Source organism: Anoplolepis gracilipes, chromosome 7 (assembly GCF_047496725.1).
Source record: "Anoplolepis gracilipes chromosome 7, ASM4749672v1, whole genome shotgun sequence".
In the NCBI taxonomy this organism is placed as follows: Eukaryota; Metazoa; Arthropoda; class Insecta; order Hymenoptera; family Formicidae; genus Anoplolepis; species Anoplolepis gracilipes.
Genome location: NC_132976.1, coordinates 13865332 through 13997760, shown reverse-complemented (window position 1 = coordinate 13997760; position 132429 = coordinate 13865332). Strand labels below are relative to the sequence as shown.

The window sequence follows — 132429 nt, the reverse complement described above, 5'->3', positions numbered from 1 at the left end:
TTTCATACCATTGTCCCACGTTTACCACGATTCTCAAGATAAATTCTAAGAGAAAATTCTCTCATCTGTGTGCGTGAGTGTATTTGTCAAAGTCGATACAATTTCTAATAGAAAAAAAATTCGTTTATTATTCGGTGTGTCAACGTCTCGTTGCGAGTCTACTCCAGTCGTACACAATTATCCATCAGAAGACATCAAACATTTCTACAAAGTAAGAATAAATGAGTGAGAGAAAGAAAGAGAGAGAGAGAGAGAGAGAGAGAAAATATGTGTATATACACACGCACACACACACATCGCGTGTAGATAACAGCTGATCGCAGCGAGCGCCCGCGTAATCGTCCGCATCGGATAATGAATTGCGCCGCTCCTGCCTACTGCCCGTACGCGTGCCATAATTCACTACCTATTTTCTTTTATAACTTGAAAACTAACTAAGCTTCGGATAAAATTTTGCCAAAGGAAAAATCGTCTAAGAATTCATTCAGGAATATGACATTTCAAGGACAAATGGTTGTTTTGAATCACCCTGTACATACAGGGTGTCTCAAAATGACCGTATCACCTCTCGGGTGCAGATAGAGCGGGTGAAATGGAATAGAAAAGTTCTATACCATTTTGCGATTTTCGGAATATTTATTGAGAAATTAATTTACAAAGATTGGTAAATCCGGCGCGAGTATCAGCCCGCCGCAAAAAAGATGGCGAAAAGGACGACCCACCGCTAGGCCGGTCGCTAACCGCGAGCGGCGTAAATAGGCGCCATTGTCTCGCGGTTACCAGGGGCATAGACGAGAAACGTTGATAAAATGACTCTACAAATAATAATATCCGTTTTCTATCCCGTCTCCTTTTCTTCGTCGAAATATTAATCAAATAAAATATTCTGATAAATATTCTAATAGAAAATATAAAATTATTTAAATAGAAAATATAAAATATTATTATAAAATAAGCTATCAAATAATTATTATTGGCTATCATTTCCACACCTTGCGGTAGATAGCATGGCGCATTTTTTTAAAAGTGGTATCCCCAATAGGTCTAATACACTATCATAATTTAATTCAATAACTGTTCGAAGTGCCTTCCCTGTTGTTGTACACAAAATTCGGCTCTTCGAACAATGTTGCGCGTTGCATGATACGTCACCTCTGATGTGATGCTATCGAAAGCTGCAAGAATTGCTTCTCGTACTTCAGCTTCCGTAGTACCACGTCTGTGTTCGATTAAGTCTTTGATATGACCACAAAGAAAATTATCTAACATTTAGGTCTGGCGATCGCGCCGGCCAAAAGATTGGACCACCTCGATCATCGGTCCGCATAATGCGTATTTAAATATTTGCGTGCTTGACGCGAAAAGTGAGCAGGAGCGCCGTCATGCTGGAGAATTATCTCTTGTCGCATGTGCAGAGAAATTTCTTCCAGGAGTCCTGGTAACTCATTTTGTAAAAAATGGGCATATATCGCTCCATTTAAGCGCGGCGGTAAAAAATAGGGACCGATCTGAAAATCGACGGAAGATAATAATTTGTTAATAAATTGTCAAATAAAATTTCTTACTAGCTTACTAACAATAAATAAATCTACTTACGATTTGGTCCGCTATTATTTCTGCGCATACGTTAATCGCCTAGCGATATTGAAACACGCTCTCGTACGGCGTGTGGGTTTTCTTCATGCCATAATAAATAATTACGGTTATTGAAGATACCATTCGAGGTAAAAGTTACTTCGTCCGTCCACAGTATACGGTCAGGGAATAAATTATTCCGCCGACATTGCGCGAGAAATTCTGCGTATTCGTTTCATTGATTATAATATTTATTAAAAATAACGCGAAAATATTAAATGAAAATAATAAAATTATCTTCGCAAAAATAGACGCGCTGTTCGTAATCTGCCGGTAAAAGTTGTTGTACTCGCTGGTAATGGTATGGATGCAATCCGTTTCGTTGTAGAACACGGTGCATCATGCATCTCGGGAGACGAAGCATTTCAGCCGCACGGCGTACACTTCTCCTCAAACTCGAGATGAGCAAAACAATTCATTTCAGTGAGTGGTTCAGAGTTGGTTCGTTCTCTTAAGTGAATCGGTTCTTTTATACGATTCATCGGTTCTTCATAAATAAATAATTATTCTTTATTTTTTTAAATTTATTAATTTATTCTTGTACAAAAAATCTTTTATATTCACTTATATATCATAAATGTTTAGGAAATAAAAAAATTATTTTTTCTTTATTATATATATTTTTCTTTATTAGTATTAATAATATACTAATTATAACAATTATATAATAACATAAGATTATGTTGCACAACTAAAATTTTGATTTTTTTTGTTGTTAATCGGCTCCTTTTTTCATTGTAAATTTGTCCTGCTTTTGAAAATATTCTTTCGCATGAGACCGAAGTTGCAGGGATGCAGAGCCTTTTCAGCATTATTTTATACAAATGGGGATATAGATTTTTTCTTGCTTCCCATCAAATTAGAGAATCATTTGTCCTGGTAATGTGAAGTTCGGCCAAATATTTGTCTAACTCTATAATTGCTGCAGTAGAAGGGTTGTGCATTCCTTGAAGGTGGCTTATTGTAGTATCAAATTCTTCCCAAACTGAGGTTGTCGAAGACGTCGTCGAAAGAGATTGGACTGATTGGGAATGTTGGGACAAAGACTGTAGAGATTCCTGGTTAGTGTAAGCTTTAACTTTTGCTATTAGAGTTTGATATGTTGCCTGAAACTTGTTTTCATCTTCGAAGCCCTGTTTTTTAAATCTGGGATCTAAGAATATCGATTAGGCAATTAAATCATTTCCTTCTCTTCCTCCAAATCGGTTTGCCAAACCTTCTATTAATCTCTCCCCTAAATTTTTTATCATTGACGGTAACGTATTATTCTCTAAATATGTTTTCACTTTTCGGATCATTACTCTAGAGAGAACAGAAGTCTTTGATAGAGAAAAATTTTTTTCTGACGATACTTCTATCGTAATTTCGTTAAATATCTGTAATATATTTATACAGTGCTCTATTAGGTCCCATTCCTCTGGGCCAAAGTATTCTTATACCCTAACAATGCCAAAGCAGAAATAATAGGTTCCTTATTTAAAAAAAAAAAACGATTAAACATATCAAAAGTAGAGTTCCACCGAGTAGATACATTCTGTTTTAATTTTAAATGACCTTCATTTAAGTTATTTTGCATCTCATGCAGTTTTGCCAAAGTGAAGCTAATTTGTTTGAAATATTGTACAATGCTTTTAGTCTTTTCAATTAAATCTTTAATGTTTTTGTCAATAGCATCTTATACAACGAGATTCAATGAATGAGCAAAACAAGAAATATGTCTTAATTTTAAAATATTAACAGCAGCTTTTATATTAGCTGCGTTGTCTATCACCACTGCACAAATTTTAAAATCTATATTGAATTTTTTTAAGACTGTCAATCCATTGAGAAATATTTAAACCAGTATGCCTATCGCTAAATTCTGAACATTTTAACAAATATGATTTAAGACGTGTATTTGAATTCAAATAATGAGCAGTAAGAGCATATAAAAACTGATATTATTAATATTTGTCCAACCATCGCACGTTAAACAAATGGCTTGTGAGTCGGCTAATTGGCTAGTTAGTTTATTTAAAATTTCACTATATATGGAAGGCAATAAAGAATTGAACAATGTTTTACGACTAGGTAAACTATAAGTAGGGCATAAAAGTTTGATAAACTTCTTAAATTCTTCATCTTCTACTATTGCAAATGGATGAAACTCCTTGCATACCATTATTAATAATTGAGTGTCAATAGATTTGCTTTTACTTAACGGTATAGGTTTAATAATATGAACAAATCTATTCATTGAATACTGTGGCTGAACTAAATTTGGGGGTGAAGAAGTAACAGGGCTAATCGGAGATGAAAATTCAAATCTTGATTGTGAAGATCCAGGAATTGAAATAGGGTCAATAGGGCATGATCTAGCGCTACGAGGTCTAGGATTAGATGAATCTGGCTGGGAAATAATAATTTGTACTTCGGAATTTTCACTAGATTCAGTTGAAACCGAGCGAGATCGCGAACGACGACTTGCTGAATCACATGAATCTTCCCGCAAGAATGGTACAATGGGATGTTTACTTTTCAAATGCCTCTTGAAATTTCCAGTAGATGATCCTCCAGGCATCGATATCGTCATTTGACAATAATGACATCGTCCTTTTCCATCTGTTTTAGCAAAATGATACCAAATATTGCTAGTGTCTCGGGGTAAAGACATTTTAATCTAAAAAATTTATTAAAAAATACATCATTGATTAATATTATCATAAAGCTAGTACATTTTAAAATTTATACTAAATATTAGAAAAATATACACAGATATAATAGTGCAAATTATAATGCTAACCTAAAATTGCCAGTGCATACTTACATTTATATATACTTACTTGTATACTTGATTTAGATGTAAAAAAACAAACGAAAACAGTTGAAGAATGGTTGTTTGGTGGATGAAACTAATGAGTTGTCGAGTCAAAATCAAAATAAAATTCCAGAAAAGAGAGCGAAAACTGTTCTAAATAGTTCTGTGGCGGGATTCTCTAACGTATTAGCAATGATTGTCGTTATCGTTAATTATATTTATTGATCGTTGATTGGTGTGTTCTTTTAGATCTAAAAGTATACACCAATGAACTATCGATAAATATAATTAACGATAACGACAGTCATCGCTAAGACGTTAGAGAATCCCGTCACTGAACTGATTTAAGAGAACGATATAAGAAATGAGAGGGAATCCCCTTAGTTCAGGGCAGGTCCGCATATGGCCTTATGCACATAAGACGCGTCGACGTATGACAAGAGGCGACGTGATAGCCAATAAAAAGTTGGATCGAGATCAATTTTGGCGCGCGAAAATTATGTATAAAAATGTGGCAATTTGATTGGCTATCGTGTCATCTCTCGACACATGTAGTGATTCTAGATTCTAGGGACATTATGTCAGAAGCTCTTCTCTGTGGAGTCTAGAATCGAATTGCCGAAAATTCCGGTAGAGTGCACTACTGAACCGAAGAACCGTGGTTTTTTTTATAGACCCGATTTCGAGCGCTCTCTGATGTGAACCAATTCACTTGAACGATTCGCGAACCATTTGCCCATCTCTACCTCAAACGCTCGTAGGACCCTTTCCTCTTCATGAACGTGATGTTGTAAAACTCTACCGCATATCTTCGATTTATCGATAGTCCGACAAATCCAGTTTCTCTGGTGCGTTGTACACAGCGTAAAATAGTACTAAACGCTGGATGTCATTCTCGTTCGGGAAATTGTTCCGCATAAAGTCGAGCGTTTCGTCCGGCTGCTCCATACGCGATAATTATTTCCGTGTCTGCAGTAAACTCCATTCTCACACTTCTTGCGTTATATTTCAAGAAACGCGTACACTGGGCTTCTCTTGCTATCGCTCTGCGTTATGCGAAACGCACAACAATCGAAATAAATAACAATGCTGGTAGAGTTATACAACATCATGTTCATGAAGAGGAAAGAGTTTTACGAGCATTTGAGTAGGAGTGTACGCCGTGCGGATGAAATGCTTCATTTCCCGAGATGCATGGTGCACCGTGTTCTACAACGAAATGGATTGCATCCATACCATTACCAGCGAGTACAACAACTTTTACCGGAAGATTATGAACAGCGCGTCCATTTTTGCGAAGGTAATTTTATTATTTTCATTTAATATTTTCGCGTTATTTTTAATAAATATTATAATCAACGAAACGAATACGCAGGATTTCTCGCGCAGTGTCGGTGGAATAATTTATTCCCTGACCGTATACTGTGGACGGACGAAGTAACTTTTACCCCAAATGGTGTCTTCAATAGCCGTAATTATTCATTATGGCACAAAGAAAACCCGCACACCGTACGAGAGTGCGCGTTTCAATATCGCTGGGCGATTAACGTATGCACAGGAATAATAGCGGACCGAATCGTAAGTAGATTTATTTATTGTTAGTAAGCTGGTAAGAAATTTTATTTGACAACTTATTAACAAATTATTATCTTCCGTCGATTTTCAGATCGGTCCCTATTTTTTACCGCCGCGCTTAAATGGAGCGATATATGCACATTTTTTACAAAATGAGTTACCAGGACTCCTGGAAGAAATTTCTCTGCACATGCGACAAGAGATAATTCTCCAGCATGACGGCGCTCCTGCTCACTTTTCGCGTCAAGCACGCGAATATTTAAATACGCATTATGCGGACCGATGATCGAGGTGGTCCAATCTTTTGGCCGGCGCGATTGCCAGACCTAAATGTGTTAGATTATTTTCTTTGGGGTCACATCAAAGACTTAATCGAACACAGACGTGGTACTACGGAAGCTGAAGTACGAGAAGCAATTCTCGCAGCTTTCGATAGCATCACACCAGAGGTGACGTATCGTGCAACGCGCAACATTGTTCGAAGAGCCGAATTTTGTTTACAACAACAAGGAAAGTACTTCGAACAGTTATTGAATTAAATTGTGATAGTGGATTAGACCTATTGGGGATACCACTTTTAAAAAAATACGCCATGCTATCTACCGCAAGGTGGTGTGGAGATGATAGCCAATAATAATTATTTGATAGCCTATTTTATAATAATATTTTATATTTTCTATTTAAATAATTTTATATTTTCTATTAGAATATTTATCAGAATATTTTATTTGATTAATATTTCAACGAAAAAAAGGAGACGGGATAGAAAACGGATATTATTATTTGTAGAGCCATTTTATCAACCCTTCTCGTCTATGCCTCTGGTAACTGCGAGACAATGGCGCCTATTTACGCCGCGCACGCTTACGGACCGGCCTAGCGGTGGGTCGTCCTTCTTGCCATCTTTTTTGCAGCGGGCTGATACTCGCGCCGGATTTGTCGATCTTTGTAAATTAATTTCTCAATAAATATTCCGAAAATCGCAAAATGGTATAGGACTTTTCTATTCCATTTAACCCGCTCTACCTGCACCCGAGAGGTGATACGGTCATTTTAAGACATCCTGTATATATGTTTATATTTTATATATGTTAATTTTATACATACATTTATATAATTATATAAAATTTAATACATATATACCGATAAATGTGTTATATTTTCAACCTTTCTACTTTTTATGTATTAATAGTTCTTGCAAACAGGACGTGGTAAGGCCGCGTGGCAAAAGGCAACACACACGGTACCCAGGTAGCAGAATGACGTAAAATGACGTTTTAATGACATCTTATTGACATATCTAACGTCAATAAGATGTCACTAAAACATTTTACGCCATTTTGCTACCTGGATATATAGCCAATCAAATCTTTTGTTCATATGGAAAAGTTGTAAGTTAACTGGTTTTTGAATCGCTTTTTGTCACGTGGCAAACGTTATCGCCACATCCTGTCTGTAAGAGCCATACGGAAGAACCCGCTGTATTTTTGGATATCCCCATATTCTTAGTAGGATGACATTTCCTTGACGGTAAGAAACTCAAATTTTTCGACCAAAAATAGTAATGTTGACTTCTTCTGTTATGACATAATTATGACATCAAAATAATGTCATTTTGATTATGTGTTCCTTGGGTTGATGAAGTCTTAAAGACGTTAAGAAAAGACATGTTTAAGACGTTTAAAAAAATACGTCTTAAATAGAATGTCTTAAAGACGTTAGAAAGACGTCTTTTGATGAAGTTTTAAAGATGTCAAAAAAAATACATGTTTAGACGTTTAAAAAAATACGTCTACAATTGAATGTCTTAAAGAACTCAGAAAGACGTCTTTTGGTCAAGTCTTAAAGGCGTCATAAGAGAACGTCTTTAATATGTCTTTAAGATATGCATGTTGTCTGGGTGCTCAAGTGAGCAAAATGTAATCAAAAAGAGTTCTTGAAATACTCATATTTAAGAGTTGGACGGTAATTATTTACTATAGGGGAGGCAGCTCTAATGACCTTGATCTTGGCATATGTTGTCAAGGTCACTGTCTTGAGTAATATTCAAAAGGTTTTAGCCGTCGCTCGTTATTTCTTAAAAAATTATTAACAAAGAAAGTTTGACAAATAGGATATTATTATTCGTTCGTAGGAGTACTTATATAATATCTTATATTGTATATTGTATAATTTTATTTAACTTATTTAATTTATTCATTTACATTTTCACTTTAAGGATACTTAATAGCCATTACTTCGAAAAAAACATCTAATCGTTTTTCAAAATCAAATCTCTTTTTAAATATAAACTGTGCTAAATAATGATTAAAATGTTCCTCTTTACGACCATACTCTTAGTGAACAACAATACGAAAGGATACAGTCTATACACACACACACACACGGGGGGTGCAAGGGAGGCCTTCGGCCCCCCCTCCCACACCCACCCCGTTTTACCTCGCTTCGTGTGGAAAGTTGCAAACCCATGTAAACTTTGCTTTGTCTTGCAACGTATATTCGAAATAACGAGCGACGGCTAAAACCTTTTGAATATTACTTAGGACAGTGACCTTGACAACATATGTCAAGATCAAGGTCATTGGAGCTGCCTCCTATATAGTAAATAATTACCAATTGGACTTCTAATAGTAGCGTTTGACTAATAACATAGTGATGTCAATAAGTCCTCTAATGCGTCGAATTTAGAGGAAAAGGACATCACATAAATGACATCTAAAAGAATACTAAAAGAATACTAAAATCTGACTTCTTATAAATATCAAAAAAATGTTACCGTTAAGAATTATTATTTGTAGCATTTATATATTTAAATGTATTTTCGTATTAAAAAAATATTTTAGGGTAGGTAGGTATTGATATATAACTTTAGTATACATTTCTTCTATATTTTATTATAATTTTGCAAAATACATGACAATAATACATCTATTATTTTTATATCATAAAAATTTTTTATTTTACAATATAATAATTTGACAATTAAACTAACATAATTGCACATTTTATCTTGCTTTATTCTATAAAAAAAAATTTATATTGCATGGAAAACGAGTCAAATATATGTTTCATAAATTTAAAAACTAAATGTATATAATAAAATATATATAATACTTTGATATTACAAAAAAAGTATACAAGGCAATAAATTATATTTGTTATAGTCCGATAAGCTATAACTGATATGCTAGTAATTAAGAACCAAATGATTGCGAAATAAGGCAAGAAGTTTCGCATACCGCGACTGGAGTATTGACCGCGCGTACCAATGACGCAGCGATCCTCGCGCGGAACTCGATTGCAAAAACCGAAACACCACGACGACAATTGCGAAAGGGTGCAAGCAAAAAATTCCGATCTTTGGACTCACTACGCTTGCACCCGATGCGGGTTAAAGAACCCGTACGAATTTTGCGCAAGCACGCAGCGCTATAAAAACCCGCCTGCGCTTGGACGCGTGGGCAGTCGCGAAATTGAGTTAGAATTATTGAGAGTAACGGACAGTCACGAATTAAGCAATCTAAGTGCATCGCGAGAAATCGAGCATCCGACAACCGAGCGTGGAGAAAGAAGAGAATCGTGTAACGCAAAAACGAATTATAGAATTAAAGGATTCATATCTGTTAAACCAGACTACATCATTCCACGTCATTGAACTCCTCTGGTCCGTTCCTTTCGGCAAATCCCGAACCCGTGTCGCTCCCGCAGTAGCATAACAACTGGTGGTAGCGATGGAATGCTGGAAGACTGCACCTAGGGAGAAAATCACCACAGTGTGACGAGACAAGTGGGATACTGGAAAACTGCATCCAGGAAAAAGCATCAGTGTGACAAGGACAGGCGAGATCCTAGAAGACTACAGCTAGGAAGCTGAAGAAGGACGCAAGCCAGTCAACGCCACGATCTACGACAACTCCACAATCGACAACGCAGCGTCGCACGCCGTAGCAGCTGTTGAATCTGCAGCGTCAGCATGACCACGAACGAGCGAAAAATGCGAGCCGTAATATTACTGTAAGTCCGAAATTCAATATTATTATAACGCATCGAACAAATGTGAACCGATTATCAGAATTTAAGTATAAAAATCTAGCGTGAATGTCGGCACCAGCGAAACGCGTAACCTTTTACCGACCACGGTTTTTAAGTATACCGGCGCGACTAGCGAATAAATTCGGTCACGAATCCCGAACAGATAATCGAAGGAACGACCCGCGATATTCACGAGAATGTGCGAAGGAATTTAGAAGGCCAATATTTGGACGAGGAACCCGACAACGCTATCGATAATCACCCCGACGTGAACGGACCAATCACTGGCCGTAATACCGTCGACCGCGTTTCCGTTAGAAGGACGTATTCACCTTTGTCGTTTGACGAAAGTATATTCGAGCCCGCTGTAGAATCAAACATGGCCCAACAACCGAATGTACCGTCAGAAGAAATAGATAGAGAAATTGAGCGTATGCGAGCACAAGCAGGAGGAAATTCCACTGCACGACAGGCAAACGCGGAACAGGCAATAGGCAATAATAGGGCTAATGAGGTATTAATAGAACTTTTACACAGTTTTCGGAAAATGCAAACGGAAATAAGAGATTTACGGGAATAAGTGCAAGATATGCACATAAATCGCGAAGAATTAAACCGAACACGAAACATACCTCGCGATAATAACTTAGACCTCACATACGGACGGACAGAGTACGATGTCAGGCATCGACAGAGTATAGCTCCACAGTATTGTTACGTCCAGACTCGGGAAGGATGAGTTAAAAGGAAGGGCGTAACAGCCAGCTCTCGAAACCGTGCGGGTCAGGATGTAGGTTTCGAGTCGAACGAATTATCAGGTCCAAAAACAAGTCAACGATAATGAATATCGCTATTACTTGTTGTTTTGGACATTCGTTGAAGGGTCCTTTTTGGTAAAGGAAATTAATCCTTATTACGCGGGACCTAGTGCGATCTTTCAACTGATTGAGGGGTTAGAAGTCACTGAGAGAATTGAGTTTAATTTTACATAAATTTATTCATAGTTTTAAAAAGTATATTGCATAAAATTATTGTCAAGGTTGGTTATAAATATGTGTATATAATGTATATAGTGTATATAATGTGTTTACATGTATTTGTTATTAAATTACAATCATTCTCTATTTTATGTTCGCATGAGTACGTGTGGTTGTGTGCGTGTGTGTGTATGAGTATTTTAATCGAGTGTTACATTAGTGCGGAGGACGTCAATCAGAATGGAGAAGGGAGAGAGACTCTATTATTAAATTTTAATTCTGATTGGAAGTTTACAATGATCTTATTAAAATAAAAAAATGAAATGCAAAATAAAGAAGTGTGTAAGTGTGTGTATAGGCGAAAGAGACATTGGAGATTCTTTAAGAGTCGGAAGGTGAAAGTCTTCGAACACTTCCGTGATGATATTCCAGAGGTCTTCTGAGGATATGGACGTTAATGATGGAAAACGTTGGAGTGATGGAGGTTGCGAAGGAGAAGGTGTTCGACGGGGAATTTTGCGTGTTCGCGGGCGCAAGGGTTCCGATTTATTCGTCTTTTTTAATAGTTTGTCGGGGGGACCGACGCCTGGGCAGTACTGACTACTTCCAACGGTTTAAGTATTTCCGCCCCTTAAGGCGTAACGACCGGCGAATTATTGGTTTAGGCACTATGCAAATTTAAATACATAAAATAATAAGTAAATGAGGGAAAGATAGGGGAGAAAAAGAATCGGAACGGAACAAGAGGAAAAGTAAATAATACGGAAGTGGACTTACTATTGAACGATCAGGGTTTAAACGAACTGGCGTCGGTTTCGTTTGCGAGCCTGGAAAATCCTCCGTGATCCAATTGCCGTCGGAGTGTTGCCATGGATTCGGCGGTCCTGGTGGTTCACTAATAAACTTTTATCGTTCACTTCACAGAATGACGGGTTAAGGTAGACTGGTGAAAGAGTTTGTGTTCGTTTTCTTCCAAAACCTCTCTTTTATATAGTTTTTGGAGCAAGATTATCGCTCATGTGGTTCTGAGTCATATTATTTTCTATGTTCTCTGCTGATTGTTCTATCGGTTAGAAACTCTTCTAACGTTGTCAGGAACCCGTTTCCTGTTTTTTAGGTGCTTCCGGTGCATTTAAAAATCATATGGAAAAGGATTTGTTTCATGATTTTGTGAGAGGATTTAGACTTAGATATTAAGTGCATTATCATTTCCCAATAGATTAGAGTCGTACTGCCCTTTTCCGTTTTTTATGATAACGAATTGTTATCGCGCTCTCAGTTGTTACCACGACTCCGCGAGAGTCGTCGAGACAGTATGCCCTAGTAAGTGTCGTAGTGTAGACAGTTAGTGTTAAAGTTCCGTTGAAGGAAGGAATCGTGCAGTCGAAACGACGTAACAGTATCATTAAAAGAAGCGCGAACTCTAATTCCGGAATTTGATGGAATTTCGAGAAATAATTTGCAAGATTTTATAAACTCATACACCTACACAATGAACAGGCTAGGCAAGACTTTGAAACACGGGATATACAGTCGTACGATGAATTAAAACAACAATTCGAAGACTGTTACTAACCAAAACAGAGCACTACACATTTATAAATAGAATTTAACTCACTGAAACAGAAAACGAACGAGACCCCTCACGCTTTCGGGCAACGCGTAGATCAACTTGCTATGAAACTATATGAATCAATGATAGAAGGGGAAGAACATTCGCCCATGTTCAAACGTGCAATCCAACGGACAATAAAGAAGCAGGCTCTAATAAATTTTGAAACAGGACTACGCGACTATCAAACTATTAGTTCGAGCTCAACGCTACACAACACTACAGGAGGCAATAAACGGGGCGAATTCGGAAGAAAAACTCATCGAACCTACGGGAAAAAATTACAACTTATTTAATAAAAATAAGACTGAAGCAAGGTATTTGCGACAAAATCAGAATTCGAGTCCGCAATGTTTCAAATGCAGTAAAAATGAACACTTCGAGCGCGATTGTCGAAGTAGTAAACATGTAGTTCCCAAGTCGGATAAAACTACACGAGTAACTACGATAAGTAAATACTGTAATTACTGCAAAAAATCCGAACACAACCGAGATGAATGCTGGAGCCTAAAGGGACGACCAAGAACGACGACTAGTAAAATAAAAGAAAATAATAACAAAACACGTGATGGAAGTGCGCACAAAAATAAGAATCCACATCGTCAGCGAAAGAAAAGCACTGCCTCAACAAATAGCGATAGTGACGACGGACAAGAAGAAACCAGAAACAAACAGCCGCGACCTGCATCGACATATCGTGTAGCACATTTAAAAAATACCGCGTTCACAAAAACCAACCGAACTATTAATAGCGAACTTATTAATGCGCGAAGCAAAACGCGATAGAGTAAAAATGCTCTACGATTCTGGATCAACGATTTCCTTGATAAAACTTAAACATTTGAAAGATGAAATTCTTATATACGAAAATCAAATTACGCTTGCGGGTGTAACAGGACACTAAATACATACATTAGGAAAAATGTGTGCTACGATTATATTAGATAAAATCAAAATAAAGCATGCCTTCTATATCGTGAAAGACGACGTTCCGATCGAACACGACGGAATTTTGGGGATTGATTTCCTACGAGAACACTCCGTGACTTGTGACTACCAACGCGCAATACTAAAAATAGAAGATTCTGCCGTAAAACTCTACCCATTTAATAAAATTATTTTAAAACCACGTAGTGAAACCATAATAACCGCAAATATGGAAGGAAATAGAATCAGACTCGTGTAATCTGAAGAAATCGCACCAGGCGTATACATAGGAAATTGTATGGTAAAAGCTGAAAATCATACATGCCCGATCAGCATTATTAACACCACGGAAAAAGAAATTGAAATATGCACACCCATTGTCACTTTCGAAGAAATCGCAAATAATAAAACAGCAGAAGTCAATACGATACGAGCACGAGGAAATTCGAACCTTAGTTCACCGCGATCCTCACACATTTGACAGTTACTGCGAACAGACCATTTAAACATAGAAGAAAAACAGACTCTCGAAAATATATGCAAACAATACACAGACGTATTCCATGTGGAGGGAGAACCCTTGACAAGTACATCCACAGTAAAACACGAAATCAAGACGCGAACTGATTCTTCACCGGTTAACGTAAAACCATATCGTCTTACGGAAAAACATAAAACAGAGGTAGATAGACAAGTGAGAAAAATGTTAGAAGATGACATAATTCAAACAAGCGCTAGTCAATGGAACGCACCTTTATTAGTGGTTTCAGAAAAAAGGCAGACGCATCCGGGAAACCGAAATTTCGAATAGTAGTAGATTTTTGGAAGCTCAACGACTTAACAATAGTTTCCATTACCCAATATAACTGACATATTAGATCAGCTAGGAAACGCCAAATACTTTACCACACTGGACTTGGCATCAGGGTATCACCAGATACCGATGGCTGAGCAAAATAAACAAAAGACAGCATTTTCAACACCCTACGGACATTATGAGTTTAACCGAATGCCTTTTGGATTAAAAAATGCGCCAGCAACCTTTCAGCGACTAATGAATTCCGTCCTGACAGGATTGCAAGGATTTAAATGTCTAGTCTACCAGGATGACATTGTTATATACGGAACAAGCCTGGAGGACCACAATAAGCGACTCAAGGAAGTACTGAAGAGACTCCGAGAGAATAACCTAAAACTACAGCCAGATAAATGCGAATTCTTACGAAAAGAAGTAATTTATCTAGGGCATATAATTTCAGAGAAGGGGATCTCACCAGATCCATCAAAACTAACGGCCGTAAAGAATTTTCCAACGCCGAAAAGAGTAAAGAATGTACAATCATTCATAGGTCTCGCTGGATATTATAGAAAGTTCATTAAAGACTTCTCGAAAATAGCCAAACCTTTAACTAAATTAACTAAGAAGACAGAAAAGTTCCAGACTATAGAGCAGCAAAACGTATTTGATATACTAAAAGAAAAATTAACGACAGCACCAGTATTAAAATATCCAGATTTTACTCAAGAGTTCATTGTGACCACCGACACATCCGATTACGCGATCGGAGCCGTGCTCTCACAAGGCGAAGTGGACCATGACCGACCAATTGCTTACGCCAGCAGAGTTCTGTCACGGGCAAAACAAAATTACAACACAACAGAAAAAGAATTATTAGCAATCGTATGGGCCGTAAAATATTTTAGACCCTACGTATATGGCACAAAATTTAAGATCGTAACCGACCATAAACCATTAATATGGCTATTTAACATAAACGATCCAGGTTCAAGATTAATACGATGGAGACTAAAGCTTGAGGAATACAATTACGAAATTATTCATAAAGCCGAACGTGCGAACTCAAATGCCGATGCCCTGAGTCGCAACGTAACTCAAGAAGCGGCCAAGAAAGAAGAGGAACACGAAATTTTCACTATAGAAAAAGAAGAAGATGAAGTCAGTAAAGACGACGTAAAATCGTACACGGAAGAAGAAAAAAAGCAACTACTGTATGAATATCATGATGTCCCTATAGGAGGACATGAAGGAGTAGATACGAACGATAAAAAGGATTAAACTAAATCATAGTTGGCCAGGAATGACTAAAGACGTAGAAGCGTATATAGCAAAATGTGAACAATGTCAGAAAAATAAATTGTCACGAAAAAATAAGGCACCGCTCGAAAACGCAAAACGCAAGACTCTTGCAAAAAGAAATAACAAAGTTTTTCGAGTGCGACGAAATAAACGAACATTTTATAATAATAACCGCAGTCATCACAAATTTGATATGTGATGTAGAAAACACGATAGAATATTTAACATATATTCGAAGCGGAGCAATGCATCCAAAATTAATGCCGGTAGATAACATTGTCACGCAGCTAAAAGAAGCCATGCAACAACTACCACAAGGATTATATTTTCCATTTAAAGTTAGCACTGAGGACTGGCTAACTATAGAGAAACACAAATAAGCGCTTTTTACAGTAAAAATAATATTTTTACGATTCTATGCTTTCTCCTAATCACATATCCAAACTACGAAATCTTCAGTGTAATCGCTCTCCCTGCACTTGATTATAATAATATATGAACGGAAACGGAGATCAATAATAAACTAATCGGGATAGACAAAGAAAAACTAACATATATTACACCGAAAGACAGCAAATTGAAAAATGTGCAAAAATAAATTCAAGATATACAGGGTGTCCCAGAACTCATAACCGACCTTTCAGGAGATGAAGGAGAATAAAATTCTGAGACGAAAGTTTCTGTGTCATTTTTTTCTCCGATCATTATTTACAGAGTTATTTAACAGTTAAGTCAACGAATCCTGTGAGCCGGTATGTGCGCTAACAGTGCCGGCTCAAGCGGCGCGGCAGCTGCATACCTAATACTCAAACTTTTTTATTTATTTCATTTGAATATTGTTCTTTTTTATCAATTGATGAGTCAATTATGATCAAATGATAAAAGGCGTGAGAGAGAGAGAGAGAGAGAGAGGGAGGGAGGGAGGGAGGGAGGGAGAAAGAGAGAGGGAGAGGGAGAGGGAGACATGAAAAACATATCAGGAACATAAAGATTGATAAAATAGCAGACATTAAAAAAACATGTTTAACAGTAAAATAATTAAATGACTCGATTACATAGATCGATGACGTTAATGGCCAATATTGAATGAAAAGTGGAAATTATCAAAAGGCAAACAATAAATCGAAAATTATTCATAATTTTTAATTTATTTAAATTTACATAAAATTTATTTTGATGAGACTCATACTTAAAAAATATCTAAAGAATTTTGTTCACATAGTTGGCTCAAAATGACTATCCTCAGCCACGGCATGTGATATTAAAATCACACGCGACATGCAGTACACGAGCTCGCTTCCCGACGGATACAATTTAACACGCGGTACGACAAATCTCGACAACTAAACGATACTTAACACGGCAATACAATAATGACTATCGGCGGCGGTTACAGAGAGAAACGTTATGCTCTTTTACGACTCGGATGAAATGCGGCCCCTCACAAATTCCAACAATGAAACGGCAACAAATACGCGACAGCAGAATATAATCTCCCCGTGAATCGCGACAACTAAAATTACGATAATTATGACAGGTCACGCTCGTCCGAATCGCGTGAGTTACCGGTTTGGCGGCCTTACAATCCTTTTCCTTCTTCGTCGTCCGGTCTCGCACGGGATCCTCTTTCGTCGGGTCGATAGGCCTGTCGTCCTCGATCGCTCGCCGAACAGTGACGAGCGTGAGGCTTGCGGGAGACACGCCGGCGACATCATACGCAATTAGGCCACCTGTGGTGCTATCGTGGCCCTTAGGGCCAATCACGGCCGTTTCTTATCGCGGCCGGTTCGATTCAGATTATCGATCTTTGATCCTTCGGTTCCCGCAAGGCAACTTCCCGGTGCGGCTTGTCGGCAGCTTCCGGCCGGCTCGGTCCGGTGCCCTTGGCTTCCCCGGACCCCATGGTCGAGTCAGACCTTTCAGCTCCATGGTCGGGGCTCCGATGCTTAATACGTCGGGAGTGGCCATCCCCTTGACCGTTTCTTTCCGGTCCTTCGCCCTCGGTACGATCCTGCGGATCTGTGAACCTTTTAACGGCAGCCGATGTTTCCGCCGATTTATGAATTATCAAATAAAAATGTACGATCCTTACCGGGCGTGATTTCTTCGCATTCCTTGACCTCCGCTCGCCGTCATAACCAGGGTTCCTCGGATCTGTGTAGCTGTCGAACTAGAGATTGCTGCCGCCAAACTCGCAAATAACGCGCGCAAATAAAAAGTGAATTTCGCAGGGCGCTCTCTCTGTAATTCGAGGGCGCAGGCCCCGCGAAAACCCTTCCCGATCGGGCCTTTTGGCCCTTGTGACGGACAAAAGAAAAACGTCACGTCACAATATATATATAGGGTGTCTCATAACTAATGAGCCAACGCTCGTAAGTGGGTAGAGTACAGTGAACTAAACAAAAAAGTATAAGTCATTTTACGATTTTCGCAATAATTATTAAAATATTAATTAAAAACGTTTAGCAAACAATATTATACATATCTACAAGATGTCCGGTAATAATCGCTCCAACTGTCTAGGGCAGATAGAGCAGGTCAAACTGAACATAAAAGTCCTGTATCATTTTACGATTAGCGCAATAATTATTGAACTATTAATTAAAAACGCTCAGGGTATGCTGAGCGCTATATGCAGCGCGCGCTTATACGCTGAGCGTTTTTAAAATTTTTAATAAACCTCCGTAAGGCGAGACCAACTCTAAATAAGACAACCAAAGGAATCTTAGAAATCGAATAGAGCATAAACACTTGAACTGCTCTCTAAACGCTAAAAGAATTTTAAATAAAACAGTCACCGTAACTCAAAGCAGTTGTTTAGAACTGCAATCGTAAATTTGAAATGGCGACGAAAACTTAAGAAGCATTCGATAAGAGAGCTCGTCTGATGGACCACCTAAAGTGACAGCTGTTTATAATAAATTTCTAAAGAGCGATAAGCGACTCTGACGGTACCAAACTTCTCATTGGCTAAACGGAAAAATCAATAGAGAAGAATTTTTTGAGACTCGAAGTTGAAAGAAACATCCCTCCAAGCATATAGGGGCATTAATTAAAATTCTAATTCGTCCAATTGTTCAATGAAGAGGAGGTATTAATTCTAGTATTTAATGCAAAGAACAATGCACCGCGACATCACTACTACGGTTCGATCTCTCGTCCACGGTACTAATTATTTCTTCGACCTCGGCTTCGAAACGCGGAATCGATTACTCCATCTCCGTTGTTAATTCTTCGAGTATTAACACCTTCGGGTATTAATACTTTCGATTCCGCGACGTGTGCTTCGGCAAATATTTAACGCAGACTCTCTGTGAAGTGGTTGAGTGTGAATTAAAATTTAAAGACAGTATCAAGTGTTAGACATTTAAGTGATTGTGTCATCCAACACAAAGGAATAGACATAAGATTGCTGTCAAATTCAAACCGACGCCACGAGATCCGCTGCCAAGGTCCTTTACAATAACAAAATCACCAACGTACGCAATAAGTAGTGAGCCTCTAGCAAATAATTTTATTTGATTGTTACCCCTCTCAGACTAAAAATCATTGAAACAGTTCTTGGCCTATCAGTAAATAATTTAAGTATCAATATTTCAATTTTTGTTTGTCTATCCTCTCTTCCTCTCCTTTATCTCACTCTCATTTTTATTTCCCTCTTTACCACTATATTTATGTATATCGACATTCACACGTCAGGTTACTGATTCTCTCTTTACCACTGTATTTATGTATACCGACATTCACACGTCAGATTACTGAGTACAGTTAAAGGTAATCTTTTTATTTCTCCCTTTACCACTGTATTTATGTATGTCGACATTCACACGTCAGGTTACTGAGTACAGTAAAAGGTAATCTTTTTATTTCTCTCTTTACCACTGTATTTATGTATACCGACATTCACACGTCAGGTTACTGGGAACGGTTAAAGGTAATCTTTTTATTTCTCTCTTTATCACTGTATTTATGTATACCGACATTCACACGTCAGGTTACTGAGAACGGTTAAAGGTAATCTTTTTATTTCTCTCTTTACCACTGTATTTATGTATACCGACATTCATACGTCAGGTTACTATATATAAATACTGTTAAAAATAACCTCTTATTTCTCTCTTCATCCTTGGTTTTATGTATACTGGCATTCACACCCCAGCTTACTAAATTCATTTAAATGTAATTCTTTTATTTTTCTCTTCATACCTGTATTTATGTATACCGAGGTTCACACTCAGGTTACTAAATATAGTTAAGGGAATTTATGCCCCTTCCTCGTTCCTCCTAATACTGATAATAAAACCTTGTTAATTTCTACAGTCGTACTATTACTACAACCAATTTAAGTCCTATTATTTTAATACTATTGTCAATTTTTTATTTATTTTAATACTATTGCACTTATTGTCGATAGTATTCCATACTATCTTGTTCTCGGTTTCTCTCGTTATTCTTATTAGTTTTGTAATTTAACATATAAATTAACCAAGAACTGTTTCCCCAAATAAAAATAAGATATTAACGTCCTCGTGGGGGTTCTTAGTGGATCCTGCCACTCTCAAGAAAACTAAGTCAGGCGCCAGAGTAAACAAACGGCGCCGTAACCATCGTACAGTCAGAGTCGCGGCCAGGGTCTTAGCAGATAGAAATTTCATAATAGATTTTTCAAAAATAAATGTAGAGTTATTTAATTTACTTATAGCTAAGCAAACAAACTTACAAACTAACACTGACATTTCCCCTCCTATTTCAATAAACACTCCTCCTCCCTTTCCTGCTTCAAGAGAGCCGAAATCATCCCGCTCACCTGACCCTTCTCTTCGCATCACCATCGATCCTCCTCCCTTTCACCCCATAGTATCATCCTCTTACGAATACCCCTCCCCATCTCCTCTCGATTTACCGGACCCTTCCAAGGAAACTCCCTCTACCTCTGAACCCCCACGTCCACCCTTTACATCCACCCTCATCAGCTTCTACCATCATCTTGGATGATTTACCCCTCTGATTCTCAAGAAAAATCAAATAAAATTTGGGAGACCCTTCGTGAGGTTGCCGAGGTCGTTGTCGACCTCGAGAAAGGAAACGCAAGTTCCACCGAAAGGGAACAACCCAATAATTCCGAACATCAAGAAGTTGCTCGCCTCTCTCCTCTGGATCCTCTCCAATATTTACTCAATAACCTCTCAGAGATCCGACATCCCCTTCCAGACGGCTCGTATACAACCGGGTCTGGCCCCATCAACTTAGAAACCCTGTACTTCGTCCTTATATCTAACCCTGCGCGATCCGTTATCCCGTGGTTTCTCCCTGGCTATAGATATCCCCTCGCCGTTCCAATAGAGGCTCTCTGGAAGAAATTTCCCCCTTCCACGATTAGTTTTCAGGAATTATAATTCCTTCCCTGCCCTTTCCCTTAAAAATTTAAAAATTATTGTATAAATACTAGTCAAATAATAAGTCCCTTTTTGCCCACTTCCAATTTATCTGACTGACGTCCTTCCGAATTAATGTAACACCCGTGAACTCCCACACACTCACACACACACACACTCAGCCCATTAATAAGTTAGATTAACCTAATTATAATGTTAATAAATTTTTAAATCTTATATATATATTTTCATTTTTTTTTATCAATAAATGCATAAAATTAAAATTTTAATCGATTAATACAATTTATTAACCCTTTCAAAAATACATTCCCTGACTCTTAGATCGCACAAGGTCCCGTCTCGCGTAACAGGGATTAAATTCTCTTACCGAAAAGGGACCACTGAACGAACGGCCTACTGACCCAATAAAAGAGATCCTCAAGGTCTTTGATCAGGTCCGGCCTTGCACAGTTCGTTTGAGTTGAGAGCGTTAAGATTCTAATGCGTTTCGACAGGAGTAAGTTCCGTCCTTCCGTTATCTCTTCCTTTTTCCGAGTCTGGACGTAACAGTACCATTAAGTCGCATTAAGTTTGGATATTGACAAAAGCAGAATCGTTTCTTGCTGTTGGAGATAGATTCGGAATATCTGCTAGCACAGCACATTTTTGTTTTCAAAACATAATAAAAATATTAGCATCATTATTAGGAACATATATCAAGTGGCCAAATACAGAAAATGTACAGAATATATTAGTGAGGTAAGTAATATCATATATATATATATATATATATATATATTTAATATAAAATAATAAATATAAAATTATATAATTTATATTATCAATTAGATAATTAGATATATGAACTGTGTGTGAAGAAATTCTGCTATTTCTTAACAAAAATAACTATGCATTTTAAAAAAACAATCTTTGGTAATTGAAGATAGATTTGATATATATTACACTTTTTCTCTATCTAAATATACCTATAAATTAAACGCAAATAGTATTACACTTTTAATATTCAAATTAAACATAAAATTAATATTTATTTTTTTAATATTTATTTTTAAACTAATAATAAAAACTAAACAAAAATTCACATTTATAATTTTTCAAATTGTATTTTTTAAAGTGAACACAAATTAAAATTTTTTCAAAATAAAATAAAAAAATTAACATAAAATATTATGACTTATTTTTTAAATAATCGGTTAAATCTGTTAACATTTTATTTCGTTCTTTTTGTATGTTTATCATGTTATCAACTGATTCATGTAATTTTTTGGTCTCTTCCAATTTATCTTTACCTATTTCTACTAAATCTTTTCGAAATGCGTTATAATTTCGTTTCACAACTCTTTTATTTTTTATATTTTCTTTGTCATTAGAAGCAGAACTTGAATTTTCACGGTCTTTATTTGTTGATGTATTAGTTATGGCATCATCAGGATTTATTAAATCTAGAGATAAATCCAATATTTCTGGATTTATTGTTTTATCACTTTCAGTTATAACTCGCATTCTACTCAATATATAATCCATTGAAACAGTTTTATCATTATCAAATATGTTGCAAAAATTATCGTAGTATTCTCACGTAACTGTACCTCTACCAGTATTTATTGTTTTCTTATTATTGTCTTGTATTTTTAAATATGTTTTTTTTTAATTTCTAAATTTTTTATCCAATATTTCAGTAGTTATTATGTGATCATGTTTAAGAAATTCATCTTTCAACCCATAACAATTTTTTCTTGATCGTAGGATTTCTAAATTTATCTTTTCTTTTCTCGTACTCTTCTAATAATAATTTAATTACTTTGTAACGTTTCGCCTTTCCCGACGTCTCGGACAATGCTCGTCGGTTCCAGAATTCGGGACAAGGACAGGCACGGCAGATGATAGACTCCCTTTCTTTTACCGTTCTTAAACTGGTTTATTCTATTTATACAATGCTATTCGTAGACACGGTATTTACAAACGCGCAGGGATGAGATATATACAGGGTCGGTATGTACAGGCTGGGTCCCGTGCGGGCCGTCGGTGTTCGTCCTGGTGACGCTGGTTCGGTTGGGGGCGTCCGGGTGATGGACGACTTGGCAGTTCGGTCGGTGGCGTCCTGGTGGCGGACGACTTGGCGGTTCGGTCGGTGGCGTCCTGGCGGCGGACGGCTTGATGGGAGCGCACGACAGGCGGGCGCTTGGTTGTGCGGCCGGTGGTGTCCTAGTGGTGGACGGTTCTCTTTCTGGTCGCCTGAAGACGGGCGGATTGGTTGGTGTCGTTCGGAAACGGACGGATGTCAACGTTATTCGCCCGGAAACGAGCGGTTTGCTTGTGAGCGTCCGGAAACGGATGGTTTCTAGCTCTTGCAAGGGACCGAAGGCCGGGGACGCCCGGTCGGTTCAATGAGAACTCCCGTTGTCCGGAGGATGGTCGAAAAGGAGCCGGAGGCCGGGGACGCCCGGTCGGTTCAACGAGAACTCCCGTTGTCCGGAGGATGGTTGCTAAAGGGCCGGAGGCCGGGGACGCCCGATCGGTTCAACGAGAACGTCCGTTGTCTGGAGGATTGTATAGGAATAGTCGCTTGTGTCTGGAGCCTCGTAAATATACATTAAATAATATATATTTAAAAAATATGTATATATATTTTTTAAATACTATACACACACAGAGTATATATACATATATATATAAAAGATCAAAAATATTTTTGTATTTTGCTTTTCTAGAATTTAGAGTATCGCTCTCGTGGGATACCGGGAGTAATTGGTGCCATTGATGGTTGCCACATCCCGATAATGCAACCACATCATAATCCAACAGATTATTACAACAGAAAAAGTTTTCATAGTGTCATTTTACAAAGCGTATGCGATAATAAAAGAAGATTCATAGATGTGCACATAGGTGTGCCAGGAAGATGTCACGATGCACGCGTTTTTAGAAATAGCCCTCTTTTTCAAAATATCATGTACCACAATTTAATTCCGGATACACATCATTTAATCGGCGATTGTGCTTATCCATTAAGTAGATTTTTGATGGTACCATTTAGAGATAATGGTCACTTATCGAACAAGCAAATTATATATAATAAGAGATTAAGTTCTATTCGATCTACAATTGAACAAACTTTTGGCTTATTAAAAGGTAAATTTCGAAAATTAAAATACTTAGAAATGTACAATATGGATTTGATAAACTATGCAATCCGCGTGTATCTTGCACAATTTTATATTAATAAAAGAAGATGACTATAATGATTATTTTGAAGAAGCTGAAGAAAACAATATTGAGAATGTTGAAAATGAAGATTACAATGAAAATAATGAAATAGAAAATCAAGATAGTATAAGAAATATAATCGATAATGGCAATGAAAAAAGAAATGCTGTTGTAGAATATGTATGTTGTAACAAAAAAAAATGTAGAGAATACAACTTTAACAAACATTTAATATTATCTAATTTATTTATTAACTTACATTAATTATTATTATAATCTTAGAATTTTTTGCTTTTACTTGCCATTATCAGTTCCTGTTGCAGCTCCTGTTGCAGTTTCTGTTGTAGTTTCTGTTGCAGCTTCAAATTCCAATTGTGAAGCATTCTGATTCATGTAATTTGATGCAAAAATAGGATCTATATAAATAAAAATTACAATTAAATTAACATTCAAATAAAAGATTATTTAACGTTTTGAATATATGTATATACTAAAGTGATGAAACAAAATAACAGCAAATTTAATATTTTGTGATATATGTATGTTATATCAATTAGAGACAAATAATGTCATTTTTCTATACAATCACCTCCTTTTTAATATATTTCTTATACCATTGCACTAACTTTTTAATTCTATAGAAAAAATGTTTTTGTCAGAAATGCATCACTTCGTAGAGCATTTTTCAAAGAACTCGATTCTTGAATTTACAAGAACGTATTGAATTCGCAAGAGAAACTTCTGAAGGTCTTTTTGAGAGAACAAACGAGAATAATGATGAAGTCAAAGAAGCAGTACATTCTTGACTAAAAGTACAAAAACATATTTCTTTTTCTAATAAAATAAAGAAGTTGGTGCAATGGTGTAAGAATGTATTGAAAACGAGAGTGATATAAGAAAATAACATATTATTTGTATCTTTAATTGAAGTATATATCTTGAGATATAAAATATTTACTATTACTTTTATTCGTATTTTTTCATGTATATCTGCTGTTTCTGTTACATTGTAAATGATACCATCAATAAGATATTGTTTTTCTATGTAAGCCATAGTTAAATTAGTACTCTGTAACATGTAATAAACGCATAAATTTGGTATGTAATAAACAAATTTTTTAAATTTTTATATTAAGTGTCGCATAACTATGAAAATTTGTAAATAGAAATGATATAAATATGTAGTCATATAATAAATCCTATTTTTATGATAAAAGATAACTAATTCTTTAAGATGCAACATTTATTTACTGGAATTTTTTTTTTAAATATTAATTTTTTGTATATATTTACTTTTTATGTACAGGTTATAGAAGTTTCAAGAGGTTAACTTACGCGTGTTTACGCGGGAGTACATGGAAGTTGAACATTGATAAACGGTAGTGAGCGGTAGTGAGCGACAAAAATTTACGCTCTCAAATATGGCGACCGCTCACTGTGAGCGACAGAGAGAGCACTTGCATACAGTATACAAATCTAGTGAGCATAGTTAGCAGCTATTTAGCGTTCACTGAGCGGTTGTTGTACTGGATGCACCCAATAGCCTTCACCGCTCCGCTCAACGGTTTTGATTTTGATTAAATTCTATCGTTTCTTGAATACGAGAATTTTATACTAATTTTGCGGTTTGATTTTAAACATCTAAAATAATTTGATTATTAGATTACATCAATGATTGCACGTATTGGATTTTTTTCTATAAATTAATATAAATATTTTTTATATGATCAAAAGTAAATAAATACGTTTTGAGGCTTAATGAAATATTAGCCGAAATGTTGTACTTTTTATTTTTATACTAGAGAAAGAAAGAGAGTATACATAGATGCTGTCTTTCAAAATTAATACCAAAAATTATTACATTAAAGGATATTTTTCCATGTTTTAAAGAGAAAAATATTTTATTATAATAAGAGAATTGTTTTTATTTATTAATTTATAGTTATCATTTAAAAATACAAATCTATATTCTTATGTTCTATATATCATATTATAATATATAACTTTTAAGAAATTTTAGACATCAATGTTAATAAAATAAATTTTGGAGGTAGTCCATTATACCCCGCATGAAAAGCATATCACGAAACTCTAGGCTTTTACTAAATCAATAATCTCATCTATTTAAACTATTATTTTATAATAAACTTGTGTTTTTTCTTATAGTGGATATTCCAAATAATATTTTTAGTAAAAAAAAGATCGATTTATTTTTTTTTAATATGTTGAAAACTTGCTCAATGCTTACGTTGGCCGTTCTACCCCACCTTCCTCTATATATATTTCTGGTGGCATAAAATTCGTATAGCAGTATGTAAAACGCAAAAATGTTTAAAATAATCTGCATTCAGATATTTGTCTAAAATAATAGGACCTAAATATAAGAGAAATATTCTGTATTCTGTGGCCTTCTAACGGTCTAACTCATTAATACTCCGTGGGCGACGTGCAAATTCAATGGGTATGTAATTATGTAATCCTATTATGTCTCTTGATAATTCTTGTATATTTGCTGCACTTAATTGTGAAATTTGATGGCCTTTAATTTATAGATTCAGTATTTTTTTCATAACTCCTAAGCAAATTGAATGCATATAATCTAATGGAAAATTATTTATCATATCTAGAGCTAAATTTTCGAAAGGTAAAATGCAGATGTGGTGCTCTTCATTTTCTCGAGTGCGAAAATTATTATTTGTTCTCAGTGGAGCATTTTTTCATCCAAGAAAACTATTTTATGATTAATATAATAACCCTCGCAAAAACATTTAGCACAGCCAAAATATACATTATTTCCTTTTGATCCAGTTACAAAGGATTTGGCAGGAACATCACAAATAATTGCTCTAATCGTTACACGGTAATTTTTATTTTTAAATAAAAATTCTTCCTCATGAAGCAAACGATATTCATTACAAAATTCTTCTAATAAATCTTGTGCTCGTGTAGGTTTTTTATAACCGTGAAAAGCAGCAATTAAAAACGGTTCCGTAACGTAATGAATATTATAGATTTGGCCAAGTATAGGCCATAATTGACTTTGAGAACTTTTTGCAAGTGGTAAGCCGTCGATATTAATATTAATTTCTATTGTACTATTAGTGATATTTTTATAATATTCTAATTTTTCTTGTAATACTTTTTCCAGACCATAATAAAAGTAATGGCCACTCTCGAATAATTGTGTTTTTGAGTGTACCTAACAATGTTCGAGCATCACTGGGCAAATCATGGTAACCTTCTTTCCGCAAAATACACAATAAGGCTGTCAGAGATTTCTGAGTAATATTATATTTAGTAGCCCAGATATGCAACTGTTCCTTTAAAGTACCTTTTTGTTCATCTCTATTATTATACAATAAATTCAAATTTTCTATTTCATTATCATCTGATTCAATATCATTTGTTTGTATACATTGTACATCTACTTCAGAAAACAATTGTATTGTACTATCATTTTGATTTTCGGCAGAGCATTTTATATAAGAACAATCTTGTTTGCTATCATTACTTTTTGGAAAGTTAACAGAAATATTGTCTTTTTGTGCCGTTAATAATCTGTGATTTTGTTGTCTGCGCGACAATTTTCTAAATTTTTTAGTTTGTTGGCATTATGCTTTTATACGTTTTATTCTTTGTGTAAACCTATTATTCAATAAAGTTTAATGACTATAAGACTGTATAAATTTAATAACTATATAAGACAATATTATAATATACATATACGACACTGTTATATAAATCTCTAATAATTATATCCCAATAAAATTTAAATGCAGAATGAATCTCACGTTAGATACATAAATAAAATTAAATTTATTAAAAATATAATTTTAGAAATTGAAATTTTTATATATATTCTTTGCACCTTATTTATAAATAAAAAAATAAAATAAAGTCAAATGAAATAAAATAAGTAAAAATATATATCATGAATGAAACAATATAAATATAAATATTTGATTGACTAAAAAGTAATATCTTTTTTTTGTAGACGACGTTTTTGTGTTATTCAATACAAAGCACTGTTTCTAAGTTACAAAATATACATATTCTGAAAGCTAATACTTCAGCACGCGATTTAAAAAAATATCACATTTGGTTAAGTTTTTTTTAATTGACCTTATTTTTAAAATGAATGACAAGAAGATATTTCCGAACAATTATGCTTTTTTATTTTTGCAAAAAAGAAAAATGTGAGATAAACGTTAAAAAAAATTTCCTATTGCGATTTGTATTACACATTTTATAGTTTAAAAATAATATATTGAAAAACGTAAAAACTTCGTTTATTACAAAAAAATTACTTTTTGATCAATCCAATACATAAATAAAAATAATATTATGTAAATGTAAAACATGATTACTAGATGATCAAAAAGATCTATTTTAGTAATTAAAAGTTAGAATAACTTAATTAATACATAAAACACTGCATAAAGCGCTAATATTGACGAGAGTAATAAATCAATCAATATATATAATATTTAATCGGGACACTATATATATATATATATATATATATATATATACATTACTCAAAAGAAAATAGGGAACTTTTCATACGTCAAAAAATAAGCTATTTTCAAACTATTGTAACTCAGTGAAAAATCATCGTACGCAAATTTAAAAAAAATGTATTTTGAAGCTTGAAGTTTCAACTTTAACATGCAATCGATAATTTTCTTAAAAAATTTTATTTTCTCAGTACTATCCCTTAAAAAAGCGCGCACAGTTTTTTTTCTTAAAATTACGTATTTTTGACGCTCTGTAGCTAGATAAGAAAAATTCTCTTGACAATCTTAAGTCAATTTCCATAAAATACAATGTTTTACCTACAAAATGCTTTTTTAAAAATTTTCTTACGATTTTTTTTGGCCGAGTTACATGACTTTGAAGCTAAACTTGCGTTTTTCAGAAAAATTGACGATACTCGGCGAAAAATCATCATACAAAAATTTAAAAAAAAGCATTTTGAAGCTTAAAGCTTCAGCTTTAACATGCTATCGATAGTTTTAGAAAATTTTTTTATCTTTTCAGTATACCCTAAGAAAAAGAAACACTGTTTTTTTCATAAAATTACTTATTTTTGACATTCTGCAGTTTTATAAAAAAATTGTTCTCGGAAAATTCAAGTCAATTTCCATAAAATATAACACTTTACCTACAAAATGCTTTTTTAAAAATATTTCGACGATTTTTTTTGGCCGAGTTTAGAGACATGACTTTAAAGTCAACCTTAAATTTTATTGAAAAATGACATTCTCCGCCGGCATTAGCATTACCCAATATGCACCACGTGGAGGTTGCCGGTCGGATTTTGCACATTACGTGTATGCGTGCGTGCGTGCGTGCGTGCGTGCGTGCGTGCGTGCGTGCGTGCGTGCGTGCGTGCGTGCGTGCGTGCGTGCGTGCGTGCGTGCGTGCGTGCGTGCGTCACAGCAAAGATAAGGACTCCTCAGTTCGTCACTTCCGCAGTATTTAACGACTCCAAACCCTCTCTGCTGTGTGTATATGTGTGTCTGTTTAGTATTGTGTATTTCCTCCTCTTTGCTCAATTACCGCTTGCAGACGCTCTCGCATATTTATACACCTCTCGGTTTTATCATTACATTACGGTAATGACGCTCGTATACGTAATTGGCGTCGTCGAAATGAACGATACGATCGGCGTTGTGTTATGCTAGTGCAGGCACATAACGGCGGTTCGATTATGGTATGGGGGTGTATATCAATGAGAAGACGGACGGACTTGATAATTCTGCCACCTCCATCAATAACAAGTGTGCGATATGTAAATGAAATCCTGCGACCTCACGTTTTGCCTCTCCGTTCTTTACGTCGCAATTTCATATTTATGCAAGACAACGCTCGTCCTCATACGGCGAACATAACTCGCCGTTTTCTTGAAGAACACAATATTATATTGCTGGACCATCCTGCTAATAGCCCGGACTTAAATCCAATCGAGCACATATGGGACGAAATGGAACGACGATTAAGACGTCGCGATCAACAGCTGCAAAATTTAAATGATTTAGCGGACATGTTAACACAAATTTGGAACGAAATTCCGGAATTTGATAGAGAGATGTATAAATATGCGAGAGCGTCTACAAGTGGTAATTGAGCAAAGAGGAGGAAATACACAATACCAAACGCACGCACACACCCACACACACACACACGCGCACACACACACACCCACACCCACCCTGCCCCCGCCCCCACACCCACACACACACACATACACACACACACACACACACATCATGTGCAAAATCCGACCGGCAATCTCCACGTGATGCATATTGGGTAATACTAATGCCGGCGGAGAATGTCATTTTTCAATAAAATTTAAGGTTGACTTTAAAGTCATGTAACTCGGCCAAAAAAAATCGTCGAAATATTTTTAAAAATGCATTTTGTAGGTAAAGTGTTATATTTTATGGAAATTGACTTGAATTTTCCGAGAACAATTTTTTTATAAAACTGCAGAATGTCAAAAATAAGTAATTTTATGAAAAAAACAGTGTTTCTTTTTCTTAGGGTACACTGAAAAGATAAAAAAATTTTCTAAAACTATTGATAGCATGTTAAAGCTGAAGCTTTAAGCTTCAAAATGCTTTTTTTAAATTTTTGTATGATGATTTTTCGCCGAGTATCGTCAATTTTTCTGAAAAACGCAAGTTTAGCTTCAAAGTCATGTAACTCGGCCAAAAAAAATCGTAAGAAAATTTTTAGAAAAGCATTTTGTAGGTAAAACATTGTATTTTATGGAAATTGACTTAAGATTGTCAAGAGAATTTTTCTTATCTAGCTACAGAGCGTCAAAAATACGTAATTTTAAGAAAAAAAACTGTGCGCGCTTTTTTAAGGGATAGTACTGAGAAAATAAAATTTTTTAAGAAAATTATCGATTGCACGTTAAAGTTGAAACTTCAAGCTTTAAAATGCTTTTCTTTAAATTTACGTACGATGATTTTTCACTGAGTTGCAATAGTTTGAAAATAACCTATTTTTTGACGTTGAAAAGTGTTCCCTATTTTCTTTTGAGTAGTGTATATATAGTGTCCCGATACATCTCGAAGTTACACATATATATATGTATATATATATATATATATATATATATATATATATATATATATATGTGATTTCGAAATGTTATCTTACACTCGACATTGGCCGATTATTTTTGGACAAATTTTATATATTTTGAAAACTTTATTTGAAACTCGAAGAAAAATAAAAGTTTACAAAATACATAAAATTCATGCAAAAGCGAACGACCAATGTCCGTCGAGCGTGATGAGATAACATCTCGAGGTCATATATACAGGGAAGAGTCATAGAAAAGTCTGAGAACGGTCAAATATTTCGAAAATGAAACGTTTCTGAGAAAAATGTTTCCAACCAAAGTTGTAGGGTTTTAAAAGTTCTATTCAATGATCATATCCGTTTGACCTTGAGTGGAGGGGGTCAAGATGAGGTCAAGGCCAACATGATTTTTTTAAATGGAACACCCTATTTTTTATTACATATTCTTGTAGCTTATTACGCGAGCTTTCCGAAACACGATAATAAAATGTTTTTTCATTAAATATTTTTCGAGTTATAAGGCTTCAAAGTTGCAGTATTTTGATATAAAATACAAGATATCTCGTAAAATATTCATTTCTCGATTATCTTACCCTAATATTTTTATGCATATAATGAGACAAATCAATTGGTGTAAAGAAAACACATAGTTATCTTTAAGAAAAAAATCTGAATTTGCAATTAGCAGTTACACATTTTTACTTTAACATAATTATGTATTTTAATAGTACTGAAGTTGGCACAAGAACTAAGAACGGCGATGCTGCTGTCTTCATTGTTGCTCTTGGATGTGCCAACTTCAGCACTATTTCTCATTATTGCTCGGCGTCACTTGAGCAAATCGGCTGTAAAAAGAAGCACGAGCGTATGTTATTTATCTATCACTGTGTTATAGCGCTTGGTACAACATTTATTCATGCTTCCTTATTTTCTTTAATATTATTATATTGTATTACGTATAATAAATGCGATATTAATTTCTAACGATTTTTCAATAAGTTTTTTTTTAGTTTTATAATGCGACGACATTTAACGGAATTTGAAGTAGTACGACTGATAACTCCTTTAGAAGAAGGTTACAATCAAAGACAAGTCGCAAATGTATCGGAGTAAGCCACTCTGTTGTTGGTAATGTTTATTCTCGCTATCAGGAAACTGATCAGTACCATCGACGTTCAAGACAAGGACGAAGGCGTGCTACTACTTCTAGAGAGAATAGAGCTATTGTTCGGCATGCTCGTGTTGAGCCATTTATTCACGCAAACATAATTGCAAGCCGCTTCTACAATTGTAGACAACAAGTTCCACGTCCGATTACTGCACAAACAGTCAGAAATCGATTACAAGAAGCTGATTTATAGATCTGCATTTATATCGTCCTGTACGTGTACCTATGCTTAATAGTCATCATCGCCGTACACGATTAGCGTATGTACATCTTCACGTACAATGGAATGGACGACAATGAAATAATGTTCTTTTTACGGATGAATCTCGGTTCTTTCTTCATGGAAATGACAGACGATCACAAGTATGGCAATCTGCCGGTTACAGCTTTTCATGGTGGCTCTGTCATGGTTTAAGCAGGTATATCGCAACATTTACGAACATCATTAGTCGTAATTTCATCACCTGGATTAACATCGAGAAAATACATTGATGAAATTTTACGTCCACATGTCCTGCCAATTCGTCATCGAATAAGAAGACGTTTTATACTGATGCATGACAATGCACGACTTCATACAGCAAATGTGACGCGACAATTTTTAAGAGAAAACGATATTATCGTGCTAAATCATCCAGCAATGAGCCCAGATTTTAATCCAATAGAGCATGTCTAGGATATGATTGGGCGTCGATTAAGAAATGAATATCAAACTTTAAGGACTTTGCGAGAGTTAATACACGCACTCCAACAAATTTGGCGTAATATTTCACAAGAAGACATTAGAAGATGTATTAATATGCGAGAACGTTTAGAAGATGTAATTCAACATAGAGGCGGCAATACCAGATTTTAAACATTTAATCATACACATATACACATACACATACACACACACGCGCGCGCGTGCGCGCGCCTCCGCATCAGAAGGAGTTTGGAGTCGGAAAATACTGCGAAAGTGACGAATCGCAGGATTTCATCTCTGTATGCAAAACACACATTTTTGTACGCGTACACACACATATACAACAAAAACACACACAAAGAAGCGTAAATCCGACCGTGCAACCTCCACATGGTACGTTTTGGGCGTAACGCTAATGCCGGCGGTATTTGATTTTTTCGATTATTACCTGATTTGAGTTTTCGAGATATAAAGAAAACAATTTTTTAACGATTCGTCTTTTTGCACGAGTAATTCTGATACATTTTACTTGTAAATTTTGTAGAATTCATAAAATTTTGCGAGTTTTTTCGTTAAATTGTATCAATTTCAATGAAAGAGGATAAAAGGTGTAATTTCTTTTTAATTTTTAAACAACAATTACGATTTGAGAATGGATATTTAGTGAAAAATCAATAAGCACATTTTAAAGTGCCAACTTTTCTCTTTAATTTGCTTTTTGACCATCATTGTATGATAATTTCTTCAGAAATTATGAACGTTTGAAGTCAAAAAGTCGATTTTACTTCAATAGCGAATATCTTGGAGAAAAAAAATCGTAGGACATTTTTTTAAAAAAGTAAATTAAGGTAAAACTCTAAGGAACAAAGGCAAAACTCTGTTCTTTAAAGTCCAATTAATAGAATTGTTCTACAAATTTTTCTTTAGTCGGCATTTGTTGCCAAATTTTTTAAAAATTTGTACAATTGACGGACATCACTTCTCTGGATTATCTTACCCTAATACTTTTATGCACAGAATAATGAAACGAATTAATTGGTGTAAAGAAAACATAGTTATCTTTAAGAAAAAATCTGAATTCGCAACTAGCAGTTACACATTTTTACTTTAACGTATGTGTTTTAATTACGCCAATTCATTTATAAAATGTTCATAGTGTGAAAAAATTTTATGTTTTCAACGTTTTTATATGAATTTTCGTCCACAATATTGTGAAAACATGAAAATATTTTATATCACATGATAGAATGTTTTTACTATATACATTTTGTGTACAAACATTTATATATTGTGTGAAAAATATAAGTACTATATGATTGCAAAACTGATTTTGTTTAATATTTAAACAGTCTTAAAATTTCCTTAATTTAAAAAAAAACGGAATTCATTAAAAAAAATAAATAATGAGTAAAAAAGTATTTATTATATATCTTACATAAAGAAAAAAAAACGAAGCAGCGGGACTCGAACGCTCGCAATCGACGCAAAAAATATCGGGACGGTAGTTTCAATTCTCTCGGCTACGCCGCCTTCTTGCTAAACAGTCTAACTTTACCGCTAATGTGGGGCCGAGCTCCGTGAGCCTAACTTTGCTTTACGATTTCTTCTAAACTAAGGCCCATTGACGCAAATCCCTTTAAGGTTTTTATCCCTTACCTTTAAGCTATTGAATGCGCTAAGACTCATTAAAAAAGCGATTTTCAAGTTGGCGTCATCTCCTTGTTAGTTGTATCAATGCTCAAATAAAAAAGTCTAATAACGACAAACGAGGAGAATTTCTTATAACCGGAGCCTAACCTTATCCCGAACCTTGGTGACGAGCGACATCCGCGGCATCGAGAAAGGCGTAACGTTACAATCGTTGGAGGAAAATTTATCGTGGAAAAAATTGCGATTCTGATAAAGGGATCTGTACTCTCTCATTATATTTTTATGAGTCTTACACCATCCCGTTTGCTTACGAGATCTGAAAGATCTCAAGTTTCATGGTTGATTGAAAAACATCACAATCTGCAATGGGAAGATGGAAACATTCCATACTACATGGCCAAACGTTTAATCACCGATACCGTGACGTCGAAAGATGCATCTTCTTCGAGTGTATGTTAAAGGACATGAAAAACGAGAATCGTTGGCAAATTTGCTGGAAGAGGACGCAAGAATCGACTTTATCATCGAGACATTGGATGACTATGAAGACGTTCCTTCTTTAGATAAATTAGGTGCTACTCTGCGCTGCGATAAACATAAAAAATTGTGCTTTACAAAATGTATTCAAAATATTCAGTTGGTAGTCGAATCATCATCATAAAGGTTCGATCAATCCATATTTATAATAAACTATTGTTAAAATACATGTGTGTTATTATTTTTTTTATCCTCTCCTTGTAGCATGTATTATATATATCTGTGCAGTGAATATTATATTACAGTATGTGATGCATTTTTCTGTTAGTCAACATCTTTAAACATGTAGTTCATTTATCGATCAATGACCGATCATGTTCGTTTTTAATGTTGATCGAGGTTCGTTTAATGTTGATCGACGTTCGTTTGATGTACGATAGTGGTTCAAACATGGTTGAATCATTGTTCATTGCGATTCGATAGATGTTTGTTTGATGTTGATCGACGTCCATTAAATGTTGATCGACGTTTGTTTGATGTACGATAGTGATTCAAACATGGTTGGATCGATCTGTCGTAAGTATTATATATCTTATCCATGTATACATCTGTGTGGTGAACATTACATTTCAGTACGTGATGCAGCTGCATTTGGTATTATATTTCGATTTATGATATTAAAATATTTAACGTTTTTTGGACAGTACGAATAATTGATTTTTTTTGTTTGTTGTAACTGATTATGGTACATTTAATGTTCACTCGATGTTCGTTTCATGTACGATAGTGGTTCAAACATGGTTGGATCGATGTTTATCGCGGTTCAGTAGATGTCTGTTGGATGTTTATTTGATGTATGATAGGGTTCAAACATGATTGGATCGATGTTTCAATCGATGTTGATCAATATTCAATAGATGATTCTGATGCTTATTTGATTGTGTTACTATTCAATTATTATAATTATCTGTATGAATGCTGTGCGAAGCGACAGTTGTCTTTTCACACGTCAGCTTTTAATTTTTTTATCAGCTGTAAAGAGTAAGCATTCGTACTAATTCTTATGTTATGCACATCTCCAACTCTTTTTTACCGAAACGATACTTAGCTCCCGTTGGAGCTGTTATAAAGTGTCAGGCAGGTTTTCTCGACGCCATTTTCAAAACCGGGTATCATTGCCTGGAACTTCCCCGGGAAATCGAGAGGGGATACCGTTGGTTGGGACTTCGCTGGACGCAGGAATTGGCCCGCGCCTTATTTTAGGCGTTACTGGATATTTTATTCGTAGATATAAGTAGTTTTTATTATATTTATATGCTCTTATTTATAATATATTTATATTGATACGTTTAAAATATATTTATATTTATAAATTTTTATAAATTTTCAATACAGCAACCGCCCAATCCCGGGATACATAAATATAGCCCACATGTATGAGGTGCGCTGGGTGGGGTGACACCTGTTTGGACACGGAACGATTGGACACCAAACAATTGGACACGTAGTATTGGACACGTTCAGATTGGGCACCGCACGATTGGACACACACTTTGCACGATTGGACATTGCACGATTGGACACCGCATGATTGGACACATACTTTGCACGATTGGACACTGAACGATTGGACACTAAACGAGTGGACACTGAACGATTGGACACCGCACGATTGGACACCGTACATGGAAACTTTATCTTGATATATATTTTCAATATTTTCTTTTATTATAAATACACACACACACATACGGGGGCGGGGTGCAAGGCGAGCCCTCCGGCCCTTCCCCTCCCGCACCCACCCCGTCCACCTCGCTTTGCGTGGAAAGTTGCAAACCCATGTAAACTTTGCTTTGTCTTGCAATGTACATACAAAGCGAGGTGTCCAATCGTGCAGAATGCGTGTCCAATCGTACGGTGTTCAATCGTGCGGTGTTCAATCGTTCAGTGTTCAATCGTTCAGTGTCCAATCGTGCAGTGTCCAATCGTTCAGTGTCCAATCGTACAATGTCCAATCGTGCGGTGTCCAATCGTCCAGTGTCCAATCGTTCCGTGTCCAAACGGGATCCTCGCCGCTGAGTGCGGGCCTACCGCCGGGAGTGTGAAGAATGAGAAGATTTGTGAGGCGAAAACACTAGTGCCCGCGCCATAGCCGAAGAGTATCTCTACATGTGGAGAGATATATTTTACCTCCGCAGATTATTCAGGGAGGAGCATTATTGTAAGTATCTCTATATAATATATATATGCGAATTTTTTATAAAATATTTTTAATATATTAATAAAGAAGTTTATTTTTCTGTTACAAAAGCTGCCGCGCTGAAAACTGATTTTTTATATATTTTATATTATATTTTATATTATATATCATATTTTATATATTATATCTTTTAGATTATATTATTTTATATTCTGAAATTTAAAATACACTTTTTGAATAAAAATTTATGTTAAACATGTATATTGCTTGCGCCTCATTCATCTATCCTTCTGCCACCATATATTATATAATTAATAATAAATTATTATTTAATTTATAAAAAATTGCTACTAAAATGAATATAAAAATTTATTTCCTCGTGCACCTTAGCCTTCATCTTAACGCGCCTCCGCTATCCTTTCCTTTCACCATCCTTCTTTCCCTCACTATTTTACCGCCATGTCGTATTGTACTTTCCTTTTCCCACCACGTGCGCTCTCTTTGTCCTACGCCATGCAAAATGCATATAGCGATCTCCTTTTTCCACCACGTGCGCTCTCCTTGTCTTACGCTATGCTAAACGTATATAACGCTCACCTTTTTCCCCACATCATGCTCTTCTTATCCTATGCCTTGCAAAATGCATATAGTGCTCTCCTTATCCTATCCTACCACACGTCTATCGTGTTGCGAATGCCTATCGCGCCATCTCTCTCTACCGCGTTACGAACACTTATCGTGCTGTTTCTCTCTATCCCTCTTTTTACTCGCAGACCCATCGGTTAGCCGCGGACTTCTCCCCCCACTCCGCAAAACCCTCATTTACCGGTTGCGCCGCGGACCTCTCTCCCCTCTCCACAGGCCTCTCGCCTACTGGCCGCGCCGCGGCCCCGCGTGACGTCATCCCCCGTGCCCCCCTTGCTCCCGCATTCTCCTCGAGCTCCTAGGTTAGAAACGGTTTCTAACACCTACTGACAACAGTTCGAACATTTAATAAATTTAAAAAAAATGAAAAACTATGAAGTCTTTCATTTAATTTATTATTTTATTCATTAATTTGAGTACCCTCTATTTTAAAGTTTAAACGTTTAAACCTTTTGATAGAAACATTTTTCAAAAAAATATTTCAGATAACAGTTGCTTGTTTTTTCCTGTAGAATTCAAATATATAACCATTTATACGAGGTATTATTTGAAATTATAAAGTTATCCCTCGCCCCTTTTAAAAGGAGAGCGAGAGCAAATTGGTGTTTACAGTTAGATAGATAGAAAGACCCTTTGAATACATGAAACTTTGTCATAAACAATTTTTAGATCCGACAAATATTTTCTGAGATATTGCCTTGTAACACTTTAGGAGGGTTACTCTATATATATTATTCATAAGGTAAATACAGAGAGTTCTAACTCAGGGATCTGAGGGGAGTGAGGTAAACGGGGGAACCGCTTACCTCACCCTCCGTGGGTGGAGGAGGAGGATACCAAATGTCTCCGGATTGAGGGGGAAGGGGGGTACAGATGGTTCTGCAGATGGAGGGTGGTGGAGTGTCCTTTCCGACTGATTGTGGAGGTTAGGTCTGATGGTGAGAAAGAGGAATGTCAACTGTTATAGGTAAATTATTCCCCCTCTGTTTACCCATAATGTATATTTGCAGTAAATAATTAGACTAATAATAATAAATATATATAAATTTTTTATAATATCCCCACGGTAACGACGCGATAGGCGTTCACAACGTGATATAGAGAGACGGTGCGATAGGCGTTTGCAACGCGGTAGAAAGAGACAGTGCTATAGGCGTTTGCAGTGCGGTAGAGAGAGACGGTGCGATAGGCGTTCGCAACGTGGTAGAGAGAAACGGTGCGATAGACGTTCGCAACATGATAGAGAGAGACAATGCTATAGGCGTTCTATATGGCGTAGGACAAGGAGAGTATGATGTGGTGTAAGAAGGAAGGCGCTGTATGTGTAGGACAAGGAGTGCATGATGATAGGAAAAGGAGAGCATGATGGTAGAAAAAGGAGATATGGGTGCGAGAGAAAGAATAGAGAGGAAGGAGGATAGCGGGAAGGAGAGCGCGTATGGTGAGAAAAGGACAGCATTATAGGCGTAAGACAAGGAGAGTATGAGTATGTGTAAGGAAAGGAGACAGCATGATGGTAAGGAAAGGAGAGAGCAAAGGAGAAGGCTACAGTAAAAGAAATATAAATGTAACTTATTATATAATATATGGGAAGAAGGATAGGATTTGATAAGGAAGATGCAAAGCAATATACAAGGTGTCCCTGAATTGCCAGATCAACTCTCGTGGGTAGATAGAGCGTGTTAAACTGAAAACAAAAGTTTTATATCATTTTGCTAAATTCACAATAATTAATGAGATATAAATTAATAAAGATCGGACAATCCGTGCCAGTATAAGCGCGCGGCGCGAAGAAGCCTCCTGCTTGTTACTTGATACTAAGCGCGCGACGAGACAGTAGGCGGAGCGCTCTACAAAGGACGTACAAAGAGCGTACTGAAAGACACACGTACAGTGCGCGCTGCGTTTATGTCTTGCCGCGCGCCTAGTATCAAGTAACAACTGGGAAGTTTCTTCGCGCCGCGCGCTTATACTGGCACGGATTGGCCGATCTTTATTAATTTATATCTCATTAATTATTGTGAATTTAGCAAAATGATATAAGACTTTTGTTTTCAGTTTAACGCGCTCTATCTACCCACGAGAGTTGATCTGGCAATTCGGGGACACCTGTATATGTTTAACATATATAATTTTTTATTCAAAAATGTGTTTGCATACATATAATGTGTGTGTGTTTGTATGTGTGTTAAAATTATTATAATACTAAAAATTTTAAAAATATAAAAATATAAAAAAAATTAAAATTATAATAAAAAATTAAAAAAAAATTAAAATAATGATCTAGTGTAAAGTAACAATTCTGAAACAGAAAAAACATAATTTTATTAACATCTTAAAAATGATAAAAATTATAAATACAATCTATTCGGGGTCTCTCTCATCTGACGGCCTGGAGTCTTCCTGCGGAGTTTTGGGGAGCCACGGTCCTCTGTTTGCCACACCTCATATGGAAGCTCACCAAGAAATTAATTAAAAAAGATCGGCGAATCTGCGCGAATAAAGCGCGCGCGGCGAGAAGGCCATCCCACCGCTACGCGGTTACTAGGCGCGCTACTCATACGCATTCATTTTCAGTCGTAGACCGCTCCTCCTATCATTCAATGAGCGCCTAGTAACCGCATAGCAGTAAGATGGGCCTTCTTGCCGCGCGCTTGTACTCGCCCAGATTTGTCAATCTTTGGTAATTAATTTCTCGATAATTATTTCGAAAATCGAAAAATGGTAGAGGACTTTTCTACTCAGTTTGACCTGTTCTACTTGTATATGAGCGGTGAGGCGGTTATTACCGGACACCCTGTAGACAAAGCATAGATTTACTGAAGACACGAGCACAATGTACAGACTTACTCGCGACACGAGCACGTAATAAAATTCATCTTAGAGCGTAGAGAAAAAACTATAGCGCCACGCGCATTTATCTCAAATATATAGCACAAGATCTCATATCTCATCTCTTTCTAAATAGAGTATCTCTTTCTAAATAGACTAGCGCATATGATCCCATGAGAGGTAAACAATTTCAGTAATCTGTCTTTGTTTAACTTAGACTAAGATAGTGCAAGGAGGAACAGTCGTAGAATAAAATAGTATGAGGAAAAACATTAATGTTAATAATAATTTTTTATTTTCTATTTTTTACAAGTATCATAAAGTATATCATTTATAGCACACGCCAACAATTCACAATTTACGAGTAATCCGCTATCGAACGCGTCACTCTCGCGTATCGCTTTCACAGCATAATTTACATTAGTAATGTTATTACGTTGCAAAATATTACCAAATTGTTTAAACTTTTCATTAACGAGATGTGTATTTTGACACAACCATGAATACATATGATCGATAAATTCTTCAAAATCGAATAAATGTAACAATGTTTGAGGTAGCATATACAAAGACTTATTAGATAATGTTAATTTAACAATCCTCGATCCGTTTAATGTAATCATTTGGATAGATAGATCGCAGATCCATAATGGTTGACTTTCAGCCGATTGTACACGTCGTTCAATGTCTGCACGTTTCTGCATCAATGAGTGCGAGTACGATAGGCAATACTACTCGATTGCCTCGGTTGTCACCAAGTATCAATTCCACATACGACATAGCTCCAACGCTTATTCCAATCTCCAAATATTTGTAAGATGTCGGGGTTAAGGCATACTTCCTCCCAAGTATGCAAACCACACGAAGAGATGAAACGCTATATAAAATATTAAAATATATTAAAAAATAATATTTAGAAAATAATATTTAGAACATAATATTTAGAAAATAATTGAAACTTACATTTTCTTTGATTGAATTTTTCAATCGGATGTAAAAATTCATCTTGTTGGTTTCTTTAGTGGAGTACATTTTTTGCACCACCTTATGTACAAACAACTGATGCGATACTAAACTATTCAAAGTACTGCGAGCAATTTGTAATATCACAAAACGTAATGAGGAGGGGAGTATTTCTGACGTAATTTCGCAAGCGCCAATGTAAGGCTGCTAAAAATCATTAAGAATCGTCCCCACGTGCTTTCTCGAGCGCCGTGTGTGGATGCTGTACGATGAAATCGATTCAAATATTCGGTTACAAATGTATACGACAAAGCGTGAGATATAAATTTTTGCTAAATGAAAACGTATACAGAACGCCGACAGTACGGATGTTTGCGCGAAAGAATAACGTTTCGCATAGTGGGTGGGCATTATCATATATATTTAATTTAACTATAAATATAAATAAATATAATCCTATGCATACAGGATGTCATATCATATTACATTACCACAAAATGTGTGTGAGATAAAGAGACATGATATTATAGAAATGATGGATGTTTACGCGAAAGAATAACGTTTCGCAACGCGAAAAGAATAACGTTTCGCATAGTAGGTGGGTATTATCACGTATACTTAATTTGACTATAAATATAATCAACCGTGAAAAATGCATGATAGAGAAAGAGACATGATATTATAGAACAATGAGATATAAATCAGAACAGAGAGTCACACTTTGCCATTATTGTCAAAGCTTGTGAGAGTCTACCTTATATGTAAAAATGGAGCAGGTTTTAGCACATCAGTCCACCTTGATAAATTCGGTGGAGGAGTACTTTGCGTGGGAGGTGCGATGCGATGAATATATGAAGTCGTTGGAAGAGCAGAGTCGAATTAAACGACCGCGAACATTAATCGGATATCAACAATTGTTGATCGCAAATCGCGCGACTCGAAGGACTGAAAAATGCGTTGCGCAAACGTTTCGTACACGCGTGCCGAACACAGCGCGCATCAAGCTGCGCTATTTTGGCGAGAAATTGATACAGCATTCGAGAACCGTATATCTACTGGTGCGATAATTAATATCAATTATATCGAACCTCACCAGTTTCTCGAAAACGCGAGTGATATCATGCTCGAACATGTGCGAGACGCTATCAAAACACACTGCAGTGTGAAAGTGAATACCGTGTTTAACGGTGAGTTTGTGACGGGTGAAAAGCGTGACAATAAAAGTGTAAATACAAAAAATTGTGAACTCTTTCGTGCATCCGATTTACGCGAATAGTACGAGCGACGTGTTATCGAGCTCACTTTAGCATCTCTCGAAGAATTTCAAGAACGTGATAGTGGGTGGGCATTATCGCGTATACTTAATTTGACTGTAAATATAAATAAATATAATCCTATGCGTGCGGGATGACATATTATATTACCGCGAAAGATAATGATGAAGCGAGCGGTAGTTAACGTGCAATCCAAAGACAATGCATATTATGCATGGACAGTGGTTGCTGCTATATATCCCGCTGAAAGAAGCGTTGAACGAGAATTATCGTACCCGCATTATACAGATGTGCTAAATCTTCGAGACATTGAGTTTCCAGTGACTCTTAATCAAATTAAAAAGTTTGAAATTTACAACAATATTTCAATCAATATGTATACCATCGAAAACGAAAATATTGTTCCTATTCGTCTTTGCAAAAGAGGGACAAGCACGCCAATTTGCTCTATATCCAAGATGCGCAAGATATCGGACATTTCGCGTGGATCAAGAATTTATCCCGGTTCGTGAGTTCGCAATTCAATAAACACAATGGGCAAAAATATATCTGCGATCGGTATATATATTTAATATTATTGATTTTCCTACAAAATAAATATATAATTATTATTATTTCTATTTTACAGATATTAAAATACATATAATTATTATTTCTATTTTTATAGATGTCTACATTATTTTTATTTGAATGAGAAACTACAGTCACATACTGTAAACTGCGGGAAGATGAATGACTGTGCTATTCGATTACCGAGTGATAAGGATATGTAGCTCGCTTTTAACAACTATAACAGGAAGGAGCAGGTTCCTTTCATCGTGTATGCCGACCTGGAATGTGTTTTGACAAAGACGAACAAAGAGGAAGCAGAAAAAAATGTATACCAGCATCATCAAGTATTTAGTATCGCTTATTATGTACATTGCTCGTACGACAAATCGTTATCCGCGTATCATTCATGTCAGGATAATAATTGTGTTGCATGGTTTGCTGAAGAATTAAAAATTTTAGCAACGCGCGTGAAAACAATTTTATCTACAAATCTTCCCATGGTAAATTTGACGAGAAAAGAATGGGAAAAGTTTAATAGCGCTACTCAATGTCATATATGTGAGAAACCATTCGTGGAAGATGATACGCGCGTACACGATCATTGCCACCTCACTGGGCGGTACAGAGGTCCCGCGCATTCAAATTGCAATATAAATTATAAGGAATCCTTTTATATTCCAATTATTTTCCACAATTTATCTGGCTACGATTCACATTTTATAATCGAGGAAATAGGCGCAGCGTTCGAAGGAAGAATCGATCTACTTCCGATAACTAAAGAAAAATACGTTTCATCGATTCTTTTAAATTTCTCACAATAAGTCTCAACAAATTAGCATCTTTTCTCAGTAAAGATAAATTAAAAATTTTACAATCTGAATATCAAAGTTTATGTAGAAGATTTTGATTTGTTAACGCGAAAAAGTGTCTTTCCGTACAAATATATCGATTGTGTAGATAAATTGCACGATACATGTTTACCTCCGCGCGAATCATTTTACAGTTCCTTGACCGATGACACAGTATCCGAAAGCAATTACGCGCACACCGAGACTGTTTGGAAGCGATTCTCCATTAAAACGCTAGGCGAATATAGCGATCTATTTTTAAAAATTAATGTCTTGTTATTAGCTGATATTTTTGAAAATTTTCATGATAATTGTATCAAGAGTTACGGACTCGACCCTGCGCATTACTATACTCTTCCCGAATACACGTGGGACGCCATGTTGAAGCATACGAAAATTATATTTGAATTGCTCACTGACATTGATATGGTAATGTTTATAGAACAAGGTATACGCGGTGGTTTGAGTCAATGTTCTAACAGATACGCGCATGCTAATAACAAGTACATGCAGTCATACGACTCATTGAAACCATCATTGTATCTAATGTATTTCGATGTAAATAATTTATACGGATGGGCAATGTGTCAACCTTTGTCTTACGCTAGTTTTCAATGGGTCGACAACATATCCAATTTTGATCTATCATCGATCGCGTCCGATTCACCTACAGGCTATATCCTCGAAGTCGATCTCGAGTACCCGCAACATCTTCACGACGCACATACTGGCTTACCGTTTTGTCCATATGACAAGCCACCCAGCAAGCGAGAGAACAAGTTGCTCGCAACCTTATACGATAAGAAACGATACGTAATACACTACCGCAATCTGCAGCAATGTACGCGATACGGCCTTCGCGTTACAAAAATTCATCGCATATTACAATTCACGCAATCTCTATGGTTACGTACATATATTGAACTAAACGCACAATTTAGAACAATAGCGAAAAATTATTTTGAAAAGAATTTATACAAATTAATGAATAATACAGTTTTCGGCAAAACGATGAAAAATGTGCGCAATCGCGTAGATGTTAAACTTATAACAAAATGGGACGAGAGGTACGGCGCAGAGGCAATGATCGCGAAACCAAATTTTCATAGCAGGAGCGTTTTTTTCGGAAAATTTAATCGCTGTGGAATTGCGTAAACTCGAGGTGAAGTTTTATAAACCAATCTATGTAGGTATGTGTATACTTGATGTATCCAAGATGTGTTTGTACGAATTTCATCACGATTACATGATTCCAATGTATAAAGAAAAATGTAAAGTCATGTACACCGACACGGATAGTCTCATATATCACATTGAATGTGAAGACGTGTATGAGAATATGAAGCGCGACATCAGCAAGTTCGACACGAGCGACTATGCGATAGACAATGCGTATGGCATACCGCTTATGAATAAAAAAGTTCCGGGTTTGATGAAGGATGAAAACAACGGTATAGTAATGACAGAATTTGTCGGGCTTACAACAAAAATGTATGCGTTAAAAGTAGATGGTAAAAAGAATACGAAACAGGTAAAAGGTGTCAAGAATAGCGTTGTCGCGAAAACGATAACATTTGACGATTACATACAGTGTTTGAACGAAGGAATTGAAATGACGCGGTAGCAATCGAGTATAAGATCAAAAATGCATAAAGTATATACCATTCGGCAGAAAAAAATTGCTCTAAGTCCGTACGATGATAAACGGTATATAAAAGGTACCCAAAAGTATCGATACGCTACCATGGGGGCATTACAGAATACCGTTATAAAAAAAGAAAAAAATATATATATTTGAATATTATATGTATATTTTTGTATAATATATATATATATATATATATATATATATATATATGTAAACTTTAAATAATATTTGTTATATTTTTACAATACATTATTTTTATGTATCCAAGAATTCCGTGAACTATCGAGTTCCAACCATTTTACAAAAACCTCATTCCACCTCTTCCTCAATATCTTTTCCACAAGATATATATCGGGATCAGCAACGCGTTGTAGTTTGTATTCGTAAAATCCACCGGCGACGAGATTTCCGCGCGAATCTTTTAATATATATGTCACGGGATTAGTTTTCTGTATCTTAACAATTTCAAACACTTCGGTGGTCCAATTTGGTGTGTAGCCTTTTTCGAATAAAGTCTTGAATTTACTCACGCGCACCGAATCGCCTATTTTAAATTTCGCCGGCGCCGCAATCTTTACGTTGTTGTACACCGTATTTAAAAGTTTATCTGTAATCGCTGGAGTAACATCGACAGGTCTCATACCGATAGTACGATGTTTTTGCGTGTTGTACTCTTCAACGAGTCTTGATAGTTCGTCGATCCACTTGTAGTTTCCATTGAGCGTAAACATTTTCCACATTTTATTCTTCAAAGTACGATTGAAGCGTTCCACAATCGAAGCTTTCATGACGGAATATGTCGAATAATGATTAATATTGTGTTTCTTCATGAGGTTTTGTACATTTGCATTGTAAAATTCTTTTCCTTGATCGGTTTGAAAATTTTTCGGACATCTCGCATCGTCTCGAATTATCTCTGCAATCGCATCAGCCGTCACGCTTCCATCTTTACTCTTAAGCGGTACGACCCACGCATACTTGCTCTACACATCGATAACAGTGAGTATGTAATTGTATCCCTTGTTGACTCGAACATCTCGACGATGTCGGCTTGCCACAGATCATCGTATCCTCGCACTATGACGTGTCTTCGGGGAAAATTTTTTCTTGCCGGCGCGTGCAGTTCGTTCACCAACTGCCGTCTCTCCAAACTATGTTGATTCTTTGCTTTGTCAGTTTTTTTCGATGGTCGTTTGTTGTTCGCTTTTTTATCACTCATTTTCGTTTATCGTCCTTTAATAACCGTTCTTTAAGTTCTGTTTTTGACGCGGTTTCTATGTTTTGTTCGCGTTTCTGACACGTTCTTAATCCTTTCGCAGCCGTTTTTGCGTTGTTCACCGCCGTCCTTCACCCATTCGAAAATCGTTCCTGACCCGTTCGCAGCCTTTTTCGTAGTTGTTTTTTACTCGTTCGTAGCCGCTTCTGATCCGTTCGTAGCCTCGTTCACAGATGTCTTTTGACCGATCGTAGCAGGTCTTGAGTTGTTTGTAACCTTGAGTGTAGCCGTTAAGGAAGTGTTCGTAGCCTCGTTCGCAGCCCTGCTTGAGATGCTGATAGCCTCGTTCGAAGCTATAGCTGCTGCTAGGTCGTTCACTGCCACTGCCACTGCCACTCATTGTAGTTAGATAGCATTTCGGTAATCCTTCATAGCTGTTCGATAATTGTTCGCAGCCGTTTGATAGCCGCTCCTAACCCGTTCACTACTGCTCATTCAAGTTGATAACTGTTTCTGAGTTAGCGTTAGCCGCGCGTTGAAGTTTGTTTAGCACAATCTGTATTGCTCGCACGTCCTTCTCAAGCAAAGTCAGCTTCTTGTCTGATTCTTTCTGTCGATTCATTAATCTTTTAACGCAGGACTCCACGTACAATTTGTTGACGGCATCGGTGTCAGCCTCAGGTTGCGCTACACGGCGAATCTTACGCGACCTTGCATCGAAGTCTGTAACGACGCGACACAAAGCGTTTTCGTGCACATAACTTTTTACCAAACTATCCCAAGAACCGTTTGTGCCGGTTGCATCATTTCTTGAATCGAATAAGCCAAATTTGTTGATAGGCATTTTTTCCGATGTTTCGTAAAGTGTCACGCGACGCTGATTAGTTTTGTCGAGACACCATTCAATTTATAGTAATTCCTGCTTCGCGAAGTTCCTCGATGATCGACTACGTATAGCTCTTATGTATCTTATCTTGACTCATACGCGTGTTGCAGTATCGTCAACTTATTTAATATATAATAAGACCATCTTCACGAAGTTCTTCGATAATCGACATGATTTCATTGTCGTGAGCATTGTTGTCGGCTCGACGCGAAGCATCCAGTAATCGCAGACAATCTACCAACTCGTTTGGATCGTTCCAATGCACGATCTTATTGTTCTTTGGAGTCATAGTGCGCGGTAATATACCTTTTCCAGCTTTTCTGCTAAAAAATAACGGTGCAATTACAATTTTATACTTATATTTTTTAGTCCTTAATACTGGATTATGTGCTTTGTTCTCATGTTTATGCCCATTCGTCGCTAGTAATATACTTTTATATTTAAGCAAATCATTATTGGTGTATATTTCATCGTCGGGGATTTTTTTGAAAATTAATTCATAGAGACCCGGCGTTGCCGTATATTTTACTTCATTGATAATTATATTATCATTTTTGTCTACGTCAAAATGTTTATCACTGAAGATTATTCCATCGTTAGAAAACTTAATGCCATACACATAATCCATAGCTTTATTCTATCTTGATTCATAAAAGTTAGTATATATTTTTGTCCGAGTGGACCTAAATGCTCTCGAAATATGTTTACACCTTCGGACGTTTGCAATTCACGTTGAACCGTTGTAACCAACGAATCGGATGTAGTTTTAAAAATTTCTTCGGCAGGTGGTTGCTCGTATGATACTTGATGCGGTTGCACAATTTCTATCTGAGTAGATGTGTCCGGTATCGTTCGTCTTTGATTCGGTGTAGAAGTTATCGGCAAATCATTTAATAAGACATTTAATCGGTTTTGCTTTGAGCTCAAATCATTCAATGAGATTCTTGATCGTTTTTTAACTTTTATAATTTTCTTTTCCACATGGTCCTTTCCGAGTATAACAAACGGCTCGATTTTCGATACGTCGGATTCTACATCGATGGTATTTTGAACAAGCTGTTTTAGAGGCTCGTTAATCGGCTTAAACTGTTTCTCCAACGCTACAATTTTACCAGTTTTTAACGCGCGATATTTTTTGCGAATTGACTCGCTCGTTTGTACAATTTTTCGCGCAATCTTTTCACGATCACTGTTATCACTCATGTTTTTTTATGTAGACGTTGCTCTGTCAATGTTTTGATAGCAACTGACCACTTTACGGTACCACAAATTCATTAAAACCTCTTCTGTAGCATCCATTACTCATTGAACTGTCTTTGTCAATTACTAGAAATCCATACTTGTGTTGCCAACATTTTTGACATAACGCGCTAAAATCATCGTAAGACATCAGTATTTACATGATCATTGTACACATGTCGCAAATTTGTACCGTCTTGTTTAATCTTGTTTAAATAATATCAACAGATTAGTATTGTCGCGTATGCTTGGTATCTTGGCATACGTTTGACAGAGATAGAAACAATCGACTCTTGAGTGTCGACCCATTGAGAAGTACTCTCTTATCGTATCTTGCTTGTCACATGCCACGTCATCAAAGATAAAAACAGAATTCGGAAGCGCCTCTCTCGATGGAATTGCATCGATATTATTAGAAAACGTAAAGTAACCAATTTCATCTATCGATGATAGTGTTATAGCCCGAGACTATAACTAATTAACATTAAATAATATATATGAAATAATAATCAATTAATAATTAAGAAAGTATAATAAAAGTATAATTGTGGAATACTAACAAAATAAGTCTTGCGAAATGAACGATATCCGCATACCGCGATCGGAGCGTTGACCACGCATACCGCTGACATAGCGAGTCACGCGCGAAACCCGAGACGAAGCCGGAACACCGCGACGAGGATTGTGAAAGAGTGCAAGCAAGAAAGTCCGACCCTTGGACCCGCTGCGCTTGCACTCAGCGCGAATTGAGCAACTCGACCGAATTTTAGGACGGTCGCTCAATGGTATAAAAAACCCACCTGCGCTCGGACGCGTGGGCAGTCCTAAAGTGAATCAGGAATAACTATAACTGCAGCGGGCAGTCGTGATACCGTAGTAAGTGTAATCGGGCAGTCTTAATATCTAAGTAACGAGATCGTTAGCACACGCGGACACGCATCGACCGACGACGTCTGACGCAGTCACGCTCGACAACGAATTCCATCCTAATCATCATATCAACTATCTCCGGACAAGTTTGGCCTAACTCTCACCAGCTAACCGAAGGAGAAGGAACCTCTGTAAGAACGACCACTATATATGGGTGAAAATATACTTTATTTTCTAACAACTACAAAGTTCCAAATTAATTAAACAAGAAGACGTCTCCCTGCGCCTTGGCTCCTGCCCTCCTTCGCGGATCCCGAACCCAGTGCCGTACCGCGGCACAACAATAGTAAATTTTTTAAATATTGATATTTTGGTTGTTGAAGCGATTTTGAATATATGTATAAATTTTCAAAGCGTACACCGTTTAGACTTTCTATCAAGCTTATCAACAAGTTAGTTTTACCGCAATTCGAAGGGCTGCAAATGAGACCACGTATTGTATTCGGTAACATTTTTCCATGTTTGGGTATTTCTTTTTCAGGCATTAGCCTATTGTCAAAATTTAATACTTTAATTACCATTGGTTGTTGCACGAATCGCATGACTTGTCTAATCAGACTTAACAATACTTTCTGAGGAGAAGAAGGAGGAGGAGGAGAGCCTATTTATAGATGCGCATCAAATCGAAACCGCTCAGTATCAAACATGTTTCTTTCACTGTCGGATGACTGTGATATTCTCAACCTTACCTCAGAACAGTTACGATATATACCAAAGATTATTTTATTGCAACAGTTTGGTCGTTACGTGGAGCGTCTGTGGGACAAACTTCTAGAATACATAAAAGCAGATTCGGAGGTTCAGACCTATCATCGTTGTTTCGAACATTACAATCGACCGTGGCAACAAACGCACATTGACGGTCCAGCGCCGATAATAAAAGATTGTTACGAATGTCAGCGAGAACTGTAAGAGGCATTGGTCTGTTGATTCGTGCGATAAACGCACTTCCTATCGAATTACATATTCCTGGATATCAGTTTTGCAGACCGAAAACTCGTTTATAAAAACGATTGGCTAGAGGTGATCGAGGCATCAATCCATTGGACGTCGCGTGTTGTGAACACGATTTAGCTTACTCGCGAAGCAATGACCTCGGCGAACGACACGTTCATACACAGCGGATCGTATACTAGGTGTGAAGGCGCGAGAACGTATTGCCGCGAAAGATTCGAATTTTGGTGAAAGAGCAGCAGTCACGGCCGTTTGGACGGCCATGAAAGCAAAGACGAAAATGGGTATGGAGATGAAAAAGTCGTTGACGAAGAAAAAGATTACGAAAAAACGAATACTTCCGGTAGCGAAACGCGGGGGCGTATTACCGATTCTACCAGTGTTGGGCGCTCTCGGATCTCTGATTGGTGGAGCGGCTGGTGTAGCAAAGATGGTGAACGACGGAAAAGCTACACAACGTCAGTTTCAAGAGATGCTACGTCACAATCGCGCCATGGAAGGTCACGGATTGTATCTCGCGCCATACAAATACGGACGAGGAGTCTCAATGAGAAAGGAGAAAAAACGTCAAAGAGACGCTAAAAATGTCAGAGGGCGTAACTACTAACATTCAACTGCTGCAACTAGCAAAACGTATGCATATTCCGTATTTTAGAGGTGTTTTTATGCGTGACTCATTACCGATCGGTGGTATACAGGGTGTCCCAGAACAACCTTCCGTCCGTAAAATGACGTACTCCTGACACAATTCTAAGACAATTTTTCCTTTACCAAAATTTGATTTAAAGCGTAGTTTTTGAGTTATAAGCGAAAATAGTTAGCAAATCACTCGTCGAGTACAGAAGGCAGGCAGGAGCGGCGCGGGCGCAGCTGACCGTCCGACGAGTGATTACCGTCGCATGTGTCAAAATCGCTAACTATTTTATCTTATAACACAAAATTATGCTTTAAATAAAATTTTGACAAAAAAGAAAATGTCGTATAATTACGTCAGGAATAAGTGTTCCTTAAAATAACGTCGGACGCTGCGATCAGCTGATTGCTACACGCGATGTGTGTATGGCTGAGTGTGTGTGTAAAAGAAAGGGACAGAGTGAGTGAGTGAGAGAGAGAGAGAGAGAGAGAGAGAGAGAGAGGGAGAGAGAGAGAAATAACCGTCTCCGCGACGGCGACGCTCCTTCGATTGTCATCGACATTGTCGTCGACGACTTCAGACCGATCGATATATTGATTTTCCAGTTCAGCTGACAGACACATCGCGTGTAGCAATCAGCTGATCGCAGCGTCCGACGTTATTTTAAGGAACACTTATTCTTGACGTAATTATACGACATTTTCTTCTTTACCAAAATTTTATTTAAAGCATAATTTTGTGTTATAAGATAAAATAGTTAGCGATTTTGACTTATGCAGCAGTAATCACTCGTCGGACGGTCAGCTGCGCCCGCGCTTGCGATGCGCCGCGCCGCTCCTGCCTGCCTTCTGCACTCGACGAGTGATTTGCTAACTATTTTCGCTTATAACTCAAAAACTACGCTTTAAATCAAATTTTGGTAAAGGAAAAATTGTCTTAGAATTGTGTCAGGAGTACGTCATTTTACGGACGGAAGGTTGTTCTGGGACACCCTGTATGTCAAAACGAGAGTGGTATCATAAATTTGGATAACGCTAAAGGCTCGGGTACTCACTGGGTAGCGTATGCAAAGAGGGAGAATCGCGCTATATATTTTGACATTTTTGGCAATCTTCGACCGCCGAATGAATTGGTGCGATATTTAAATGTGACAAAAATAGATTATAATCACACATCCTATCAAACTTATAATCAAAGCATCTGCGGACAATTGTGCTTGCAGTTTCTCCGAGCGGTCGATGCACGCGAATTTAAAGACATACATTGCGCTATTTAACTTAGTATTCGTTAAACAGTTTGGTCAACACGTCTATGACATTCATGCTGACTGGAAAGAGCAACGTTCTCACAGCAAACTACTTTCCCGTAGATTTAAGCGACGGTGAATACGAGCTTGGTCTAGCAGATGTTGTGAGTTATCACACGATATCGAACGTGAATTCCTCGAATAATAAATTTTACTTTGGCAAAGACGATGCGGAAATTATGATTTCCAAGGGATCGTACGAGCTGCAAGCGATACATGAATTTTTGAAACATACAATTTCACGAAAACGTTCGCAACACACAGTTCGTGATAGTGATAAAAAACACACTGACGACGATGATGACTTTGAGGCTGGAGAATGGCCTATAATGCTCCGCGCTAATTACAATACGATGAGGAGCGAGATCAAATGTGCCTACAGATTAAATTTTAGCAAGCCTAACAATATTGGATTGCTGCTAGGATTCTCGAACCGTATACTGCCGCGAAAATGGTACGAGTCGGACGTGCTGATTAACATTATCAACGTGAACATTATCCGCGTCGAATGTAATGTGACCGCGGGTGCGTACAACAACGGCAAACTCGTTCATACGATACACGAATTTTTACCACCAGGGGTACCACCAGGATATAAGATATCAGAAACACCGGCACATCATTTACCTACCGATCATCGTGCAGTGCATTACGGATTTAACGTTACGCGTTGTCGACCAGGAAGGACGATTACTCGATTTTCGAGGAGAAGAGATCACCATTAGATTGCATGTACGGCGGCGGCAAAATTAGCGTCTGATGCTCGTGTTGAACGGATCGAAAGACGCGAGAAACAACACAATCTTTACGACGCCAGCGACAACAACATCGACATTTGCTAATATCCAATCATCCGGCACTAAGAAAAAGAAATTGAACGCATCAAACGTTGCGTTTTTACAATCTTTGGGATTCGCGGTGCGAAACATTTGAACGATGACTGACATTCTCAACATCGCGGACGAGCCAATCTTTGACGATCGCATCGTCAAGATTGAGACTCACTCCTACAACCCATTCGCCAACACAACGTTCAGACACAGTGATGAGATAAGAATACTCACACAACAACAGGATCTGTATACATTGCCGTATGAGAGTTTCTTATACATCGAGGGAGAATTGAAGATAAAGAAGCCAACTGCCGGTTCCGATGTGGTACTGCAAAATAATTGCGTTGCATTCATGTTTGACGAGATTCGATACGAACTCGATGGTGTGGAGATTGATCGGAATAGAAACGTGGGAATAACAAGTATGCTCAAAAACTATGTAACAATATCATCCGATAGAAGCGTGATTATGAGAAATGCTGGCTGGAGTGAGCCAACTATTGTGGATGGACACTTTAATTTTTGCGTACCGCTCTACATGTTATTGGGATTTTGCGAGGATTACAGACGCATAGTAATTAACGCTCGTCACGAATTGATCTTAATACGATCGCACAATGACAACAATTGTCTGCTTGGAGCTTCGACGCTGGAGCCTGTGATCAACATATTCAAGATACAATGGCGAATGCCACATGTGTTGTTGAGTGAAATTAAAAAGCTGTCTATGCTGCGCGCTCTGGAAAGCGGACGCTACCTCAGCATGGGTTTTCGCTCGTGGGATCTGTACGAGTTTCCGCTGTTGCAGCGTACAACCAAACATTCGTGGGCCATTAAGACCGCGACTCAGCTGGAGAAACCACGATACGTTATCTTTGCTCTGCAGACAGGCCGGAAGAATGTTATGTCCGAGGATGCGAGTAAATTCGACGACTGTAAATTAACAAACGTGAAACTCTATCTGAACTCGGAATGTTATCCGTACGACGACATGAATCTGGATTTCGATAAAAACAGATGGTCGATTCTGTACGACACGTACGCGCGTTTCTGCAAAAACTATTACAGATACGAGTACCTCGAACCGAGTCTCACCGTCTCGCTGTTTCTACATTACGATCCGTTTGTGATCATCGATTGTTCTCGACAAAACAAATCGGTCAAGAGTACAACCGTGGATGTGCGATTGGAATTTGAGTGTAAGGAGAATGTGTCTAATAATACGACTGCGTACTGTCTCATCATACACGATCGCGTGATCCAGTACAACCCGTTGACCAACGTTGTGCGCAAAATTACCTAAGTATTTGTGACAATAATTTAGAAAGAGAGGGGAGCAGGATATAAATCCAAGTGTTACGAGATGGTTGTCATTTTTCTTAACTGACAAAAAGAGATCTCATCATGTCTGTACCAACGTTTGTCGATCTGCAAGGATTTGTCGTTTCGAATAAATTCATCGCAAAGGAGGTGACGGTGTTGAAAAGAGGAACTGTTCTCGCACACTACATTTTTCGGAGTCCTATACCATGGCATCTCCTTACAAAATCCGAAAAGTGTCAAGCTTCATGGTTGATGGCGAATCATCATGGACTACAATGGGAGGATGAAATCGTTGCGTACAGCATGGCGAAACGATTGATTACAACAGCTGTAGTTGAAGAAGAAGATGATAAAATGCAGTGTATCGTATACGTTAAAGGATGTCAGCAATGAGAATGGCTTGCTAATATGCTCGGCGACGATGCGAGAGAAAATTTAATCATTTAGACCTTGGATGATTACGACGATATCGAATCTCTAAATAATCTAGATGTTAAAAATACTATACGATGTGGAAACCATGTTAAGAATTGCGCATTACAAAATATATTCAAAATATTTAACTGGTGGTCGCAACGCCAGAAAGAATTGCAAGATTTGGAAAAATAAAATATTTAAACACTAATATGTTTTATCTCTTATTCCCCCTCCTCATTCCCTCCCTCCCTCACGAGTCATTTAAGAATTTTTTTTATCCGTGTATCGTGTCTCCCTTCTCCTAAAAATTTCAGAGCACTAAAGTATTCTACAATCTCCCACCACATTTACCACTAATCTCCCCCCACTACTTTAAAAAAACGGGGTGTCACGTATATTTGATTCTTCATATTCGATTCTTCATACCGTCAGTGTTGCGTTAACCATTCGTGAAAGTGGTCCACTTTTGAAATCTGGAAATATGTACTACGTCGAAAGAAGCAGTGGCGGCCCCAGCAGAAGCGTGAATAATTACGTACCGAGTCGTTATGAAACTCCATCGTTTGAGAACAAATGTGACAAGTAAGTTTTTGTTTAACTTCTTTCTATTTTTCACAAATTGTTTTAAAACTAATTTTTTTTATTTTTTTTTATTTTTCTACAGCATTTCGTTGAAGCGTCGTGCGATTCGTATACTAAGTAGACGATACGCATTGACAACTACGGAATTTAAATTCCTTGAAATTGGTATCAACGTGGGTCCACCGAGTTACATGGAAATTGTCATAGGAGATCATCAAGGAAAGGAACTGGTATTATCTCTTGAAACGTGGAAGGGACTCTACGAGCAACGTCGCAATATTCACGATTTACTGCGAAAGGACTCTAAAGATACCTATAATTTTATAAGCGTTGGACCGCTAACAGTGCAAGTTCATACGATTAACGATACTAAACTTATAAGTCTTGAATCTTTAAACGTACGCATGATGATGATTGAACCAACGTTACACCGTATGTTTGATCTCGATCAATGCATCGATGTAACCTTTAATCGATTGGTTATAATCACCGAGAGAGTTAATACTAAGTTTACACAATTCTCCAATATCGCGTCCACTATAACGGATAATAAAGAAGTATCAAATGTAATACGTGCCAGCGACGCCTTCAATAAACATCAACTCGTCGAACTGGCAGCTTTAGTTTTTAGTCACAATATGTAATAATAAAAAAAATATAAAAGAGAAGAATAAAGTTTTTTTTTAAATTTAAAATCATGATATAATTTATTCGCACGCATTTCCCATCCGTGCTTCCTCCCACTCGTAAACAGTCCCAGTTCTCATTCGTAACTCGTTGCGGGGGATGACGTCATGCTGGGAAGGGAGAATGCGAAGCTAGGAACCGCGAGAGAGTAAGCGCTAGGAAAGAAAGAGATAGCGCGAGGCGAAGGAGAACGAGAGAGTAAACGCTAGGAAAGAAAGAGATATCGCGAGGCGAAGGAGAGCGAGAACGCAGAGAATTTTTTTTTCTTTTCTTTCTTTTTATAATTTTTTTTCTTTTTTTCTTTTTATAATTTTTTTTTCTTTTTTTTTCTTTTTTTTTCTTTTTTTTTTTTTATAATTTTTTTTCTTTTTTTTTTCTTTTTTTTCTTTTTATAATTTTTTTTCTTTTTTTTCTTTTTTTTCTTTTTATAATTTTTTTTATATTAAATTATTATATCTATTAAGTTATTATATCTAATTATATCTAATATATGAAGGAAGAAGGATGAGATAAATGAAGGAAGCGCAAGCAAGCAATTATATGTGTTTAACATAATTTTTTTATTTAAAAAGTGTGTGTGTGTTTATTTACAAAAATCTGTGTGTGTGTGTGTGTGTGTGTGTGTGTGTGTGTGTGTGTGTGTGTGTGTGTGTGTAAATTTAAAAATAAAAAAAAAAGATATAAAAAAAATATATAAAAGATTGCATGACGATGGTCGAGCGGTACGGCACGACGGCGACTGCTGCTGCGAGGCGCTGGAGGGAATGACCGGGCGGTGGTGGTGGCGTCCAGGTAGGGCTCCTGCATAACAGAAAAAAAAATTTATTAATATTTTCATAATTTGAAAAAGAATACTTACACATCAAGGATTACTTACAATTACTGATCAGAATCAGTATCAGAATCTGGATCATTATCGATGACATGTTGTAGATACTGTTGTGCCTCCGTGAGGGGGCACAGGGTTTTTCGGGATTCGTGCAGGGAAGGCCGGGGATACGGCGGGCAGTGGCCTCTATTTATTTTAATAAAGTTCTTTTTTTTATATGTGCTTGCTTCTTCCTTTTATTATAATAAATAACAGTTAGATAGACTCAATGGGTTGGTATTTTGTCACTGCTCCCAGCGAACGTTATGTCACTCGCGTTTGATATCGGTTGAAGTGAGAGAGCGGTATCTCTCGTACACTCTGTCGCACGGGTAGTCTGATACGCGTCGACTTATCTCAGGCGCGCGTATATCTCTTAGTCATTCGTGTATGACTCTGTTGAATCTGGTCAACAGCTGCTCGTGGCGATTATTACTCGTTCGGTTCTGATTAACGGTTGCCCGTGACGATTATTCCTCTTTAGGATCTGATCAACGACTGCCCGTCGCTTCATCGCGGCGGGTGCTGAGCTTCCCTCCGAACTGCATGGTTTTTCGGAGGGGGTCCCTTAGCAACATGACCAAATATGGTTATGTTGCTGAATTCGCGTTTTAGTGCAGGCGAGGAAGTTCAAAGTCGAATTTCCTCGCTTGTACTTTTAGCAATTCGGCGACACCTTTCCGGTTTCGTGTTCGCGTTCGGTCTCGGGCGCGCGTGGCTCGCTGCGTCAGCGGCTCGCGCGATTATCGCTTCGCTCGCGATGCATTCCTGCATCAATATAATTATATGTATATATATATATATATATATATATATATATATATATATATTCATTAAGTCTGTAGCCTTTTCTGGGGCTATAACACCCCTCCCCCGTTGGAAAAGAAAACGGAGGTACAACGTTTTCTGTTTTAGGGAATTTATTTCTTTTCCTTAAGTTTTAAGTTTCCCGATATATATATACTATATATATATATATACTATATGTTTTCTTTTATATTATTTTCTTATTCTAGTTTACAATTTTGTTTGTTTTCGCGTTTACAATATTTAAATATAATCGTTTTTCTTATCTAAAATCGCGTGCTTAGGCTACGTTTTAATATTGGTTTCGGGAGTCGATCGATCGGTTCGGATCGCTCTTCGTCGTATATCCTAATTAATGGTCGCTTCCTTCTTTTATTTTTGTTTCGTATGACTATGTAAAGTACAATTAATATTATTATTATTGTTATCGTAATTGTTCCGCTTGTCGCCATTGGATATACGAATTGTTTTTTCGCGAAGAAATTTTGTTCGTTACTTTTTAAATTGTTGTCTATTTCTTCTAGTTGTAATTTTAATTTTGTCAGTTCCATTCGGTGTTGACCTATGTCTTGTATCGTGTCATTATCGTGTGTTATCGTGTTGCGTTCTCGTACCAGTGTCAAGTTATATTCAGGCAGGTACGTTTCTATATCCGTTTCATAGATTGTCTGCTTCGTCTGTATAGTCATGTCTGGAGTTATTAATTTGCATTTTCCCTTCAGCGTAATTTTCCCAGTGTTTTTAATCACTGTTTTGTATTCTTGTCGTTTGTCGTATTGTATTGTTAATTGTTGCTCGGTAGCAGTCGAGTAGAGCCATGTTTGTGGCTGTTGTAATGCGATCCATGTGGTACGCATTGATATAATGTATTTCGTCTTACAGTTACGTTGACGCTGCTGTGTATAAATTTGTATTTCGCATGGTGCATTTAAATTTACTCTATATGTCGGTGTCGCATGCTCACATATGTATTGTGAGTTAATGTTAATACAATCTTTTAAATCTTTTTCTGTTACTATAACGTATGTTAGTTTTTCTTTGTCTACCGCAATTATTTTATTGTTAATTTCTGTTACTGCGAATATATTGTTATAACTGAATACACGTAACGCAATTACATTCATTATGGTATAGCTCGGTTGCGCAATTAATGGGAAGATTAGAATGGTATAAATGATTGCTTTATCGCTGAATGCGCTTATTTTCGCGTATTTTTCTATAGTAAGCCAATCTTCGGTGTGTACTTGAAAAGGGAAGTACAGTCCTTATGGCAACTGCTGTGTTGCTTCCTTTAAATGTGTTATTATGCTCTCTATCGGTGTTAATCTCGGATGCATTGCTCCGTTTTTTGTATATGTTAGATATTCTATAATGTTATCCGTGTCGCGTATTAATTCTGCTATTACTGCGGTAATTATGGTAAAGTGTTCGTTTATCTTGCTGCGTTCATTTACTCGTTTCTGTAAGAGGTATTCGTTACGTTGTATTGTATTTTCGATTTTATCAATATGCCCGATAGTTGTATTTATTATTTTAATTTGATTTTGTACGGCATGCTGTATTGTTTTTTGACTGTTTTCTAATATGTTAAGTTGTTCGTTAATTCGTTTCTCGTCGTTAACGTCCATTGTGCCAAATAAAGACTTTGATGAGGAACCTATTCTGTTTATGAGTCCTTGTCGTTTATTTGTCTGTTTTTTGTATATTGTTTTAATTTGTATTATGACATTTTTTAAATATTTTGCTTCTCTTTTTGTTAGAATGTCTAGGTTCACACATGTATCTCGAAGATAATGAGTGTGAAATTTCATAGTTTCGCATAATCTTTCGGTCTGTTTTAAATATTCGTTTATTTGCTCGTATCTTTCGTCTAAGTTTGATAAGTCTAATTTTATTACTAATTTCCAGTTTTCTTTTGCGTAGTGGATTTGTCCGATTTCTTCGAAGAATAACCCTGGATTATGTTTAAATTCTTGTATCTGGTATGAGAGATTCGTTTCGTCGTCTTTCGTGTGACCTTTGCTGATCCAGCAGGCGAATGTCCTGTAATATCATATTATATTTCATTTTATTATATTTTATCTCTTGGGTGTCGCTCGACTTCTCTGACTTCGCGGGGTTCGCGCTAATCCAGCGGGTGATACACCGGTAATATTATAATGTTGGTTTAGTCTCTCAACGACTTTTGTTTGAGGCAGATCATTAAGATGCTGCGATTCTTGCTCCAATGGAGCCTGCCGATTTGTCGCCAGTGCGATGGATATCGGGATGGTATTCATCCCGATATCTGCCGCGATTGTTTTCGAGGTCGCCTACCGGTTGTGGGTCTACCGCCTCCGGTGGACCCCGTAGTGCGGGCGCGGAGCGCCGTTTTCCGAAGTTCCCGGGTCGCGGGGGGTACTTTGTCCCTCCGCGTTACGTTCTCGGTGCCGGGTGTGAGGTTTGTGCGGGCAGTGGTGCCCGCCCTGGACTTAATGCATCCCGTCCGCGTGGAACTGAGGAAGGTCCACGACCAGTTTGACTTTTTCGAGTTGAGATGTCGCCGGGGGGAGGAGGAGGAGGACTAGGACACGGATCCTTGAAGAAGGTGAGTACTAGTTTTCTATATATGGCTTAAGCTTGTTTACGTGTAAGCGGGTGCTTTTCCTTCCTTTCTTTACCGTGTAGTTGATATTCGAGTGCTTTTCGATTATTATATACGGTCCGATCCATAGAGATTCGAGTTTTTTCGATCTTCCGCGTCGTAGCGTTTCATCGTAAATGAGTACTTTATCGCCGATTTTGAACTTTGTTTCTTTTGCGGTTCGATCGTAGTGTTCCTTCGATTTCAGTTTTTTCTCTGTGAGATTATCTTTTGCAACTTGATTCGTGGCGCGTAATCGTCATAGTTGTATGTCGGTTGTGGTGGCTTCGTTAATGCTGTCGGTATTTCAGCTTGGTGTCCGTATACTAGCTCGAAGGGCGTGTATCCTGTAGCTGTATGTGGCGTAGTGTTGTAGGTGAACATCGCGAACGGAATCCATTCGTCCCAGTCAGTCTGATCATTATTAATATAATGTCGTAGATATTCTGTTAATGTTCTGTGCGATCGTTCTAACGCGCCGTTACTTTCAGGATGATACGCGGTCGTCTGAATTTTATTTATTTTTAATAATTTACACGTATTTTTAAATATTTCGCTTAAAAAATTTGTGCCTTGATCGGTTAAAATTTTTTCCGGTATTCCGTATTCTAAAATTATTTTTGTGGTAAATTCTTTACTCACAGTGTTCGCTTCTTGATTTGGTATCGGTATTGCTTTACTAAATTTTGTCAAACTATCTTGAAAAGTTAGTAAGTATTTATTTCCAGTATTAGTTATCGTTAATGGACCGACTATATCTAATGCACATTTTTCGAACGGTTTACTCGGTGTATCGGTGATAACGAGGGGTGCTTTAAATCGTCGCGATAATTTATTTTTTTGGCAAGTGTTACATTTTTTAATGTATCGTTCGACGTCTTTCGTTAACCCGGTCCAATTGTGCGTGAGGCGAATTCTGTTTATCGTCCTCTCGATACCTTGGTGTCCTCCTGTGGGTGCATCATGATATTCATATAATATTTGTTTCTTTTCATCTGCGCTATAGGCACGTGTCGCATCGTTGCTATCTTTCTCGTCCTCTTCTTTATCTCTTTCTTCGCTGCTGATATCATCCATCTCTTCGTCTTCGGCGGTGAGGATATTTTCTCTCTCTTGCTCGTCGTCGTCTCGCGTTACGTTGCGGCTTAGCGCATCGGCGTTCGCGTTCGCACGTCCGGCCTTATGTATTATCTCATAATCGTACTCTTCTAATTTTATTCGCCATCGAATTAATCGTGATCCTGGATCGTTCACGTTAAATAACCATATTAGAGGTTTGTGATCTGTAATGACCTTAAATTGTGTTCCGTACACGTAGGGTCTGAAATACTTTACAGCCCATACAATAGCTAATAGTTCCTTTTCGGTAGTGCTATAGTTCTGTTCCGCGCGGTTCAGTACTCGGCTGGCGTAAGCTATCGGTCGGTCGCTGCCTATCTTTCCTTGCGATAAGACCGCTCCGATCGCGTAGTCGGATGCGTCTGTAGTTATATTAAATTGTTCAGCGAAATCTGGATATTTTAATACGGGTGCCGTTATTAATTTATTTTTAAGTATTTCGAAAGCATTTTGTTGCTCTGCGGTCCACACAAATTTTTCGGTTTTCTTTGTCAATTTCGTTAATAGTTTAGCTATTTTCGAGAAATCTTCTATGAATCTTCGATAATAACCGGCTAGACCTATAAATGATTGGATATCTTTCACCTTTTTTGGCGTCGGGAAATCTCTTACCGCTGTTAGTTTAGACGGGTTAGGAGATATTCCATGTTCCGATATTATATGGCCCAGGTACATTACTTCTTTGCGTAGGAATTCGCATTTATCCGGCTGTAATTTTAAATTATTAGTTCGAAGTCGTTGCAGCACTTCCTTGAGTCGCTTGTTATGATCTTCGAGGCTTGCTCCGTAAATGACGATGTCGTCTAGATAGACCAGGCATTTGAGTTCTTGTATTCCTGTCAATACAGAGTTCATTAATCTCTGAAATGTCGCCGGTGCGTTTTTCAATCCAAAGGGCATTCGGTTGAATTCGTAATGTCCATACGGAGTTGAAAAGGCAGTTTTAGGCTTGTCCTCTTCGGCCATTGGTATTTGATGATATCCAGATGCTAGATCTAATGTTGTGAAGTATTTTGCGTTTCCCAATTGGTCCAGTATATCCGTAATATTAGGCAGAGGGAAGGAATCGCCGATCGTCAAGTCGTTGAGCTTTCGAAAGTCTATAACTATTCGAAGTTTCGGTTTACCTGATACGTCGGTCTTTTTTGGTACTACTAATAGCGGAGCATTCCATTGACTCGCGCTGGTACGAATTATTCCGTCTTCCAACATTTGTTGCACTTGTTTATTTACTTCCGTCTTATGTTTCTCCGGAAGGCGATACGGTCTTACATTTACCGTTGAGGCGTCTATGCGCGTATTTATCTCGTGTGCTACCGTCGCAGTGCACGACAGTGGTTCTCCATTCAGGTGAAATATGTCGCTATATTCATCACATATCCTTGAGAGTGCCTGTCGTTCTTCAGAATTGAGATGCTGTGTTTGCAACAATTGTCAGTTACGTGGGGTATTTTTATCGTCCGTCCCCACGGCTATTGTATAGATACCGTGCGGGTTATCTTCATCGAGGTCGTCTATAGTTACAACAGGTGTTCGTATCTCAATAGTCTCGTCTGTTGTGTTGATAACGCTGATTGGGCAGAGAAAGTTTTTCGGTTCTACCAGACATCTTCCTATATATATTCCAGGGGCTGTTTCTTTCGCGCGTACTATTCCCGTTTCGTTTCGATTAGTCGCGGCTTGCACAATGGTTTCACTGCGTGGTTTCAAGATAATTTTATTATATGGTTGCATCTTGTGTACATCCGTACCGATTTTTAACTCTTTATTTTTGTAATCGCAGGATACCTTTTGCTTCCTTAGGAAATCGATTCCTAGTATCCCGTCGTATTCCATGGGAAAGTCGTCTTTTACTACGTAAATTGCATGTTTAATGTCTTGTCCGGTTAGATTAATTGTTGCATGCATCTTCCCTATTGTATATACTTTGTGTCCGGTTATTCCTATTAACGCTAATTTTCTATTGTATATCAATGTTTCGCCTTTTAAATGCTTTACTTTTATTAGTGATATGGTAGCACCGGAATAGTGCTATAGCACGTTCGCATCGTATAGCATGTTTATGCGCCCTGTCTTCGTTTCGCGTATGGGCATCGTTACGACGTCGAGTCCTTGTTTATCTCGCGTCTGTCGTACGTGTGTCACCTGATATTCCAGCGCGCGCTTTGCCTTGCTATCGCTTCTTTCTTCTTCGTCGTTACTACGCTCGGAGTCGAAACTCTTTCCTCGCGTCTTATAACGCGTTCCTTTTGAATTATTTTGAATATCGCTCGATTTATTCGCGTTATTCGGGTTTTTTCGATTCTGGTTTTCCTTGCGGTCGGCCGTTTAAAGACCAACACTCGTCGCGATTATGTCCGCGCTTTCTACAATACTTGCAAAATTTTTCTACCACATTGACGCGTGGTCTTTCGGGTTTTGGCAGAGCGTATCTGCTCATTCGACAATCTCGTCCATAATGTCCTATCTTGCCGCATTTAAAACATATTGCATTAGTATCTCGAGGCGGTCGCGAGTAATTCGAGTCGAGTTTATTTTTATTTTGATAACTGTTTGTTCTCGCTCCCATCGGCTTGATAAGTTTTTCTTCCGAGCTCGCGCCGTTTATCGCCTCTTGCAATGTCAAGAAGCGTTGTAACCGTACGAGTACTTTCAAGTCGTCGCGTAGTCCGATTTGATAATTAATTAACGCTTGGTCTCTGATAGTTTGCTGAATCGTGCGTTTTTGTTCTAGAGTATGCTCTTTTCCTTCGGTCATAGAGTCATATAATTTCATAGCTACTAGATCGACTCGCTGTCCAAACGCGTAGGCGGTTTCGCTTGTTTTTTGCTTTAATGAATTAAATTCGACTTGCAAGTGTGTCGTGCTTTGTTTCGTTTGATAACAAGCTTCGAGTTGCGTTCGAAATTCATCGAAAGTGCGTATATCGCGCGTTTCAAAATCTTGTCGCGCTCTTCCGCGTAACTTTGTATATAATATCGCCTGCATAAGAGATTCTTCGTCTGCCGGGTTTGTATTTTGTATTGCGTATGTGCATGAATTCAAGAAATCTTGCAACTTGTGTCGCGACATTCCGTCAAATTCCGGAATCATTTGTCTCGCTTCCTTTAACGTCAGGAAATTGGGTGCCATACTACGTCGGTTTCTAACGTCGCGATCGGTCCGTCCGTAATATATGCTTTCGGAAAGTTCTTCTCGACGGCTTGTATTTTGATCGCGTTGCTGTAGTTGAGCTACTTGCTCTGTTAAGAATTGTATTGCGTAGCGCATTTCTCTTAACATTGTGGACGTAGAGTCGTTTGTCGATTCTTCTCGCGGTTGTATCGGTTGATTAATTGTTCGTCGCAATCGTGCGATCTCGTCGTCTACCGCGTCATTAGACACGTTTGCGGACGTAGACGCGCGGGGATTTTGAGCTTCTGCCATCTCGCGCGTTCGTGCGTAGATTTCTTCGGGATCAAAAATCTCGCTCTCGTAAGATGTCAATGAAAATTCTCGCCGGAGTGATACCTGGCTTGGAGTTCGACTAAGATACGGTCTCGTTCGTCTGGTTGAGTCGTGTAAATCGTCAGTGAGGTCAGTCGGATTATTTTCAACAAGACTCGCGTCGAAACTCGTAAATGGAAATTCGCGTTCTGTTATAACATTGCTCGGTAGCTCTGTGTTGCTATCATTCGAGTATCGAGTTTCGAGGTTCCGTCGGACACTGTCGCGTATGTCTCGGAGCGCTTCTACGGCTACAATCGCGGGACTTAATTCGCAATATTTTATAGCTCGATTTGCTCGTTCGCTAAGCAACCACGACTTATTTGCTATCGGTTTCGGTAAGTTTCTTCCTTCCGACATTCACGCAAATTTAATTAAAATTAATTTTGTTCGGACTTACAGTAGTAGTATCGCTCGCATATTCGCTCGCTGTCTCGGTTTTCGCTGACGTTGCGTCCTTCGCTCGGCGGCTGATAAGGCGTCGTCGATGGAGTTGTCGTAGGTCGGGCGGCTTGGCGGCTCGCGTCCTTGCTCCAATTCTGCGATGCTCTGTTTATTTCGTGGTCCGTAGTCGTCTGCTCTGCATGTAGTTTTTTCTTGGCTTCTTGATGTCCGTCAGTGTTTGCTAACTTTCTGACGTGCCTGTCTGTTTACGCACTTTGTATTTTATTGCAGGTCTTACACGACGGTCGAGGTGCCAACTTCTTGACATCCACCGAGGGTGTTCCTTGGATCCCACCGCTGCCACCAGATTGTTGTGCCTCCGTGAAGGGGCACAGGGTTTTTCGGGATTCGTGCAGGGAAGGCCGGGGATACGGCGGGCAGTGGCCTCTATTTATTTTAATAAAGTTCTTTTTTTTATATGTGCTTGCTTCTTCCTTTTATTATAATAAATAACAGTTAGATAGACTCAATGGGTTGGTATTTTGTCACTGCTCCCAGCGAACGTTATGTCACTCGCGTTTGATATCGGTTGAAGTGAGAGAGCGGTATCTCTCGTACACTCTGTCGCACGGGTAGTCTGATACGCGTCGACTTATCTCAGGCGCGCGTATATCTCTTAGTCATTCGTGTATGACTCTGTTAAATCTGGTCAACAGCTGCTCGTGGCGATTATTACTCGTTCGGTTCTGATTAATGGTTGCCCGTGACGATTATTCCTCTTTAGGATCTGATCAACGACTGCCCGTCGCTTCATCACGGCGGATGCTGAGCTTCCCTCCGAACTGCATGGTTTTTCGGAGGGGGTCCCTTAGCAACATGACCAAATATGGTTATGTTGCTGAATTCGCGTTTTAGTGCAGGCGAGGAAGTTCAAAGTCGAATTTCCTCGCTTGTACTTTTAGCAATTCGGCGACACCTTTCCGGTTTCGTGTTCGCGCTCGGTCTCGGGCGCGCGTGGCTCGCTGCGTCAGCGGCTCGCGCGATTATCGCTTCGCTCGCGATGCATTCCTGCATCAATATAATTATATGTATATATATATATATATATATTCATTAAGTCTGTAGCCTTTTCTGGGGCTATAACAATATAATATGTTATCGATATGTTGACGGATTTTCCGATGGATTTCTTGCAACTGCTCAGGACATGCTTGCCAATTTCCGCCTGGTAAACAGCAATTCTCGCAAGTCTTTCCCCTTAGTCTATTGTTTTCATTAGTCCATATATAAGTTTGTAGTTTGGAGATCACGGTTGAAGAATTTTTTATGCCAAGTTCGCGATTTCGTTGAAACTGCACCACCGCATTCAATAGTTTTTCGGTCACCATTTTTCACAGCACTTAGTCCTAGCAAATGTCTACAAAAAGTGTATTGTTGCGCACAAAAATGGCACACACTACATGCTATTATTTGGCACAGTGAATGTCCACAGTTTTTGCACGAGTTCCAACTGTGATGAATATATTGTCCAGTTTCAAGTTTATACACAATTTTACCTTGTGTATGTGAATCTTGAACTTCAATAAAACATCCAGAACAAAATTTCTCACTATTTGCTTTGTCGTCGTCGTACTTTTTCACTTCATAATAAAATATGATATTACACATTTCCTGTCGTTCGGTTATATTTCGTAAGTCTTCACGCACTAACGGCACTACTTGCTCATTTAAATAGTCTTCCGGGTCACTCTCATAATCGGAGTCAATAACTATTTCCACTTCTTCATCGTTCATATCTTTATCGCTGTCGTCGATGATAATCACATCTTCATTGTCTTTATTGTCTTCGATGACAATCACAACTTCTGCTTCTATATTCATTTTTGCACTAAACAGAACGACACTCGACGACTGTTGAATACGTTTTAACGAGGAGACAGATTCTCAAATTCGAGCAGCCGAATGTTGGCGCTAATGCGTTGCATTCTTTCCTTAAAAATTATGGAAGATGTTTCGCTCCAGTTTTATGGGAGATTTTCCGCGAGGGTGCAAAACTGCCGAATGCCGGCGATTAAAATCTCTTTTTCCATAATATCCTAATGGTCATAAAATGATCATAAAAATTAACGAAAAAAAAAATAGTTTTGTGGTTTTTTAAATGCCCCGGCTATAAATCAACCACAAAGATAAACACCTTGCAGTTGCAGTTCTTTCCTTAAAAATTATAGAAGATGTTTCGCTCCAGTTTTATGGGAAATTTTCCGCGAGGATGCAAAGCTGCCGAACGTCGACGCTTAAAATCCTAATGATATAATGACCATAATATGATCATAAAATTAGAAAAAAAAACAGTTTTATGACTTCTAAAATGCCCCCGGCTATAAAATCAACCACAAAGATAAACATCTACTTTCGAACGTATGTAAGACCCTTCACCCCCCCCCTCCCTTTCCGTAACACCAGACCCTTCGCGCCTCCCAGATACCCCCGCACCCCCCTCGGAGCCCCATGGCTTAGAATCCCCACTATAACACTACTAAAAAGGAAATAAATATATATTAACTACGCAAGACCAATTGACAAAATTTTGCACAGCATATCCATTACCAGATACAAACAGCGCGACTATAGTCGATATAATCGTTAATAAGTATATTTACACTTTTGGTTCGCCTAAAGAATTGCTGTGCGATCAAGGTAGTAACATCTCAGGAGAACTAATGAAAGAAATTGCAAGAATCTTTAAAATAAAACAGATAAAAACGAGTGTCTATCACCCTCAATCTAACGGGTCGTTAGAACGCTCTCATCATGTACTGGTAGAATATTTGAGATCATATATTAATAAAAATCAAAATAATTTGGATTTATTTCCAGACGTAGCAATGTTCTCTTACAATACAGCATATCACGAAGGGACTAAAATATCTCCGTCCGAGTTAATATTTGGACGAAAATCACGATTATCTTTTATATTTACAGAACCGCGACAAGGAATTACTCATAAGGAATTTCTTGTAGATTTAATCAACAAATTAACTTACTTAAGGAAAAACACAAAAGAAAATTTATGTAAAGCAAAAGAATATTATGATAAAAAATTAAAACCGTTAATATTAGATCCGGGAGAATACGTTTATGTACTTTACGAAACAATCAGAACTGGTAATAAAAAATCGACAAATCAATATAATGGACCATTTCAAGTTATACGCAAAATAAATGACGTTAATTATGAAATTAAGAGAGGCAACAGAAATCAAATACATGTTAATAAACTGAAACGCGCATATTTCCCATTACAGAATGATGATGCCAATTAGTTCGAACTCTTTCGAGGTCTTTACTAATCAACCATTAACACATTAGCCGGAGTCTACTTTGAAAATGTCAGTAATCTTCTTATTTTTAGAGACTATTGGAAATTTATTAGTTATGTCAATTTTACATCGTTAGAAGAAAAGGAAAATATACTTAAATTTTAAGTACATAAGATCGAAATTTTATGCTACAATCTCTACGGAAACAATATATCATGTTCAGGTTTACAAGAATTGCAACGCATTGAACGAAAATTAACAGCACTAAAAGCAGACAGAGAAATTATTAATAATATGGTAGGACGATTCGACGATGAACCTCAACTTAATAACCGCGGTGCGAAAGACAAGCGAGGCGTTTTTAATTTTATAGGATAAATTTCGAAGATCTTATTCGGCACATTAGATTCATATGATGCTGATTGTTATAACGAACAGATAGATTTTGTTTATAATAATTCAAAATAATTAACAAATCTATATAAAAGACAAATCAGTATTATGCAATCAACTATTAATAACTTTAGTAATGGCTTTATAGCAAATAATCAAAAATTTAAAGAAATCGATTTTAATTTAAACACATTAAAAGCACACATGTTACAAAACTCTAATAAACTAACTGAAACGCAAATGAACACAAAAATAAATTCATATTTACTAGAATGTGCCGAAATGATGCTCGAATATGAATTGGAACTAGAAATACTTACCGACACTATATTATTAGCACGCCGAGGATTACTCCATCCTAAAATACTATCTCTTAAAGAATTGTTTAATAATTCTCTCGCGCGCCGCTGCTCCCGATAGAGCGCGCTGATGTGGTTGGAGGTCAAGAAGTTAAAAATTGTAATATTTTAATGGTGCGTTTTTGACAGTAAAAATGAAAAAATACGGTCACCTAAAAGTAAAAGAATTGCGAGAAAAGCTCAAGAGGAGGAAGGCAAAAACTACAGGTGTCAAAAAAGACTTAACCGACCGGTAAGTTTTTTAAAATTGATAAGCATTCTTATGAAGTCATATTTTTCTCACTGTCAGATATTGTATTACTATATTTTTATTGTCTGTTTCAGGCTGATTTATTTAGACAAGAACAATAATAGAAATATGGAAAATGAAAAAAATGAAAATTGCTCCAATAATAAAGGTATTTCTTGGCCCTTAAACGTAATATTCAAGTGTCTGTAACAGTTCGCTTCTTCTCAATATAAACATTGTCAATATCCAAGAGTATTTTGACAATGTTTATTCATTTGAAGAAGAATGCTCTACCTGCCAGATAGTCCACAGAATAGGCTATGGGATGATGGATAAAAATTTTTTGGCAGCACTGCAAGAATGTCAAGATGGAGATATATATTTTTATCATGGACAAGTTAATTCAAAATATACAAAGAGACTGACGTATTTCACTAAATTAGTTATACATAAAAATGGAAATATTATGGAGAGTTCATGTGAGTGTGTGGCAGGCAAGGGTTTACGTGCTGTATACAAACATATATCTGTTATTTGCTATGCTTTATTACGATTCTCTGAGAGAAGAGTTTGGCAAATAAAAAAAACCTGCACAGAACAGAAACAGACATGGCATATGCCAAAGAAAGTTAAAATTGATGTTTCCCCTCACAAAGTCCAAAATCTTTCATTCCATATTCCTGAATACAATGTTATTAAAAAGAAACAGAGCAATTTATGTTATGATCCGAAGCCTTTGTCATTTCGTAATTTGCCTGGATTCAATGATTTTGTAAGAAACATGACCGTTAATTTCTGTCTCACTTCAAAAAAGCAACTTGGGTACTATGGTATTTTAGATTATGCATCAATAAAAGGGGTTATCCACGATCATGATTACTTATTGCATCCATTGGATCATCAAATGATTATGAACCTCATTCAGGTAAGTGTCATACTTTTACTTACTTCTGTAGTATACACTTTTATACATATATTGCAGAAAACACTATGAAACTTACTAACAATTACTATATTTCTTTCACACCACTGTTTGCAGGTTTATCATGCAGATAGGTTTGGAATTGAAAGACGGACTGTAAAACAGAGCAATTGTAGTGAGTGGTATCAAATTCGAAGCTGTATTGTCACTGCATCCAATGTGGGAATTATAATCCACATGACGGAACGTAAAAACAAGGAAGCATGCTGAACAATTGTTAAATCCCAGATCCATCCGTTCTGCTGCTTTATCATGGGGTAGAAAGTACGAACTTGTTGCATTACAAGTGTTGTATTTTACTAGGTGTTATGCTGAAAATTAGTGTTGGAAGAAGGAATGATTACGCTGAGAAAATTTTATAAAATAAGTAAGGAAAAGGAATATTTATTAGAATTAAATAGAAAATGAAATGAATCTCTGAAAATCTTAATTAATAAGAAAAATTAACGTATAATGTAACAAAAATGTCAAATTATTTGTTTTCTTTTGGTCTCATATAATGCAACGTTTTTAATGCACACGCGGTTTTTTGATTACTTCAATTAACTATATTAAAAAAGTTGAATAAACCAAACAATCGTTAAAATATTGTATTTATTAATCTCAGTCTTAATCTAATATGAAGAAAAATTGATTATGTTATATAGTGCAATAAAATTATAATCTAATAAAAATTATAGAAAATTAAATGTTTCATATGTATGTCAAGCTCGAACACAAAAAATAATATTTTACATTACTAAAAGAATAACTAAAAATAAGCTTATAATACTTAGTTGAAAGGTGGAAGGATAAATTGCAATATTAGACTAAGGAAGTTGTAAGGTGGTTAGGCTCTCTCGTACATTTCTCTTTTTATGAGATTCGTCGCTCGAAATGTAATGTTTGGAAAACAAGTCGATCTGGGACTAGTTTCCTTGTTGTATCATCAAAAAATGAGACTTGTATCCATCACCTCGTCCCAATGTAGGGAGTCGTCGGCAAAAGCGAAAAAGTCGAGAAAACTCACACCTTGCGGCAGGAGGGAGAAGGCTCGCTTGTAAACTTTATCGTCCCCAATTTGGACATTTCGCACCTTTAAAAGGCAAGTACGTTGTCCCCAGTTGGACTTTCTGACACCAATCAAGGCTAGAAAATGTCGCGTGGTAAAAAGAAACGGATAGCACACAAAAACAAAAAACGCTCGTAAAACGGAACCAAGAAATATACAATCAACAACGCGTCGCGTAGGCAACCAGCCCCAAGCGAGAAAACCTCAGCGAAAGACCCGCGGGGCCCGCTCAAGCGCCTCCACTTTTAAATCGAGCGCTCTCTATCTCGGTCCTACGTCGGTAACACATATTTCCCTAACAACAGGAATATGAAAAAATAAGTGGCAATATTGTAAAAAAGTGTGGACTTTTCATTTCTGAAAGCCATCCTTTCATTAGTGGTTCACCAGATGGATTAGTTGCTGTAGCAACTGTTTTAGAGATAAAATGTCCATATTCTATTCAAAATGATAAAATATCAGCTAAATATCTAGATTATCTTGTTGAACGAGATGGAAAACTATTTTTACGAGAAGGCAATAATTATTATTATCAAGTTCAAACAAAAATGTTTGTTACAGGAAGACAATTTTGCGATTTTACTGTGTGGACGACATGTGATATGGCACGCTTAAGCGTAAGTAGAGATGACTGTCATTCAAAATGTGATAATTCCAAAAGTAAAAGATTTTTTTGAAAATTATATGATTCAAGCTCTAGTCAAAAAACATTATCCATCTTCATAATTAAGGTGAATTTGTGATTTTATGGTTTGGTCATGGCATGTTATATGATACTTTTAAAGCCTTATATTTTTAAAATATATTTAATTTATATTACAAATAATTAACGATTAGCAACATGTTATTTTTAAATATTTTTTTGTTACCATTTTTAATGTATGTTTTTTATTTAGTGACGAAATCGACGCAAGTATTATTCTGTCTTTTTTCAACATTCACGAACAAAGATGGAATCACACTTGTGTTGACTTATGTCATTAAATAGAAAACGTCCATTAAAAATTTTAACAAAAAAAAATATAAAAATAATACATATTGCTAATCGTTATGTATTTGTAAAGTAATTTAAAATAATACATATTTTAATAAGCTATTCTTTTGCACTTTATTCTAAGCATGTTCTTTCGTTTATTTCAAATCAAAGTTAAACGCATGTGTTGCATATATTGCATAGGAATAAAATGTTATGTTTGTTTCTTATTTAAATTTTATGCTCGTAAAATAAAATAAAATTAATTAATATTAAATATTTTTAAATTTAATTAATTAATAAAATAAATTTCTTTAAAATTAGATTTATAAGAAGAATACAGTATTAACAGCAATTGACAACATGTGACAATGACATAATAAGTATTTTTATTTATTAGCTCTTTTGTGAAGTTACTTTGTACTTTTTGTCGCTTTAATTTCAAGTATTTTGTTTATTTTAAACCACAATTAAATGTATGTTTAAGCAGAAGAAAAGATTTTATTTTTGTTTTCTATTTTTTTTTCCATTATATGTATACAAATATGTATTAATAAATATAGTATTATTAAGTATAAAAATATAGTATTATTTAGTATAAAAATAAAATGTATAATATAAAATCAATATGACATTTTATGATTCAATAATTTTATATTTCTTTACTCATACATAATCTATTTTCATAATAAAACTTTCAGAAATATCCTTCACTTTTGATAATTTTCTGTCCTTCGTATCTACAGATTTTATTATATATAGGCAAAAAGATACAATAACATTGCTATTACCTACTTCTTTACAAATATAACGAATTTTTATAATATGACAAATAACTTCTCTTTAAAAACAATTCATATATAAATTATATTTGAATTTATTTGATAAAATATCATATTATATTACAACGAAAGTTTATCAGCATGAAATATACAAATACAATGCGGCTGCCTAGACGAACAAGTTTGTGAGACAAAGGTCCACAAAGAATGCGATAAATTTTTGCTAGACCTATGAGACGCTCTACATGAACGCTTTGATGACACTTTCTTAGATCGATCTAACTGTGATGGTTCCTAATCTAATTGTCCCTTCTTTTGTAGAACAAACTCAGGAATGTTTACAAAGACATTTTTAGAGAGCAGCAGGTCTTCAATATTAAAGCCACGATCAGCCAAAATTACATCACTCGATTTTAATTGATCTAAAAAGCCACTCTTCTCAACTATCTGTCTGTCACTAATTGTTCCCCCATATGCATCAGACACAAATGTAACTGTACCGTTGGAGATATACTAATTAATATTTTGAAGGTGTTACAGCTCTTGTAATTTGAGTACGTTTGTTGTTGTGAAAGTGGATTTTTTGGTTTTTCAATTGGAATTTCAGTGCAGTCTATAATAACAATGGAAGTACAATCTTTTTGCTTGAATTTCATTATATCTTTTAACCTGCTATAAGGAGCTCAAAATTAAGTTCTTTGAATTGACAGAACAACAAGTTTATCCATGTTATAAAAATGCGGCTTACGAGAGACATACTAGTAGTGATATAAGAGGGATTCTAACTCTGGAGCTCGAGGGGGGTGCGGGGGCGGGGGGCGAACTGCGGACACGGGGAGGGATGACGTCACGCAAGTCCGCGGTACAGTTGGTAGGCGAGGAGTACGCGGAGAGGGGCAGAGGTCCGCGTCGCAGCCGGTAGACGAGGGGACAGCGGAGAGGAAAGAGAGGTCCGCGGCGCAGCCGGTAGACGAGGGGACAGCGGAAAAGAGAGAGAGGTCCGCGGCGCAGCCGGTAAACGAGGGGACAGCGGAGAGGAGAGGGAGGTCCGCGACACAGCCGGTAGACAAGGGGTCAACGGAGGAGAGTGAGGTCCGCGACACGGTCGGTAGATGAAGGGACAGCAGAGAGGGAAGAGAGAGGTCCGCGGCGCGGCCGGTAGACGAGGAGTTTGCGGAGAGGGAAGATGGATCCGCGAGTAGGGAGATGGATAGAGAGAGACGGCGCAATAGGCGTTCGCAACGCGGTAGACGGAGACGGCGCGATAGGCGTTCGCAACGCGGTAGAAAGAGACGGCGCGATAGGCGTTCGCAACGCGGTAGAAAGAGACGACGCGATAGACGCGTGGTATAGGATAGGATAAGGAAAGCGCTATGTGCATTGTACATAGCGTAGGACAATGAGAGCATGATGTGGTGGGAAAAGGAGAGCACAATACGGCATAGCAGTAGGAAGATAGTGTGAGAGAGAAAGAAGGAGGGTGTGGGGAAATGATAGCGGAAGTGCGATAAGACGGAGGCTAAGACGTACGTGAGAACGCAGAGAATTTTTGTATGTTAAGCTTTTTTTTATAATATTAAATATTATCTAATTATGTATTATTATATATTAAATATTATCTAATTAAATCTAATTATGTATTATTATATATTAAATATTATCTAATTAAATCTAATATGAGGGAAGAAGGATGGAGATAGATAAAGAAGGCGCAAAACACAATACACGTATTTTATCATTAACAAAATTTTTATTCATAAAAGTGTGTGTGTGTGTATACATATAATGTGCGTGTGTGTGTATACATATAATGCGTGCGTGCGTGCGTGTTTTAAAAATATGAAAGATAATATAAAATATAAAAAGTAAAAAATATAAAAAATCTAAAATCTAATATATATAAAATTGAAAAATATAAAGTATAAAATATATAAAGATATAAAAAAAGATATAAAATATAAAATATTAAATATAAAATATAAAAAAGAAAATATAAAACTTAAAAACTAAAAATCTGTAGGCGTGAGGCGGAGGGGGACCTCGTTACGGCTATGTCTGTAACATAAAAGAAAATAAACATTTTTATTAGTATTTTTTAAAATATCTTTAAAATTTGAGCATATTTACAGTACGAGGGGCTCCTCTCCGAACAGCCTGCGGAGGCAGAAAATGTCCGCATATATCTCCGGGTGCTCAACGTCTAGCTTTCGCGCATGGGGGCCGTCGCACCACAAATTTTCCCATTCCGCGCACTCCTTGCGGTAGGTCCGCACCCAGCGCACCTCCTCCATGTGCGCTATGCTTATATACCCAGGCACAGGATAAGCACCTATTTGGAAAATCTATAAAAAAACATATAAATATATTATAAATAAAAAAGCGTATAAAATAATAATAAAAACTACTTACATTTCCAAACAGGACGCGCTCTTCGAAGTGCGCGGCGATGGTACCGGCGATGGTCGATCTACTCCGGAAGCCGTAGACGGCAATAACCCGACTCAAACATCGCCTCCATAAAAACTACTACTTGTGACATTTTTTTTGTTTTTTAATGAATACACTTACTGCACCACAGTCAGATACTTTATGTCAGCTCCAGCGGAGGCTAGGTAACGTCTCGGTAAAAATGTGTAAGGGATGAGCATGACATAAGAGTTAGTACGAATGCTTACTCTTCACAGCTGTTAAAAAAAATTAAAAGCTGACGCGGACTGTCGCTCCACACGGCATTCATACAGATAATTATAATTGAATAGCATAAAAAATATAAAATAAGAAATATAAAATATAAAATATAAAAATTAAAATAAGAGACGGGAGGGAGAGCGCACCGCAGCGGCGTCTGAAAAAAAACATCATTATTAATATCTTTAAAATTTTATAAAAATGATAAATACACACAAATCATGCAGAACTTCTTCGTTTACCACATGCGTGTATTAATGGTGTGAGAGGCAAGTCGCTTTCTTCTCTCTTCTAAAATGTCTATCCTTCTTTCTCTTTTCATCTGTAGCAGCTTCTCTCTTTGGAGTTGCTTCATTTCCGCAATAACAGGATCCTCAAATTGTAAAAGTTCTACTTCGGTATCCTCATTGATCACATCACATAAAAAGTCTATATCATCACGAACCTCGAAAAACAGTTTTAGCGATCTCGTATGAGTCTTTGGCAAACCAATTTCACGATTTCGGAAAAACTGCGCCACAGAAGTCACAGAGTCACCGAAGGCGTCGGAGCGTTCTCTCCACAGCATCTTATCGCGACACTTACACAATAATAGTTTTATTTTTCATACATTAGTCTTCTTTCGTACAAAACGGACAAAAATTATACGGTATTAATTGATACAGCGGTCTCAGGCATCTACCGCATTCATGTAAATCATAGATTTGCTGATAAACTTCACTTTGATGTGTGCGCACCACATCACTCCTAATCTGTGACCTCTCCGGTAATCGCATGAAACACGATATACAGTGTTTAACAGAAATCCCAGGTTTATAATAAAAAGATATAATGCACAGTCGTTTCATTTCATTATATGTACGTACTTGTACATCATCTAACGTATGAATAATAGGTTCTAGAACATCACTGAAATCACTAGAATTACCGTCAAGAACACTAACGTGTAAGGATTCTACATCCGAATCAGAATGCTCGGACGAAAAGTCCATCGAATCGGACAACTCGGCAAATTCGAACGAATCGGATGAAATGTTCATCAAGTCATCCATAAGCACAAAGTTTTTTTTTATCAGATATAACAAAAAAAAATGTCACAAGGATGATCGCAAACTCGCGTTTTCTTTATCAGATGCAATAAGATTGTCACAAGAATGGTCGCAAACTATTTTATGGTACACGCTCCTCCCAAATATATATATTTTAATCTCACATCTCTCATCTCCCTCTAACTCGAGTATCACGTCTCATCTCCCTCTAACTCGAGTATCACGTCTCATCTACATCAGCCTTTTTCAATATCTTCAGCAGAATGAATGTAGATCCAACTATATACATCATACGTTTTATAAAAAATAGGCGAAGAAAGAAATAATAAAAATCAATAATAAAAACGGTAATTTATTTATTGCAAACATCATAGAGTAAATCATTTACATCACATGTTAACAATTCACAATCTACGAGTGACTTGCCGTCAAACACATCACTCTCACGTATCACTTTTACCGCATCGCAAATGTCAGTGATATTGTTGCGTTGCAAAACGTTAACAAATTGTTTAAACTTTTCATTAACAATATATGTATTCTGACACAGCCAGAAATGCATATGATCGATACAGTCTTCAAAATCGAATAAATGCACCAATGTTTGCGGATGCATATACAAAGGATTATTAGACAATGTTAATTTAACAATCTTGAAATGTTTGCGGATGCATATACAAAGAATTATTAGACAATGTTAATTTAACAATCTTGGAATGTAAATCAGTTAATGTAATCATTTGGATAGATAGATCGCAGATCCATAATAGCTCACTTTCAGTCGATTGTACATGTCGTTCAATATCAGCATGTTTCTGCATCAATGAGTGCCAGGTAACGATAGGCAATACTATTTGATTGCCTCGGTTATCACCAACAAGTAATTCCACATATGACAGCTCCGACGCTTATTCCAATCTCCAAGTATTTGTATGATGTCGGGGTTAGAGTATATCTTCTTCCCAAGATACGACCCGCGCGACGAGACTCGGATGAAATGCTGCAAAATTTTAGAAAAATGTTATTAAAAAATAATATATATATATATATATATATATATATATATATATTATTTTTTAATAACATTTTTCTAAAATTTTGCAGCATTTCATCCGAGTCTCTATATATATATATATATATATATATATATATATATATATATATACAGGGTGTCCCCGAATTGGCGGATCAATTCTCGTGGGTAGATAGAGCGTGTTAAACTGAAGCAAAAAATCTTATATCATTTTGCTAAATTCGCAATAATTAATGAGATATAAATTAATAAAGATCGGCCAATCCGTGCCAGTATAAGCGCGCGGCGCGAAGAAACCTCCCAGTTGTTACTTGATACTAGGCAAGACATAAACGCAGAGCGATGTACGTGTCTCTTTTAGTACGCTCTTTGTACATCCTTTGTATGTCCTTTGTATGCCTGCTGTCTCGTCGCGCACCTAGTATCAAGTAACAAGTAGGAGGCTTCTTCGCGCCGCGCGCTTATCTTAGCACGTATTGGCCGATCTTTATTAATTTATATCTCATTAATTATTGCAAATTTAGCAAAATGATATAAGATTTTTCTCTTTAGTTTAACACGCTCTATCTACCCACAAGAGTTGATCCGCCAATTTGGGGACACCCTGTATATATAAATACTAAAAATATTATTTAAAAAATAAAACTGTTTAACTTACTGTTTCTTTGGCAAAGTGTCCATAATCGGGACGTAATAATTCATGTTGCTTCCTTTAGCGGAGACCACAAACGATTGACACGATACTAAATTATTTTAAGTATATTAAAACACAATTTAGCACTACACACTGCAATGTGGAGGGAATTATTGTTCACAATTTAGCACTACAAATTGCAATGTGAAGGGGGTGATTGTTGATACAGCAAGCTTTTTTCTCCAAGCGCCTATATAAGCTGCTAATTAATAATTACATCTCCAAAGACTTTAGCTGAATGTGCTTAAAATTTTCCATGCGCCGAGGTACGACAACATTTTCTGATAAAGTCACACCTGAATATTCTAAATGAACGTGACAAATTATCAAAAAGTAACTCGCAGCTGCAAGTAATTTGAAACTACAAATTATCCATGCACTAACGAATCTTACTAAAATGTTTAAAGTGTGCGTGACAAATCGCGAAATGCAACTATATGTAATTTGAAGCCGCGGATCTTCCGAGCGCCAATGTGCAGCTGCTAATATTTGAAATACAGCAAAAAAAATTTTTCGACATAACGTCATCGTTAGATGACAAATCGCGAAATGCGTGATAGAAACGTTTATGAATCGCGATATAAAATCGCTGCAAAGAGGTGCACCTCCATTATTTTCGAGTCATGCATCTTGTTCGGTCTGAAAACCATGGCGGAGCAAATTGTGTGGGAGCAATCCATCCGGGCAAATTCAGTGGAGGAGTACATTGCGTGGGAGGTACAATGTAACGAATGTATCGAGTCGTTGGAAGAACAAAGTCGAATTAAACGACCACGATTATCGATCGGAAATCGACAATCGCTGATTGCTCGAATCGCGCAACTCGAAGGACTGAAAAATGTGTTGCGCAAACGTTTCGTACACGCGGGTGCAGGATGCAGTTCGCGAGAAAATGGATTGATTTGGCGAGAGATCGATACGGCGTTCGAAGGTCGTATCTTGATTTATGCGGTTATAAATTATAATTATATCGAACTTCATCAATTTTTGGAAAACACGAGTGACATTGTGCTCGAGCACGTGCGAGCCGTTATGCAAAAACACAGCAGTGTGAAAGTGAATACAGTGTTTAATGGTTAGTTTGTGACGGGCGATAAGCGCGCCAATAAATCAATCAATACGAGAAAATTTGAACTCTTTCGTACATCCGATTTACGCGAGTAGTATGAGCGGCGAGTCGTCGAGCCCACCCTTGCATCGCTCGAAGAATTTCAGGAACGCGATAGCGGATGGACATTATCGCGTATACTAAATTTGACTGTAAATATAAATAAATATAATCCTATGCGCGCCGGATGTTGCGTGCAATTACTGCGAAAGATAATAATGAAACGAGCAGTGATTAACGTGCAATCTCAAGACAATGCATGTTTTGCGTGGGCGGTGGTGGCTCCTCTGTATCCAGTTGAAAGAAACCGACAATCGTCGTACCCACATTATACAACAGTACTGAATCTCCAAGATATTGAGTTTCCAGTCACTCTTAATCAAATTAAAAAATTTGAAATTTAAAATGACATTTCAATTAATGTGTATACCATCGAGAATGAAAACATTATCCCATTACGCCTTACGGAGCAAAAGAGAAACAAGCACGTCAACTTGCTCTACGTGCAAGATGCGCGAGATATCGAACATTTCGCGTGAATCAAGAATTTATCCAGGCTCGTGAGTTCGCAACTCAGCAAACACAAGACTAAAAAATATATCTGCGATCGGTATGTATATTTAATAAAACTGTCTAAAAATATTTAAAACAAGGATATAAAAATTTTAACTTTTATTTTACAGATGCATGCACTATTTTCAGTCGGACGAGAAACTACTGTCGCATACAGTAGACTATGGAAAGATGAACGACTGCGCTATCCGGTTACCGAGCGATAAGGACAGGTGGCTCGCATTCGCCAACTACAACAGAAAGGAGCGACTACCTTTCGTCATGTATGCCGACCTGGAGTGCGTTTTGGTGAAAAAAGAAGAAAATTTTTATCAACATCACCAAGTATTTAGTATCGCTTATTATGTACATTGTTCGTACGATAATTCGTTATCCGCGTATCATTTTCGTCGCGAAGCCAATTGCGTTGCGTGGTTCGCCGACGAACTTAAAAATTTGGCGCAACGTGTAGAAAATATTTTAACAACCAATGTCCCCATGGTAAAACTAACGCAAAATGAATGGAAAGAATTTCGAAGCGCGACTCAGTGTCATATATGTGAAAAACCATTCGTGGAAGATGATGATACGCGCGTATGCGATAATTGTCATTTGACCGGATGATACAGAGGTCCCGCGCATTCAAATTGCAATCTAAATTACAAAGAATCTTTTTGCATTCCAATAGTATTTCACAATTTATCCGGTTATGATTCTCACTTTATAATCGAGGAAACAGCGTTCGAAGGGGAATCGATTTACTTCCGATAACAAAAGAAAAATATATTTCATTTACAAAACATGTTAAGGATACGAAAGACAAACCGAGAAATCACATTAAATTACGTTTCATAGATTCATATAAATTTTTCACAACAAGTCTCGACAAATTGGCATCATTTCTGAGCAAGGATAAACTCAAAATTTTACAAATGGAATTTAAAAATTTTCCGCCGAGGATTTCAATTTCCTGACAAGAAAAGGTGTCTTCCCGTACGAGTACATTGACTGCGTAGATAAATTGCAAGATATGTGTTTACCATCGCGAGAATCATTTTACAGCTTCTTGACAGGTAACACAGTATCCGAGACCGATTACGCGCACGCTGAGATTGTGTGGAAACGATTCTCAATTCGAACACTAGGCGAATATAGCGATTTATACCTCAAAACTGATGTCTTGTTACTAATAGACATTTTTGAAAATTTCTGCGAGAGTTGTATCAAGAGTTATGGGCTCGACCCCGCGTATTACTATACTCTTCCCGGCTACACGTGGGACGCCATGTTAAAGCATACGAAAATTATATTTGAATTACTCACAGACATTGACATGGTTATGTTTATCGAACGAGGTATACGCGGTGGTCTGAGTCAATGTTCCAACAGGTACGCGCGTGCTAATAACAAGTACATGCAGTCGTATGACTCATCGAAACCATCAACGTACTTGATGTATTTCGATGTTAATAATTTATACGGATGGGCACTGTGTCAACCATTACCCTATGCCGATTTTCAGTGGGTCGATAATGTTTCGAATTTTGATGTATTATCGATCGCGCTCGATTCGTCTACAGGCTACATCCTCGAAGTCGTCCTCGAGTATCCGCAGCATCTTCACGATTCGCATACTGACCTACCGTTTTGTCCGACACGCGACAAACCACCTGGCAAGCGCGAAGACAAGCTTCTCGCAACCTTATACGATAAGAAGCGTTACGTGATCCATTATCGCAACCTGCAGCAATGTTCCCGTCACGGTCTTCGTATTGCAAAAATTCATCGTATATTACAATTCACTCAATCTCCGTGGCTCCGTACTTATATAGAACTCAACACAAAATTTAGAAGACTGGCGAAAAATAAATTTGAAAAAAATTTGTACAAACTAATGAATAATGCAGTGTTTGACAAAACGATGGAAAATGTGCGCAATCGCGTAGATGTTAAACTTTTAACAAAATGGGATGGAAGGTACGGCGCAAAGGCATTAATTACAAAACCAAATTTTCATAGCAGGAGCGTTTTTTCGGAAAATCTAATCGCTGTGGAATTACGTAAACTCGAGGTGAAATTCTACAAACCAATTTACGTGTATTCTCGATATATCCAAGACATGTTTGTACGAATTTCACCACGATTATATGGTACCAATGTATCGGGAAAGATGCAAAGTCATATACACTGACACGGATGGTCTTATATATCACATTGAGTGCGACGATGTGTACGAGAATATGAACGCGATAACAGCAGATTTGATACGAACGACTATGCGATAGACAATGCGTACAGTATACCGCTCGTGAATAAAAAGGTACCGGGTCTAATGAAGGATGAAAACAACGGTACCATAATAACCGAATTTGTCGAGCTTAGAGCAAAAATGTATGCGTTGCGCGTGGATGGTAAGAAGGATACGAAAAAGGTAAAAGGCGTCAAGAGTAACGTTGTCGCGAGAACGATAACGTTTGACGATTACACGCGGTGTTTGAACGAAGAGATTGAAATGACGCGTAGTCAATCGTGTATAAAATCAAAATTGCACGAGGTATACACCATTCGCGAAACAAAAATTGCTCTAAGTCCGTATGACGACAAGCGGTATATTGTACCTACAACTACGTTTCCGTGGGGACATTATAAAATACCATTGTAAATAATTGTATTTATTTATTGTAAATTTAAATTATATATATATATATTCATTCATGTAAATTTATGTATATTTTTATTATGTTATATGTTTATAATAAATTATTTTTATGTATCCAAGAGTTGTGCGATTTATCAAGTCCCAACCATTTCACAAAAACTTCATCGCCTTTTTTGCGTATCACTTTTTCCACGAGATACATGTCGGGGTTAGCAACGTTATGCAACTCGTATTCGTAGAATCCTCCGGCTACTAGATTTCCGCACGAATCTGCGAGTAGATATGTCGCGGGATTAGTATTCTGTATTTTGACAATTTTAAACACTTCGGCCGACCAATTTGGTGTGTAACCTTTATCATAAATGGTCTTGAATTTACTCACACGTATCGAATCACCCACTTTGAATCTCGCTGGAGCAGCAATTTTTACATTGCTGTATACTGTATTTAAAAGTCTATCGGCGATTGTAGGAGTGACATCGATAGGTCTCATATTGATAGTGCAATGTTTTCGCGCGTTATATTCTGCAACGAGTTGGGATAAAGCGTCGTTCCACTTGTAATTACCATTTAGCGTAAACAATTTCCACATATTTTTCTTTAAAGTGTGGTTGAATTGTTCCACAATCGACGCTTTCATGATGGAATACGTTAAATAATGATTAATGTTATGTTTCTTCATGAGTTTTTGCACATATGCATTGTAAAATTCCTTTCCTCTGTCTGAAAATTTTTCGGACATCTTCCACCATCTTGAATTAGTTTCGCAATCGTTTCAGACATTTCGTTTCCGCTCTTACTTTTGAGCGGTATGGCCCACGCATACTTGCTCAGCACATCGATAACAGTGAGTATGTAATTGAAATCTTTGTTGACTCGTGCATAAGGACGCATCTCAACCACGTCTGCCTGCCACAGATTATCGTATCCGTGTACTATGACGCATCTACGCGGAAAATTTCTTCTCGCCGGAGCGTGCAATTCTTCCACGAGCTATCGCTTTTCAGAGTTGTTTTTCTTTTCTTGCATGTTTGATCGTGGCATATTTCATAATAATGTAAAAGTTCATGTATAATTCTTTATGTATCTTTTCCTGAGTCGGATGTAGTTTGCACACGTGTCTGAAGCATTTTCTGCATTTCATGCATCATTATCTGAAGCGTTTGCACGTGCGTTTCGAACGCAATAATTGTTTTCTCAATTTCTTTCTGTCTATTCCTCAAAAGTTCAACACTCGTTTCAACGTACCGTTTGTTAGCAGCGTCGTTATCATCTTCCAGTTGCACAACACGTCGTATCTTGCGCAACCTTGCGTCAAGGCCGACGCTAGTCAGACACAGAGCGTTATCTCGCACATACGTTCTTAGTAATCCGTTCCATTCATAGTATGCATTATTCGACGTACCGAGCGATACTCCAAATTTATTAATTGACATTTCAATACCAAATGTTTTGACAGAATAACTAGTATCGTCAACATGTTGTTTAATTTATAATAAGACCCGCCTCGCGAAGCTCTTCGATAATTGACATGATTTCATTGCCATGCGCATTGTTACCTGCTCGACGCGAAGCTTCCAGCAGCCGCAAACGATCTACCAATTCGTTGGGATCGTTCCAATGCACGTATTCAATTTTATTCTTACTCAGTGTCATAGTGCTTGGTAGGTTTATACCTTTTCCAATTTTTCTTTTGATAGTAAATAATGAAGCGATTATTTATATTTATATCCTTTGTTACCTAATACTGGATTACGCACATTGCTATCATGTCTATGCGCGTTTGTCGCCAGTAATATACTTATATATTTATGCATATTGTTCTCTGTATATACAGCATCGTCGGGAATTCTCTTGAAAATTAATTCGTAGAGACCCGGCGTCCCTGCATATTTTACTCCATCGATGATTATATTATCATCCACTTCGAAATGTTTATCGCCGAGCATTATTCCTTCGTCGGAAAATTTAACACCGTATACGTAATCCATCTCGTTATTTACATCTTGGCTCAAAATTGCTTTGATATATCTTTGTCCGAGCAGACCAAGATGTTCTCGTAACATATTCTGACCCGGATGTTTGTAATTGACGTTGAACCGACGTCACAACCGCTTCGGGTGTGGTCTCAAAAATTTCTTCAATGGAAGCAGACGAGATTATTTGAGGTTGTTGTACAGCTTTTATTGGAGTCGGTTGTTTCATTCGCTTTGATTGATTTGGAGTAGAAGTTATTAATCGTTTGATCGTTTTCGTCCCCCATTTGATTTTTTTTCATAAGTCAGTGAAATGTTTGATCGTTTCTGCTTTATGCTCTCTTGTTCTTCTCTGGGTATACCAAACGACTCCACTTTCGATACATCAGATTCTACATCAATGGTATTCTCAACAATTTGTTTTAGAGGTTCAGTGATTGGCTTAAAATGTCTCTCCAAAGCGACGTCTTCCTCAATTTTACCAGTTTTTAAAGCGTGATATTTTTTGCGAATTAATTCGCTCGTTCTTGCAATCTCTCTCACAATCTTTTCACGTTCACCATCATCATCATTGTTGTTTATCATGATGGATATTTTGTAAACGTTGTTAGACTGATATGTCGACAGCGACTAACCGCTCTACGGTATCGCAAATTCATTAAATCCTTTTCTATATGATCCATTGGTCAGCGAGTTGTCTTTATCAATAACTACGAAACTATACTTGTGCTGCCAGCATTTCTGACATAATGCGTGAAAATCGTCGTATGACATGTCAGTATTTACATGATCATTGTATACATGTTTCAGGTTTGTATTAGCCTGTTAAAATAAAATCAACAGATTCGCATTGTCGCGTATAAGATGCTTGGGTATCTTGGCATACGTTTGACAAAGATAGAAACAGTCGACGCTCGAGTGTCGACCCATTGCAAAGTACTCTCTTATCGTATCTTGTTTATCGCATGCCACGTCATCAAAGATAAAAATGGAATTCGGAAGCGCCTCGCTTGGAGCAACGACTTCACTATTATTAGAGAATGTGAAATAACCAATTTCGTCTATCGGTGTCAATAAATTTTCCAAATATTGATATTTCGGTTGTTAAAACGATTTTAAGTATACGTACAGGTTCTCAAAGCGAACACCGTACGAACTTTCAATTAGACTTATCAATACATTAGTCTTACCACAATTCGAAGGACCGCAAATAATACCGCGTATAGTAATTGGTAACATGTTTCCATGCTTGCGTATTTCTTTTTCAAGCATTAGTCTATTATCAAAGTTTATAATTTTGATTATCGTCGCTTGCCGCACAAACCGTATTTTGAGAATGAGTCATGGGAGGACCTATTTATAGATATGCATCGAATCGAAACCGCTCAGTATTGAAATTGTTTTTTCATCTGTCGGACGACAGTCATATTCTCGAGCTTACCTCTGAACAGTTGCAATATATACCAAAGATTATTTTATTGAGACAGTTTAGCCACTACGTGGAACGACTGTGGGACAAACTTCCCGAACATATAAAGGCTGATTTTGAAGTACAATGGTATCGTAGATGTTTGCAACATTATAATTTACCGTGGCAGCAAACACATATCGACGGTCCAGCACCATTTATTAAAGATTGTTACGAATGTCAGCGAGAATTATAAGAGGTAGCGGTCTATTGAATCGTGCGATAAACGCGCTTCCTATCGAATTGCATATTCCTGGATCAGTTTTGCGGACCGGAAACTCGTTTAAAAGAACGATTGGCTAGAGGCGATCGAGGTATCAATCCATTGGACGCTGCGAGTCACGAGCACGATATAGCTTACTCGCAAAGCAACGACCTCGGCGAACGACACGTTGCGGATCGTATACTAGCTGTGAAGGCGCGGGAACGTATTACCGCGAGGGATTCGACTCTTGGTGAAAGAGCGGCTGCTACGGCTGTTTGAACGGCCATGAAGGCAAAAACGAAATTTGGTATGGGAATGAAGATGAAAAAATCACTGAAAAAGAAAAAGATGTTGAAAAAACGAATACTTCTAGTAGCGAAGCGTGGTGGTGTTTTACCGATTTTACCATTGTTGGGAGTAGTCGGTTCTTTGGCTGGTAGAGCAGCGGGAATCGCAAAGGCTGTAAACGATAGCAAGGCCGCGTAACGCCAATTCGAAGAAATGCAACGTCACAATCGTGCTATGGAAGGTCGTGGACTTGATCTCGTTCCGTACAAGCGTGGACGGGGGTTCTCAACGACTGCTAAGAAAAAAAAACGTTAAAAAAACGTTAAAAATGCCTGGTGTAACAACTAACGTACAATTGGAACAACTTGCAAGACGTATGCGCATACCTTTCTTTAGAGGCGTTTTCATGCGCAATAATTGACCGATAAACGGCGTGCGACGAAACGAGAGCTGCATTGTCAATTTGGACGACGTTGAGGGTCCTGGTACTTATTGGGTAGCATACGCAAAGAGGGGAGATAATGTTGTATATTTTGACAGTTTTAGAAATCTTCGACCGCCCGAGGAATTGGTGCAATATTTTGGACAGAATGTAACAAAAATTGAATACAATCATGCGTCTTATCAAAATTATAATCAGAGTATTTGCGGATAATTGTGTCTACAATTTCTTCAAACGATTAAATTTAAAGCCTAACACTCTACTGTCGTATTCAGTATTCGACATGTCACTGACACTTACGTTGACTGGTAAGAGTAGCGTTCTTGCCGTAAGCTACTTTCCAGCCATAGATTTGAACAATGATAATTACGAACTTGGTTTAACGGATTTTGAAACTTATCATACGATACCGAACATGAATTCCTCGAATAATAAATTTTACTTTGACAACGACGACAAGGAAATTACGATTCCCGAAGGATCGTACGAATTACATGGTATAAATGAATATCTAACGCATGCAATTTTACAATACGATTCCCACAACATTGTTAATAACAATGATAAGAAATATCCAATAGTGATTCGCGCTAGTCATAATACGTTGAAAAGTAAAATTAAATGCATATACACAATAAATTTTAATAAGCCCATCAACATAGGATCGTTGTTGAGATTCTCGAATCGTGTATTGCAGCCGCGGAAATGGTACGAATCGGATGTACCGATAAATATTATTAACGTAAACATTATTCGTATAGAATGCAGTGTGACCGCTGGTGCATATAGCAATAGCAAGCGCGTACACACGATACATGAATTTTCTCCGAGCGTACCACCGGGATATAAGATATCGGAAACGCCCGCGCAAATCATTTATCTACCGATCGTCGTGCGAAGCATTACTGATTTAACGATACGTATTGTGGATCAGGAGGGTCGATTGCTCGATTTTCGAGGAGAGGAAATTACGTACGATTGCACGTACGACGACGTCAAAAATAGTATGCTCGTGTTGAACGAAACGAAGCACGCGAGAGACAATATCTTTACGAGGGACAATATTTTTGCGAGGAGGTGAGCGGTGTCTGGTGACAATAATCAGATGTATGGTTACCCTAAAAAGAAGCTCAGCGCGTTGAATCGTGAATTTTTAAAGTCTTTGGGATTTGTCGTACAAAATAATTGAAAAAATGATTGACATTTTGAACATTGGAAGCGAACCGATCTTTGACGATCGTATAGTAAAGATTGAAACTCATACGTACAATCCATACGCAAATACAACACTTGGATATAACGATGAGGTACGGATACCTATACAGCATCAGAATTTGTACACGTTGCCGTCCGAAAGCTTCCTTTACATCGAGGAAAAATTGACGATAAGGAAAAAGGATGAACTAACGATATTGGGAAATAATTGCGTTGCATTCATGTTTGATGAACTTCGATATGAACTCAACGGTGTGGAAATTGATCGCAACAGAAACGTTGGAATAACTTGCACGATTAAAATCTACATCTCCCTTATACACGAGAGAAGTAAAATCTTACACAACGCTGCGTGGAATATAGTTGCAAATAATGGTGGTGAAGGTTACTTCAATTTTTGCGTGCCGCTCAACATGTTGCTTGAATTTTGCGAGGATTATAAGCGCGTTGTGATTAACGCTCGTCATGAATTGATTCTAATACGTTCACGCAACGACAATTGTCTATTTGGAGCTCAGGCGGCTGAAGCTGAGATTGAATTACACAAAATACAATGGCATATGCCTCACGTAATATTGAACGAAATTAGTAAACTGTCCTTGCTACTAGCGTTGGAGAGCGGTAGATACTTGAACATGAGTTTCCGCTCGTGGGATTTATACGAATTTCCTCTGCTACACAGTACGACCAAGCATTCGTGGACTGTGAAAACTGCCTCTCAGCTGGAGAAACCGCGATACGTAATCTTTGTACTACAGACTGATAGAAAAAATGTAGCGTCGAAAGATATTACCAAATTCGATGACTGCAAATTGACAAACGTTAAACTCTATCTAAACTCTGATTTTTATCCGTATGATGATTTAAATTTGAATTTTGATAAAAACAGATACACTATCCTATTCGGCATGTATGCGCGTTTTCGTAAATCTTATTATGGATGCAATAATGATAATGTATTATTTACCATGGCAAAATTTCTAGAGTGCGGTCCTCTCACGGTCATTGACTGCTCGCGACAAAACGAGTCTGTCAAAAATGCTACCGTGGACGTAAGGATAGAATTTGAATGTAAGCTAGACGTACCCACAAATACTACCGCATATTGCCTCATCTTGCACGATCGCATTGTCGAATATAACCTGTTGACAAATGTTGTCCGCAAAATTACATGAATCAGGAATAATCCCCTCCAATATTATAACATTATAACATTATAATATTATAACATTATAAAACTAGCGATACTCGATGATCGACATCAGTCGTCCGTCGTAGTTCTCGCCAATATTATTTCATTATGGTACCAACGTTTGTAGATCTGCAAGGATTTATTGTTGGAGGAAAGTTTATCGTGAAAGAAATTGCGATTCTGACAAAGGGCTCTGTACTCTCTCATTATATTTTTACGAGTCTTACACCATTCCGTTTGCTCACGATATCTGAGAGATTTCAAGTTGCATGGTTGATTGGAAAACATCACAATCTGCAATGGGAAGATGGAAACATTCTGTAATACAGGGCCAAACGTTTAATCACTGACGCCGTGACGTTGAAAGATGCATCTTCTCGAGTGTATGTCAAAGGACATGAAAAACGAGAATGATTGGCAAATTTACTGGAAGACGATGCGAGAATCGGTCTTATTATCGAGACATTCGATAACGACTATGATGACGTTCCTGCTTTAGATAAATTAGATGCTACTCTGCGTTGCGATAGACATGTACGAAATTGTGCTTTACAAAATATATTTAAATTATTCAATTGGTGGTCGAATCATCATCATAAAAATTCGACCAATCCATATTTATAATAAACTATTGTTACAATACATGTGTGTTATTATCTTTTTTTTATCCTCTCTTGATAGCATGTATTATATTACAGTACGTGATGCATTTCTCTATTAGTCTGCATTTTAGCAGACAATGGACATGGAATATTTGACATCTTTAAACGCAAAAAAATGTCAAAATTCATGTCGTTCATGAGTCGCTTGATGTTGATCAACGTTCGTTTGATGTTGATCGACGTTCGTTTGATGTTGATCGACGTTCATTTGATGTTGATCGACGTTCGTTTGATATACAATAATGGTTCAAACATGGTTCGATAGATGTTCATCGCGGTTCGATAGATGTTTGTTTGATGTTAATCGACGTTCGTTTGATGTATGATAGTGGTTCAAACATGGTTCGATAGATGTTTATTTGATATCTCTTAACCATGTATACATCTGTGTGGTGAATATTACATTTCATGGTGCAGCTGCATCTGGTATTATATTTCAAGTCATGATATTTATTTGATGTATAATAAGATTCAAACATGTTTAGATCAATGTTGATCAATGTTTAGATCCATGTTGATCAATGTTTCAATAGATGTCTAATGCTTATTTGATTGTGTCGCTATTTAATTATAATTATCTGTATGAATGTTGTGTGAAACGACAGTCCGCGTCAGCTTTTAATTCTTTATCAGCTATAAAGAGAAAGCATTTGTTGCTAACTCTTATGTCATGCTCATACCCTACCCATTTTTTTTACCGAGACGTTACCTAGCTCTCGCTGGAGCTGGCATAAAGTGTCAGACAGTGATCCAGTGAAGTGAAGTTCTTTTTGTGATTTTAAAATGTCGAGCATTATGTCATTTCTCGACGCTGTTTTCGAGACGGGATACCGTCGCCTTCAGCTTCCCGAAGGCGTTGGCAGGCGACGCCATCGCCGTACACTTCGCTGGGTCAAGAATTTGGCCCGCACTCTGTTCCGAGCGTTGTTGGATGTACTGTTCGAGGATGTAAGTAGTTTTTATTATTTTTTATACGCTTTTTTATTTATAATATATTTATATTTATATTTTAGGAGGGGATAAAGATGGCGGGCGGAGAGGTTGGAAGTTTTTGAGTCCGGAGTATTTTGGAGTTTTTAGAGAGATGGGAAGAGTGATAAGTAAAAAGTAAGGGCAGAAGTACAAGCGGAAGGGCAGTGAGGTGAAAGAAAGTGGAGTGGAGAAGAGGGGCAGTCAGGGAAGAGAAATATAAGGATGGAAAGCTGGAACGAGAGGACGGAGAAAGATGACGTGGAAGAATTGGGAGACAAAGGAGTGAGAATGGAAAGCGGTGAAGAGCGAGAGAGTAGGAAAGAAGAGGGAAGTTAGTGAGGTAGCGAGGAGTGTGGCTGAGGGAGAGTTAGAAGAAGAGTGACGGAAAAGGAAGGATAAAATAGACAAGAGGAAGGAAATGAGGCAAGAGGATAATGAGTGGAAACGTGGAACGGAGAGGAACGGGGAGAGGAGGGCGGTCATGGGTCGGTAAGGGAGAAAAGAAAGAAGGAGAGGTGCGGTAGAGAGAAAGGAGGCAGAGATATAACAGTAAACGACAGAGGCGGCAGATGGCGACAGGAGATAATTGAGAAGCGTAGTGGAAAAGGATCCCGATATATCGATATCGAGGAAGATGGCGAGCAGTGATATCGATTAGGATAAGGGTGAGCAAATGGTCTGAGCACGTGTGTTGGAGAGGTTAGATGAAAGTTGGGAATAAGAAGCAAAAAGACAGTGGAGTGTGTGGTCAGCGGGAAGTGATACAGGACAAGGATTAGGAAACAGTGGAGTGTGCGAGTAAAGTGGAGGAAAGAGAGTGGTGCGAGAAAAGAAGAGAGAGAGAGAGAGGAAATGAGGAGAAAGGAACAGGGAGAGATGGAGGAGCTGAGGGGGATTAGGAAGGAGATGAGAGAAATAAAGGAGTGCATATCGGAAGTGTTAGTGGTGGTAAGGAAGATTTATGGAGAGATAGAGGTGAGGAGGGAGAGCAGGGAAGGAAAGGTGGAGTGTGAGAAGAGAGAAAAGGTGAGAGAGGAAGAAGGAGAGAGAGGAGTGACGGAATGGCAGGGAGAGGAGAGAAGAGGAGGGAAGGGAAAGAAGAGAGGGTCGAGAGAAAGTGGCAAGGCGAGGGGGAAACGAGAGGAGGAAGATGACAGGGAGGAAGAGGAGAGAGGAATGAAGCAGCGAGAGGAAGAAAGAAGAGAAGAGAAGGGACAAGAAAATGGGGAGAAAGAGAACACGGAAGAGAGTAAAGAAGAAGGACAGACGAGTGAGAGGAAGAAGAAGAACGAAGAAAAGGGGGAAGAGGTAAGGGATCAGGAAGTGAATGAAAGAGAAGAAGCGACGGAGAGGAAGATCGGCGGGGAGCCAGCAGTGAGGAGGGAGAGTGGGGAAAGAAAAATGGGGAGTGAGAGGAGAGAACATATGAAAGAGGAAGAAAAGGAGAAAGGAGAGGCGATAGGACAAGAGGAAGAGAGAGGAGAAAGAGATAAGGAGAGAATGGGAAGATGAAATAGAAAAAGAGAGGAGAGAGCGGCGAGAGCAGAGGAGAAGAACAGAAGAGCACAGAGAGGATGAGGCATGGTGGAAGAGGGTAGAAGAGGATGAAGAGGAGAAGTGGTTGGAAGAGAAGGAAAGAGAGAGGAGGGAAAAGCGGGAGAGCTGGAAAAGGATGGAGGGAAGAGCGGAAAGAGCAAGAAAGGAGAAAGAACACAGGGAGATAGAAAGAAGAGAGAGAGCGGAAAGAGAGGAAGAGGAGAAAAGAAGGAAGAGAGAGAGAAATGTGAAATGGAGAGGAATAGAAGGGGAAGATCAGGAGGAAAGAAGATATATAGTGGAAGGGATCATTGAGGAGTTAGGCAGGAAGCTGAGGATGAAATGGATAGAGGAAAGAAGAAGGGAGAACGGGACATGGACGGTGCTAACGGAAATGGAGAGGAGAGAGGACGGGGAAGAGGTACTAGAAAGAGAAGGAGAGATTAGAGGGAATTGGGGAGTAGGAGTGGACGAGGATCTGACACTGAAGGAGAGGAGAATGAGATGGAGGATAGGGGAGGCAGCAAGAAGAGAAAGAGTGAGAGGCAAGAAGGTGATAACAACAAGCAGAGAAGTGAGGGTGGATGGGAAGAGGTGGAGATGGTTAGAAGAGGAGAAAAGATGGAAAGAAGAAGATGGAGAGGAGTGAGATACGAGAGGTAAAAGGAGAGAAGAAGAGGACGAATAGAGGAAGGTATAGAAGAGGAGGACAGCCCAGCCAAGAGGAAAGAGAGGAGAGGGAAACTGGAAGAGAGAGGAGGAAATGATTGAGGGAGAGGAAAGACGGAGAGAGCGGAGAGAGAGATGGAAAAGAGGCGAGAATGGAAAGGAAAGGGGGAGCAAGAGTAGCAGAAGAGAGGGAGGGGAGAAAGGGTAGAGAGGATGGGCCGTGAGGGAGGGAAAGGGAACCAGTATGTAAGGGTCACAAAATGGCCAGAGTCGTGGGGGAAGAAATTGAGGCAAAGAAGGGGGAAGGTTAGAAGAATGTACAGTATATAATTAGTGTATATAGGTAATAGTAAAGAGAAAGAGAGAGAGAGAGGATGAGAGAGGGTGAGAGAGGAGAGTGGAGAAACGTTGTGCTTTAGTGGTAAGATAGAGGAAATAAGGTGTAAATGAGGAGTCACGAGAAGAAGGAAGAGAGAGGGAGAGAGAGAAAAGAAGTGAGTTTGAGAGAGAAATCGGGATAGGAAGGAGAGAATGGGATGAGAGAGAGAGAGAGAGATTTAGCGGAGGAAGTGGGAAATGAAGGGAAAGGGAGAGGTTAGAGGTCTGAAGGGCGTAAAGAGGGAGAAAAGGCGTGGGGTAGGGAGTGGGTTTTTTAAATTGTAAGGCTACACAAGGCCAGGTCCGTGTGAGGAGCTGTTTGTTTTTGTTTGAAAATAGAATGCTGTATAGAGTTAATAATGAAGTGAGGCGCGGAGAGAAAGGGGAAAGGGAGAGAGAGAGAGAGAGAGAGGGAGAGAATGAGAGAGAGGGTGAGAGAGGAGAGCGGAGAAATATTTATCGTTAGCGGTAAGATAGGTTAAGGAGAATATGTAAGAGATGTAAGAGATTAAAATCCCCAAGGGGAATCAATAAATACATTTATCTATCAATCTATCTATCTATCTATCTATCTATCTATATTTATATTTTATTAATTTTTATAGATTTTCCAATGTCGGTCCTACCATCTCCCACTTGGTGATGTAAGTAATTTTTATTATTATTTTATACGCTTTTTATTTATAATATATTTATGTTTTTTTCTTTTACAGGAATATCAATGTTATCACAACTTCATCCCAGGATACGTCAACATCGTGCACATGAAAGAGGTGCGTCGCGTGCGGCCCCCGTGCTCGCTTCTTAGACGAGTTCTTCCCATATTTGTATGTGGATATCTTCTGTCTCCGCAGATTGTTCGGCGAGGAGCCCCTCGTATTGTAAGTATGCTCAAATTTTAAAGATTTTTTAAAAAATACTAATAAAAATGTTCATTTTTTTTTCTGTTACAGACGCAGCCGTCGCGAGGTCCCCCTCCGCCTCGCGCCTACAGATTTTTTAGTTTTTAAGTTTTATATTTTCTTTTTTATATTTTATATTTAATAATTTATATTTTATATTTTATATTTTTCAATTTTATATACATATATTGGATTTTAGATTTTTTATATTTTATATTATCTATTATATTTTTAAAACACACACACGCACGCACGCACACATTATATGTATACACACACACACACACACACACTTTTATGAATAAAAATTTTGTTAATGATAAAATACGTGTATTGTGTTTTGCGCCTTCTTTATCTATCCCAGGCCTGTAGCCGGTTTGCCCATTTCGGCCGATTTTGTTCACTGGCATCCCCACTCCTCTTATTTCATAACAACTAGATTACTCGTGGAAACGTAAGACGCTCGAGCTCAGGAACGATATTAGTTGTAAATTATATGGGTGCATATTGCCCTGTGTACTTCTGTTTATAGACTTATATTTTTATATTAAAGTTAAAAGAGACACTGAAACGAACACGTATATATATATACATATATATATATATATATATATATATATATATATATATATATATTACATATATTTAAATTTAATGTCAATAGATTTCCATGATTGAAGTACTATTGTTAATGCTTTTTGAAAAAGTTTCCCTATATTCTACTTTTCTATCAAAACAAACTCTATTTACATTTTTTTAAATAACGAAATACAATATCAATTCTTGATGTATTTATTCACATCAGTGAGGTAAAGATATATCGCTTAAAGATGTCGTATATCCAATTTTATATTTTATGTCAGAAAATGAGAACATATAAATTATAAATACATAGAACCAATAAATAAAACTATAAATAAGGAAACACATCTTTGTATGCCGCATCATACTCTTCAAGGAAACTTTAAAATTTTTTATAAAGCAAAAACTTGTTGCCACCTTTAATTGTAGCAGTAATGATTTGCATAAGAATAAATATATCTTATTTTTCCCGTATAATTCTTCTTAATATTAAAGTAAAAAAATTAAATTTATTAACTATTTTATTTTTTTTTTTTTTTTGAGAATTGATTATCATAATAATTATTGATCTCACTGTATTACGACAAAGTGGAATATTATTGATGTCTCAGGTGTATTTCTAATATTTCCAAGTGTCTTCTCATATTTTATCAAAATTTTTCTTATAATTCGTTTTATTATTATCTCCTCATATTTTATCAAAATACTGTTTATAATTCTTTTTAGTATTTTTCTCAGAATTGTCGCAACATAATATGCATAATTGCACTATTTGTTGATTGTAAAGATATCTTACTTTCTAAATAATTCCCAGTTTAGAAATATAATAATTCCAATTTAAAAAAGTTAATTTGTAAAGTGACTCATGTCTTCGAAAATTGTAATTTATAATGACTTTATAACACTTTGAGAACCTAATTTATAACACTTTGAGAACCTCTTTAAAACAAAATATAATCAATTTATATGCGTTGTCAAATTGTACAATCAACAAATTGTGCAATTGTGCATATCGTGTTGCGGCAATTTTGAAAAAATGGCAACTAAACAGAATTATAAAGAGCAGTTTGATAAAGCATGGGAAGACAGTTTCTTCACGTGTATTGCAAATCGGACAGTGTGTCTTTTATGTGGTTTTGAACCGGCAAGTGTAAAAAAATATGTGATTCATAGACATTATGAACATAAGCATTCCAAGGAATATTCAATGTATGAGGGACACGAAAAATTTGCTTTGATTGCAGCATTACAATTAGTATATAAGCAACGTTTTGGTGTAATTTCGGACGTTTGTAATAATGAAGATGAAGACATTCAAGATAAAACGATTCGCGCATCGTATGCCATTTCATATCTCATTGCGAAACACTCAAAACCATTTACCGATGGTGTCTTCATAAAAGATTACATTCTTGCAGCAGTAAAAGAATTTGGAAATATAACACCTGAAAACGTCAATAATATTCCACTTTGTCGTAACACAGTGAAATCAAGAATTATTATGATAGCCAGCTCTATCGAAGAGAAATTGAGATCATTGTTAGCAACATGTACTTATTTCTCATTGTGCCTCGATGAGAGCACGGATGTTCGACATATAAGTCAACTAAGTATCTTCGCGCGAATTGTACAAGATGATTTTTCGTGTGTTGAAGAAATGTTAGATTTAGTGCCATACATGATACAACAACCGGCAGTGATATTTACAGAGCGCTTGAAATTACTCTTCAAAAATTTGGTTGCGATTTGACGAAATGTTCGTGTATAATGACAGATGGTGCAAAATCTATGGTAGGATCTAAAATTGGACTTTTCGGACAAGTAAAAAAAAAATTTTTTAATTTCCTATACTTCATTGTATAATACATCAAGAAGCTTATGTGGAAAAAATGTAAAATTATCCAACGCTATGCAGACTGTTACGGCAATAGTAAATGCAATTAAAGGTGGCCACAAGTTTTTGCTTCATCGAAAATTTCAAAGTTTCCTTGAAGAATACGCTGCGGCCTACAAAGACGTCCCTCTTTATTGTGAAGTGCGATGGCTAAGTGCCGAAAAAACTTTGCAAAAATTGTTTGCTATTAGAAAAGAAATATATCTTTTCATACAAGAAACGTGCAACGTAGAGATTTAGAACATTCTTCGAGGACGTTGAATCACTTTGTGAATTAGCATTCATTACAGACTTGACTTGCCATTTAAATACTTTGAACTTGAAGCTTATATACGTATACATACATATATACGTATATATACGTATACATACATATACATACATACATACATATACATATATATAAAGATAAATAAAAATAAACATATATATAAATAAGAAAAATAAATTTAAATACAATATACTATAAATATATACATATAAAAATATCACATATATGCACAACATATATATATATATATATATATGTATAATTTAAGAATTTAAATATAAATATATACATGTAAAAATACCACATATAAACACAACATATACAATATATATATATATATATATATATATAGTGTTTATGTGTGGTATTTTTACATGTATATATTTATATTTAAATTCTTAAATTATTATATGTGTATATATATATATGTATATATATATTATTTATATATATGTATGTATGTATGTATGTGTCCATTTCAGTGTCTCTTTTAACTTTAATATAAGAATATAAGTCTATAAACAAAAGTATACAGGGCATTACGCACCCATATAATTTACAGCTAATATCGTTCTTGAGCTCGAGCGTCTTACGTTTCCGCGAGTAATCTAGTTGCTACGAAATAAGAGGAGTGGGGATGCCAATGCACAAAATCGGCCGAAATGGGCAAACCGACTACAGGCCTGATCTATCCCATCCTTCTTCCCCCATATTAGATTTAATTAGATAATATTTAATATATAATAATACGTAATTAGATTTAATTAGATAATATTTAATATATAATAATACATAATTAGATTTAATTAGATAATATTTAATATATAATAATACATAATTAGATAATATTTAATATTATAAAAAAAAAAGCTTAACATACAAAAATTCTCTGCGTTCTCGCGTACGTCTTAGCCTCCGTCTTATCGCACTCCCGCTATCATTTCCCCACACCCTCCTTCTTTCTCTCTCACACTATCTTCCTACTGCTATGCCGTATTGTGCTCTCCTTTTTCCACCACATCATGCTCTCATTGTCCTACGCTATGTACAATGCACATAGCGCTCTCCTTATCCTATCCTATACCACGCGTCTATCGCGTCGTCTCTTTCTACCGCGTTGCAAACGCCTATCGCGCCGTCTCCGTCTACCGCGTTGCGAACGCCTATCGCGCCGTCTCCGTCTACCGCGTTGCGAACGCCTATCGCGCCGTCTCCGTCTACCGCGTTGCGAACGCCTATCGCGTCGTCTCCGTCTACCGCGTTGCGAACGCCTATCGCGCCGTCTCCGTCTACCGCGTTGCGAACGCCTATCGCGTCGTCTCCGTCTATCGCGTTGCGAACGCCTATCGCGTCGTCTCTCTCTATCCATCTCCCTTCTCGCGGACCCATCGGTTACGCCGCGGACCTTTCTCTTCCCTCTCTGCTGTCCCCTCGTCTACCGGCTGTGTCGCGGACCTCTCTCTCCTCTCCGCTGTCCCCTCGTCTACCGGCTGCGCCGCGGACCTCTTCCCTCTTCTCCGCTGTCCCCTCGCCAACCAACCGCACCGCGGACCTGCGGCTGTGTCGCGGACCTCTCCCCCTCTCCGCGTACCCCTCGCCTACCAACCGCGCCGCGGACCTCTTCCCCCTTCTCCGCTGTCCCCTCGCCAATCAACCGCGCCGCGAACCTGCGACTGTGTCGTGGACCTCTCCCCCTCTCCGCGTACCCCTCGCCTACCAACTGCGCCGCGGACCTACAGCTGTGTCGCGAACCTTTCCCCCTCTCCGCGTACCCCTCGCCTACCAACCGCGCCGCGGACCTGCGTGACGTCACCCCCCCCCCCCGCGTCCGCAGTCCCCCCCGCCCCCGCCCCTCCTTCGAGCTCCTGAGTTAGAATCCCCCTTATATCACTACTCATACTGATTCCAAATCTATAACCGAGTTCTTTCATTAGCATATTGCGACACAATTTTATGAGAGTTAAGAAAAATTCATTAGTTGGTGACAGAACTATCACACTTTGCTTCATTAAAGCACAAACGTATAATATTGCAAATTGTTTACTTGAAGTTCAAGAAAACAATATACAAACATAAAGTGTTCATAATTGTCAAAGCCTGTATAAAACTGAAGCTCTTCAGATCGTTTAAGGTCTCGAAAGTCTTCAATATTTAAATAATAATTAGGCATAGTAGCAGTGTTTATTTCAATATCACACTTTTCAACTTGTAGTGCACTCATATCATTATCAGTTAATAAATTACATTGAATAGAAATGGAACGAGATTGTTCAATCAAAGTTACTTCTTCTACATCTACATTTAATAAATTATCAAGATGTTGATCAAACAACTCAAAATGGTCCAATTCAAAATCAACTCCATTTCTTTCTTCTATTACATTAGAGGAAGAGGTTTCTTTCTCTAATGTAATAGAATTCTTATTCTTTGCCTCTGCTCTTCTTTCGGCTCGTATAGCTCGATTGATGGAATTGATAGATGACTTATGACTCCAAGAAAATACAGACAGTACAGCTGTTGGCTTCAGTCTTGGTTTAGCTGTGACAAAAAGTAAAAATAAATGATGTTAAAATGTCGAAAAATTTTAAAGAATAGAACGAAATTACGAAGAATGATGTTCAATATGTAAACAAACAAATAGGTTAAAACGCGCATCAACAATATGCAAAACTACTTAGCATATTACTTAATAATAATATCACAAATTTAAATTTTTATTTACATATAAAATACTTACGATTTTCACAAACGGAGTTTTTAGGGATGAAATAGTCGGACTCTTTGAAATGATCATTACAAATCCGACTGTTATGAGTCGGAGTAAACTTGTCACGTTTTATAGCAATTATCCATGCTTTAAGAAGAGCTTTATCGCGCGGAAATCGATGCCCAGATTTTCTATTTGAGCATGTAGGAACAACACAACATTAAGGCATTGCGACAAAATATGTTTTGTTGTCTTAATACTTAAAAGATCGAGTCAGCTATATGACATGTGATAATTTCTGATCTCCAACTACTACAGCGCCATCTGCGCCAAGCTTGTGAGATTTTCCCTAATTTAAAAGATTCGCATCATATAATAAACAACAAAAGATTATTTGTAACACTAGTACCTAATCAATTTAATAATCTAATTCATTCTAGCAACTTAAATATATTTTATAAAAACCATAGGTTAGTTTATATCATTAAAATTCCATTACTCAACGAAACCGATTTTATCTTATATAATGTAATTCCACTATCTATCAACAAAATGAAGAAAATGTTTACGCATTTATCAATTCAACGCACACATATATAGGACTTAGAACCGATAAACTACGATACACACATTTAACAGATCACGACATAGCGAAATGCAAAAAGGTTAACAATGCGATGATCTGTAAACAAACAAATTTATTATTCCAGATTACGGGTATTCATAGTTGCGAGTCAGAACTGTTAAGATCAACTAGATTAGATAACATATTAAAAAAATATGATATACGTTTAATAAAAATTCATAATATTGTTCGGTACCAATTGAAACCCGCGAATTCTTGGATTTATTCGACACCGCATGAGGAAACTCTTCACATTTTACTATATGTCCAAATGACAAACCACGTCGGACATAGTTGCATTCGAATGGAATAATCACATTATCTCGAAAATGCGATACTATTTCAGATAATATTTTACTACATAGTCGAACCGTTAACATAATAGACACTACGGAAAAAGATTTTATCCCAAACATTAATCTAAGCACAAAAAATTTATGCGAGGACATCAAAAAAAAGAACATAAATGTTTCGGAGTTTAAATTATTAAATATCGGGTAAAAGTACCTTTTTTTTACGTAGGGGAAATGCATTACGCATCCCCCCGGAGAACGGGAATTCCCTGAGGGGTATGTGGGATTCTCTGTATTTTACGGGCATACCCACTTAAACTCCTACGGGTGGTCTAATCCGGCGATTAATGGGGGGGACGGGCCTCGCCAGCGGCACTATCCCGAACCCCCCCTCGCCCAAGCCCAAAGGGCTCCCTTTATTTGGTGCGCCATTGAGACAAGTCCCAATGACACACCGCCGATGATGTTGCGGGAACCACCACCGCAGCGCCGTCCCTTCACTGGGGTCAAGGTGCAATAGGGGATGAGTGTTGCCGCACTCACCCTCCCTTGACTCCAAGGGGTGGGAGATGTTCTACCCGCCCCTAAGTGGCCGCCGGATCAGACGGTCTGTTTTGGGGCGAGAGGTCGGTATATTAAAATATACCGACTCCGTGTTCACAGCCCCGTCCGGACCCCCTCCCCCATTCTCACCCCATAGGGCGTACCCACTAAGACGCTAAGACGCAAAGGGGGGACGCCACCACAAGGGAGAAAGGATAGGGAAGAGGGAAATGGGAGGAGGGTACTCCTCGGTAATCTTACTACGTGGCTAGGGGCGAGGGGGCCTTAGGGTCCCCGTGTTCACCGCCTGGTCGGATGACTGGGCGGGGAGGGTGAACATCAGGGACAGGCGGACCCTTAACCCCCGAGTCACCCCGCCCTCCCCCCTCCGTTAACTGTCATGCGACCCTACCCCCGTTTCGCTTTGGTCTTCCCCCAGAAGAGGGGGACCTCCGCGAATCGTCACAGGTGGGACAGGGTACACGTCTCCTATATAAACGGAGTATGGCAGTGCTGGAAGTGGTGGTGGGGATCGATGTTGCTTCTCTGTTTATATAGGACTCTAATGTTTACTAGAGTTCTGGAGCGGGCACAATATGGCGGTGCTGGAGGTGGTGGTGGGAGATCGATGTCGCTTCTCTGTTATATAAGACTCTACTAAGGACCATAAAAGGAGCATATAACAGAGAGATATTATCATCTTCTTGAAGCGACTTCTTCATTACAAACTATACAATTACTTTGTAAGATTATCAAGATAAAAATAAAAATAACATTAAACAATAAATAACATTAAAAATAATATTTAATAGTAAAATTTTTATTAATTTAAATCCTGTTTGTTCAGACATAGGTTTCGATTTTAGTAATTTAAATGTCCCGCTTGTGCAGACATAGGTCCCGATTTTAATGGCAGTTTCCGGTGTTCTATTGGTCACAAGTTTCAGCCGCAGAACAATGTGTATCCCTTATCCATCTAGTATACATATAGATCAGTGATGTACATGCGTGCAACACGCGCCTTTACAGCGCATGCGCAGAAAGAGATGCCATACATACTTGTTTGTATATAAATTTAGAGCTGCTTTATACATAAGGAGTTAGCAGTCTAGTATTATATAGGAGTCTGTAGTCTTAACTCCATAGACATAGTAAGGACAGACTGGCCATAGTCGGAGTGGGAGTAAGTTCAGGTAAAAAAAGACACACTCTGAATGGCTTGGTGCGTTTCCTCTCTTTTTCGCGCATGCGCAAAGCTCTCTGAAAAGAGAAACAAGAGAACTCGGAACAGGGACTGAGATTCCGTATGTTACATTTGTATGTATACAGTCGGACCTCTTATCTTACGACCCTCTTATGCTACGAAACCTCTTGTCCTACGACAAAAAATCCTCTCATGCTACGACCGCGAAAGGGGCATTATATCCCCACTCTCAAATTTTTGTCGTAGGATCAGAGGTTTAAGGGGAAGATTCCGGACCAAAAATATCGTAGGATAAGAGGTCCGACTGTATATCATAGACATAGTAAGGAATATACATACAAATGTAACATACGGAACTCAGTCCCTATTCCGAGTCCCCACTCCGACTATGGCCAGTCTATCCTTACTATGGTCGGTATTCATAGTCCGTTCTTACATTCAAGCTCATCTTAAGTAAGGTCTTAAAATTTTATTCGGCCATCTGATTGGTTGAACGTAGTTTTTAGTCTTAAGTCAACTAAAAACATGTCTTAAGATGATCTTATATATAAGAACGGACTATGAATATCGGCCTATGTGTATGCCGGGTCTACAATAGCTGTAGTAAGCCTTAAATCGTAAGAAATATTCATTATTCTTCTCTAAAGTCAATTGTAATTAGTTAATTTCTTACAACTTAAGGCTTACTACATTTATTGTAAACCGGTCTAAGGGCTATCGCACACAAAATGCATAAACTACATGTGCATAGCATAAGATTGTATGGACCAATGAGCATCAAGTATTAAGTCGCCATATTAATTTACATAATATTATTATTGGTCCATACGCTCTTATGCTATGCACATGCAATTTATGCATTTTGCTATAGACTTAAAGGCCGCCGCACACACTTTTACATAACGCATAATGCACATATATAAGGAAACTGATTGGTCTATAAACACATGCATAAGGAATTCAACCGATCGAATTCCTTATGTATATGCATTATGCGTTATGTAAAAGTGTGTGCGGCGGCCTTTACTAGAGGAAAGCATATATGTAATACTACTATATTGCTAACACCCATAAGAGGAAAAGAGAAAAAAGATACGCTGAAAAGAGACAAGTATAGCAGGAATTTCTGCTGTGCTGCGCATGCGTGACGTCTATAGAGGCGTGGCTTATTATACGCGGCTTGTTCGAGAAATATGAATAGGCACATATATATACAGGGTGGACCATTTTAATCCATCCAGTCGAATATTTCGAAAACCAAGCCCGGGAGAGAAAAATGTTTCAGACAAAAGTTGTATGGTTTCGAGGGGGCCATAAGATTGTACCATTGGTTTGACCTTGAAAAGTCATTTGAAGGTCACGTGAAGGTCACTTCAAGTTTTTTAAATGGAACACCCTATATATTTTTACATATTCTTGTAGCTCATCTCGAGAACTTTCCAAAACACTTATGACAAAGTATTTTTCATTAAGTATTTTTTGAGTTATAAGGCTTCAAAGTTGCAGTATTTTGACATAAAATACAAGATATCTCATAAAATATTCATTTTTTGATTATCTTACTCTAATACTTTTATGCACAGAATAATGAGACGAATCAATTAGTGTAAAGAAAACACATAATTATGTTAAAGTAAAAATGTGTAACTGTTAGTTGCAAATTCAGATTTTTACTTTAACATAATTATGTGTTTTAATTATGCCAATTGATTCGTCTCGTTATTCTGTACATAAAAGTATTAGAGTAAGATAATCAAAAAATGAATATTTTATGAGATATCTTGTATTTTATGTCAAAATACTGCAACTTTGAAGCCTTATAACTCAAAAAATACTTAATGAAAAATACTTTGTCATAAGTGTTTTGGAAAGCTCTCGAGATGAGCTACAAGAATATGTAAAAATATATAGGGTGTTCCATTTAAAAAACTTGAAGTGACCTTCACGTGACCTTCAAATGACTTTTCAAGGTCAAACCAATGGTACGATCTTATGGCCCCCTCGAAACCATACAACTTTTGTCTGAAACATTTTTCTCTCCCGGGCTTGGTTTTCGAGATATTCGACTGGATGGATTAAAATGGTCCACCCTATATATCAGCACATCGCACAATATTCCTTGCTAGAGCGAGACACGAAGTATTGTCCGCACCGTAATGTTGGCTACAATTTTTCGACTTCCGTTAGTAATATAGTAGTATTACATACATGGAGAAAAGTAGACTCTTGCACCGTTACATTTCACATTGGCGGCGGCGTTAGAGACAAAATAATTTGGCGGCGGCGGATTCGTCGAAAATTTTCTTTTTCGGCGGCGGCGTAATCGGCGAATGATAATTTATCGGCGGCGGCGGCAAACGGCGGCGTTAATAAAAAAACTCATCTTTAAAATATTTCAATAAATAAGCTTGGAAAATTAAAATATAATGTATTTTTTAATTATATTTTCATATATATTATAAATTTTACATATATTATAATATTTTCATATATTATAAATTTTCATAATATATATTGTAATATATATAACATCATATATCACAATATATCACTAATATTGTTTAAATACAATATGTTATAAATTGTTATAAAGAAAAAAGAACTGAAATGAAATTGAACGTGAACATAAAGCCGGATCTACATTGGTCGTATCGTAACGTCGCAAGTCGTAAATCGTAGACAAATTGACCAACCATAGTCGATTATTCCAAAAATAATTAACTATGATTGGTCAATTTGCCTACGACTTACGATTTGCGACGTTACGATACGACCAATGTAGATCCGGCTTAGGCCCGTTCTACAATGAGTCGTAAGTCGTAAGTCGTAGGCAAATTGACCAATCATGATTGATTATTTTTGAAACAATCAACCATGATTGGTCAATTTGTCTACGACTTACGACTTACGACTCATTGTAGAACGGACCTAACAGAAAGTTATCAGAATTAAATTCTAACAGAAACTTATAATTTTAATTTTAATTGGTACAAATTGATTTGTTGCATTTATATTTATATTTTATTTATTTTATTATATTATATTTATTTTACTGATACTGATTTTAAATATATATCTTTTATTAATTTAAAATTATCATGAATAAATAATATTTTATTAGTTTTTGATGGTTTTAACACAGAACGTTTTGCCGTAATAAGTAAACCTGCAGAAGAGAATGCACACTCAGATACTAAACTTGTAATTGGTATAGCATAAATGCAACATACCAATTTGTACAAATTTGGCATTGATAATTTCATTTTATTCCACCATTGTAGGGGATCTTCAATAGATTCTGAAATATGTAAATACTTTTTAATTTCGATAAAAATGGGATCTTCATGAGGAATAATATTTGTATGTTTTGCAGCCAATTCTAATCTTAATTTCTTAACTCCAAGAAGTGACTTATTGTTAGAATCATCTCTTTTTTTATTAGATACCTGTAAAACAAAAATAAACATCTAGAGAATCTAATTATATCATAAATACAATTGAATATTTGATAATTATTATCTAACTTGCTCAGCTATAATGCTCGAAGGCATTATTTTATATATCATATACTTTAAAAATTCTTCTGGAGATTGTTGTTTGTTATGAGATATTCTGCAACATCTTTAACATTTTGAATGTCGGATACAGAAGTGCTCCACAAACATGAGTTTCATGAATTGGAAATCGCTTTTTTATATTCTGTAAAATAGTTTTTTTAAGTTGTTTTACTATATCCGAATCATCTTCATTTACATACATGCTACTTTCAACTTCTGCCCTGAAAAAATTAAAGAAAAAGTTGATATAGTAGCATTTAATAACTTCTTTCTTATGTAAAATAAATTAGTGACGTTAAAATACAAAACTATTAAATTTGAATAAGAACATTACATCAATACACATTTTATGATATTGCTCTTCATTTTAAATTTCTATATTCATTTAAAAATATATTACAAACCTAAATAAAAGTGCAAGATTGGTTGTTGGATATTCTACTCCTGAAAGAATTTCTGTTGCTGTTTTAATACTTATTAAGCAGTCTGCTACACCCTCGATTTCCTTCCATTCATTGCTTGTAGGAATTGCATCATAACGTTTATTCATTGCCAAACAGCGTATCACTATCTCTAAAAAATAAATTATAACATTTAAATAAAAAACTATTATAATAATACATAAAGTTTTGAATATTAATGTTTGTAAAATGGTATATAGTTTTATAATTATACGATAATAAAATGGTATATAGTTTTATAATTATACGATAATAAAATGGTATATAGTTTTATAATTATACGATAATAAAATGGTATATAGTTTTATAATTATACGATAATAAAATGGTATATAGTTTTATAATTATACGATAATAAAATGGTATATAGTTTTATAATTATACGATAATAAAATGGTATATAGTTTTATAATTATACGATAATAAAATGGTATATAGTTTTATAATTATACGATAATAAAATGGTATATAGTTTTATAATTATACGATAATAAAGAGATGTTTTCTTAATTTAATCAAATATTTAAATTACTTCAATTATCATAACATATAAATATGTCCAATGTAAATTATTTAATTGTTATACATATGTTTAATTGTTATACATGTTATATATTATAAATGGAAAATATTAATTGCATAAGTTACATAATTCTTTAGTAATATTTACATTATTAACTTAAACATATATCTTCTACAGTAAAATAGAAAAATTTATTGTAAATAATATTTTACAAATTTATAATGCCAATACATTCAGATAAATATAAATTTTATCATAGTTCAACTTACCTTTATTTTTAAGTAAACTCGATAACATTTCTAGTGTACTGTTCCATCTAGTTGATACATTTTTATGTAATCCTGAATGTGATATAAATGAAGGAAAGCCCTGAGCATATGAATGCTCATTATTATTTTCGAAAAGTGTGGAATTAAATCTTACATCAGCTTCTAAAATCTCTTCTAAGTTTTCAGCACTGTCTAATATATTATTAATGGTCTCTTGTTAAATAATTTCTTTTGTTTTATTAATATCTTGAGTTTTAAAAGCAAGAATTTTTACAATACTTTTAACTTTAACTATAACATTATTAACATCTGGTAATTTGGAAATAGTGTCTACCATCACTAAATTATGGAGTCCATGTGCAATACAAGGTACCCTCTCAATTTTCATAAGTTTTGCAGCTTTAATCATATTTGTTCCTCCATCAATTACGAGAGTTATAATTTTGTCGTTTAAATTAAATTTTGTTAATACCTTTTTTAATTCTTCAACAATATTATCTGCCGTATGAGGATGTGGTAAGAAACTTGTTCGTAATGTATGTACATGATCTCAACTGGATTTCTGTAGGCGATATCCAATGTAAAGTGAAAGTCATAAATGGAATATAACGATAATTATCAGTCCACGCATCCGTGGTTAGTGAAATTGCACTTGATTATCCTCATTTATTTTTGCTTTAACAACAAATACGCAATCATTATATACCCTTGAAAGTGAATGTCGAGATAATGTACTTGGATGTGGCATATCCACATCATTTTGTATAATACCATGTATTTTTAAAAAGTCTTTTAATCCATCTTTTTCAGCTTCAAAAAACGGAATGAGATCTCTACAAAACCAGATAGTCATGCTATCACTTAGCTCTTTTTTTTTCTCTGTAATTTTTGAAGATTTGGATGATTGTTCAGATTGTCCATAAGAATGAAAGAATCTCTTAATGTTGGCTCTTTGATTTGATAACTGTGTTGATTTTATATTATGCTCTTCTGTTAAGTGGACAATTAAATTTCCAGTACTAACTGTTTTTTTATATCTACATATTTTTCGTCCATCAGGATGCATAAAACACATCTTACAATATACGTGAAATCTGTCTACTACAATACTTTTTTCACTATTTTTAAGCATGCCAAAATGTTCTCTGGTAATACTTCGAGTACGAGTGGAATTTTCAATACTCACTATAAGATTTTTATTTTTTTTTAGTTCATTATTATCAATATTTTCATTTGGCTCGTCAACATCTATTTCTGCACATTCGTTAAGTGACATTTTGTTTTATAAACTGTCTGAAAATAAAATTATTAACATTAAGTCATTCTAATCTAATTCTAACAGAAAATAATATAGACTATATAAGTGCATTTAATTTTTGCTATAGAAAGACTAATTAATTTATAACAGCACAATTCATAATTATCATAACATAATAATACATTTTCTATTACTATAAGTTGTACCTAAAATCTTTGTTGTAATAATGTTTTAATAAAATGACACTCGAGAAAAGTAAATATTAGTCTTATTTGAAATAAATTAATATTTATTATATTTGAGACACAACTTCTAAATATACGATGAAATATTAATACGTTTACATGTATCATTGGCTGCGTTCAGGAAAAAAAGCTGCTTTGCAACTGTGTAAAATGCGTGAATCTAATTAGTGTATACTTTTAATTTTGGCTAAATCTAACAGCATACGCCAATCAGATTCATGAATTTTACAACAATTGTAAAGCAGCAGGCTCGAATTCATAGTCGTTTCTCAAATCTTAAGATTAGAGAATTTCTTAAATCTATCCTAATGCGACCATTTCATTGGTTGAATAGAATAGCTTAACCAATGAAATGGTCGTATTATGATAGATTAAGAAATTCTCTAATCTTAAGATTTGAGAAACTACTATGGTCCATATTATGAATCCTCTTTTATCGATAAAAGGGCTTTTAAAAGTGGCATACAGCCAATCAGATTTAAGGCTGGTTTAGAGGCCGTAACTGTTAACTTATGACGGAATCGATAAAGTTCAATATTGGAATTTCAATGCTTTTGTTCATGTTGAAAGCAAAAGAGGATTCAGAATATGGGCCTATGAATTCGGACCTATAGGCGTAAGACTTAAGAAATTGACCAATCCCAGTTGAAGTTCAGAAGAATAATCAACTGTGATTGATCAATTTTCTTATGACCTTATGGTTACGACTAAAATTTTTGTACGTGCAAAGGCCTTTAGAAGAAGACAAAGAGAATGAGTAAGCTAAGATTAAAATTAAACGACATTGGTAGAAACGGCCATAAAAGTGACATGTAAACGTATTCATTGAGTTTTATCTCTTGCAAATTTATTTTTTCGGCGCGCCGCATTAATTTTTGGCGGCGGTGTTTGGCGAAAATTTTAAGATTGGCGGCGGCGGAATCGATGAATGATTATTTATCGGCGGCGGCGGCGGCGTGGCGCGGCGGCGCAAGGATCTAGAGGAAAGGAACTCTACTGGAAAGCCGCGGAAAATAATATATTTCTAGAGAGCCAACTTCGTGGTTGGGAGTTGCACATGCGCAGTATGTGCATTATTGAAAATTATTTTGTTGTAATTAATAAATAATCCATCAGCAAACATCATTGAAGAAATTGAAACTAACAATCAATTTCCTATCGATTTAACATACAATTAATTTAAAAAATATTAAAAATTATTTTTAGGTATGATCAGGTATTTATTTTGTTAATATCAATTAAATTAATAACCAATAAACGCCAAAATCAGACCAACAATAATCAACAATTGATTAAAATTATTGAATGTTCAAAAAATTATTAATTTTGGTTAGCCATCTTCACGCTTCACGTTTCACGTCTTTCTAACAAACTACACTAATACCCATATCGCTCAATTCGGTTCAATATTTATTTTGAACAATAATGTCAACGAATATTATTGAAACGATTATTGAGACGAAAAAAGACGCAGAAGGCAAAAACAAAACCAAAATCTATTGTACATTTTGCCCTTCAAAAATGCTTAATCCTGGGACTGCCAGGTTAATAAATATGGAGGTTAGTATTGTATACGTAACATCTCAATATTGGAGGTTAGTATTGTGAACGTAGTAACATCTCAATATTGAAAAAATTACACGACTACTTATTTCTTTTACATAATATTAATTTAATCATCAATGTATTTATGTTGCTTTATTATTGTTAATTTAAAAACGTGTTTAATATATTATGTTTTTTACATTTTGCAGATTATTTACAACTTAAAAATTATATTGGTTATTTTATATGATATATACTATATAAATTTCTTATTTGTGGAAAATATTCATTCCTAAAAACTTATCTAAATAGATAATTGTACAATTAAGTAAATAAATAATGTAAATATTTTTTACAGTTTGCGTTACCTTATATTCATAGCAAAGGAGAAGGTAAAGACATTCAGTCAGAAGTTATTTTGAACTACTGGTTAGTAGAAGATATGTATACTTTTGAAAATATTGGTGTGTCACATACAGTAGGTAATGTCAAGTACTTAGCTTGCGCTGATTGTGAGAGGGGTCCAGTAGGGTGGCATGATTTGTCCACTAAAAAGTCGTATATTGCATTGTGTAGAGTCAAACATGAATAAATAGGAATATGTATGCTTATAATAAAATAATTTTATATACATAATGTATAATTTTTTTGTATAAGCACAAGTGTACAGAAACAATGTCATAGGTATAAAATAATAGTTATATAACTATATGAATGTGTTTTTTATACAAAAGTTACTCTAGATTTTTATAAAATAAATTAATATATCTTTTTAAATTAGTAAAATAATTAAGGATAAATCCCTCTTCATATAAAAATAAGTCAAATATAAGTATGATTATTTCATATCAAGTTTATAATTAGAATTATTCTTATTCCATGTACAATCTGAAAAATTTTGTTATTTTTTATAAAAATAATAATTAGTTAAGAATAAGTAACAATTTATTATTTTAGTTGACAATTTAATATTTTATTATAATATATGTTGTAAACAGTTAATAAATAATAAATTATTGATACATTTTACAATCAATAAATTTTATTTATAATTAAAAATTATCTGTATTTTATATATACATAACATATGCATTGTATAAATTAAGTACATGCATGAAAGTACATATAACTTGTTTTAAGTATCATATACATACATAGTTACAGATGTAATATACATATTAATATAATTAATTGTAAATAAATGTTATATAGACATATAATGTTTATACATGTAAATGTAATATCAAACGCAACATCAAATATGAGCTATATAAATTGTTAGATATATATTATTAACTTAATTAAATTGACATTTATTGTCAGATATTATAATAGTGTGGAACATTTCGACATTTACTTATTGTGTCTTTTTACATTAAAATCTTGCATATACATTATATTATCTTTAATCCTACGGATACTTTTACAATTACAAGCGGTTTTTATTTCTGTCCTCTTTTTTTGGGATTAACTGTTTTCCATTGTTGTTCAGTTATGTGTTCAATGTGTTCTAATTTAAAATTTATTGTATATCTGTCAATAAAAACTTCTTGTATATGTTTTTGTATAATATTGTTTATAGTTATACAATAAATTTTTATATAATAAATTTTATTTGTTTAAATATATAATTAGGCTTACCATTTTATAATTTAAGTTGAATTTAGTTTGTCACGAAGACAAATGTGTTTGTTCAATCTTATCTTCACAAAAAATCTTTATAAAAAAAAATCGATTTTACAGCTCAAAAATAAATATGAGATCAGTAGACAATATGCCAAATGTAAAAGGTATACTAATTTTCACAAAGTGACGAAAACACAAACTTGGTGTGCTCGGGTCGAAGCAGAAAAACTGACTATAAAATTATAGAGTATAATAAATAAGATTGATTATTTGTAGATTGTAATAAATATGATTTTTGTTTGAAAATATAGCATTAAACGATGTAAATTTTTTCTTTATACATATTTTTACTTCCTTCTACTTTATTAGACTTGCAATACGTTTTTAAAATAACTTTTTAAAATCGTAATTAATTTGCCTGTATACTGATTTTATATTTATTTTTGAGCTATAAAATCAATTTCTTTTAACTGAACGTATTCTTTTGTAAATTTTTTAAAGATTTTTTAAAGAGAGAGAGAGAGCACATACATACATACATACGTAGATACATACATACATATCTTAATAATATATATATATAAGAACTTTTTTTTTTTATTAATTAAAAATTTTTTAAATAGTGTAATAGATTTCTTATTAATATCACCTTGAGTGAACAAAAGTACCTTTTTCTTAGAGAAAGATGTTGAAAATTTATAAACAGATTTAAAAATAAAAGAAAACCTATTGGCTTTAAAGTTTTGTAAGTTGAAAGGCTTATAGGTGGTCTGTATCTGGCTCTCCAAGGGAAGAAACCTATTATGTTAGTTTAAAGATCTTTACTTAATATAATATTATTAAGATCTATAGAATGATATAAGTTATTTCAGAAAAATAATTCTCAAATTTTAACTTTAAAGACAAATCTCAGTAAAGATGCGTTATAAAAAAAATTTATAGGAACTTATACGAGACCACATGTTCACAAGAGATGGCCCACCTTCCCCTTCTATCTTTCTCTCTCTCCCTCTCTCTCTCTCTTTATATATATATATATATATATATATATATATATATATATATATATGTATACATACATACATATATACATACATACACATGGAGCCATCAATGTGCAGAGACATACTTTATATATGTGTTTGTATGTACATAAAACTGAGAACGCTCTCTTCATAAGAAAAGTCTAATAATATAAATATCTGTGTTAACAACATTATCTAGGATTTCATAATTTGTATATTCCAAATAAGTTGTTTTATAAAATTTTCTTAAAATTATTTCTTTTGTTGTTTGCATAGTTAGGAAAAGTGTTATGGAGTTGGATTTTGTAATTTATAGTTCTTATCTTTTTCATATTAGAATCTTTATTTAGTATATGCAGTAATATAATCATTGGAACGTACAAGTTTTTTCTTATCTATTAATTTCCAATAATATTTTTCAAATTTTTTATCAAATGGTAGTGGGTCTGTTGTACAATTATCCTGTTGCATAGGTCCAATAACGAGAATTAAATTGCCTTTGTAATTTTCTATATAATTACAAAATGCACTATTGTTATTAAAGTAACAAAATAACATAGCATATCGTTTTGGTACTTGAAAATTCATTGATGCCTTCTCAATAAAAATAATATTTTTCAAGAATTGTGGTGGAGAATATTTGCTATTCCACCAGGAACTATCCAATTCTATGCCTATAACGTCTAATCCTTAAAAGTATATTATAAAAAAAAAACAAACTGTAAAAATATTATTAAAAGAAAATATTAATATATTTTTATTTCAAAAACTTACCTGAATATTTTTGTAATAACCATTCTAGTAATCCACAACCACAACCGATGCTTGCAATTCCAAATAACTTATACTTTCGTATAATATTATTCATCCAATACAAATCATTTAAATCAGGCAATATCCATGATAATCTCCTGAGATCATTAGTTGTGCAAGATAAAGCAGTTATTTCTTCCCACTTTTGAACATTATATAACGAAATAATATTTTCTTCGATATTGTCATCACTCGTTACTGAATATATTATATATGTATATAAATATTAAATATATTTTTGTTACAGAAAGATAATCTTAATATAGTCTTCTTCTTCTTCAAACTTAAAAAGAAAATAAATGACACATTACTTACATGACATTGTAAGATGCAGAGTACAGAATGCAGGATACAAATATATAACAGACTATTTATACAAATGAGAGAGGATGTTCGACGCTGAACTTGAATTGTGTAATTTTTCCAATAATAGATAGCTGTACTAGCTATAGTATACTTCAATAATGTATATATTAACTCTGAATACACATACACATATTTGTTCATTAGATTTTTATTGTGACGAGATATAAGTATGTAAAATAGAGATATAAGTCAACTTATCAAAAATCTTATTTATATTTTATCCTGCTTTGTTCCATTACAATATAACAGGAAAATATTTCAATTATACACAAATTCGTTAATTATAAAATATTATCAAGAATATATTCTATATGATAAAGTAATAATAAATTAGACATTTATTTCTAAATCTTATGCATATTTTTAATCGAGCTCAATGCTTTGTAATGCATAATGTATATCATCCTTTGATATATTTAATAGAATTTTTTGATGTATATTACTACCTGAATATTCATATATTAACAATCTATAATCATCTAATTTTGTGCAAATATCAAATGTTTGAGTGATGTTGGGTGTTTCATAGCCTTAAAAAGAAAAAAATTATTAAAATGTACAATTTTTTTATATTACTTTATATTAATTGTCTCTATACAAACCATTAAAGGAACATAAAAATTCAAACTGTTTGTAAACATTTATAAAACGAACTTCTTCAACACCAGTTCGTGTAACTTCTGAACATATGGCTTGCAAGAATACTTGTTCAAATTTCGAACAATGTTTTATTGCTTGAACCTTTGGATTTGTTATCATCTCCGACAAAGCTTCGTTTACATCATGTATGGTTACTGTGGTATCGTTGCGTATTTCGGTAATTTCTGCTGCACGACGACAAATGTCCAAAGCACGGCGAGCGTCACCCGATACCGCAGATATTTTTCTATTGTATATAAAAATAATATAAGTTATTATATTACGTAAAGATTCTTAAAATATTAAATTAAACTTTATCAATTTTATTTTATTAATAATTCTTTGTCAATAAAAAAGTAGTACTATTTATAAGTAGTACAGTTTAAAAAATTCTTTTTATAACATAATTATAATAAATTATATATAATTATATATAAATTATAAAAATTATATATATATATATATATATATAAATTATATATAATTATATATAAATTATAAAAATTATATATATATATATATATATATATAAATTATATATAATTATATATAGAATATATATTAGTTTTACTTGCACACATACATGTTTATAACAACAGAGTTTACAATAACATAGTGTTCCATAATTGATGGCATAAATAATAACTAATTATTTTATATAAAAAAAAAATAAAAATTATTTCATATAAAGATTTGCGTTCAAAAACTTCCAGCTGGGATTGGGAATCTATAATATATAATATGTAACATAAACTAGATTTCTAGTCCCAGCTGGTCCAAACTGAGAATTATTGAACATAGATTTTGTTTTCGAGAAATTTGGCTTTAAAAATATTGGGACCACTAATAATCATGTATTACACATTATTGAATGTGTCTCCAAGTCTTAATAATTAAATAATAAATACTAATTTATAATATTCTTAAATAAAACTAATAACATCATGAGAAAGGCAATACAAGCCAAAATTTTAAATAGGGACATATTACAACTTGCACATCTGTATACTTTTAAGAACTTTGTATTGTTTACATTCAATTTGTTCTTGAATTTTTTGGTTTTTAAAAAAAATTCAAATTTTTAGTTGTGTCTTTACACTTTGTTTTTGACTCATATTGCCTTTCTCCTAATTTTATTAAATAAATAAATAAATAAATAAATATATATGTGTGTGTGTGTGTGTGTGTGTTTGTGTCTGTGTGTGTGTGTGTATTCTCTGTTAAGAATATAAAATTTATCAGACTATATTTATGCACAATTTCTTCAGTAACTTATAATATTTTAAATACTTTAGTAAATGGAACATTATATTTCCTAATCTTTTAGATATTTTTATTCATAACTTCAGATGAAGAAAATATTTTAAAGATTTTTAATGTAACTTTCTAAAATAAATTTTTATTACGTATTTTTAAATGTTTTTCACTTATATGAAAGAAAACACAGAGCTTAAGTTTCAAGTGTCAGATTTGCAAATATACTAAAAAACTGAATAGCTTTTGTAATATAAACATTTTTCACTTGCATATCAATTTTATTTTTTTGTCATTAAAAATTTTAATACAGAATTTTAATAAAGAATAAGTACTCTATGTTCAATGTTTTGTTACGATATTGAATATATATAAAAAAATAGATATAACTTTTTAATATTTTTTAAACAATATTAAATAATAAAAAATAATAAAACATAATTTACAACTTGAATTGGTGGATTATCGACTGCATATATATAAGAATAAAATTACCAAAGACAAAATTTTTTTAAATAATCTTATTCCTAGTAAAATTCAATGAGAATTGCCTGATTTTTTTGAGATACAAAAGAAATCCATAACATTCAATGTTTTCACCAATTTTTTATGTTTTGCTAAAAAGTAGACACCCTATTATAAAATTGTTAAAGTTTAAAAGAAAGCAAAATATTAAATATGTTACTCATTTTTAAATTTTGAAATCAATTTGTTTTTCTCAAAAAGCAAGACCTTATATATATTAAAAAATTTTATTTTACTTCTTTGACTTATTTTTTTCACATAAAATTATTATCTTTTCAATTGTATCATCAATTGCAGGGAGAGAGAACACCTTGTATATACTAAAAATTAGTATAATTTGTAAAACATGATAATATTTAATTAGAGAACATTTTAAAAACTTATATAACAAAGTTATACAATAAAACGTTAAAAAATATGCATATGTATGTGTGCAAAGACATATACAGGGTGGACCATTTTAATCCATCCAGTCGAATATCTCGAAAACCAAGTCCGGAAGAGAAAAATGTTTCAGACAAAAGTTGTTTGGTTTCGAGGAGGCCATAAGATGGTACCATTGGTTTGATCTTGAAAAGTCATTTGAAGGTCATGTAAAGGTCACTTCAAGTTTTTAAAGTAAAAATCTGAATTTGCAACTAACAGTTACACATTTCTACTTTAACATAATTATGTGTTTTAATTATGCCAATTGATTCGTCTCGTTATTCTGTGCATAAAAGTATTAGAGTAAGATAATCATAAAATGAATATTTTATGAGATATCTTGTTTTTTATGTCAGAATACTGCAACTTTGAAGCCTTATAACTCAAAAAATACTTAATGAAAAATACTTTGTCATAAGTGTTTTGGAAAGCTCTCGAGATGAGCTACAAGAATATGTAAAAATATATAAGGTGTTCCATTTAAAAAACTTGAAGTGACCTTCACATGACCTTCAAATGACTTTTTAAGGTCAAACTAATGGTACCATCTTATGACCCCCTCGAAACCATACAACTTTTGTCTGAAACATTTTTCTCTCCCGGACTTGGTTTTCGAGATATTCGAATGGATGGATTAAAATGGTCCACCCTGTATATATATATATATATATATATAAAATATAAAAAATATGATATATTTACCGTGCAATTAATTGTAAAGCTTCATTTTTAAAAATATTGATATCTTTAAGTCTAGTCAATATTATCTCTTGTAATTGCTTATGATTGTATGGTTGAAAAGTTACTCGAGTAAGACCTAATCGTGATGTAACTCTACCCATTAAAAGTCTCTCTGGGAGATCCATAGTATTTGCAATAGTAATAACTACTAATCGAGCAAAGATTTTAGTAGGCCAATCTAGTAAATTATATATCACATCTTGTCGTTTTGTACATAATAAATCAAGCTATAAAATCCAAATAAGAAAAAAACAATAAAAATTAATGCAATAGAATAAATAATAAAATAATAATATATAAATTCATAAATCCAAAAAATTCAATTAAATAAGAAATAAATGAAAATATACACAATAAAAATTAAATAAAAATATATATGTATACCTCATCTACAAGCAACAATGTCATTGGTCTCTTAGCATTGCTACTGAATTTCTTTTCTAGTGCATTATATGCTTGTTCCCATGTTAAAACCTTTCCAGATAATTGCTTTAAAATCTGAACATAAGCTTGCCTTGGATCAGATAATTTCATACCATTAATTTCAATAAACTCAAAATAGTTTAATTTACCCTTTTCTACTGATCTCTTTAAACATTTTATAATTTCATTTACAGTAGCAGTTTTACCTGTACCTGGGACACCACTTATATAAATACATCTGCAATTAATATTTGTACATATTTTGTATTATTTTAGTAACTAAAAGTAAGTGTTAAATGATATTTATTAAAATTACCCTCCACTATTGTCTATTAGTTTGCTTTCTAAAAATGTATAAATATCATTGAATTGTTCTTCTCTGCAAGGTAATGACTTAGGCACTGTACTGACATGTAACCTCATTCTAGCTTCTTGTAATGGTGTAATTGGTTTAGCTAAGGCTTTAGTCCTTACTTTTACAGATGGTGTTAAAGCACCAGGTTTCAATGATGCGCGATGTGACTTTACCTATATAAATATTTATTAAACCTTTCTATATTACTGATTCAAAAACATTTTTTATATTTTTATCTTTTTGTTTAATAGTCAACAATTTTTTGTAACATTATATATAGTCTCTATCTTATACGCTTTGATCTTACTTTCATCTGTTTATTGTGTTATTGATTCATATTTATCAGGCAATTAAAATAATAAATAATAAATTAAAAATTAATAAATTGTTAAAAATAATTAATTAAAAAAGTTTAAATATTATTTATATGAGAAAAAGAGAAAGTCCAATTAGAACCTGGGTTCAGTAAGTACCGTGTATATATAATGTGAAAAAAAAGTTTACTATTTGACGTATATAAATTGTAACAGTACCAAACGTTTCGATCCACTTTGGATCCTTTTCAATAGAGAAATAGAAGTAATGTATAATAGAAGTAACAGAGTCAGTGCAATAAGGAGTCGTATGATTCTTTTAATATTGAAATTTTACTACACATATATATGATATACACTATACTAACCTCCATATTTATAAACTTCTGTGCAATCTCAGTATTAAAAATTTTTAAAGAGCAAAATATGCAAAAGATTTTGTTTTTCTTGTTGCCTGTGTTTTTTCTCTTCTCGTTTCAATATTATTCGTTGAACTTATTTCAAAATAAATCTTGAACCTGAAAGAAACTTGAAAGAGGCTATACCGGTATTTTTCGTGAGACGCTTTCTACATATAACATGTAATAAAGGTAAATTTTCACGAGCCGTTGAAACCGATTGAGCAATAAAAAGGATCACGTGACCAAGAATGACGAATTCATAGGACGTGTTCGAAAACAAGTTCAGTTCACAGACTGTATACTATAACTAGACCGCTAACTTTCTTATATATTAGCAGAGAGAAGACTGAGAGTGGTCATGCCCCCGTTTTTTAGGGAACGCTTTTTCCCCGCCGTACAGTGGCGCTAACTGGATCCACAATTGAGTTTTTGGAACTACGCGGCTGGATCTACTTTCCAGTGCCACGGTAAAACGACCGATTGGTTCGAGTCCGTGCTAGATCCACAAATTGTGGTTCGTGTCCGTGCTAGATCCATAATTGTGGATCTCAAAGGGTGCGTTCTTTAATGCAGGTCTGCTGTAGATGGTCGTTCGTTTACTCCATCTGCAAAAGCGACTGCAGCGCAATCTTCCATTCATTTACGCAGAGATACATCCCATCTGCGCAGTCACCTCAGAGGTTCTGCTCTGGATGCTCTGCTCACAATACTGCGTAAACGAACGCAAAACTGTCGCCTAACAAATAAAAAGATAGTCTAAGCGTGTATTAAAAATTATTTAAAAATAAGTTTTTTTAATAAAGTTAAGACTCAGGAGGGTAAAGAAGAATGTATAATTGTATTACAGTAGTTGTTAACCTTTAATATTTTTATACGTTCGTAAACAAAAAATTGATGTAATGTATATATATATATATACATACATAATGCACACACACATACACACATACACATTAAATCAAACTTAAAACTTTTTTGACATACATTAGTATAATTTATTAAAAATTCTAAAATATTAATTATTAAACTAATAAAAAAATAATATTACCGTATCATCTAATAGTAACAGCTCTTCATCGGAACTATCTGACAATAAATCAGAATCTGATGAGCTATCGCTATTAATAAAGTCTATTGCACCACAAATAGCATTATTCAAAACTATATTCATCTTTTTAAATAAAATATACTTTTGCTAGAGCGAAATAATGCTTTAAAAAACAATTAAATATGTTTACTGTTTTCAATGTTCTATTGGTAGATACGATCCAATACAATTCAAGCAGCTGTTTGCGCAGAAATCCGTTCGGGATATTACGTCACGTAACTAGCAGATGTGAGACGCAGTGGATGCGCTAACTACTGCATTAAAGAACGCACCCAAAAGTACGAAACATATAATAGATTTATTAATATGTTTTATTAGATATTATTAACTGCGTAATCTTTTTCCATTTTAGGATATATTATAAAGTAATATATACGTATATATAGAATTAAAATGCATATTTCATTTCACTTTAATGTTTTAATAATTTCAATAAAAAAGTATTTTAATAAAATATATATGTGTATATTACTTCAATAAATGTTACCAAAATGAAAAATAAGATTATACGCAATGTTTTATACTTTATTAAGTGATATGTATACGTGTACCAATCAACTGACACAATATATATATATATATATATATATATATATATATATATATATATATATATATATACAGGGTGGACCATTTTAATTCATCCAGTCGAATATCTCGAAAACCAAGCTCGGGAGAGAAAAATGTTTCAGACAAAAGTTATATGGTTTCGAGGGGGCCATAAGATCGTACCATTGGTTTGACCTTGAAAAGTCATTTGAAGGTCACGTGAAGGTCACTTCAAGTTTTTTAAATGGAACACCCTATATATTTTTACATATTCTTGTAGCTCATCTCGAGAGCTTTCCAAAACATTTATGACAAAGTATTTTTCATTAAGTATTCTTTGAGTTATAAGGTTTTAAAGTTGCAGTATTTTGACATAAAATACAAGATATCTCGTAAAATATTCATTTTTTGATTATCTTACTCTAATACTTTAATGCACAGAATAATGAGACGAATCAATTGGTGTAAAGAAAACACATAATTATGTTAAAATAAGAATGTGTAACTGTTAGTTGCAAATTCAGATTTTTATTTTAACATAATTATGTGTTTTCTTTGTATGGCCAACCATACAACTTTTGTCTGAAACATTTTTCTCTCCCGGGCTTGGTTTTCGAGATATTTGACTGGATGAATTAAAATGGTCCACCCTGTATATTATAAAAAACTATCCAAAACTAACTATATTTTTGTATTCAAAAATATGTAGTTAAATTACAAAGTAATAGTATAATTTTAGGTTAACTAGCATTTATGTCAATAACTTTTTGTTCAAATAATTTATGAAATTATTAATTTGTTAATTATTATTAATTTGATATAAAACAATAATTTCAGGTAAATACTTTAGATTAAAAACAAAATGAGAAATGCAAGTCATTTTCGTATTATTGCGAGTTATTGCATGTCTTTATATATTTTACTAAAACGTAGAAAAAGACAAATCAGATGGTTGCATAGGCGATGGCATACTAGACCGATCAACCAAATGAGAGTTCGATATGGAGACTATGAAAATTTATTTCAAGAACTTAAAAATGATACAGAACTATTTTATCGCTACACTAGAATGACACTTCCTCATTTTAAAAAACTTGTAGAATTAACAACGTCAAAATTAAAAAAAGCAAGTACACGTGCCTCTTGTTCCAGAACATAGACTTATAATAACTTTAAGATAATAATTTTACATAACGTAAGATTTTAAGATGCTTGACACTATAACTATTGCTCTTTATATATATGTATATATATATATATATATATATATATATATAAATTTAAAATGCTATATAATTATAAAAATTTAATTTTGTTTTAAAATCTGTCAGCAAATTTTTAGTCCCTTTCTTTTACGCACACACTCAGCTATACACACATCGCGTGTAGCAATCAGCTAATCGCAGCGTCCGACGTTATTTTAAGGAACACTTATTCCTGACGTAATTGTAAGACATTTTCTTCTTTACAAAAATTTTATTTAAAGCATAATTTTATGTTATAAGATAAAATAGTTAGCGACTCATGCGGCGGTAATCACTCGTCGGACGGTCAGCTGCGTCCGCGCTCGTGGTGCGCCGCGCCGCTCCTGGCTGCCTTCTATACTCGATGCGTGATTTGCTAACTATTTTCGCTTATAACTCAAAAACTACGCTTTAAATCAAATTTTGGTAAAGGAAAAATTGTCTTAGAATTGTGTCGGGAGTATATCATTTTACGGACGGAAGGTTGTTCTGCCACACCCTATATATTCACTCTGGCGGGAGTACTTTTGAGATTTCGACGTGTAAAACTGTCGTTTGACGAGATCCTTCTTTGCCTTATTTTTGATTATTGCTGATGAGCCTGGTACGGCCTCTTAGAAAACTTGGAGATTTCTATTTTGCACCATTTGTTTGTCTCTTAAGATTATGCAACTGTGTTTGTTGTTCGGTTTCATTTATCTGGAGGATTTCGCTATCAATCCCTTCCAGGTATGTATAAAATTATATAATATGCTAATTTTATATTTTTTGATTTGTACTTTAGTTAAGACATTTATTTGATTGAAATGAAATTGTACTTTAATTAGTTTTCTTTATTATTCGTATGTATCAAAAAATATATCAGGATATATATCATCTTGTTGGATTAGTGCCTGATTTACAATTATAGTTTTTGATGGATTTGAATATTCTCTTCATGCCATTGAATTTACTTTGGCACCGTGGACCAGTAACATTGTGTCCATGGTTACAAAGGTCACTACTTATTAAGTTCCATATTCGCTTTTGCAACATTTTGTCTGTAAAAAAACAATTAATCTGTGAGAAAGGTCATGCACAAATTCAAATCATTATAATAAATAACAATCATTTTCTTACCTAATGTAACATCTTCCTCTCGCTTCCGATATTCCTCAATGAAGAGAAGAATGGCCCGGTGGGATCATTTAAAAGCTGAATCTTCTGATTCAAAAGTTTCGGCATCAGGAGTTGATGTCATTGAAACTGTGAATGCTGAACTTGATGGTTCTGGTTCCTTTTTACTTTGTCGAAACACTTATTTTTTGGCGCTTTGATATTGAGTTAGATTCTAGATGCACTGGATATTTTCTTTTCAAATGCCGCATCAAATTGGTGGTATTATATACCAGCACTCTTTAAAACTTTTGTGCGTACGTATGTTACGTCCTGTAGACTTCACGATTCTTTCTTTTCTAAAGGAATGCATAAACATTTAGAGATAGTGATTCTGAGAACGCTCTACGGTGAATATCAAACCGTGAGAGTTGTCACTTTAATCACACTCCACGAATTTTACGTTACGTGGACAATAAAATTTTTCCACGAGCAAACCTCCGTAAGGCGAGACCAACTCTAAATAAGATAACTAAAGAAATCTTAGAAATTGAATCGAGCATAAACACTAGAACGGCTCTCTAAATATTAAAGGAATTTTAAATAAAACAGAGTCACCGTAACTCGAAGCAGTTGCTTAGAACTGCAATCGTAAATTCGAAACGGCGACGAAAATTTAAGAAGCATTTTATAAGAAAGCTCGCCTGTCGGACCACCTAAAGTGACAATTGTTTATAATAAATTTCTAAATAGCGATAAACGACTCTGACGGTACCAAATTCCTTATTGGCCAAACGGAAAAATTTCTTAAACTAATAGAGAAGAACTTTTTGAGACTCGAAGTCGAAAGAAATACCCCTCTAAACGTATGGGGGCGTTAATTGAAAATCTAATTCGTCCAATTGTCCAATGAAGAAGAGGTACAAATTCTAGTATTTAATGCGAAGAGTAATGCGCCGCGACATCACTACTACGGTTCGACCTCTCGTGCATAGTAACTGTTACTTTTCTTTGACTTCGGCTTCGAGACACGGAATTGATACTCCATCTCAGCTATTAATTCTTCGGGTGTTAACACTTTCGAATATTAATACTTTCAAATCCGCGACGTGTGTTTTGGCTCATAATTAACCCAGACTCTTTGTGAAGTGATTGCGTGCAAATTAAAAGTTCAAGAGCTTCAGAGTTAAGCTCCGAAGCGAAGCCAGCTGCTAGATTCAAGCCTCTCCTCGAGTTCCGGGAGAAAAGTGTTCTCTTCTCCTGCTGGGTGTTCTCGGTGACCGACTCCATTCTCGACCACGCGACCCGGAAAAAGGGTGTTCTTTCCTTCTGCCGGGTGTTCCCGGCGGCCGCGCTCCCGACTAACCGTCGATCCGGGAGAAGGGTATTCTTTTTTCTTGCCGGGTGTTCCCGGTGACTGACTCCACTCTCGACCACGCGATCCGGAAGGAGGGTGTTCTCTCCTTCTGCCGGGTGTGCCCGGCGACCGCAACGAAACGCGCTCGACCGTCACGCAGCGACCTGCTTGTAAGGCGAACCGCTCGCAACCCGCACCGCACCGCTTGTAAATAGCCGTACTACGAACCACTTGTAAAGCGAACCGCTCGCAAACCGCGCCGCCTTAGCCTGTAGCATCCGCGACCTGCTTGTAACGTGAACCGTTCGCAACCCGCGCCGCCTTAGTTTGTAAACACCTGCCACCTGCTTGTAATGCGCACCGCTTACGCCTGTAAATAGCCATACCGCGACTCGCTTACACCGCTAATCGCTTGCACCCGTACGGCTTGCCGTACACGCCCGTTTGCGCTCACACATCCCACGCGCGCACACACACACACACACGCACACGCACACGTACACGCACACGCACACACGCACACACACACCCACACCACACGCACGCAATCACACTTGTAAATAGCACACGACTCCAAACACCTGTAAATACTACGCTTAATAAACGCTTGTTACTGTCAACCACGTTCTCGTCAATTGGAGTCTTCCTCTTCTGAATCCTGGAACCGATGAGCTTGTCTGAGATGTCGGGAAAGATGCACCGTTACAAATTAACTAAGAACTGTTTCCCCATATAAAAAAAGATATTAACGTTTCCTCGTGGAGGTTCTTAGTGGATCCTGCCACTCTCAAGAGAATTAAGTCGGGCGCCAGAGTAAACAAACGGCGCCGTAGCCATCGTACAGTCAGAGTCGCGGCTAGGGCCTTAGCAGATAAAAATTTCATTGTAGATTTTCAAGAATTAATGTAGAGTTATTTAATTTACTTATAGCTAAGCAAACAAACCCACAAACTAACACTGACACTTCCCCTCCTATTTCAATAAATATTCCTCCTCCTTTAAGAGAACCGGAACCGTTCCGCTCACCTGACCCTTCTCTTCGCACCTCTGTCGATCTCCCTCCCCCTTCACATCCCATAGTATTATCCTTTCACGTACATCCCTTCCCATCTCTTTTCGATTTACCGGCTCCTTCCAACTCCCTCTACCTCTGAACCCCCTTCACCCTCATCAGCTTTTACCATCATCTTGAGATTCACCCCCATCTTCCCCTCAAAATTTACCTGACTCTCAAGGAGAGTCAGATAAAATTTGGGAGACCCTTTGTGAAGTCGCCGAGGTCGTCGTCAACCTAGAGAAGGAAAACGCAAGTTCCACCGAAAAGGAACAACCCGATAATTCCGAACATCGAGAAGCTTCTCGTCCCCTTCCTCTAGATCCTCTCCAATATCTACTCAATAACCTCCCAGAGTTTCGACATCCCCTTCCAGACGGCTCGTATACAATCTGGCCCTGTTGACTTAGAAACTCTTTACTCCGTCCTTATATCCAACCCTGGTGGATCCGTTATCCCGTGGTTCCTCCCTGGTTATAGATATCCTCTCGCCATTCCAATAGAGCTCCTCTGGAGGAAATTTCCTCTTTCCACGATTAATTTTCAAGAATTATAATTTCTTCCTTGCCCTTTCCTTTAAAATTTTAAGAATTATTGTATAAATACCAGTCAAGTGATAAGTCCCTCTTAGTCCACCTCCAAATTATCTGACTGACGACCTTCCGAATTTATGTAACACCCGTAAACTCCCACACACTCACAACACACACACTTACAACACACACACACACACACACATACACACACACACACTGTCAGCTCATTCATAAGTTAGATTAACCGTCTAATTATAATGTTAATAATTTTTTAAATCTTATATATATTTTTTCATTTTCTATTAATAAATGTATAAAATTAAAATTTTAATCTATTAATCAAATTTATTAACCCTTTCAAATATATTTCCCTAACTCCCAGATCGCACAAGGTCCCGTCTCGCGTAACAGGGATTAAACTCCCTTACCGAAAAGAGACCACCAAACGAACAGCCTACTGACCCAGTAAAAGAGACCCTCGAGGTCTTTGACCGGATCAGGCCTTGCACAGTTCGTTCGAGTCAAAAGCATTTAAGATTTTAACGCGTTTCGGCAAGGGTAAGTTCCGTCCTTCCATTACCTCATCCTTTTTCTGAGTCTGGACGTAAGATGTACAACGAGGAAATAGCATCTTCTTTCTTAAAATATATCCAAACAATATTTTCGCTTTCTTTTTTTATACCTTCTTTTGATCTAGTATTTGTTTGTTCTTTGGTTCCATCATTTATTTTGTGTACTTTTACTCTATCGCTTTTTTTATCATTTACCCTATTGTACACTAATTTATGAAATATAAAAAATATAGAAAAAATTCGTTGTTTATCCAAAGAATATATTGACTCCTAATGGCCATAAAATTCTGTATGCTGATGTTGCAATACAGAATATTATTGCAATTAATAAATTCCAGTCTAGAATCCTCTGCGAATGAACAAAGACTTGGTGATGTTACTAAGAGAAGACTGATATTAATAACTCTCTGTAAGAGAATACAGATTTTTTATTGTACAAAATACATAAAAAGATAGAAAAGAAATGTGATTTAAGTTAGCGTAATTATATATTAGGTGAAAAATTAAAATAGATATTATTTTCGATTATTAAATAACTTTTGTTGGACACATCTTTCCAAATGTTACATGTTAGTGTAAAAGACGCAGTTTTTTGTATATTTTTAACAAATTTGTCTTTTAAAAATTCATATTTTGCATCCAACAGCTTTGTGATTGTTTTTCTGCTTGGTAGTATGTACAAAGGAGTGACTGTCATCATTAATTGTTGAAATCCTTCGTTGTCTATTAATGGCAAAGGAAGATTGTCTTTCGCAATCATATATGTATAGAATTAAGTTAGTTACATTGCACGCTAGTGTACCTCCAGCTGTAAAAACAAAGGACAAAACAATAAGGACACTAAATTATACTAATAAGAAGAAAAAATAAAGTAAAGGAATAAAGAGTTAAATATAAAATACTTACGTCTATGTTTATGCACTGAAACAATTTAGATTGTAAATTAAGATTGTAAAAAATAATTGAAATATTATTAATCAGAATAAAAAAAATAATAATAACTTTCTCTTGATTACTTAAACATCAATTTTTAAATTTTAATAAATTTTCAATCTATGATAAGATATAGATTTAAATCTTTATTCTTTTATTATGTTCAAGCCCTAATAATGTCAAAAGATATTAATTAATCACAAAATGTATATAGTACAAAAGAATATGATATGAAGGACCAATAAAGCAATCGAAACCTAAAGTGGTTAACAATACAATTGTTATATTAAAAATTTAATACAAGTTGCAAACAAAGAAAGAGTTAAAGATGAGCGATACGATATTAATATTTCATGTCACAAATAAAAATATCAATATAGCAAATATATATGTGTATATATGTATCAAACAGGATGTTTTATAAAAATCTCACCGGTACGGACTCTGCCATCCAAGGGTGGCAGTCATCCCAGCACCCACCGGTTTTATAAAAAGATTGTTAGTGCGGAAAAATTATTATTGAAATATCGATATTTGAAATATATACTGTATCCCTAATAAAATGTCTAATATGTCGATGTCAAATATTAATTCTGTCTAAAATCATGGCTATATTCCGCTGAATATATATTTCTATACTTTAAAAGGTTTATTATTAGATTCCAAATAGGACTTAGTTGGAGGGCGCGAGTGTGTGCGGACGTGTGTTGAGCGACTGCGTATATTCAGCGATAATTTACAATAAATAAGATATAGAATAGGATAATTTAAGGCGAGAAGATAGAGAAGAAGGAAAGAAGCAAGGGTAAGTGGAGGCAGAATTAGGGACTACGTAGTAGAGTAGAATCAGGTAAGGAAAGTGAAAGTGGAAGTGCGTAGGACAAAGGAAAAGGTTATGGCGTCGAGAGGGAACGATAAGAGCAAAGCGGGTAAGGCAGCGGTGGCGGTCGATAAGGGTAGGGGGTCTGGTTTACCGATCAAAATAGAGAAAAGATTGACTAGAGTAGCAAAGAGAGAGGAGAATCAGACTACGATAAAGTTGATAAAGAAAGGTAGCAAAGAGAGTGATAAAAACAATAATAATAATAAAAATAAAAATGATAGGAAGAAGGTAACGTTTAATGAAAAAATGATTGAAGAAAAATATAGGTATGAGGGTATTGTAGGAGTTGACAGGTTAATAGAGTTTCAGACAGAATGCAAGGATTATATTAAGAATGTAACTAGTAATTAAAGAAAGAAGAAAGAAAGAAGTACGATGAGCTCTTAGAAGATTAGAAAAAGAAAGAAAGAAATTGGGAGATAAGAGTGAGGATATGTGAAGAGAAAATGGAGGAGCTAGTGAATGAAATTAAAGAGTTAAGAGAGGGAATAGATAATATAGTGAGGGATAGAGAAAGAGAAGGTAGTGGAACAAGCATAAGTTTAAAAAGCACTATGTATAGGAGTGAAGATAGTGTAGTGGAATCTATTCACACAGATAGGAGTGAGGATAGATTAAGCACAAGAGAGGTAGGTAAAATAAAAAGATGGATGATGGATAGAGAAAAAGAAGAGAGGAAGAATAATTTCGCAATTAAAGGCATTAGTAGAAAGGAATTTAATAGGTTTGTGAGTAAAGAATTTACCACAAAGATAATTTTAGAATACGGAATACCGGAAAAAATTTTAACCGATCAAGGCACAAATTTTTTAAGCGAAATATTTAAAAATACGTGTAAATTATTAAAAATAAATAAAATTCAGACGACCGCGTATCACCCTGAAAGTAACGGCGCGTTAGAACGATCGCACAGAACATTAACAGAATATCTACGACATTATATTAATAATGATCAGACTAACTGGGACGAATGGATTCCGTTCGCGATGTTCGCCTACAACACTACGCCACATACAGCTACAGGATACACGCCCTTTGAGCTAGTATACGGACACCAAGCCAAAATACCGACAGCATTAACGAAACCACCACAACCGACATACAACTATGACGATTACGCGCAAGAGCTAAAAGAAAGACTACGCGCCACGAATCAAGTTGCAAAAGATAATCTCACAGAGAAAAAACTGAAATCGAAGGAACACTACGATCGAACCGCAAAAGAAACAAAGTTCAAAATCGGCGATAAAGTACTCATTTACGATGAAACGCTACGACGCGGAAGATCGAAAAAACTCGAATCTCTATGGATCGGACCGTACATAATAATCGAAAAACATTCGAATATCAACTACACGGTAAAGAAAGGAAGGAAAAACACCCGCTTACACGTAAACAAGCTTAAGCCATATATAGAAAACTAGTACTCACCTTCTTCAAGGATCCGTGTCCTAGTCCTCCTCCTCCTCCCCCCGGCGACATCTCAACTCGAAGAAATCGAATTGATCGTGGCCCTTCATCATCTCCACGCGGACGGGATGCATAGGGTCCAGGGCGGGCACCACTGCCCGCACAAACCTCACACCGGGTGTAGTAAATGTAACGCGGAGGGATAATGTGCCCCCCCCCGCGACCCGGGAACTCCGGAGAACGGCGCTCCGCGCCCGCACTACGGCGTCCACCGGCGGCGGTAAACCCACCACCGGTAGGCGACCCCTAACACAATCGCAGCAGATATCGGGATGAATACCATCCCGATACCCATCACACTCGCGACATATTGGCAACCCCCAATGCAACAAAAAGCGCAGCATCTTACTAATGAAACCGTGAGATCCACCT

The 132429-nt window shown here is 36.0% G+C and overlaps 2 protein-coding genes and 6 pseudogenes across 4 annotated transcripts; 3 read left to right on the top strand and 5 right to left on the bottom strand.

The window, feature by feature from the left end:
* Nucleotides 1-22216: 22216 nt before the first annotated feature.
* LOC140667637 (uncharacterized) lies at nucleotides 22217-23643 on the bottom strand (annotated as a pseudogene).
* Nucleotides 23644-26529: 2886 nt separating this feature from the next.
* LOC140667721 (uncharacterized) lies at nucleotides 26530-37998 on the bottom strand (annotated as a pseudogene).
* A 7795-nt stretch (nucleotides 37999-45793) lies between these two features.
* LOC140667720 (uncharacterized) lies at nucleotides 45794-46423 on the top strand (annotated as a pseudogene).
* A 23477-nt stretch (nucleotides 46424-69900) lies between these two features.
* On the top strand, nucleotides 69901-102763 carry LOC140667717 (uncharacterized; annotated as a pseudogene).
* On the top strand, nucleotides 80796-84469 carry LOC140667636 (uncharacterized; annotated as a pseudogene).
* Nucleotides 102764-107534: 4771 nt separating the features above from the next.
* On the bottom strand, nucleotides 107535-110874 carry LOC140667649 (E3 SUMO-protein ligase ZBED1-like; annotated as a pseudogene).
* A 4447-nt stretch (nucleotides 110875-115321) lies between these two features.
* Nucleotides 115322-116267, bottom strand: LOC140667958 (uncharacterized). Its single transcript, XM_072896406.1, has 3 exons — nucleotides 116128-116267; nucleotides 115774-116010; nucleotides 115322-115688 (listed from the first exon to the last, which is right to left on the bottom strand). Exons 1-3 carry the CDS (start codon nucleotides 116132-116134, stop codon nucleotides 115342-115344), a joined length of 591 nt encoding a protein of 196 aa, XP_072752507.1. The 5' UTR covers nucleotides 116135-116267; the 3' UTR covers nucleotides 115322-115341.
* Nucleotides 116018-121518, bottom strand: LOC140667957 (origin recognition complex subunit 1-like). 3 transcript variants are annotated; one of them, XM_072896402.1, is made up of 7 exons: nucleotides 121224-121518; nucleotides 120503-120714; nucleotides 120148-120424; nucleotides 119725-119990; nucleotides 116781-117064; nucleotides 116625-116708; nucleotides 116018-116291 (listed from the first exon to the last, which is right to left on the bottom strand). In XM_072896402.1, the coding sequence occupies exons 1-7, from the start codon at nucleotides 121227-121229 to the stop codon at nucleotides 116020-116022; spliced, it is 1401 nt and encodes a 466-aa protein (XP_072752503.1). In that variant the 5' UTR covers nucleotides 121230-121518; the 3' UTR covers nucleotides 116018-116019. The 3 variants fall into 3 exon arrangements, with proteins under 3 accessions (XP_072752503.1, XP_072752505.1, XP_072752504.1); XM_072896404.1 differs by having other exon boundaries at nucleotides 116076-116095; nucleotides 121224-121513; XM_072896403.1 differs by lacking the exon at nucleotides 116018-116291 and having other exon boundaries at nucleotides 116527-116708; nucleotides 121224-121514.
* Nucleotides 121519-132429: the final 10911 nt, after the last annotated feature.

What these genes read in the sequence shown, in the direction of transcription:
- LOC140667958 (XM_072896406.1), bottom strand. An exon ending in GTTATTACAAAAATATTCAG is followed by an intron (nt 115,689 to 115,773) that starts GTAAGTTTTTGA and finishes TATACTTTTAAG; the next exon opens with GATTAGACGTTATAGGCATA.
- LOC140667957 (XM_072896402.1), bottom strand. An exon ending in GCTTTACAATTAATTGCACG is followed by an intron (nt 117,065 to 119,724) that starts GTAAATATATCA and finishes TATATACAATAG; the next exon opens with AAAAATATCTGCGGTATCGG. An exon ending in GTTAATATATGAATATTCAG is followed by an intron (nt 116,292 to 116,624) that starts GTAGTAATATAC and finishes ATGTGTATTCAG; the next exon opens with AGTTAATATATACATTATTG.